The 144,179-nt window shown below is 42.9% G+C and overlaps 6 protein-coding genes across 8 annotated transcripts; 5 read left to right on the top strand and 1 right to left on the bottom strand.

Annotated features, from left to right (window-relative positions):
* Nucleotides 1-23,231: 23,231 nt before the first annotated feature.
* On the top strand, nucleotides 23,232-46,217 carry LOC149283769 (ran-binding protein 3-like). Its single transcript, XM_089497288.1, has 8 exons — nucleotides 23,232-23,300; nucleotides 34,609-34,645; nucleotides 35,270-35,347; nucleotides 41,301-41,431; nucleotides 41,834-41,954; nucleotides 43,473-43,615; nucleotides 44,369-44,561; nucleotides 46,174-46,217. Exons 1-8 carry the CDS (start codon nucleotides 23,232-23,234, stop codon nucleotides 46,215-46,217), a joined length of 816 nt encoding a protein of 271 aa, XP_089353414.1.
* An 11,740-nt stretch (nucleotides 46,218-57,957) lies between these two features.
* On the top strand, nucleotides 57,958-80,170 carry LOC149283768 (NAD kinase 2, mitochondrial-like). The gene is made up of 9 exons (XM_089497287.1): nucleotides 57,958-58,028; nucleotides 59,096-59,179; nucleotides 59,776-59,912; nucleotides 60,616-60,697; nucleotides 61,891-61,986; nucleotides 63,247-63,302; nucleotides 67,315-67,368; nucleotides 68,333-68,456; nucleotides 80,032-80,170. Exons 1-9 carry the CDS (start codon nucleotides 57,958-57,960, stop codon nucleotides 80,168-80,170), a joined length of 843 nt encoding a protein of 280 aa, XP_089353413.1.
* Nucleotides 80,171-86,261: 6,091 nt separating this feature from the next.
* Nucleotides 86,262-90,976, bottom strand: LOC149283767 (S-phase kinase-associated protein 2-like). The gene is made up of 9 exons (XM_089497286.1): nucleotides 90,709-90,976; nucleotides 89,679-89,790; nucleotides 88,786-88,929; nucleotides 88,167-88,301; nucleotides 87,879-87,977; nucleotides 87,541-87,668; nucleotides 87,278-87,329; nucleotides 87,012-87,119; nucleotides 86,262-86,475 (listed from the first exon to the last, which is right to left on the bottom strand). The coding sequence occupies exons 1-9, from the start codon at nucleotides 90,974-90,976 to the stop codon at nucleotides 86,262-86,264; spliced, it is 1,260 nt and encodes a 419-aa protein (XP_089353412.1).
* Nucleotides 90,977-96,098: 5,122 nt separating this feature from the next.
* Nucleotides 96,099-108,450, top strand: LOC149283766 (G protein-coupled receptor-associated protein LMBRD2). Of its 3 annotated transcripts, XM_089497325.1 has the most exons (18): nucleotides 96,099-96,272; nucleotides 97,721-97,782; nucleotides 98,227-98,355; nucleotides 98,696-98,863; nucleotides 99,197-99,407; nucleotides 100,951-101,025; nucleotides 102,025-102,138; nucleotides 102,263-102,446; nucleotides 103,041-103,222; nucleotides 103,636-103,769; nucleotides 104,311-104,416; nucleotides 104,505-104,602; nucleotides 105,097-105,200; nucleotides 106,440-106,486; nucleotides 106,752-106,857; nucleotides 107,350-107,355; nucleotides 107,484-107,610; nucleotides 108,384-108,450. In XM_089497325.1, the coding sequence occupies exons 1-18, from the start codon at nucleotides 96,099-96,101 to the stop codon at nucleotides 108,448-108,450; spliced, it is 2,094 nt and encodes a 697-aa protein (XP_089353451.1). The 3 variants fall into 3 exon arrangements, with proteins under 3 accessions (XP_089353451.1, XP_089353450.1, XP_089353449.1); XM_089497324.1 differs by lacking the exon at nucleotides 107,350-107,355 and having other exon boundaries at nucleotides 98,245-98,355; XM_089497323.1 differs by lacking the exon at nucleotides 107,350-107,355 and having other exon boundaries at nucleotides 97,721-97,834; nucleotides 98,222-98,355.
* Nucleotides 108,451-116,592: 8,142 nt separating this feature from the next.
* Nucleotides 116,593-125,506, top strand: LOC149283765 (UDP-glycosyltransferase 3A1-like). The gene is made up of 7 exons (XM_089497285.1): nucleotides 116,593-116,686; nucleotides 119,182-119,283; nucleotides 120,180-120,294; nucleotides 121,322-121,853; nucleotides 122,945-123,176; nucleotides 123,940-124,159; nucleotides 125,230-125,506. The coding sequence occupies exons 1-7, from the start codon at nucleotides 116,593-116,595 to the stop codon at nucleotides 125,504-125,506; spliced, it is 1,572 nt and encodes a 523-aa protein (XP_089353411.1).
* Nucleotides 125,507-134,219: 8,713 nt separating this feature from the next.
* On the top strand, nucleotides 134,220-139,281 carry LOC149283764 (calcyphosin-like protein). The gene is made up of 4 exons (XM_089497322.1): nucleotides 134,220-134,356; nucleotides 136,524-136,701; nucleotides 137,724-137,933; nucleotides 139,180-139,281. The coding sequence occupies exons 1-4, from the start codon at nucleotides 134,220-134,222 to the stop codon at nucleotides 139,279-139,281; spliced, it is 627 nt and encodes a 208-aa protein (XP_089353448.1).
* Nucleotides 139,282-144,179: the final 4,898 nt, after the last annotated feature.

Here is a 144,179-nt window from a genome sequence, read left to right as displayed (position 1 = left end):
GTGTTGCCAAAGCAGTCACAGCGAAAAATGAATGGATCTCTCAGGCAAGCTCTGGTCTTATAAAGGCGCCTTCAGAATTCAAAAAACAGCAGCACAGGCATTGGACGAGACCCTTAGCGTGACGTCACAAGAGTGAGCTGATTGGACAGACGAGATCAGCTCACTCCTGTTTGAAATTTTGGCGGCTGCGCGGCAAAAACGAAGACGATCACGAAGAATCTTCGATTCTTCGTGATTGTGAGTCTTCGTCTTCTCCTACGTTTTGCCGGCACTGTATTCTCTTCGGCGTGTCTTCGGAACGAACAAAAAAACGGCCTCTTCGTGCTCGTTTTCATGTTCGCCCGAAGACGAATGCGCAAGTCTAGTAAAGAAGTTCCTTGCTCTTTTGAAAAATCCCGCATTCGTTTGCTTTGTATCGTCATCGTGGTTTTCTATGGATGTCACATCCTCACGTCTTTCATCATCCAGCTTTTCCTTTCGTAAGTACTTAGACTCAACCACTACGATTAATTCTTCATCCTCCTCATCGTCATCTAAGCAGTAATGAAGATTTGTAAATGGCATAAAATCCTGTATATCCTTTTCTTCTGATGAATCAAAATAGGACGGAGCCTGAATGGGCAGTTCCTTGTCTTCCTCATCCGAGGAGTAATGAAAATGAGTTCCTGGAGAAGGTTCAGAAGAATCCGGGATAGGCAGTTCCTTGTCTTCCTCATCCGAGGAGTAATCAAAAGGAGTAACCGGAGAAGGTTCATAACTATTATCTTCTTCTGATGGTGCAAAAGAAGCCTGGATAGGCAGTTCCTTGTCTTCCTCATCCGAGGAGTAATCAAAAGGAGTAAGTGGAGAAGGTTCGTAACTATTATCTTCTGATGGTGCAAAAGAAGAAGCCTGGATAGGCAGTTCCTTGTCTTCCTCATCCGAGGAGTAATCAAAAGGAGTAAGTGGAGAAGGTTCGTAACTATTTTCTTCTGATGGTGCAAAAGAAGAAGCCTGGATAGGCAGTTCCTTGTCTTCCTCGTCCGAGGAGTAATCAAAAGGAAGAGCCGGAGAAGGTTCCTCTGCTGATGGCACAAAAGAAGAAGCCTGGATTATCAGTTCATTATCTTCCTCAGCCGAGGAGTAATGAGAAGAAGTAACTGAAGAAACTTCAGATTTGTCATCTTTTTCCTCTTCTGATGGTGTACTGATTTCTTCATCTTCAAGTGAAGATGATGGATAAACGGGATTTTCTTCAGGGTCACTCATTCTGTGAAAATGAGAACACAGCAGCTAATCCACAATGCACACTGCGAGCAAAACTAGCAGAAAGTGACTTGGAAGCCAGTGTTCCGTGCTATAAGTGTGTCCACTCTATGATGTCATAAAGCCCAAGCATAGAATCCTGATACAGTTTCACCTGCCTTAAAGTTACAGTGACACAGTTATTGTATTTATTGCTACAATTTGTATCACGGTTGCTCTTTTTTTATGTATAACATTTTTTAAGAGCAATAATTGTACATGCTGCATGTCACCAAAATCAGGACAATCAAAGTACATATAGAACATAGATATTACAGTAATATGTTAAACAGATGTCCCCCACAATAGGAGGCCACGCAAATTATGCTCAAAGAAGTATCAACAGTCTGCGACATAAGTATGACAGCATATGCAACAATGTTCCAAACCTAATTTTTCCTTTAAGAGAAATAAAAAAAACCCACAAACCGAAACATAGAATATCAATAGCAGAAAGTCACTTGGAAGCCAGTGTTCCGTGCTATCAGTGTGTCCAGTCTATGATGTCATAAAGCCCAAGCATAGAATCCTGATACAGTTCCACCTGCCTTAAAGTTACAGTGACACAGTTATTGTATTTATTGCTACAATTTGTATCACTGTTGTTCTTTTTTGTATAACATTTTTTTAAGAGCAATAATTGTACATGCTGCATGTCACCAAAATCAAGACAGTCAAAGTACATATAGAACATAGATATTACAGTAATATGTTAAACAGATGTCCCCCACAATAGGAGGCCATGCGAATTATGTTCAAAGAAGTATCAACCGTCTGTGACATCAGTATGACAGCATATGCAACAATGTTCCAAACCTATATTTTCCTTTTAAGAGAAATGAAAAAAACCCACAAACCAAAACATAGAATATCAATGTTATCTATCCGAAGTCTACTGTCATCCTCAGTCCATACTATAAATGTATTTCTGAATGGATGTGTGGCTGCTGTTCTGAAAGAGAAAAATTATCTGGTCAAGCAAAGTTGCTCAGATATCTTTTTACTCATACTTTTCATTATTATTTTGTAAGCTCTGCTGAATCTGCCGGAACTTAATAAATAAACTTAACGTAAGAGGTTGAAATGGTGATGTATTTAATAATAAATAGCTGGTTTGATTGCGTTATCATCTGTCTTTTGATTGTCTTCAAAGTTGTTTTACTACGAATTTGCTTTCAAAAGAGTAGAATGTGACAGAACTATTTGTGTACCATAAGCTTCAATGACTTCTCGGACCTTACAGGACCACTATGGTGGTTGCATGGAAGTGTGAAAGGTTCTTCAGTTCTTTTAAGAACAATTTGAAAGCTGGTTCAGGCTTCAAGGGATCTACAACCTTAACTCTGCCTTCTGCTTCCCGGTCTTAGGCTGCTTCCTCCCAAGAAACCTATTTAGAAAAATAAACCCAAGCAACTGTTTACGGAGCATAGATTAAATTATAGTTTTGTATGACTGAAATGAGTTTATTAGTGACGTAATGTGTCTAGTTTAAACACAATGACATGTCATCACCATAATGGATCCTTACTGTCCCGCTGAAGGATGTAAAAGTGTGGTGTGTCTGGTGTGTCATTGTCAACTACACACTTAACTAGAAAAACAGCCAGAAGAGTTGCATTTACGTTGTGGAGCAAAGCTAGTAATGTCAAAAATGATTAATTGATCCTCATGCTAGATGGAATCAGTGACAATATCTACATCAGTGTCTATGAAAGGAATAATATAGACTTCCATAGCATTTAACGAGCGATGCTGCTACAAAATCATTGATATCTGGATTAACGCACAGCATGCCCACAATTGTTATTATTTAATTTTTTTAGCTATTTATTTTAACGCTTAATTGTCGCCTACATACTACTTATACAAATAATACTACAAACATAGAGTATGAGTGGATAAGGGTTAATTTATTGAGGTGGCTTTTTGATCTTATGTGGTTGATGTCCCATTAAGCCTTGCATCTCATTCCCTGGGTGACTCCACTTCTATAAAATGTTCTGATCCATACCACGGGCAGGAAACAAGCAAGAAGCTGGAATTGAAGATGATCATATTAGGTGATAGAACTAGGTGGAAAGTCAGACAGGTCTGCTGTGCAGGCAGCCGCAGAAGAGCCATCTTTTCTTGCTGTCATCTTTTTTTGTCGAGGATTTTCTTCCAGAGATGTTATAAGAAGACTTCCTTGGCCTTGAGAAGATGCCAGCTTTCTTTTTCTTTCTGTCTTCCTCATGACTTTCTATGGATGACACACCCTCACATCTTTCATCCTCCAGATTTTCCTCTCGTGAGCTTTTCTTTCTGCCATCTTTTTTTGACTGAGAATTTCTTCTGAAGTTGGTAAAGAAGTTCCTTGCTCTTTTGAAAAATCCCGCATTCGTTTGCTTTGTATCGTCATCGTGGTTTTCTATGGATGTCACATCCTCACGTCTTTCATCATCCAGCTTTTCCTTTTGTAAGTACTTAGACTCAACCACTACGATTAATTCTTCATCCTCCTCATCGTCATCTAAGCAGTAATGAAGATTTGTAAATGGCATAAAATCCTGAATATCCTTTTCTTCTTCTGATGAATCAAAATAGGACGGAGCCTGAATGGGCAGTTCCTTGTCTTCCTCATCCGAGGAGTAATGAAAATGAGCTCCTGGAGAAGGTTCAGAAGAATCCGGGATAGGCGGTTCCTTGTCTTCCTCATCCGAGGAGTAATCAAAAGGAGTAACCGGAGAAGGTTCATAACTATTATCTTCTTCTGATGGTGCAAAAGAAGCCTGGATAGGCAGTTCCTTGTCTTTCTCATCCGAGGAGTAATCAAAAGGAGTAAGTGGAGAAGGTTCGTAAGTATTATCTTCTGATGGTGCAAAAGAAGAAGCCTGGATAGGCAGTTCCTCGTCTTCCTCATCCGAGGAGTAATCAAAAGGAGTAAGTGGAGAAGGTTCGTAACTATTTTCTTCTGATGGTGCAAAAGAAGAAGCCTGGATAGGCAGTTCCTTGTCTTCCTCGTCCGAGGAGTAATCAAAAGGAAGAGCCGGAGAAGGTTCCTCTGCTGATGGCACAAAAGAAGAAGCCTGGATTATCAGTTCATTATCTTCCTCAGCCGAGGAGTAATGAGAAGAAGTAACTGAAGAAACTTCAGATTTGTCATCTTTTTCCTCTTCTGATGGTGTACTGATTTCTTCATCTTCAAGTGAAGATGATGGATAAACGGGATTTTCTTCAGGGTCACTCATTCTGTGAAAATGAGAACACAGCAGCTAATCCACAATGCACACTGCGAGCAAAACTAGCAGAAAGTGACTTGGAAGCCAGTGTTCCGTGCTATAAGTGTGACCAGTCTATGATGTCATAAAGCCCAAGTATAGAATCCTGATACAGTTCCACCTGCCTTAAAGTTACAGTGACACAGTTATTGTATTTATTGCTACAATTTGTATCACGGTTGCTCTTTTTTTATGTATAACATTTTTTAAGAGCAATAATTGTACATGCTGCATGTCACCAAAATCAAGACAATCAAAGTACATATAGAACATAGATATTACAGTAATATGTTAAACAGATGTCCCCCACAATAGGAGGCCACGCAAATTATGCTCAAAGAAGTATCAACAGTCTGCGACATAAGTATGACAGCATATGCAACAATGTTCCAAACCTAATTTTTCCTTTAAGAGAAATAAAAAAAACCCACAAACCGAAACATAGAATATCAATAGCAGAAAGTCACTTGGAAGCCAGTGTTCCGTGCTATAAGTGTGTCCAGTCTATGATGTCATAAAGCCCAAGCATAGAATCCTGATACAGTTCCAGCTGCCTTAAAGTTACAGTGACACAGTTATTGTATTTATTGCTACAATTTGTATCACTGTTGTTCTTTTTTGTATAACATTTTTTTAAGAGCAATAATTGTACATGCTGCATGTCACCAAAATCAAGACAATCAAAGTACATATAGAACATAGATATTACAGTAATATGTTAAACAGATGTCCCCCACAATAGGAGGCCACGCGAATTATGTTCAAAGAAGTATCAACCGTCTGTGACATCAGTATGACAGCATATGCAACAATGTTCCAAACCTATATTTTCCTTTTAAGAGAAATGAAAAAAACCCACAAACCAAAACATAGAATATCAATGATATCTATCCGAAGTCTACTGTCATCATCAGTCCATACTATAAATGTATTTCTGAATGGATGTGTGGCTGCTGTTCTGAAAGAGAAAAATGATCTGGTCAAGCAAAGTTGCTCAGATATCTTTTTACTCATACTTTTCATTATTATTTTGTAAGCTCTGCTGAATCTGCCGGCACTTTATAAATAAACTTAACGTAAGAGGTTGAAATGGTGATGTATTTAATAATAAATAGCTGGTTTGATTGCGTCATCATCTGTCTTTTGATTGTCTTCAAAGTTGTTTTACTACGAATTTTCTTTCAAAAGAGTAGAATGTGCCAGAACTATTTGTGTACCATAAGCTTCAATGACTTCTCAGACCTTACAGGACCACTATGGTGGTTGCATGGAAGTGTGAAAGGTTCTTCAGTTCTTTTAAGAACAATTTTAAAGCTGGTTCAGGCTTCAAGGGATCTACAACCTTAACTCTGCCTTCTGCTTCCCGGTCTTAGGCTGCTTCCTCCCAAGAAACCTATTTAGAAAAATAAACCCAAGAAACTGTTTACGGAGCACAGATTAAATTATAGTTTTGTATGACTGAAATGAGTTTATTAGTGACGTAATGTGTCTAGTTTAAACACAGTGACATGTCATCACCATAATGGATCCTTACTGTCCCGCTGAAGGATGTAAAAGTGTGGTGTGTCTGGTGTGTCATTGTGAACTAGACACTTAACTAGAAAAACAGCCAGAAGAGTTGCATTTACGTTGCGGAGCAAAGCTAGTAATGTCAAAAACGATTAATTGATCCTCATGCTAGATGGAATCAGTGACAATATCTACATCAGTGTCTATGAAAGGAATAATATAGACTTCCATAGCATTTAACGAGCGATGCTGCTACAAAATCATTGATATCTGGATTAACGCACAGCATGCCCACAATTGTTATTATTTAATTTTTTTAGCTATTTATTTTAACGCTTAATTGTTGCCTACATACTACTTATACAAATAATACTACAAACATAGAGTATGAGTGGATAAGGGTTAATTTATTGAGGTGGCTTTTTGATCTTATGTTGTTGATGTCCCATTAAGCCTTGCATCTCATTCCCTGGGTGACTCCACTTCCATAAAATGTTCTGATCCATACCACGGGCAGGAAATAAGCAAGAAGCTGGAATTGAAGATGATCATATTAGGTGATAGAACTAGGTGGAAAGTCAGACAGGTCTGCTGTGCAGGCAGCCACAGAAGAGCCATCTTTTCTTGCTGTCATCTTTTTTTGTCGAGGATTTTCTTCCAGAGATGTTATAAGAAGACTTCCTTGGCCTTGAGAAGATGCCAGCTTTCTTTTTCTTTCTATCTTCCTCATGACTTTCTATGGATGACACACCCTCACATCTTTCATCCTCCAGATTTTCCTCTTGTGAGCTTTTCTTTCTGCCATCTTTTTTTGACTGAGAATTTCTTCTGAAGTTGGTAAAGAAGTTCCTTGCTCTTTTGAAAAATCCCGCATTCGTTTGCTTTGTATCGTCATCGTGGTTTTCTATGGATGTCACATCCTCACGTCTTTCATCATCCAGCTTTTCCATTCGTAAGTACTTAGACTCAACCACTACGATTAATTCTTCATCCTCCTCATCGTCATCTAAGCAGTAATGAAGATTTGTAAATGGCATAAAATCCTGTATATCCTTTTCTTCTGATGAATCAAAATAGGACGGAGCCTGAATGGGCAGTTCCTTGTCTTCCTCATCCGAGGAGTAATGAAAATGAGTTCCTGGAGAAGGTTCAGAAGAATCCGGGATAGGCAGTTCCTTGTCTTCCTCATCCGAGGAGTAATCAAAAGGAGTAACCGGAGAAGGTTCATAACTATTATCTTCTTCTGATGGTGCAAAAGAAGCCTGGATAGGCAGTTCCTTGTCTTCCTCATCCGAGGAGTAATCAAAAGGAGTAAGTGGAGAAGGTTCGTAAGTATTATCTTCTGATGGTGCAAAAGAAGAAGCCTGGATAGGCAGTTCCTTGTCTTCCTCATCCGAGGAGTAATCAAAAGGAGTAAGTGGAGAAGGTTCGTAACTATTTTCTTCTGATGGTGCAAAAGAAGAAGCCTGGATAGGCAGTTCCTTGTCTTCCTCGTCCGAGGAGTAATCAAAAGGAAGAGCCGGAGAAGGTTCCTCTGCTGATGGCACAAAAGAAGAAGCCTGCATTATCAGTTCATTATCTTCCTCAGCCGAGGAGTAATGAGAAGAAGTAACTGAAGAAACTTCAGATTTGTCATCTTTTTCCTCTTCTGATGGTGTACTGATTTCTTCATCTTCAAGTGAAGATGATGGATAAACGGGATTTTCTTCAGGGTCACTCATTCTGTGAAAATGAGAACACAGCAGCTAATCCACAATGCACACTGCGAGCAAAACTAGCAGAAAGTGACTTGGAAGCCAGTGTTCCGTGCTATAAGTGTGTCCAGTCTATGATGTCATAAAGCCCAAGCATAGAATCCTGATACAGTTCCACCTGCCTTAAAGTTACAGTGACACAGTTATTGTATTTATTGCTACAATTTGTAACACGGTTGTTCTTTGTTTATGTATAACATTTTTTAAGAGCAATAATTGTACATGCTGCATGTCACCAAAATCATGACAATGAAAGTACATATAGAACATAGATATTACAGTAATATGTTAAACAGATGTCCCCCACAATAGGAGGCCACGCGAATTATGTTCAAAGAAGTATCAACAGTCTGCGACATAAGTATGACAGCATATGCAACAATGTTCCAAACCTAATTTTTCCTTTAAGAGAAATAAAAAAACCCCACAAACCGAAACATAGAATATAAATGTTATCTATCCGAAATGTAACATGTATTAATGGATGTATGGTTGATGTTCTGAAAGAGAAAAACTGTTTGGTGACCAATCTTGTTTGTGTTGCTCAGATATCTTTCTATTCATATTTTTATTATTATTTTATAAGAGGTGGTGATGTATTCAATCATGGATGGCTGCTTTAATTCTGTTATCATCTATCTTTTCCATGTCTTCAATGTTTTTGTTTTTACTTTCATAGAGTAGGATGTGCCAGAACTATTTGTGTACCATTAGCTTCAATGACTTTATCATGTTGTGTGATACATTGTTTATCACTGATCTCATGGACCACATCCAGTGTTGGAATTAGTTGCACCCCTGTAGGTAGCTACATTGAGGCCCACATAGAAGAACTGATGCAGCTGTCATGTATAGTGACAATCTGTATAGTAACCTCATAATTGCTACATGTAGAGAGACACAAAGTTGACAACGATACAAACCCATCCAGTGGTGACCTCCATCCTCAGTCTCCTTGTTTTCCTTGACGGTAGACATCATTCTTTGTTTTGGTTCCTTAGTTCAGTTGATATGTGACCCTGTTTGCCCCCACCTGCACTTATGACCATGACAGAAGACCCTACCTTGAATTGTCCCTGACTATTTGGCTCATGGCTATGTAATATGTAGAGGACAGGGTGCAAGTAGATGTTCAAGACACCAAACAAATCTCTTTCTATAGAATTCCATTCCACCTTATGACAAACACATGATTAGCTGTTTTTAAGAAATAACACAGCAGTGTTTTATGGACAGAAAATTACATTATATTCATTAAATTCACCATGTATGCATCCCGAGGTTTGGAACACGGAACGTCTCTGTTTGTTTACTTAGTAAGCAAGCATGGGCTAGTAGCTTTAGCTGTGTTCACAAATTATGTTTATTTACTTTATTAAAGTAGGTTTTATATAGTGGTCTTTAGTATGACCCATTCCACTGCCAATGTTTGGTCTTGGAGATGGCTTCCGATTTCACTGATTTTATACATCTATTAGCAATGGGTATGACATACTTTGGTCTTACAGTGTACATTAATGGCTGGGAAGGACATGAAGTGCTCATGTTTGTGTATACTGTATGTGTCAACACTTCTGCAATGTTAGGGGCATCCATTAATTTTGTTGTGGAATGAAACTATTATTTTCTATTGATTGATGTGACCCCGCACACATACACTGAGTTTCTATAAGAAAACAGATCTCCCTGCAGGCAAAATTCACAGTTTTTGGCATGATTCTAATCTTAATGTGTACATCCAAATTACAGAAATGCCAAAGAGAAATTACCAAAAAAGATTGTATATTATAGTATAGGATAAGTACTTCAAATATGCATTCTTTTAAATGCAAGGAAATCAATAACTCACTTTAGGGAGAAGCTGTAGGTCACAGCGTCCTCCTTGGTTTGATACTTACAGCAGTAAATCAGTGCCAAGAAAGTCCTTTCATAGAAATATCATATCTCCTGCATGGCACCAGAGGTGGTGAAAGGGGTAAATGCATATTAGTTGCACCCCTGTAAGTACCTACATTGAGGCCCACATAAATGCATATGGGGCATTTTTTGTCCATTGAGTGTCTATACCTGGAGTTAAAATAAAACAAGCACCATAGGACAACACAGCTGCTCACCGCAACCTTCGCATAGTTAATCATTTCACTGGGTGGGGAATTTTACAAAAGGGGTTTATCCTGTGTTATCCTGTGTTTATGCTGGCTTCAAATCCAGCCTTGTGTATTTGCTCTTTAGATTCATGCCTAAAATGTGCAGTTCCACATTACATTACAAAGAACCGCCCAATACAATCCACGAAGACCTTACGTGACCTATTGTGTAAAAAGGTGAATGGAAATGTACTGGTATCTTACAGTAGACAATATCCACGTAGCAGGTGTCACGTCACTTGAAAGCAAAAATGTCACATAAATATTTCCTAAGTACTATTTAATTAGTACAATTCAGGCACAGTGAAGAATTAGGAACCGGTTATTTCTGGTCAGAAGACCAGCGTTATGGACCGTAGTAGGTGGTCTTCTGCATGCAGAAAGCCACACCAGATCCAGAAGTCCCATTCTTGCTCACGACCCACACGTGGGAACTACAGGCATGCCGGCCAAAAGTAATTGAGCTTATTGCAGCTACCTGCAGCTTGTGTTGTTTTTTAATCAATGTAATATTTTTAGAGATATTTGGTTAAGCAAGTGCCCATTTTACCTCAACAGGATCGAAGCCTGCGATAAACCTGGCATTCAAATTTTCAGTCCTGAAACTCTATCATTTCTAATGGTTAAGTTTGTTTTGAAGTATAATTTCTCAGTTTTAGGGATCTTCAGTAGTAAGTATGTAAGGACTGGGGGTGACTAAGAGGCCAACAGCTGCTAAATGATGTTGCAGATGCTGGCTGGATACATGCATCCACATGTTACATTTTCATATTGGCCCTCTCGGCATTTGGCTGATGGGCCAGATGGCCAGTCTGGACATGATTGGTATTATTATTTATTGTTTTATATAGCGCCATCAGATTCCACACCGCTGTACAAAGTGTAGACAGGACATAACAATTAGTATATAACATAGCAAGATGATATACAGAAACAACAGGTGAGGAGGGCCCTGCTCAAAGAGCTTACGATCTAGAGGGAATTAGTGTATATCTGTCTCCAGTTATGAATCAGCCAGCATATGTCACTGCGTGTATATGAATTACACTTTGTATGTCATCATTTTTTCTTACGCTGTTGTGTCTATCAGATATTGGGACATTCAGTTGGCTTTTATAACTAACTCTTGGAATAAAATCTTGCTGTATATGTTAGTGTTTTTAGCTTTGCCTTTGGTTTCCGTACTGTCTCTTTAAACAAGATTCACATAGATAATGTATTATTGTTATAAATAATAATTGTATTGGAGGGGGTAACAATGTTGCTCCAGGGCCCCACCCTATCTCGTTCCACCCTGGGTTTTATTAGTATTTCCCAGCTAGTATCCGGCAGCCTGTTCTGCCCGCGTGATATTGGGTCAAACGAGGAATATATTCGGAACATGCATATTAGACAAAGCACAGTGGAAAATTACTGGCTGATAACACGGAACTCGTCTGAACTGGTCACAGACAGAGTGATGAGAAGCGAGCTGATTGATGGGGTTATTCTAACCAAAGGTCGTTGTAATTTAACTCTACGGCTGCTGATAGCTACAGACGTGTCCCGCGCCTATAATAGCCACACTGGCATAAAGTATAGCCTAAAACCGCTAACGTTTAAAGGGCATTTTTTTTACTGTAATGCATATGATTACTGAGTATTATCTAAGATTTGTTGGGTTTTGGGGTTTTTCCATTCAAATTCACAGAGTTTCTGCCCAAAGCCCCTGTCTCTTGGAGCAGTTTCTGCCCAATGCCCCTGTCGCTTGGAGCAGATGTATTTGGCTGTAGGCATCGCCTGCTCGGCCCACCACAAGTGTAAGGTGTTCGTTCAAGATTTCCAGGGGGTATAACAAGCATTTCGTGCTACCATTGATTGCAATAATCAGCTGCTTCTACCAACCAAAACTGGTGAGAGTTATGGAGAAGACTTCCTCTGCAGCTTTGGAGCAGCAACATTTTTGATTTTATTAAAGGTATTTTTATTATTATTAATTATAAAGAAAAAAATTTATATTAAAGAACTAGATACTTGGATATGCATTAATGGTTGGTACGGCTGTTTGGAGCAGTAACTGTACAGTCAACAACATGGACTGCTAATCTGATACAATACCTATTTTATCCACAAAATGTTACACTCCATTCATCGTCGTGCCTGCGATTATCTGCTAAGAAAGGAGGTCATTCTTGGTGAGCTAGAAATTGCTTTGGGGAAAATTGGGGAAATTCTTAAGGGAAACGTGTGATTTTTTAAAAAAAATGTCTGTTACCTTAGTTCAGGGGCCTCCAAATCTTTCAGTATGAGGGCCACATTGTATATTTTACACATTTTCATATGCCAAATAAAAAAAGTGCAATTTCAAAATGAATAAATATGTTTTATTTGGATTTGAGGTAACCATCATACCAGGGAACTCTCCGGGTTTTTCCCAGACGCTCCGGGAAGAGCCGGTTCTCCAGGTCGGCAGCCAAATCCTCCGGGGCACAGGAGCCACACTCCCCACTCACTGCCCACTTCCACCTTACATAGGGGTGTGAACGCCTGAGGGTAGTCCTGGCCGTATCCCGCAAGGGGGCCTTCGGCTAGCCGGATCCTAAAAGGTTCCTGGCAGGTATTCGGAGCAATAGGAGTCAGAACTAAAGAGAAATGTGACAATTACAAAGAAAGAATGCTGTACTTCGGGAAATATAATGAGCATTAATATCAAACCTTAACAAATGCTCTGACGCAATAATGATTCGCAGTAACAGGGCAGCGGCATCAGCTGAATAACACAAACATACATCTTGGATTGCAAGCTTTTGAGACTACGTAGGTCACTTCTTCAGGCATAGTTTCTCTACCTAATCTTTGCCTGCTCTTTGCGTGCTCTTAAATGTTACATACATATCTAAAGAAGGTCATGGTTACATCAAACTTTCATGAAATATCACCTCTTTAACCATCAGTCAGGGCCAGCTCAGCCCTTCTCGCAGGTGAAGGTAGTGAGTGTAAAGTCGAGCATTCCTGTAAAATAAACCCAATAAGAACGGGGAGCGCTGAAACCTGCCCTCATGTAGATACCATCGCATGTACATTTTCCTGTAGTGCTTCTTCTGCAATGAGAGTGGCAGCATCTGCCGGGAGAGAAGACGAGTTTCTAAGTAATACATGTCAGCAGATTAACATGGCTGCCTCCGTGGTGTACATAAAGTGGATTTCTTGTTTCAATTTGCAGACACTGCGACATCGGTTTAATCCGTTTATTGAACTATAAAGTATAGCGTTTAGGAAAAGTGACAGATCCTGTCCACAAGGGCAGTCAAAAACCAGAACACAAACACGCAAATTTCCCCTGCACAAGGAACCCAAGAACCTTGGACAGATGTTTTGGCTTTCATGGGCCTTGTCAGTGGGGTCTAGGCACGAAACAGCACGGATGTCCACGTCTGGAATCCCCTTTGCACTTCGGATGGACACCGAGACCGAGTTCATGTAAAATGATTGCTTACACTCTCAGAGCTCGTTAGCTCCTCTCCCTTCTGATTCTAGCTCTTCCGTTGCTTATCTAGATTGCATGCTCTACGGGACAGGGTTCTTGTGTCCTACTGCCCAGCTCCTCGGCACACAGAGACCGGGGGAGGCTTTGACTATGAATTCATTTAACGGTTCCTTTAATAAGTGTCCTCAATATAGAGTCTAGGTCACTTAATATTAGCAGCACGAGTGCAGCAGCTGTAGTTAGCGAGACAAGCTATTCTTCACCCAGTCTTTAGCGGCCACCTAAACATAGATCATAACGTCACTTTAAGACGGTTCAATACGTAACACAACAAGCTGCCTCGTGGTATATATATATATATATATAGTAACAGAACTGCTCCACTTTGTAACCAATCACATTTCTCTGTTTGCATACCTTACATTTTATGTATAGCATGGCTTGTGTTAGGTTTAACCTACTTCAGGCTTTTAGGGGCTGCAGGAGAGTATACTTCAATATTCATAAATACAGAGTACAATACACATGTTCGCGGGTGACTTCATAATATACATTGTAGTTCAACAATTATGCTAAAACCTCACACTTACATAAAGTAATTCCCCAATTGGTCCCATGGACGAATGGTACCCTAAGCTGTATTTTACAAAGTTTATGTGGTTACAAACCAAACAATTATAGGATCTGATTGTATGGTTATTGTGGCGGAAGCCTCCATCACTGGGGCCACTGGAGAGGCCTGACTGCCAGCCTCCTCCCTATTGACTATGGGCTCTGACTTTGCAATGACTTCTGTGGCTACCCCAGCAGTATGTCATCCCATCACTAGCTGAGGGGATTATCTCCGGCAGACAGCCAGGATCTGCAAGCAGGGAGTGACCGCCATTGTTTTAGTTTAATGTTGTATAAGTCAGTCCCCCCCCCCCTTCCCCAGTTCCACCACTACAGACATTTACCCCGGCCATCCCTGGAACTGATTTGGGCCAGTAAGACAAGACTGGTGATGCCTCCCCAACTCAACCCCTGCCCCCTTCTCCCAGGAAGACGGAGACGTCCAGGAGACCAGCGGGGAAACCTTTCATTAATCACATATGCACCCTTTCCAAAGACACGTGTTCTATGTCACGTTTCTGCTGGTTGCCCTGAATGTAGCACTTTTTATTGTCCCAATTTTGGATAGACCTCATGAGCCATGGTCCTGGTGACCGCGATGGCATTCTGATGGGACATTGATGTATTCCTGTAAGTTGTCAACACCCTACCAGACAGTTGATCCTAATTTCCAAGAAACAGTGCCTATTTTCACTGCTATTACTTGATTTACCTGTGTCTTCTGGCCGTGGCTTATCGTACGTGCAACCCTTATATTTGTGAGAACTTCGTCAGATGTTTTACAGAAGGTTTTTTTTTATACACTTCCTCTAAGGAGCGTTAGAATACATTGTAATAATAAAGTCAGATGCCTTTCCCATAATGCAGAAACAAAAAAAGGATTACACGGAGTTTCAAAACTATTGACATGCTTACACCAGCATAACATGCTTAGCTGTTGGTATATAAATACAGATTCCAGTGTCTGCCGGTTTAAAGGGCTAGGAATATAAGCTCATGCAGGAGAAGACAAGGAAAAGGTCATTGTCAAATAAGCCATTGTCTACCCAGAGGTCCAGGATGAGTGTCACCGTATAGCAAAGTGTTTAAATCATTTAAAAGATTTTTCCTTAAAATGATATACCTACCTCATTATCACCCCCACAGTCCAGAAACAAAATGAAATTATGTAAATATAATAAACGCCATAAATTTAGTAACTCAGTAGATCGCACTCACAGACATGAAAAATGAAAGTTCTTCAATATGACGCCAAGATAGTGAAAAGCTTCCCCCCAAACTGTGAATTGGCTCGGAGTGGCGGGTGACATTTCGTTTTATTTGGCCCTGTTAATAGCTTAAAAATACTCCAAGATTAGCAAAAAATATCAGTCTTACATTTTAACTTAACTACGCAAAATTAAGCTTCGGACTGGTTATCCTTGTGAATGATGTATTATCGACTTTATTTCTTTTTAGGCGATTTTCCACCTTTTCTGTTGATTTTAATTGTATTTCTAGTTGCCCGAACCATTCCCATTTCCCAACAGTTAATTGTCATGTGGTACAAAGGCAGGTACTGATGTTTGTCGGTAAAGAACTTTAAAGAACTCCTTAATAGATTGTGTTATTTTTTTTAGAGATGAAACTTCAAGATTAAAGAATAAATTGAATGACCTGCTAAGTCTTTTTTGCTTAACAGACTAGAAAGCAATGAACAATTTGTCTAAGTGGAACTGCACCTTTAAAAACATACTACAGTACAAAGGATATTATTTTGCATGTTTATGCATAAAAAAAAGCTTATCTGCAGTAGTTTTCTTAAATTTCCATATGCCAGGAATTCCCATAAAAATTGATATTTGCCTTAAAACGACTTTGCTGGCTTTATATGTGTACAGATACGTCTACATGACCTCGGCAGCCAATTGTCTCAATGTTTAATAAATATGTTCAAAAGAGAGAGACGGCATCTTTACCGCTTGTAGGCAGCTTTTACACTTTACCATCAACGTAAAAAATCTTGGGCATTTGTATAAAAATAAACACGTGTTAAAGCCGTCATGCCTTTTGTACTGGGTTTGACCCCCGTCATCATTTGCTTATGGACTGAAACTCTCATCAGTGGGTGGGCTGCTGGTGATAGGAGTTACAATGCAAATATAACTACGGCGCAGTGATTAATAACCCCATGGCAAAAGGGTTAGGCTGGTTTTTGGGGTTCGAAGGGTAAGACTGGTTGTCGGCAAGACCATCCCCGGGGTAGGAAAAATTAAGGCAATTTCCTGGGGCCCCATGTTTCCTGCATACCACCACGTTGAGAATAATATGACATCTCACAATTTAAGTGTTTTTTTATCTTGACGCTGAGTGCCCATTGCGTGCCAATCCTTCATTCATGCGCAAATGCTCTGAAAAATAACCCTCGTCTTATATTAGAGGTCATTTTATAATCCGACCTCAAATAGAGGTCTGACTTTAAGACTAAGATCCGCCGGCGAGACATGACCTAATGGTGGGAGTCTTGAGGGCAGATTGGCAAATCAGGGGGGCAGAGTGGCATCTAGTAGGGTAAACAGTATATCTGGGGCAGAGTGGCATAACTGGGGGCAGATGTGCATAACTGGGGGCAGATGTGCATAACTGGGGGGCAGATTGGCAAATAGAAGGAAATAAAAACAAAAATGCATTTTTCTCATCATAGTTTTTTTAAATATGAAAAAATAGTTAACATGTGAATTAATATTTACTAAGAAAACTATTTTACTATAGGGTAGTCTTATATTCGGGCTTTTTCTTTTTTCCTAAATTCATATTCAAATGTTGGGGGGGTCATCTTATAATCGAGCAACTACGGTACGCTCTAGGTTACTGATTGCTTAAAACATGACATGGGTCCGGTGTACTTAAAACGGACCGGTTTGTTGTCCTGATCTGGGCCTGCATGGCTGAACAACAGATGTTGCCAGATGTGAACCATATACACGTCTCCTTTGAGGTCTGTCATCGTGGGAGATCGTTTCACCGAGAGATCTCTTCCTCTTCCTTGTTGCTTTCTTGCCTGATCCAAGGAGCATTTGTGAATGAATGTACTCTCATTCACGACTACACGGAAGCACATGACGGGGCAGGGGATGGCTGTTCTACTGCTTAGATCTGCTGCTCTCTTCCACTAATCTATAACAATAAGAGAGGCTGGGGAGAAACACTGAACTGACCTTGTCCACCTCAGCTACACCATTGCCTATGGACAGCTGACCCCACGGTGCCTTCTCATCCGCATAGAAGTCTAGAAGCCGCCGTCCACAGCAGAATGACATGTAGTGACATCTAGTGTAGGGTCACCATTTATTATAGGTCACCAGATACCGGAGAGCTGCGAGCCATGTACTGGGTGGATACAATGACTTTCAAGAATGTATCCAAGCCATGCTCTTTATCTTGTTTGTTTGTTTGCTGTGTCAATATGATAGCGCTTGGTTACTGATACATAGGAATTATATCCCCCAGAGGAATGCATGGTATTCCTTCATTAGCGAGATATTAAGACCAAGTCGTTCTAGTGGCTGTAACTAAGACACCTGTCACCAATATTCTTGCTTGTTCTCTATGACTTGTGCTTCCTGGGTTTTGTATGAGAGAATATAACATAAAGGGTCCTTTAAACCTAAATAGCCAATAGTTCTATCTGATATGCACACATACCCCCAAATATCCTGCTTTGCGCAGGACAGTCCCGATTTTGAAAATGTATCCCTCTGATCCCCTGTGACAGATGTAGAGCTCGGTGGTATTCGGGACTGTAATCCTCCATTCGCTACTTTATTCTTCCGCGTCTGGGACACCGGAGAATATATACTGCGCATGCATGATGCTAAAAAGGATGGCATTCACAGCCTCAGCAGCGGGAATAGAAACATAAAATTTGACATCAGATGTGAACCATTCGGCCCATCTAGTCTTCCCATTTTCCCTGATGTAAAGACTCAGATCTTAACCAGTCCTTGGACTCTTCTTAGGCTCAGGACAGCCTTATACCGATCCCATGCATGTTTCTTTCAACCTCTACCACTTCTGCTGGGTGGCTGTTCAAATCGAGATCTCTGGGGATGTTGGGTTGCAGCAAATGGAGGAAATATGCTAAAGGAAAATACAGTCCTTCATTTCATGAGAAACAATTAGAGCAGGAGCCTCATAAAATATGTCCATAAGTCCATTCCGTTTATTTTTGACATTCATGTTTCCTGCATTGAAAATGATTTCTTTGCCTAGAGGGGGTAATAGGTGGGGTTTGTGGGGTTTGTTTGTTTTGGGGCTCCAAGCTGGCTACACTTGTCCAATGTAGATAATATTACAATATCATTATATGAATATAATTCAAAAATCTTGGTAGGGTCAAAATTCTAGCCAACCTCTTATAATTATTAATATTATTATTTGTAGTCGGGGTCAGGCTGGGGATGACATGGTGGCACCTGGCACTTCAAGGCCAGCAGTTACCACATGACATGAGTGCGGACACCAGCTACGTATATGTTTTAATGCTCATGCAGTCTGCGGATGGGTATATCCAGCCGGCAGCCGCACTCAGGCAGATTAGGTGAGTATGGAGCGCTGTCAGCCAGGTAAGGGAAGTTATGTCTTCCTGCAGATGATACAACTTCGTAAACATCCCAAGGCAGAATGTAACGTTGGAGACGCTGTTCTGTCAGCGACAACGGATGAGAGAGACTTAGGAGTCATTATTTCTGAGGACATAAAGGTGAGCAGCAATGCAATAAAGCATCGGAAGAAAGCAGGCAGGGTGCTGGGATGTATAGCGAGAGGCGTTAGTAGCGGGAAGAGGGAGGAGGTTCTGCCTCTTTACAGATCTCTGGTCAGGCCTCACCTATGGGCAGTTCTGGAGACCCCAATCTACAGAGGGATATCGACACATTGGAGAGAGTTCAGAAGGGAGCTACAAAAATTGAAAGTAGATTGCAGGATAAAAATGATCAGGAAAGACTGAGGGATCTCAATATGTCCGGCTTGGATGGAAGAAGATGGAGGGGAGATGTAATACAAACATTAAAATACTTAGAGGGACTGAACAAAGTGCAGGAAAGGAGGTTATTTCAAAGGAGGAGAAATGTAAGAACAAGAGGTTATAATCTAAAACCAGAAGGTTGGAGGTTTAGATATAATGTAAGAAACTTAATTTACTGAGAGGGTAGTAGATAAATGGAACAACTTCCCATCAGAAGTGGTAGAGGCTGATACAGTGAGGGAATGTAAACATGCATGGGATAGACATACAGCTATCCTGATTCTAAAACAAGACCAAAGACTGATTAAGGTTTAAGTCTTTACATCAGGGAAAATGGGCGGACTAGACGGGCAGATTCTTATTTGCCATCAAATTCTAGTTTTCAACGTGGTCCTATCGCTATAGCAACCAACAGAATGCTCCTATTAGCAGGTAAATTCACCTCCCCCGGGTTAGCCCCCCATATTAAATTTTTTTACAAAAGATCATGGCATTTGTTAGATCTTTGTTAGATCAGGTTTGATCAACTGTTTTTTCCGTTAGATCTACTCTAAAATAGGCAATATTAACAATCTTTTTTAGGGGGGCTAACCCGTAGCCAGCCCCCCCTCAACAAAAATTTCAACAAAATGTTACTGATTATGATAGCTCTACGTTAGATCAGGTTTGATCAGACAAAATTTTTGTTAGATCTAGTCTAATTACTGAGATATTGCATATTTAATGAGGGGGGGCTGGCCCCCCCTCAACTGAAATGTGGATTTTTTTTTATGGATCTTGGTAGATATTCGTTAGATCAGGTTAGATCAACTGTTTTTCTCGTTAGATCTACCACGCAGGAGGCGGTATTCACAATCCTATTTTGTGTGCGGGGGATGGGTACACATAGGGTCTGGCCCCCCTCAACTGAAATTTGGATTTTTTTTAATGGATCTTGGTAGATATTCGTTAGATCAGGTTAGATCAACAGTTTTTCTCGTTAGATCTACCACGCAGGAGGCGGTATTCACAATCCTATTAAAAAAAATTAATATGGGGGGGCTAACCCGGGGGAGGTGGTAAATTCTAATGGTTACTATGGTGATAAGACCACATTCTAAACCCTGCAAAAAAAGTATTTAGTCAGCCACCAATTGTGCAAGTTCTCCCACTTACAAAGATGAGAGAGGCCTGTAATTTTCACCATAGGTACACTTCAACTATGAGAGACAGAATGAGACAACAAAGTCCATAAATCACATTGTCTGATTTTTAAAGATTTTATTTGCAAATTATGGTGGAAAATAAGTATTTGGTCAATAACACAAGTTCATATTAATACTTTGTTATATACCCTTTGTTGGCAATGACAGAGGTCAAACATTTTCTGTAAGTCTTCACACTGTTGCTGGTATTTTGGACCATTCCTCCATGCAGATCTCCTCTAGAGCAGTGATGTTTTGGGGCTGTCGCTGGGCAACACGGACTTTCAACTCCCTCCAAAGGTTTTCTATGGGGTTGAGATCTGGAGACTGGCTTGGCCACTCCAGGACCTTGAAATGCTTCTTACGAAGCCACTCCTTCGTTGCCCGGGCAGTGTGTTTGGGATCTTTGTCATGCTGAAAGACCCAGCCACGTTTCATCTTCAATGCCCTTGCTGATGGAAGGAGGTTTTCACTCAAAATCTCACAATACATGGCCCCATTCATTCTTTCCTTTACAAGGATCAGTCGTCCTGGTCCCTTTGCAGAAAAACAGCCACAAAGCATGATGTTTCTACCCCCATGCTTCACCGTAGGTATGGTGTTCTTTGGATGCAACTCAGCATTCTTTCTCCTCCAAACACGACAAGTTGAGTTTCTACCAAAAAGTTCTACCTTGGTTTCATCTGACCATATGACAGTCGCCCAATCCTCTTCTGGATCATCCAAGTGCTCTCTAGCAAACTTCAGACGGGCCCGGACATGTACTGGCTTAAGCAGGGGGACACGTCTGGCACTGCATGATTTGAGTCGCTGGCGGCGTAGTGTGTTACTGATGGTAGCCTTTGTTACTTTGGCCCCAGCTCTCTGCAGGTCATTTATTACGTCCCCCCGTGTGGTTCTGGGATCTTTGCTCACCCTTCTTGTGATCATTTTGACACCACGGGGTGAGATCTTGCGTGGAGCCCCAGATCGAGGGAGATTATCAGTGGTCCTGTATGTCTTCTGTTTTCGAATAATTGCTCCCACAGTTGATTTCTTCACACCAAGCTTCTTCCCAGCCTGGTGCAGGTCTACAAATTTGTTTCTGGTGTCCTTCGACAGCTCTTTGGTCTTGGCCATAGTGGGGTTTGGAGTGTGACTGAGGTTGTGGACAGGTGTCTTTTATACGGATAACAAGTTCAAACAGGTGCCATTAATACAGGTAACGAGTGGAGGACAGAGGAGACTCTTAAAGAAGATGTTACAGATCTGTGAGAGCCAGATATCTTGCTTGTTTGTCGGTGACCAAATACTTATTTTACCGAGGAATTTACCAATGAATTCATTAGAGCTCCTACAATGTGATTTCCGGTATTCTTTCCCCCCATTCTGTCTCTCATAGTTGAAGTGTACCTATGGTGAAAATTACAGGCCTCTCTCATCTTTGTAAGTGGGAGAACTTGCACAATTGGTGGCTGACTAAATACTTTTTTGCCCCACTGTATATATAACCCCCTTGTTACTAATAGGCCCAATCCCTGGGGCATACGAGGTTTGCTGTGTCAGGGCTCTTGAAAATTCCGGAATTTACCACAATTGCCTTAAGGCTACTTTCCGATAAGAGAATAGAGCATATATTAATTCTACTTTTCTAGATTTCCCCTTTTACTTATTTTCTACATTTAGCTGAGTTATTTTCAGTTGGCTGAATGCATATTATTACCATAAACTATGTGCAGAATAATGTAACAATTATGCAAAGTATACCCAACAACACGTTACTCTATTAACATCTCCCCCTTTGTTGTATCCACCGACCACTCAATAAATACTTAAAAACCCAACCCGCCATCTGTGTGTAAGAACATAACGTCTATTAAAGCTGTATAAAATAATGTATAAATAATGTATAAATGATCGGAATATGCATGTCAGCTGTACAACATTTATTAATAGCGCCTGCAGATTCCGTAGCGCTGCTACAATAGGGGACAGTGGAAAAAAAATTACAAAAGACAATTTGAAGTTGACAATGGCTGTAACACACGTTAAAACATGTTGGCACACAGGACAGGACTGGCCAACCGGCCGCAACGGGCAAATGCCTGGTAGGCTACTGGCCAACGGCCTCCCATAATCGCCTGATCTGCTGCTGCTGTAGCGCGCGGCTACATGAGCATAACGATGCGGTGTGCGTCAGCGTCGATCCATCCGTCAACCGCACCTACGTCATCAGACGTCCTCGCCATCCAGCCCCACAGAGAGAGAAAAGAGCCCTGATCTTGTGAGCTTACAATCTATTGTTTTAAAGTGCAGTAAAAAAAAAAAAAAGCTGAGCTTGTGATAAAGAATATTTACTAAACAAATATTGTGACGGTAAGTGTTGTCCTGGCGGCTACCGGTACGGGCCGGCTGAGCCCTAGCTAAGGCTGTAAAGAACAAAACCCTGATGATTGCGAAATCTCTCCTCTGTGCAATATGAGACACCCTCATCTGCTTCTAAAGAGACAGCTATGCAAACACTCTGCAAAGCCCAGCCATTGGGAATCTCAGGGGGAGGCACCCAGCTCATCTGCATAACCCCGCCCCACACCAGTAAAGTCTCAGTTTAGATCCCAGCCAGAGCTCCCATATACAGTAACTCCATTTATCCGGCTCCCAGCACCCTTTCATTTCATCTGCTGATCGCTCCTCGCCTCGGAAAGGGTGAATTCCTAATTCTTTTAGCAGGGGAATGAATCATAAAGCAGATCTGCTCTGCTCCTGCGTGATCTGGGACAGAATCCGCCTGATTTTATTACTCTTCGGTGTATACAGGCAGCTGCAGCTCTTAGTACATTGCGTGAAGGTCTAGTTATGAGAAATCAGCAGACTTCAATTTTCAAAGTGAACGTTTTCTCCGCTCAGATAGAACCTTTCTGTAGAGATTCAAAGGCAAGTTCTCCATCCATAGACACAGCAACAAGTGATAGGAAGAAAGCCAGTATGTGTATCACCGCATCCAACAGAGAAGGTGACAAAGGTAACACTCGCCATGTACCTTCCAAGCCCTCCAGAGGTCCTGGGCAGAGCTGCTCCGAGTGCCAGCAAGACCCCTGCAAAGGTGAGTCCATGCAATGCTTCCTCGATACAATTCTATAAGCATTTACACATACGTTTCTCTAACGCTTCTGTGGTCCCGGTCCACAGACATCGCATTAGTTACCGTTACCTGAGATGGAAGAACTTCCGAAATCCAATCATTGTAAAAATGAGTTAAAAAAACGGAGCTAAATTTATCTCCAGTAATGGAACGTAGCGCGCAGTAAACTGGATTTTCAAGATAAACTCTTAACGCATTGCTGTGTGCTAAAATATTCAATAAAAGCATGCAGGAATTTAAAAGTCTAGTTGAGAATATAGATAAGCTTTCTTGTGAACTTATCGGTTCCTCTTAGTCTGCCAAGTTCTACTTTTGTCAGACCCTTTGAATGTATGGAATGTATGGACTATAAGAAGAGCTGTGCGAATAGTTGACACTATATAGATAATAATAATAATATTAATTAATGAAGCTCACATGAGCAGGGCCCTCTTTTCCTTCCGTACCTATATGTCCAATGTGTGCTAATGTTCATGTTAATTGTCATCATTGCCAAACACTTTGCCTGTCCCCTATCGAAACAACGCTACAGAATCTGCCGGCGCTATATAAATTAATATAATGTAGTATCATTCTAAACATTGGAAAAAATTAAGAGATATGAGAGTCGTCTGAACAAGTCTATTTTTTTGTTGAGTTTTTTTATGTAATGCTTGTTATTAACTTTAAACAATTGGTACATTTGTCCTTTGTATGTATGTGTTTTACTAAATGCAAATAATATATATATATATAATGTAGCATTAAAAGAACAATACACAGGCTGCAGTATAAGTTGGTGTTTTGTGAACTAATGATAAATATTATGATATGCTCAAGTAACTTTATGCAGTTATCGAACAAATTATTATATTATGTGCAGATGAAATCAGCCGTATTTTATTTACTGATTATTATAGCCCGATGGGTTTGATAGCCTGATTTTTATATGAAATAGCATTTGATCTGCAGCTGTGTCTATATAATAATATTGAATCATGCAATAAAGAGAGAGATTATATGGCTTTACGGCCTTTGTTGCATTATTGTGACACTTTATTGTGCCGCTAGACCCAACCATGTGAAATATTAGCCTTATTAATGCATGTAGCAATAAGTGATTATTGTGTGGCAGAAGGGCTGGATAATATAAATCAATAAATATTAGCAATAATAAAGGGCCAGTTTCATACATACTGCTATAAAGGTAGGATGTCAGTAGCCAGGACTAATGACATCGTGTTATTTATTATCCGAAAAAAGGGAAACCTCTGGAAGAGCAGCTTCTTTGGACTGCAATTCCCACAATCCCTTGCTGTTGGAGCATCATGAGACTTCAAGCACTTAGCAGCTGGAATACCAGAGGTTGCCGAATTATTATTTTATCGATCACTACCGGGAATGTGCTACTTTTCCCCAAATCCTGCATTTTAATTTAATTGTCTGAGTGGGCTAAAATAAATTATTAATGTATACTATGAGAGCAGCTGTCTTAACCTCTTGTTCCTGGGATGTGAATAGTTATTCCTCCCCGTTAAGTTATCTCTCCCCAGTTGTTACGTTTCTGATTGTTGTTGAGGAGAACGGAGATCAGGACTGAAAAGGAATCAGATAAGGATGGGTCTGCCACCTTGTTGACTGGTTCAGGTAGCCGTGTGGATGGTGTAAAAGAGAGCTTCAGGACCGGAAGTCGAATAGATAATGCTAGTTTTGCCACCTTTTGTCACAAATCTCAGCATCCGTGGGGTAATACAGTCCTTTACCTTTAAAACCAATATCTCCAAAACCTTTGCACTAAGTAACAAGCAACATGCACAAGCTGTAGGGAGTTTTTTTTCTAAATGAAACATGTCTGCATTGGGGGCTTCCTCGATAATCAGTACAATACCATTCAAATAGTTTAAATTCTCTCCCTGCTTCCGTGCCTTTTAACCCCTTAAGGACAATGGGCGGTCCCTAAACCCATTGAAAACAATGCATTTTGAGCCTGTACATGTACGGGCTTTGTCATTAAGGGGTTAAACGCAATTCATTAAATAGAAACTGTCTCCAGATGAGATGCCAAACGCATAGCCTTAGCCAGGCTTCATCCAGATGCGAGACAGAGGACCCCAAAGCTGAGCTATATGACGTCACACAGGCGCTGTAGTGTGTGTCCATCTGTGTCTGTTCATTAATAATAAAGGACATTTATTAATACCATTATTGTCTTTTATTTATATAGCACCAACAATTTACGCAGAACTCCTAACAGTACAAATATTCAAGGGGTCTGACAAAACCATGGCCGGCCCAAGACTTAATGCTGCCTGGGGCTAAGTTTAAAATGACGCCCCCCCCCCCGCCGACGCCTGGGGGGGGGCGACATTTTAAACTTCTCCGACGCCATTATCTACCCCCCCTTTGTACTTACCTTTAAACGGTGCTGCGGCGAGTCTCCCTGCTCTGCCACGGTGCCAGCTTGTAATGCTGATCGCCCGAAATTGACGTCATTTCCGGCGCTCAGCATTACAAGCCGGCACCGAGACCGAGCTAGAGGGCTCGCAGAGGAGAGAGAGGGGCGCCGAGCGGGTAAGCGAAAACCACTCGGCGCCCCTCTCTCTCCTCCGCTTCAAAAAAAAAAGCGCTTGGGGCAGCAAAGTGCCGCCCCTTCAAAAGTGCCGCCTGGGGCAATTGCCCCACTCGGCTCCATTGTAGGGCCGGCCCTGGACAAAACTAGAATCGGTAGACTCTCAGACCCATGAGCTTACACTCTAGAACATATCTAGAAACTACAGATCTGCTGTGGGGTCCGCCAGAACCGGACACCTAGAAGCAGACTGTCTCTGAAGTGTTTATACTCCGCTACCCAAGATCTGTATTGCTGCCAGAATCCTGGGATTTCAGTAATTAAATATAATTAAAAAATCTATGACAGCACTGAGTCACATGCTATATATATTACCATGAAAAAACATTCTAAGAAAAGCCGTGGAGTAGTGAGACTCGGTAACTCAGCCTAAAACAAACCGGTTTAAAACTAAAGATCCGTGACTTAGATAAATCCTTAATTGCTAAACAAATAAACCTTCCCCAACCTGTCATTTTATTCTGAAGGTGTAAACACTTAAAAACAACACAGACGCTTTAAAGAAGCTTTTTTCACTGCCTATGGCAACATCCTATCAATGTCTGCTTTTCTGTCACATGATATTTGTGAATTACTATTAAGTTGTAAATGACGCAACATTTTAAACGATTAAAGACTTTTTCTTCAGTAGGGTTAGGAATGATGTATATAATACTAGATTTGGTCGAGAGTTGCATTTAGCAGAGTAACTGGAACAGCAGCTTTAATAAACCAGTTTAAATGACTGTACTGTTTTTAATGTAGATGATTTTTAATCCTTTTGGAATGTCTCCGTAAAGACAAGACATTTTGCAACAAAACGAAACGTTTAAGGCATCTGAATTATGTGTGACTGTATCAAGGAAACGTATATTTTTAGATAAAAGCCTCCGTTTGTTTCCCAGATCTCCCATAAATTAAATGTCTAAAACAATGCTAATGAGATTTTTGGTGAGCAAATGTTGCCTGCTGTTGGCAGAAATAAATGAAGGTCATTGATTCTAGTTCATGAAGTCAGTCTGGAGCCAGTTTGTGATTCTGTTGCTGGCTGAGCATGATAGGGGTTGCAGTCTGTGTAGCAGCGGAAGTGTCAGAGATTACCTATCCACGTTTAAAGGCTAAGCGTGACCGGTCACATCACACAAACCCGATATTGAGCCTAAAACCGGTGTTCCCCAGTTCAAAGCAGTGTGATGCCGTTCGGAGATTAGCAGCAGTTAAAGCATTCTGCTTCATGCTCTCAGGTTAGGATTACCATATCGGCCATGCGACCACCACCTATAAAGTGCTATAGGGGATGTATAAACTTTCTGCACATTCATCCATCCCACATCCCGTATTACAGCGCCGTGGAATATGATGGCGCTATATAAACATGTAAAAATTAGATGTCTCCTGGAGAAATTGGTCTATAAATTACCATAGCTGAAAGGGGATTCCACGGCTAGGTGCTGCAAGCCCAGAAATAGTTTTAATTATAATTTTAATTTATATTTAATAAAAGACCTATAAGTCAAATAAGATGACTTGTCGATATAAAAGATAATAAAATCCCCCATCAGGGCTTCGTTTAGTTCATTCGTAAAGTGCCGCTATCTTACTGAGGTTTTATGGGTCCAGTAACAATCAATTTAGCATTTTCCTTAATTATGTATTATGCTGACGTAGAAGCAGGGCAGTCATGTCAAGATCTTTTTGAAGGCTCAATAAAGCATTACAATGACCAATAAATACACAAAACAAAGCAAGAATTCAGCGCATACCCAGGGAATGCCATTCAAAAAACACCTCGTATCTAAGGCATAAATACCGGGGATTCCATCGCATTGTACGGCCTTATATTGCGTAACCGGTCACTACGTCACAGTACCCCAAGTTTGGCGACTCCTATCTCATTTTTCATGGCTGTATTGCTTACCAAGGAGCTGAATCAATGGGACTGCTTTGCATTTTTAACCCTTTGTAAGCAATATAGCCATGAAAACTTAAATAGGACTCTCCTTGGGTTACTTTAGCAATATATGGCCTTATAGTGCGACAGAATCCCCCAAATTTATGCCTTAGATGGGAATGCGCTGTATTCTTGCTTTTTTTTGTACGCGGAATGTCCCATCCATCCCATTGCTGCAGTGTTCTGCCAGACAGGAGAGGTGCCAGGGTAAACAAAGGGTAAAAAAACACTCTGCAGGGCACAAGAGAGCTTGGGGTACTTACACTGCACAGCCCTGTCAGATATTGGAGCATATCTTTTGTGTTCATTTTTTTTTATTATTTGCTTGTCTTTTGGTGTTTGATTCCAAAGCGGATCAGTCACTGTGGGAGTCCATACCGGTTTGGTACTGAAACGGTTAAGTATTTCTGCTGTGCAGCACGTGATCTATTTTCCTGTAGGAGATCTTCAATGACTTGCAGAAGTAAAGAATAGCGAAAGAAAAACAATGTCAACTGAAAGTGTAACCATTGCTTCCGTCAGAGGAGGGTAAATGTGTGGAATGTAGAAGCCAAACCATCAATCGTAGTTTTTTAATGTAGAAGCCAAAAAAAGAAAACATCTATAGCAATCAATAAAGTGCACTGTTGTAATGTTTGAGGAGCTCTTGGGATTTGTCCTCCAGTAACTAAATGGTCAGCTTCATAATCAGTTATTTATTTGGGGTCACTTTAATAAGGGAGTGCATTAGGCTAAGGTCTGAGATCCTCCTGGGAAAGATCCATACTTATTAAGAGCTGTTCTGGGCAGTAGATTCAGGGGTATCCTCATCATTTAATGATGTCCACCATTTACATATAGAAACTAAGACTCCACATTACCCCTTAGTCTGTCACTAGAATATCTAATATACACCGGTCAGCCACAACATTATGACCATCTACCTAATATTGTGTGGGTCCCCCTTTTGCCTGCCAAAACAGGCCTGACCCGTCGATGCATGGACTCCACTAGTCCTCTGAAGGTGTGCTGTGGTTTCCGCCACCAAAACGTTAGCAGCAGATCCTTTAAGTCCTGTAAGTTGCGCGGTGCGGCCTCCATGGAGCGGACTTGTTTGTCCAGCGCTTCTTATAGATGCAAGATTGGATTGAGATCTCGGGAATTGGGAAGACCGTGTCCATGAAAGAGTGTACATGGTCTGCAACAATGGTTAGGTGGCAGGACCCAAGGTTTCCCAGCAGAACATTGCCCAAAGCATCACACTGCATCCTGGTGCCACGTGTTCTCCAGGTAAGCCACGTACCTGGCCATCCACGTGATGTAAACAAAAGTGTGATTCATCAGAGCATCCATTGCTCCGTGGTCCAGTTCTTATGCTCACCTGCCGATTGTAGCCTCTTTCGGCAGAGGACGTCACAATTTGGCCCTTGTCAAAGCCGCTCAGATCCTTACGCTTGGCCATTTTTCCTGCTTCTAACACATCCGTTTTGAGTACCAAATGTTCACTTGCTGCCTAATATATCCCCCCTAGTGACAGGCGCCATGATAACAAGATTATCAGTGTAATTCCCTTCACCTGTCAGTGCTCTGAATGTTATTGATCAGTGTATAGCTCAGCAGTACAGTGTTTCCAAACGGTAACAGTTCATTTACATATGAGGGTGCGTGGTCATGTCACAAACCTTTCAGTTTAAATCCTGATTTAAAAACACATTTCTCCTTGAACTACAATTTGCTTGCCATATTGTTAGAGATCAGTATTGACATTCCAGCCACTCTTTGATGATGTATCTAATTACCATACAATCACACAAGTGTCATTGCACAATAATAAGATGTGAAATTCTTGAGGAAGTTCAACATCAATACTTTAATTATTTTTTTGTAACTTGTTGATAAAAGTCTGGACCCTGGATTAATGTCTCTCCCTAGCCTTTGGCGGTAACATCAGGATGATAGTCACAAGTGGACTTTCCTCAAACTTCTGCCTAAGGAACCAGGTCCAGTTGGGTGCTTGTCCAGGACCAACAACAAGATTTCCTATATTGTACCTTCTGACTACGGCCTCTGTATTGGGAATAAATCTACTGTTAAAAAAACACATGGGTCCTAATTTGGTACTTTGGCTAGGACCTGGTGGCATCTTTATCTAGTTTTAATGGGATTTGTTGTTCCCAATGTATTGTGTATTCCAGGCCCAGTTACATGCTGAGGGCTTATCTGCGGTATTCCTGGACTAGGAGACTGTGTCCTACATGAGTTGGTAAAGGTTAACAGACAGCATTGATATTAATTGAATAGATGGGGCTAAGCTGTAAAGTATTGCAGGCCCTGAGCTGCAATGAAGAAAAGGAAAGAAGTTAAGTAAATGGAGCATTGTACACCCCGATAAATCTGGAAGCCTCTTTTGGGCAGGGAATAGTCTCCTCGCATAATGTGAAAGACACTATGTTCTTTTGGCTCATCTCATTTGGCCGCATGTCAGTGGTTTAGTGGCACTTATACTACAGGAATATAACATTTGCATGAGGTTATATCCAAAAATAATGACAGTAGAGACAGTAGAGGCTGACTTGAAAATATCTTCTGTTTTGCAATATAACTTTTTTTCACAAAAACATACATCGTACTTTTTTTTTCTTCAAGTTGTTTTAACGTTAACAAGAAAACAATCTTGAGACCCAACTGGACTTCATATGAAGAGTTGAGGCGTTTACGGAAACTCTTCTCTCTTAATATAAGCATTTATTCCTACACACTGTGAATACCTGAATTCCTCTCAACCCTTGGAAGTCTTTCTTTTGGAGAAAAAGTCCCTCTGTGGGACCCAAATCCGGGAACACCAGTGTTTCCCACCCAGGTGTGTTGTCCCCCCTTTTCCTATACCTTCTTAAGGGATACAGAGCCGTATTTATTTAGCCAAAGCTGAAGTTCTGGCATAGATTTTTTAATATGAAGCAGTCGCCAAAAACTTTTGGCACTTTTTTCTAGAATTTCTCCAGTATTGGCTTGATATTTATGGATTTTTTCCATGTAAAATGGTGACAGCCATGGCCAGGGGAGGTCTAAACTGCTATGGTCATCCAGTAAACCGTGGACAAAGAGCTTACGGACTAAGTTCTTCAACAAAAGTCATCAGTGATGTCTGGGCTTGCAGGCTATGATGTCATGGCGATTTATAGGGAACCACGCAAACTGCCTCCTTCTCCTTATACAAGAGTTAGTCTGTGCTTTTGGATATTTTTGCAGAGTACACACTCACACTAACTGAGGTTTTAGAGTGTAGACTTGTGATTATGTGAACAAACCCCTGGAAGATTTGATGAAGCCAAACATTCTCATTCTCATGCAGCATTTCCTCCGGTATTTGATTGCATTTTTTGGCTAGCGACCACCGATCACATCCTAGGATTCAGTTATTTCAGTGAACAAATGGAACAATTGCCGCATTATTCTCTCTTAAATGTTTCTGCGCCTGTTTTTTTTAAGCACAGCGAAGAACTGGTAACATTGCTAATTCTTTCGCTTTCTGTGGCTTGATTTTTGCAGCATTTGAAACAATGTTTTTAGAAGCCGGGCACTGGCAGAAGGCCTGTTTATTGAGCTGAGACACACTACTGTTAGATAAATAGAAGATAAGAGTATTCAGTAGTTCTTCGTGTTATTACTCGATGATCAAGCGAAAGCTGAGTTGTTACTGTTATTCATCAGAAGACCTTCATCTAAATCTTTGCGTAAGACTTAGGCGTGGTAGATGAATGAATGCTAAGAGAGTATGTTGACCGGCCAAGAGTTCTGGGAGTCATGATCCACAGCAGCTTGGGCACCAGCGTATCACATTCTTAAGCGTAAAAAATGCCAATTGATCATAAACAAAAAATGTAATTGTAACATACTGAAGGTCTGCTTTTAAACAAGGCTGGGGTGCAAGTTTGAGATCTAGCACAGGTTCTGTACACCGGCCAAACTGTTCAGGATTACATCAGACATCAATTTATCGCCTGGTGCTGGTCTCTAATTAATGGAAAATGCAAGATTTCTGAATGATAAATTAGAAAAAAAATTCAGATTTTTCCTTTTATTTTTTATCGAATGACCTCTTTATTTGTCTTGCTTTGTTATTAGCGTGGGATTCTATTCTCGCCTCCTACGACCAACGGAGGTAATTTTAGGTTTCAAAGCTTTCCATAAGGAACCGACATAAACCTTCATTGTTAAGCGTAACTCGTTTTTTTTAACGGGGAGTTAATAATTGGCAATTTGCTAGACAAGGAGCGCGAAAAATGCGGTGAAAAAACAGCATGTGAAAATGAAATGTTTTAGTCCAAGTTTCTAGGTGATAAAAAAAACAAACAGATCTATAGATTTGTAGAAGGAAAAACTAACACACAGCATTTGCACATAGGAGTCTAAATACGCGCAAATTAACCCATTCATTGCCCGGTGACAGTAACTAGCATTCCAACGCAATCCAGAATAATGTAGTTTATGTTGAGCATAGTGTAATTATTACTGATAATAATATTAACCATAATGATGTAAATATACTAACAACTGCATTTTTTTTGCTTGTTTGAAGGCCAGAGGATACGTTTTGCTTATCCAGCTAGCGCACTAAGGGTTAAACGTGAGCATTTACGGCCTGGAGTCAGATCATACAGAAGGAGTTAATGGAAGGATTAGTGTTGTATAATTGTGTAACAGAGTTGGCAAACAGTCCCGCGGTCCAAAAGGCCAGGAGAAATTGGCAGCCGCCTATGAGCAGACTATCACTCCCTGCGAGCAGGCTGTCACTCCCTGCTGTCACCGAAAATCCTAGTACACCCAGCCAGTTACAGTACAGCCTTTATCCAGTGTCTGTTTTTTGCCAAAAACAGAGAAAACCAGCCCAGCCCAGTCTGATCCAGTATGTGTTTACCATACCCACCCACCCCAGCCTGTGCCGCCTCTCTCAAACTGGATTCACGGAACGACCGGGGACAAAAGTGACAAAATGAAACCGTTTACACGACTCGCGCCAATAGTATGCTGCTGGTGGAAAACTTTGGCAGCCGTGGATTACAACTCCCACCATGCTCAGCCCATAGGTAGAAAAACAAATAGCGGTAAATAGAGATGGGCAGCCATGAGCAGTCCAGATGCTGCTGGATGCAACTCCCATCACATTCACAATGTGGGGCTGAACATCATGGTCATGCTGATATTTAATAATGAATAGGGTCCTATCCAGAGCTGGTTTAAAGTTTATTTAATGGACCGTCTTTCGATGATGTCAGTCTTTATCAGTGATGTCATACTGATGAACATATAATTTCTCCTGTGTACATGGAAGAATATGCTGAAATAGTATCTTCGGTGAACCCTTTTAACTGTAACTACGTGAAGAGCCCCGGCAGACTATGAACATGGTCATATAGATCCCGCAGAATGCAGGACTGGGTTCCAGTAACTGGGTTATCGTTTACATTGCATTGATCAGACGCTGGGATCCAGGAGTCTGAACTTAACCCCTTAATGTACGGGCTCAAAATGCATTGTTTTCAATGGGTTTAGGGATGGCCTATTGTCCTTAAGGGGTTAAAAGAGCCTTGCGAATGATGTGTTTATTATTATTATTAATATAATTTATATATAATATATATATAATATTTTTTATATAGCGCCAACAATTTATGCAGCGCCTTTTGCAATACATACATTCAAAGGGTCTGACAAAACGAGAACAGATACATTAAAGAGGACCCGGTTCGCAAGCTTACAATCTAGAAGTATTACATATTACTACGTAAAATCAGAATAACCCTAACTGCTTGGTTTAAAACTGCTTGATTTCTCGCACATGGAGCTATATGAAGTCATTGTAAAAAATGTATAGCTAGATAGACAAAGACAGACCTGTTGGTGTATCTAGCACAGCATGTTCAATTCAGATCTGTTATTTTTTGTAAACAGTAATTATTAGTAACACGAATTTGTTGTAAATGTATAATGAATCATTAAAATGTGTCTTTTATCCTTTCTTTGCAGATAAATTAATGCTTCCACACCCGTTATTCATGCTGGAAAAGAAAGAACGGCCATTTAAGGTATATAGATTTTTACGGAAAAAAATCTTATTTGTTAATTGTTGGTGATCACATTTAATTAGCTGATCCTGTGTTTTATGATTCCATTAAGTTTGCCGTCAGTTGTGGTGTCCAAATAGTTTGTTGATACCATTATGATTGGTGGAGCCGGTGTCCGGTGTTCAGATGTGAATTTCCACTATGACATTCTAGAACGGAGGCTCAAGTATCACAAGGAATGTCTTTTGCACCAAGGGCTATGCTGGCCCTACCTCGCCAAAAGTTAATGGACTAGATTCCTTAAATGGAGAACATCTTATCTCTGGTAATGGAATACCTAATGGAAAAGCTAGATCCTAAGTGGTGCATTTTAATGGGCAGCCCCCACCAGTATATGAGCGGGCGAGCATGACGTATTTATGCTCACGTAGCCGGGCATATTGAGCCAGCGGCCACACACACTGCAGCACCCGATCTGCCTCCAGGGTGGCAGGCTGGTGAGTATTGGGCGCTGTTGGCATTTGCCCATTGTGCCTGGAGTGAACCCACTAGACAAGCAAAGTGAAGCAAACTTGCTTTACATAAACCTAAAAAATGAAGTATTATTCATGGTGGGTCTATTAACTTTGACCGCAGTAATCGGTCTAGCGGTCAGTCATCCTGTTTCTGTTCTGTGTTCTCCTGTAGAGACACGCATCAGATCTGGTCCTGAATGCTGAGTATGGTGAGTAGAGTTTTATTCTACCGTAAACTGTCATAAATTGAAATGTTAATATGTAAAGTTGCTTTTAGACTTAGATTGGCTCGGACAGTCTTTGTAAGGGTAAGGGGCAGAAAAAGAGAATCCTTTCAAAACAGAAAAAAATTCTCAGCTTCCAACTTTTAAAAGCCAGTTACACTGATTTAGGGGAAAGCTACAGGTACGTTGAGTTAATGAATAAAGTTATGCTAAAAGCTGTGAAGGGACAGATCTCCCATTAACTCCTACTGGACCACCAGAGATAGCAATATTGCCTTCACACCCAGACTTGCCCTCTAGCGCATCTGGCAAATGCCTGTTGGGCTGCGGGCCGACATCGCCCCATACTTTCCTAGCTCCAGCAGCAGATCAGGGGCTGTAGTGCTGCACTTACGTAATTCGGGGGCCACTGGCCTTAAAGTGCTGTGGTCGCCTAGTCATCCCCAGTCCGGCCCTGACTCCCTACCTCCCATAAGGTTATAGTAGCAAAGAAACCCCGCATAGATTGATGTAGGGTGCCCTCTACCACCTGGTCCTTGTTGTAAAGAAGAGAACTTGTATTATATGATATGAGCGTTCTAAATGTTGCGTCAATGTTCTATACGCCAGGTATCTGCATGTATCCTGAGAAAAGAGTACGATCCTCTTCATTCACCTTCCAGCCATCCTACTCTCCACCCCACAAAGGTAACACCTTTAAGCTTTATACGTTAATTGTAATCATTTCAATTATTATGAAAAGGATCGTTTGGTAAATATTGGCGTCTTCCATAGGACTGAATATCAGTTAAATATAATGAAGTATATAGATTTTCTGCTATACTAAGATATGAACAGCCTACATCGCTCCGGCCATTTGCTGAACGCCATCTCTCATCATGCTCAGCTAGATGCTGTCTTCGGATAATAGTTTGTTTTTTAAAATAGCTAAATTGACAAACTTGATGTATGTTGGAAATCTGGCAGCCGACTATATAGTATCATTGTACTTCTAGGTAATGGCGTTTCGGAGAAGCGTGTGCGTTCCTGCTCCTTCACTATGCAGCCTGCATTTCCACCATCGCAACCAGGTGAGCAGGCGAGTTTAAATAATACCAGCATGTTTTCTGGAGGTATCCCAGCACGATGGAGCGGGGCGCCTGAGGCAGGGCAGTTAGATTGTGACTGACAGCATTGTCTTTATCAGTCATGTCTGACATTCCACGTCTCCTGACCTTGCCGCCGGCCAGGACACCGACAACCAGTGATGTCATAGAAACTGAAGACGCTTCTTAAAAGTTTTGTTTGTTGTTTAAATCATTTAACCTTCAGAAGAACAATTTTACCTTTTTGTCCATTCCTCCGAATAACAAACAAACTAATGCGACGTTGGATGAACAAACGGAAAACGAATGTGTGCAATACGGAAATCCTCATTCCTTTGCCACCGCGGCCGCCATTTTAACTACGCTAAGAGGAGGAGAAGCTAGCCATTTTAATTCCACTTTTTCTACGTGTTTATTGCTTGTTTCCGTGGCAACCTGGATGGACAAATGGGATTTCGGAAACCGAAAATGTTGGACGAATTTCGTCCCAGCAGAAGACGGACGAACACAAACCGTCCGCCGAAGCTCTTGCTTAGCATACAAGATACTAGCACCTAAGTGTTTTAAATAATGACGTTTGGGGTAATATAGTAAACATTTATAACAGATGTAAAAATATGTAGCGTAGCATATTATAGACTTAGAATTGAGACCGATTCAGCTGTGGTTTCTGTATAATCGACCCAGGGATGTAGATTCATGCGTGGTACCCAGTTTGGACATCCTTGAGGACCAGAAACTGTCCACTGTTGTTGGACAGTTCTAATAAGAACCTGCTTTATTTTATATTGACATTTTATTTTGTCATTGCAGCATTAAAGAACAATGTATTCATGCCTTCCTCTCTTCTGCAAGAACATCAGAAGAAAAGCACAACCAGTCCAGGTATGAGCATACAAAACGTATAGGGGTTTATTTTTTATCATACATTCAACTTTAGATCTGTCTAAAATTGCATAATTTTATTAAATATAAAAAATATAAAATATTTCATAAATATAATTATAATATATATATATATATATAATAATTTTATAAAATTGTAAAATCTATACTATAGCTGTGTCTGCTTTAAATTACCGGTTTGTCACCCTTGCAAATGTGTGGCGGGACATCCATTGTACAGCGTGACAGACTATGAGGGCACCATATAAAACAATAAATAATAATAATACTACAGAATCACCCTCTGGTGCTAAAGACAACTTTCTGACCTCTTTAAGTTAGCTTTAAGACAAAGTCCCCGCTAACATCTCCATGGTCATGACAATTAATTGACCACTGATTGTTCACAGAGTCTTTGCAACCCTGGAATGTGATTAAACCAGCAACACTGCAGCCCCCAAAAGTCTCCCTTTGTCAGAATGAGAAACCAGACATGGCTGGAAACGAGTTAACGTCAGACCAAGCCAAACACAAGGTATATAATTAACCGCCGACGACATGGAAACGGAAGACGGGCCAGGAAAACTGCATCTGTTCTGATGGGCCCAAAAGTTAGAGATTTCTCACAAGAAAATGAAAAGGGAGCTCTCAGCATTTTGGTTTTTTTTAGTATCACTGAAAAATCAGCTTTTAATAATACAGTTTGTTTCCACATAGTATGTTTTTTAAATGTATGTGTTCTGTCTCTCTGTCTTTGACCAGTTTATTAGACATGCTATGTTCCCAAATTTCTCATCACATTGCCTTGTAGTAAACAATGGAACATCTCAGTCTTAATCACCCAGAGAGGTCTCTGTAGAAGAAAGGACTTCATTTACATAAGCAGGACTTAATTAGCATAGCCACAAAATGTCAGCTTAGTGTGGTGTTTGCTGCCCACACGACGGGCTATAAAGTTGGTCTCCAGGCCTGCAGTTTATTGCAAGAATATAAAGTAAAACTGATTCTAATGATCAGAGAAAAATATTTTTTTGTCTTTTGCTGTTTAAGTCTAGGTTTTCCTAGAAGGCTTTTAGGTCTGCCAATCCTTTTCCACCATGCAACCTTTTTTTGCCCTGGCAGCATTTTTGAGATGTTGTCTGTAATGTAGTCACTTGCGCATTTTATTATGTATTGTATTAAGCTCTTAGCTTTGTTACGGCATTATGTGATTTTACTTTGATTTACTTTTAGCTGGAGAAATGCAATATGGCAACAGAAAATGCCAACAAATCAAAAAATGGTATCGGGCCTACATGTATTTTGGACATAAAGAACAGGTAAGAAATGATCTCATGGCGCGAAATGTATGATGTGTCATAAAGTCCAGACGAATTAATGAATCTTTTTACAAGCTGTGTTTCACAACTGAGATGAATAACCTAATGCATAAGAGTCTGATGTATTGCTAAGTGTGGGAATCAGGTTTATGCAAATATATAGCGCCAGTAGAACACTATCTGACAGCTTTTAAACAAGCAGATGTGCGGTCCATTGAGTTGTGGTATAGAGAAAAGTTTGATTGCACCATTAAAGGACCAATGAGGATACTGGTAATATGGAAATCCAGATAATGCCCTTTCATAATCACACCCGGGGGTAATTTTAAGGTCACTGGTTGGTGACCTAGTTCCTTTTAGGCAGTCTCTCAGGTGTAGCCGCTGATATATCGGTTGAAGAATATCATTGTCTTTGCGTAACTTGCCCAACGATTTCCTTGAGTTGCCTGCGTGATCTCATCTCACACACCTTGTTGAAGAGGCTACCATGAGAAGAAGAGCACAGACAGGGAGAATCACAGACAGGGGATCTCGGCTACACAATAAAACGTTAGAACTTGACGTGCCGGACATTGAAGTTTTATTGATCACGGCCATGTGCTGCTTTTATTTCACAGAAGTCAGCCATTTGAACAGTTGTCGGAAAGAAACACGTGTGATTTTGTCTTTGGAGTGGACATAGAGAAGAGAGTCATGGTGAGAGAATTTTCACAAAACACACTGGAATTATTAAACTGTTTGCTAAAGTTTAATGGGACTTGTCAATTTCCATGCTTAATAATCATATGTAATGTTGTATACTGTATAGTGAACTCGGCTGGAGTTAAGTACTCTGAGTACTCCCCTACCCATGATCCCGTGTTATTTGTGAAGCTAGTGGAAGCCTCTGGGGATCAGAACACTGCACCGATTGTGTCTCATGTAACACACGTTCTAAATGTTTAAACCGCAATTGATCTTACACAAGCCACAAATTGTTGCAAAAATAACAATATTTGCGACTTGGGCTTCACGTTCAGCTCTCCTGACGTCAGCGAAGCTACTATACCCCTTAGTCTCTGTAGTCGGGTAAAGGGGAAAACAGGAATTAAAGGACACTCATGCAAAACTTTATATAAGTGTCCCAATCTACTGCTTCGAGAGACAAAAGCCTACTCACAGTACTAGTTACCCGTCTGACAAGGGAAATATGGCACAGAAAACAAAACAAAGACAAACAAAATGTGTGACTTCCCCTTTTAGGGTAATTTTGGATTAACCACAAAGCTTTAACAGCCACATGCTAAAAAACACTGGCGTAGCTAAAATAGTTTAGAAAGAGCCTTTTCAAGCATGGATGTGTACTTGTGGATGTGTGTGTGTGAGCGTGAGCGTGGATGTGTACGTGTGTGTGTGTGAGCAGGGATGTGTAATTGTGTGTGTGAGCAGGGATGTGTACCCGTAGGAGTGTGTGAGCATGGATGTGTACCCGTAGGTGTGTGTGAGGATGGATGTGTAATTCTGTGTATATGAACATGGATATGTAGTGGGGTGAGAGTGTGTGTTAGTGAATATGAGTAAGTGTGTGTAACTTGTGTGTGTTAAATATGTTGTATGTATATGGAAGGGGGTCAAGGGGCAAGGACGGCACAGACCAGCTGTTGGAGTTGCGGGGCCTGAGCTAATTTTTCACACCAGAGCCCGGTGGTTTCTAGTTATGCCCCTAACTAAAAAGATATATTTTTAAATGATTGAGAGTGCAGTTATGTTATGTATTTGAATGGCGTGTAACATTTTGTTATCTCTACTTCCAGAGTGCACAGAGACCTGAGCTGAGTGCGTTCCAGAGCAAGTGGGAAGACACCTCCTCGCGACTACACCTATCTCTCAGGAGTTGTCCTTATCAGAGTAAGATTTATTTCTATAAACACCCAGGGGAGGAGAAGCAAGGCACCTAAGCCTTGTAGATACTCCCATAGCATAAATACCTATTATCTACATCGCCACCTAGTGGTGCAAGTTTGGGAACTACAAGCAGGTAGTACCGTATTTGCTCGATTATAAGACGAGGTTTTTTTCAGAGCAAATGCTCTGAAAAATACCCCTCGTCTTCTAATCGGGGTCGTCTTCTAATCAGACCTCAAATAGAGTCTGATTAGGAGACTAAGATCCAGATCCCCCGCACCGCTGCAGGGGACCTGGATCCTCCTGTCTCCCCCCCCCCCCCATCATACACACTTACCGGTGCTTCCTGCTGTATTGCCGGGGCAGCAGGTTGACGTCTACGCAATCCGCGTAGACAACGTCCGCTGCAGCCGGAAGGAGGTGTGGCTAGCAGCGGGGGTTGTCTGCGTCCGTCGCGTAGACCTTCCCCGACTGTCAGAGATCTCTGATCTCTGACAGCCGGGGAAAGTATACGCGACGGACGCATACAAACCCCCGCTGCCAACTCCACCTCCTTCCGGCTGCAGCAGAAGGCGACGTCAACCCGCTGCCCCGGCTGGAAGCACCGGTAAGAGAGGGCTGAGAGGGGAGAGAGGAGAGAGGAGAGGGGAGGGGGGGGGAGAGAGTGTGTGTGTGTGTGTGTTAGTTAAATGGGGGCATAGGGCATTTCTGGAGTGGCGTTAAGGGGGCATTTAATAGAGCACTCTGCCTCCTGAAATGCCTTATACCTCCCTATATGCCACTCTGCCCCATAATATGCCTTTTAACCCCCTAAATGCCAGAGTGGCATATAGGGGTATAAGGCATTTCTGGAGGCAGAGTGCTCTATACAATGCCTTTTAACTCCCTTAATGCCACTCTGCCTCCTGAAATGCCTTATACCTCCCTATATGCCACTCTGCCCCATAATATGCATTTTAACCCCCTAAATGCCAGAATGGGATATAGGGGTATAAGGCATTTCTGGAGGCAGAGTGGCATATAGGGGGTCAAAAGGCATACCATGGGGCACAGTGGCATATAGAGGGTTAAAAGGCATATCATGGGCCACAGTGCCATATTGGTGTGGCAAGCCTGGGGGCAGATGTGCGTAACTGGGGGACAGGCTGGAAAATACAAGAAATAAAAACAAAAAAAATATTTTTCTCAATCATAGCTTTTATTAAAAAAAATAGTTTACATGAATTAACATTTACTGGTAAAACTTTTTTCCTTTAGGGTCGTCTTATATTCAGGCTTTTTCATTTTTCCTAAGTTAATATTCAGATTTTGGGGGGTCGTCTTATAATCAGGGTCGTCTTATAATCGAGCAAATACGGTAATTCTTTACAGCCACTTGTAAATTATTTTCTACTGTTCATTTATGATTATTTATGCAGATTTACCCTAGTTTTTTTTAAAATATGGCTGTTGCTTTCTGCCATCCAGAACCTTGTCCTGATAACAGCAGAAGCCTTGTGGAATCTGCCGCAGCGTATTCATCCAGACCCAGCGTAAAGTATGAGTTGGACCAGGTGGAGATCATAACAGGGGAAGAATCTGAGCGCAATGTGTTGCAGGTCAGTACCATAACATTGAAGCAGAGAGTCGTTTCCTTTTAGAACCTCGTGGGGTTATGTATTAAGAGAAATAGTGCAGCCCTTCGGGATACAGTGCGCACTGAATGAGACCTCTGCCTGCATGCTTTCTGTATTCTGTTACCAATATTTTTAGACTTTAAGCCTGCTTGTCACATGCCACCTGGAGGCTACAATGTATTCTCCGTAAGGACAGATCCCTACTTATCCCTTAGCAAAGGGTTCTGTAATATCAAAGTGTAGATATGGAGTGTGGAATGCTGTAGTACATAGAAAGATTACTCAAGAATCCAGTAACGGGGCTTTAGTTTTACCATGATTACTTAGCTGTGGCTTGTTCTGGTCTGACATTGTGGAATCAAACTTCATTTTATTCTTCTCTAGATGATCTGCAAGCTTTTCGTGCTAAATATAGCCACCCAAACATGGACCGAACGTGGCAGGGGATACCTTCGACTCAATGACATGGGCTACAACGAGAATGGAATGTTCAGATCCCGAATAGGTAGAGCACAGATCCAACACACTGATGGCCATTCATTTTTATACTGACCCAAAATGTATTTAAGAGCCGTGTGATACAGTTTACAATACAGAAAAGACCGTCGGCAAGGGACCCAGTTCCGAATAGTCCTCATGCATAAATTCATCACAATCACAGTACAATTGGGTTCTGCGCCATAGATTAGCAGACATGTTTTGGAACAAGGTTTTTGGTGACCAGCAACTAGCATTGGGAGAACTAAGCAGAGCAAGGACAGGAGAGCTCATTAAGACCCCATTCCATTAGACCCTAAAAAATCAATCAAAGAGGCAACAGGCAACACTCAGAAATCCATGGAGCGCACAAATTACAGATGCACAGTCCTAAAATCGAATAAAACCACAAGCACACAGATTAAACCTGAATATGGGGCTCCCCAAAAAGCCTCTCTTATGGTAACTACTGCTTTAAATACTGTATCAACTTTTTCCTCTCAGTGACATGCTGTACCAGATTTCGCCTCAGAATGGTGGGAAAGTGTGGGCCAGTGGCATCAGAAACACCTGCCAGTTAGCGGCCCAAGGGAGAGGTAAAAGGCATTTTTTTTTTATTTGCTAACATGGCAAAATAAAAATAAGGAGGTGAGCAAACCGGCCTCTAAACCAGAAGGTAATATTAGGTCCATGCTCCGTCCAAGTACCAACGTTCTCGGTTTTCTTCTGGTTCTGGAACTCTTGGATAAACCAACAAACCATAACAAGATGTCCAGCAAAGCTTTCACAGAAAACATTTTAACCATAGTTAGGTAATCCAACTATGTAATAGGTAATAACTATGTAGGTAATAGGAAGAAAAGTATTAAAGAGAATATCTCACTTTCCTAAATCCCAATTCTGCACTTCAATATATTCTAAATCTCTCTTTTTATGGGTGTACACACACACACACACACGCACACACACTTACCATCAATGCAAACACAGCCATTATAAATATAAATACAGAAACTGTCCATGCCCCCAGCTAATATTGGTGTAGATAGGTATGTGTGCTTTTGTTAGAGTACGGTTAAGGACTGTGCACATAATTTAGATCTCGTTCCAAATTCTAGGCACATTTTAAACCAATACAAGTTTGCGTATTCCAAAGATACAGGTAGTCTACAGGTTAAATGAGCTAAAATGATGTGAATGTTTCATATAAAAAGTGATATAATAAGGAGAAGACAATCTGCCTCTAAACACCCCCCCACCCCCAAAAAAACACAAATTCCAGACTTACAAGGCATGAAACATGGACGTGCTCAATGTTCTACCAAAGGACCTGCAAAGTAGGCTTAGGGGAAGAGTGTGGGATTCTTTCTTTAGTAGCATCATCATCATCACCACTGTCCCCAAGTAACCTGCCCTTTGTAGATCATTTTTACTCATTCTATTTAACTTAATTAATATTAAATGATCCCAAACAATACAGTAGAGCACAAAAGCTGTAGGTTAAAAACGGAACTTTTACCAATGTCGGTATTATGTTTGATTGCAGTGATGAGAAATTACGGCAGCCTGAAACTCATCTTCAACAGTATGATCTTCGACCAGATGAAGTTAGAGCGAGCCAACAGGAAGAGCCTGCGTATCACCGCCACCGACCTGATGGACAACAGCATAAAGGTGTTCCTGATACAGGTGGGGAGAGTTTGATGTCCTCGCCAATCTGCACATTTCTGCTACTTTTGTTCACTGTGCATTGCGAGTCCAATTACATGGCGTCTGATGCCCACAGTAGACGATGAGCTGTCTTTTGATCTCTCTATTTCTCTGGATCACCCTGGAAAAAGTGAAGAAGTGGGTGTTTGCCCTGCTCATGCAGCATGTGCTGTAAGCTTAGTGTGCGCTCAAGTAGCTTCAAACGCTCTAGTAAGGCTCAGAGGTTACAATTGTTACCAATAATTATTGTGAACTCTTTAAATGACCAGGCTTTGAAACTATGTTTCTGGAGCCACTCGTTGGCTTTGCACCGTCTGTTCACTGCTCATTCATTTTTTGCGGTTCCTTGATGGAAGGCAGGAGAAACTTGAGGTGTTTTGGGGCCCCGGTAAAAAGATTTATCTAATGTATGTGATAAGAAGAATATAAATAAACTAAGCAATAAAATATGTCTGATGTGACATAGCTTTATGATGAATCTGTATCTCCTATTTCCTCTCCCATATTCTCTGTAGTCCCCCTTAGGCCAGTATGGGTCCTACGTATCTGCTTAATCTGCTAGTATGGTATCTCCACCCCAAACACTGGAGTGTAAATCTTGATCCGGTAATGATGGTCTGTAGGACAAAACACATTTAATTATTTGCTTGCTGTATATCATCAGCGGCCAAATAGAAGCCGAATGGCAAAATGGCGCTGGGCCTTGGTGACGTGAACATTGTGTTTTTTCAGGCCAGCGTGAAGGATGCAGGACGTCTACATGCCGCCATCCACCACCGGCTTGTCGCTTTGCGCAGCTACAGAGATAGAGAGCAGCAGCTGCGATCAACAGAATCAGAGGCTGATACAAATTTATACCAGCCGAACAGTGATAGCGAAGATGAAGACGAAGATGAAATGACTATGTTTCCCAGCAACATCTCTGGTATGGTGAACAACATCATCTGAGACAAACTGTATTTAAAAATATACATTATAAAAATATACACTACCATTCAAGAGTTTGGGGTCACTTAGCTGTTTTCATGGACATTTCTGGCTGTAACATAATTGCAAAAGGGTTTTCTAACCATCAATTAGCCTTTTAAACTTAAACTTGGATCAGCAAACACAACGAGCCATTGGAACACAGGAGTGATGGGAGTGATAAAGGGCCATTGGAACACAAGAGTGATGGGAGTGATAAAGGGCCATTGGAACACAGGAGTGATGGGAGTGATAAAGGGCCATTGGAACACAAGAGTGATGGGAGTGATAAAGGGCCATTGGAACACAGGAGTGATGGGAGTGATAAAGGGCCATTGGAACACAAGAGTGATGGGAGTGATAAAGGGCCATTGGAACACAGGAGTGATGGGAGTGATAAATGGCCATTGGAACACAGGAGTGATGGGAGTGATAAAGGGCCATTGGGACACAGGAGTGATGGGAGTTATAAAGGGCCATTGGAACACAGGAGTGATGGGAGTGATAAAGGGCCATTGGAACACAGAAGTGATGGGAGTGATAAATGGCCATTGGAACACAGGAGTGATGGGAGTGATAAAGGGCCATTGGGACACAGGAGTGATGGGAGTTATAAAGGGCCGTTGGAACACAAGAGTGATGGGAGTGATAAAGGGCCATTGGAACACAGGAGTGATGGGAGTGATAAAGGGCCATTGGAACACAAGAGTGGTGGGAGTGATTAAGGGCCATTGGAACACAAGAGTGATGGGAGTGATAAAGGGCCATTGGAACACAGGAGTGATGGGAGTGATAAAGGGCCATTGGAACACAGAAGTGATGGGAGTGATAAATGGCCATTGGAACACAGGAGTGATGGGAGTGATAAAGGGCCATTGGGACACAGGAGTGATGGGAGTTATAAAGGGCCGTTGGAACACAGGAGTGGTGGGAGTGATTAAGGGCCATTGGAACACAAGAGTGATGGGAGTGATAAAGGGCCATTGGAACACAGGAGTGATGGGAGTGATAAAGGGCCATTGGAACACAGAAGTGATGGGAGTGATAAATGGCCATTGGAACACAGGAGTGATGGGAGTGATAAAGGGCCTCTGTACGCCTATGTAGATACTTCCAGCTGCAATAGTAATTTACAACATTAAGACCATCTGAGCTGGATTTCAGATCAATTTCATGTTATTTCAATGGACAAAATTTGCTTTTCTTAAACTTTCTTAAACTGTCCTTAAACTTTTGAACAGTAGTGGACATTAAATAAAATTTTCAAGGACTGCTTCAGTGTCATGTGATGTCAAAGCAGGCATTGAAAATAGAAAAGCTTCATAAAATGTGTGTTGTTTTTATGTGGTTAGAACTTGATGACAGATCTCTTAAGCTTTATTTGCCCAAAAGTAAAGTCTTTTACTGGGGTTGTCAGATAGTAGAGTGTAGATAGCTTGCATATCACAGACACAGACATATCACAGTCTGAAAGGGTTCATTAAGTACCACACTTAAGCATCATTAAGCAGATGATCATTTAATGCCACAAATACGCTGATACTAATAACCGTCTGTTTGACGTGTTTCAGACCACCACCAGTGGATCCGCAGACAGCCCGTCCTCTATTCCTGACAATCAGCTCACACGTTAAGCCGGTTCCGGACGTGCTGCATAGTGACAGGTCCACGCAGCGGTAGGTGACCTGATGACCTGCGCGGAACCGAGCAACCCGCCATCACTTTTTAATTGGATTTCGAATAAAGAAGAAGTAGGAGTCCTTAGACGAGAGACGCCCGTGCTCTTTAAGACCTACAATGATCAGCATCTGTTCTTCAAAGAGACAATTGTCCGAATACCTTCTTAAAAAGGTTCTGGATAAACCACGCGAGGACCCCTGGGCTTCTGCTTCCCATCGCCGTACCCTACGTGTTCCGCAGAGGACACTCAACACGCAAAAGACTGCTCTGTAAGGACAGAATAGAAAGTCTGTGATGAGTTATCTACGATGGATACCTTTATACCTCAAAGAGAATGACTCTGAATGCACTTTACTTCTTCCCCGATGGATCCCGAGCCACGCATTCATTTAAAAAAAAGAAGCCAAAAAATCCTGAAACAATATTCTCTGTGACTTATTGAATTAAAAGTGCCCGAGACACATAAAGCCAGCAGTATTCTGCCCCAAGCCACTCGATCTAAGAAGCCATTGCATGTGTTTATATGAGTTCGGAAAAGGTACATAACCATAAGCAATAATTGTTCATCATATTGATGGCTAGAATCTGATTTACTTGTTCATGAGTTGTGATAATTTATATTTTTTTAATATTGAAGTTTAATTAAGTTTATTAGATACTTTATTGGCTGATTTTCTTGTTCACATGATTAAGCAATCGCCCTTACAAGTCCAAATTTGGGCCTTTGGGGGTTAACGTGTGCAACTTTTTAAACTATTTGTATTTAATCAGATGTGTATTTTTTGGAAATTCCTCTATATATAATATGTATACATATATATTTCTATTTTATTAAAGGTTATTATATGGTAGTGTAATATACAACTGAGAATTTATTTAACGGTAAATGCACGGCATGCGTATTAAAGTGAATTTATTCTGTTTACACTAAAACACTCATTTTCCTATTAATAATCTATATTTACAGCTCACACGGCCTTGTGCATCCTTATTAGTTTTATTTACTCTCTTGGTAAAGAATATTACTCTGACCAGCACTTCTAGCTTGTAAAGGGCTAGATAAGAATCTGATGCACTGCTATAACGGAGACCCCCGATTGTGGGGAGCCCTCTATCTAGGGGAACGCCGGCGCCAGCGCAGCCCGGCGAAACCCCTTCCCACCCCGGGCCATGTATACCGCTGGAGCAGAGTTCCGCTCCCCCTGTCCCCGCTGAGTCCGAGCGCTGGGATATGAAGTCATTTCCCGGAGCTCGGATCTAGACAGCGCGTGAGGACCGTGAGGGAAGAGAAAAGCTCTCATCAGCCAGCGGACAAAAAGGTAGGAAAGCAGGGGGTGAGGGGTGTGTGAATAAGTGGTTTGTGTGTTGAAGTAAGTAGGTTAGCGTGTGTGTAAGTATTTACGTGTAAGCGTGTTAGTGTGTGTATGTGTGTTAGTATGTTACTGTTTTATATTGCTGCGTGTGTAAGTATGTTACTGTGCATGTAAGTTTTAGTGTTAGTGTGTGTAAGTATGTTAGTATGTTACTGGGTTTATTGCTGCATGTGTAAGTATGTTACTGTGTGTGTATAATTACCGTATTTTCTCGATTATAAAACAAGGTTTTTTTTTCAGAACAAAGGCTCTAAAAAAATACCTCTCGTCTTATATTCTCAAATAGAGGACTGACTATAAGACCAAGATCCAGATCCCCTGCAGTGCTACAGGGGACCTGGATCCTCAAACTCTGCAGGTTGGCAACTAAAAGGAAATAAAAACAAAAAATGCATAGTTTATAATTAAATATGAAAAAATTGTTCACATTGTGAATTAATATTTACTGGTAAAACTTTTTTCATATAGGGTAGTCTTATATTCAGGCTTTTTCTATTTTTTCTAAATTAATATGCACATTCGGGGGGGTTGTCTTATAATCACGGTCAGCTTATAATTGAGCAAATACCGTACGTTACTGTGTGTTTGCCTGAGGGCAGATAGCCACGCACCCCTATGCACAGAGCCCATCCATTAGGGTAGATTGCAGCGCACCCCTATGCACAGAGCCCATCGCTGAGGGCAGATAGCCGTGCACCCCTATGCATTTCAAATCAACTAATTTTAAAGCGCAAATGAGATAATAAGAGACACAAACAGGATGGAAAAGAGAAGAATTAACAGAGTAGGACGCAGAAGGTGGGAAAATGAGGAATAAAATAGGGCCAGTGGGTCAGCACGTTGATATTCTGTCGGGGAAGTGATGTTTGAGCCCTCACCCATTTCTTACTCCTTTCAAGACCTTTGTGGTCTGGCTCCAACTCCTTAACTCAGATACGAACCCTTCCTGCATCCTAAGGAAAGGGAGAGCTCTGGGGGAGGGGGCAACCCTGGGTATGTAGAGAGGGCAGGAATAGCCAACATGGAGAAGCCGTAGCATAATGGTCAATAAGGCAGCATGAGGAGCTACCAATAAGATTCGTTGGATGCAGGGCAGGGTTGGAGAGGCAGCTTCCCTGGTGGGAATCGGGTGTTAGTATGGATGCAGTTAATGGAGTCTAACCAGAACAATTGTTAATACCAAACCATTAAAAAGACCACAAACCATCAGTTAGGAAATTACCTAAACTTCCTCGGAATTAATTACTTGGTTACACCCTAAAACGGTATTTGCTTGCATCATATCATCCTAAGAATGTCATTATCTGCCACACACCCACATATCTCCCACCTTACTTAGGTCCTACGCGTTTCTACGTAGTCACCCCCTACGTACTTCTGAGTCATCCCCTGCCTATTTTCTAAAAATACCCCAAAGCCGGAGAAGAGGGTAGCTCCAGGCAGCCAACCCTGAGAAGGTTATGGCCACCGTGCCTCGGGACACCTTGATTACAAACAAATAAACAGAACTCACACAGCCTCCGACATAACGTCATAGAAACTCGACTTACCGTATTTTCCTTCACACACAAAGGACGCAACCGACAAGTTCCAAAAGTGATCTATAGACGGGAAGCTCTAGCGATCAGAGCCATCTACACTTACCGAGGCCTCTCAATACCACAGCTGGTGAATATTTCAGTTCATTGTGTATTGAGAAGAGGAGAAGACGGGCATCACCGCCTCCGAGGCCGGAAGCCACGCTTGGCAGGAGTTGGTGGAAGGGATACTTGTCCTTGAAACGTTCCCAAATGTTCCTTCATTACCCAGCCTTTCTTCCCTCGTTCAAAAACACGAACACTTTGTGAATGAGAAGCTGGATGACTAATAAAGCCTAAAGGCCGCTGTTATACCAGTACGGCGGATCTATAATTCCTCAAATAAAGTCCAGGGGTAGAAACGCCGCAAATGCGGCCCACGAGACCTCGAAGTGCGGCTCGCGTAAGATCGGCAGCCAGGGCAACCGATCTTACGCGGTCCGCACCTCGAGCCCGGCTACAACAAGAGCCCTGCTACTTACCTGTGGGAGGGTCTCCTGTACTGCACAGGGGAAGCGGAACCCAGCAGAGTTCACGTGACATCACATCACATCCTGCTTCCTCTGTGCAGTACCAGAGAACGCAGAGGGAGGCCGCGCCCCCTGCTGAAGTCTGTGAGCGGCATCGAGGAGCTGCAGTGCAGGTAAGGGGGTGGGGAGGGTGTTTGAATGAGTATGCGTGATTGAGGGAATGAATCTGTGAATGAATGAGTATATGAATGAATGAGTGTGTGTGTGATAGCATGGATGTGTAAGTGCTGGAACCTAGGCATGATGGGACTGTGATTGCTGTTAGCAATCACACTCCTATCATGCCAAGTCAGCCAGTACATGCTGAAACCTAGCTAGCTGCCCCCTTGTGTATTGATGCTGCCAGCAGTATGGGGTCTACACATCACTTACAGCCACCCTGTACCAGCATGTACTGGCTGACTTGGCATGATAGGAGTGTGATTGTTGTTATCATGCCAAGTCATATTTTTTTGTCCAATTGTGGTGTGTTACCTACTTTTATTAAAAATGTGAGTTTTTATTATTATTTTTAAAGGTGGGGGGTCATTTTTGGTTTTGGCTAAGTGAACCGTGAATGTTTTGGTCCAGAATTTTCATTTTGGTGCATCCCTAGAATAAATAGAACTATTTCATTTTTAATTATCCTGAGTCCTGAATTTGTAGTCACAAAACTTTCTAGGCCCAGAAATCAGTGAGAGGAAAAGTAAAGGTTTTGTGTCATTTACTTTATTTTAATCTGCATATTTTATTAAAGGCCATATTTTCTCACAGTGAAAAATGAGTGCGGCCCGCGCATGTATACAATTCTGAGGTGGCCCACTGCAGAAAAAACTTGGACACCCCTGGGGTAGCTAGTGAGAAGGGGGGTAAGGAGAGGGTAGCTAGTGAGAAGGGGGGTAAGGAGAGGGTAGCTAGTGAGAAGGGGGGTAAGGAGAGGGTAGCTGGTGAGAAGGGGGGTAAGGAGAGGGTAGCTGGTGAGAAGGGGGGTAGGGAGAGTGTAGCTAGTGTGAAGGGGGCGGTAGGGAGAGGGTAGCTAGTGAGAAGGGGGCGATAGGGAGAGGGTAGCTATTGAGAAGGGAGGGTAGGGAGAGGGTAGCTAGTGAGAAGGGGAGTAGGGAGAGGGTAGATAGTGTGAGAAGGGAGGGTAGGGAGGGGGTAGATAGTGAGAAGGGGGCGATAGGGAGAGGTTAGCTATTGAGAAGGGAGGGTAGGGAGAGGGTAGCTAGTGAGAAGGGGGGTAGGGAGGGGGTAGATAGTGTGAGAAGGGAGGGTAGGGAGGAGGTAGATAGTGTGAGAAGGGGGAGAGGGGGTAGATAGTGTGAGACATGTGAAAGTAGGGATCTGATAGGGGGAAATGCTGTCCCCCCCCCAGATTTTTAGGGGTTCCTACGCCCATGGCATTATCACACTCTCCCCACTTCAGTTGCCTCTGCGGGGGCAGTAAGAGGAAGCAAAACGGGGACTTGCAGCACGTGTCTGACAGCCCTGTGCGCCTAGAGATCCCATGCATGCCTTTGCCAGGATCCTTGTACATCACCGTGCGCTTCACACCGTCCATTCTGGAGCGCCAGATAAACACTATTTATGTAACTAAGACATTTAGGAGATTCATGTATTTTGTTTAACTTTATTTATAAACACACTTCCTACACTTTCCATACAGATCACTGATATACTCACACCAGGGAAATATTCTGAGCTCACAGAGAAGAGGGACATCGGGGGAGGAAAGATTTCAGAGCCGAAGAGGGACTGTCCCTCCGAAACAGAGACACTTGTGAGGTTTGAAGCGGGTGTGCTCCGGTGCTCTCCATCCAAGGACATTTAATCCAGTGCACAATAAACCTGCCCCCATCACACGCCACGCCCCAAACCACTACAATCACAGAGAGACACGCCTCTCAGTAGAACGTCGGCAATCAGACCACGCCCATCTCGCGGCTTCATGTTAGAAAGTTTAAACTGCATGGCACACCTACAGCGCGAGCCCTCTTGTTAAGTCACGCCCACGTGTCATCAGCGGCGTCACGCGCAGGCCGGAAGCGTTTGCAGCCTGTGAGGAGCAGGTGTCCGGTCCTTTCCGGTGACCCAGACCTGGCCGAAACGTCTCAATAAGCCGGCTGGAGGTACTGGGTCATTGCAGGCCTGGTTATGAACTCGTGCCGAGTCTTTATGTGCGCTTCTTGCGCCGCTGGTGCCAGGAGGCTGGCACCTCGGGCGGTAACGCACTCTGCGTCCCTCCGCTTGGTCTCCTCCCTGCCGTCCGGGCCGGGCAGTTCTGGAGGATTCAGGCCCAAGAGGGTGGCGGTAGTGACCAAGACCACAAGGTACGAGTTCGAGCTGCAGCGGTACCGGTACGCAGGGCTGTCAGAGGACGAGCTCAAGGAGCTGGTGAGTGGCGGCTGGAAGATCACGAACTGGTCTGGGCGGGTGACTACACGGTACCGGGGGGCGTGAGCAGCTGTCAGACCGGCACGACATGCCTGCGACATGCGTGTCCGTCAGTTACACATGGCCACATGTGCCCCCCCCCGGTCTGTGCGGCCGGTGACATCCAGGGTGTAGGACGCGAGCTTTTATCAAATAAATCTGCCCCTCCGAGGGCCTAGAAAACTTTAATATGTCTCGTATTGTTAAATTGTGTATAAAAAAAAAAAATAATTCCGGTGTAAAGTTTGCAAAGTGATCTTATCACCATAGCAACCAGTAGAAAGTTCCAGTGTGCAGGAATCTTCCACTGGCTGCTGTGGTGATAACACTTTTCAATGTTTTTACCGGGATCGTAAGATCGGAAGCAGGTCGGCTGGAGGGGTCCTGTTTGCTTCTCCATGAATGATCTGCCGTTCACTTGCCCCTTCCGTACGCCAATACCCCGGGTGGGGCAAAATGTAATATTGTGGGCATTGTAGAGATCTGCGTGTGGTAAATGATCGGTAAGGCAGGAATGTGTATTGGGGAAGAAGCAGGGGGGAACAGTGCTGTCAGTCTGTTTAGTTTAGGGGGTCCCCCCGAGTTAATTCACCAGGGATGAGCTGAACAGTGGAGTGCTTACTGACATCCGCATCACAGAATTGGCCCTAATTAAACACAGAAACCTAGAATTTGACGAATTCTCCTGGTAAAGACTCGCACCTTCCCGTCTTAGTTTTCTGCCTTTTCATATGAATGTTTGAATTCCCTCACTGTATCTGCCTCTACGGCTTCTGATTGGAGGCTGTTCAATTTATTTACCACCCTCTCAGCTTTGTTTTTAAGCCGTCTTAAATAATGTCAGCCCCGTTGCTACTGGAAGAACATGCAGTTACTCGGCATCACCTCGATGTTCATCTAACAGAGCTGATACCGTCGGGAGACCCCAGCTGACCGCTGGGGTTTTAGTGATCGACCCCCTTACCCCAGGCATGTCTCGGTGTGAAAATCTTCTGTTAGGTGTGGTGCCGTCTGGTGGGTAAAGGAAATGGTTAACCTGTACGGGGACCCCCTATGTAGAGGATGACATTCTGGACGCGTAGAGCTTTTATGGCTGGTTAGGTTGGAGAAGCGGGACTTCGGGTTACGGAGGACTGAGCCACCTCTTGGAAAGTAATCACATGCAGAGCCGATCCTTCTACACACGTCACAGAAGCCGTACCTGCTTTGTGTTGGGGTTTGAATAATAATAATTCCATCGTGAATGACCAATCCGACCAGAGGAGTTCCTGTGTCATATCTCCAGGCCGGCACAGACAGGGTTATAGTGAACTCATTGTCTGCTTCAAAATTACCTCCTGAAAACAAGTCTACTTCCCAAAGGAGTGCTTCTCACGCAGATAAGATGTTATTCATCCTTAGGCGACTCGGTGATGTTCCTCAGGCACCATAAGGGTTAACCTTGTTAAGGATGGAGGGGGATCCTTCTTTTTTTCTCGGACGTTGGGTAATCGGCCAGGCGGCAGCGAACACGCAGTGTGCGGATTTATTGCGCAATGCGGACGGCTCTTCCCAGAGCTTCCGTGCGATGCGTTCGGTAACACGAAGCCTATCGTGGGTTTTGGAGCGAAGGTGAGAGTCGGTAATCTGTGAAGCGACGGGAGTCCTGCGGCGTCACGCGAACAGATGGATTAGTGACATCCTAGTTGGAGAAGAAACGTACTTCTGTTGGCTTTGGGACGGAGTAAGTGTCGGGGACGTTGCTTTGACTTATAATATGTTCAGTACCTCTGGGGCCAGCATCTGCAATAGAAGTGCACTTCCCAATAACGTATGATTATTAGTGAAGTGGCTATCATGGTTTAATAGACTGACGTTGAAAGGGAAGATCTGTTAATATTTGAATGAATTAACGGCGTTGCTTTCATCCGCTCTACAAGCGCATGATGCTGTTTAATTGGCTTTGCGTTTTAAAACGCATTTAGGAGGATTAAATGTTTTGATGAAAGGGAGTTGGATCACCCGAGTGCCAGATGCTCCGGCACGACACTCGGAGTGCTTATTATCTGTTTCTGTGCGTGATATCGTGGCGCGTACCCTGTGAACGAGTGCTAGCTCTGCGCCTAGCTTCCTGTCATGAACACAGTGCGTTGCATTCCCTACTGACAACAAAGCTACTGCATTTCACTCATTTTTACTTTAATTGTCCGTATCGGGGTCTAATTTAATCTCTAACAAACTCGGCGTATAAGCTGATCTGTCTTTGTGTCCTGCGCGGTTTTATTAGCTGCCCACGCGCTGTTACTTTGCTTTTGAGCTTCTTACACTTTTTGGTGCATGTTGTAGCATTTACTGACCCTGTGAAGGGTTAATTTCTGAGTTATCTCGCGTTGTGCCGAGGCCCTGCAATGTAGACGGTGGCCTTGGTTAGGCGCATGCGCCGCTCTTTGCTCCGCTTTAGAATGTTGTGTCTGTAATTTGAAATGTTCTATTTCTAAGGCTCCGCTTTGTCTTTCTTTTTCAGCTCGCGTTAAAGGGTTCCAGCTACAACGGTCTGCTACATCGACACAGTATCCACTCGGAAAATGTTGAGCGTATTGTGAAGGGTCTGCAGTAAGACTTTGTTCTTTTACCCTTTGTGTGTTGTTTGGGTAACTTAATTTGCTTCATGCTTTTAACCTCTAATGCAGACCTGGGCAAAGCACGGCCCGCGGGCCACATCCGGCCCGCTGAATAGCTCGGACCGGCCCGCAAAGAGTGTCCTGGTGACTCACCAATGAGTCCGGTGTCCCCCCCCGCCCCGGTCACTTACCTTAAACTCCTGTGTTGGAAGCGTTTGTCTCGGGTGCCGGCGCTTTACGCTGGGCGCCGGCATATGACGTCAGACGCCGGCGATCAGCAGTGAAGCGCCGGCACCCGAGACAAACGCCTCACGCTTCCAACACAGGAGTTTAAGGTAAGTGACCGGGGCGGGGGGGGAGATCCTGAGAAGGGGGGGTTAGGGAGTTAGAGGGGAGATACTGAGAAGGGGGGGTTAGGGAGTTAGAGGGGAGATACTGAGAAGGGGGGTTAGGGAGGGAGGTCTTACTGTGTGTGTGTGTCTTACTGTGTCTGTGTGTGTCTTACTGTGTCTGTGTGTATCTTACTGTGTCTGTGTGTGTCTCACTGTGTCTGTGTGTGTCTTACTGTGTCTGTGTGTGTCTTACTGTGTCTGTGTGTGTCTCACTGTGTCTGTGTGTGTCTCACTGTGTCTGTGTGTGTGTCTCACTGTGTCTGTGTGTGTGTCTCACTGTGTCTGTGTGTGTCTCACTGTGTCTGTGTGTGTCTCACTGTGTCTGTGTGTGTCTCACTGTGTCTGTGTGTGTCTCACTGTGTCTGTGTGTGTCTTACTGCGTGTGTCTTACTGTGTTCATAGCTTATTCAGTTATTGTAATAAATATTTTAGCCCATTTTTTAGCTCAAAATATTTTTTCCTTTTTTTTCTCCTCTAAAATCTAGGTGCGTCTTATCAGCAGGTGCGTCTTATAGAGCGAAGAATACGGTATGCACTCCGAAGCCTTGTTCATTTTGTTCACTTCTGTGCTGTGCTAATAGTTATTCAGGCCTTACTTATTCAAGCACCTCTACCAATGACGTAGGCTTGAATAACTTTATTAAACAGCACATAAGTTAACAAAATGGACAAGGCTTCGGAGTTTGTAGTTTGTAGAGGTCTGGCCCTCTAAAACCATTCCAATTTCTCATGTGGCCCCATGGGAAAATTAATTGCCCACCCCTGCTCTAATGCATTCAGTGTAAGTGTCTGATGCTGATTTAAAGAGACCCTCCAGCCATCCCTTAACGTGCATATGATGGCTGCTACGCTATAGGCACCTATGTAATACTCGTCTTGTATTTAAAGGGGCTCCAAACCGTAAAGCATAAAATCCACTCCAAAATAACTGTAGAGGATATCCTCTCTTCCAATGTTCCATCTAATTTTTCTTAGTTGGCGTGCGCAGAAAATTTCTCTTGTGCAAAAATTTTGTGCGCTTAATATCCGTGCCGCAAAAATGTTTTTTTTTCTTTTTTGGGAAAAAACTGTTGTGCGCACAATTTTTGGACGTGTGCGCTCTCTTAAAAAGCTATGTGCGCGCGCACAAGCGCACAGCTTAGAGGGAACACTGCTCTCTTCCGTATTCGGCGTATATATGTGCAGAAAATGGTGCTATTAAAGCACTCACTCGTCCCACTGCTTTGTGTAGATCGTAGTTTGTTTGTGACGTGCCAGCCAATGCTTGTGTCTACACATCGGCTCTTAGCTTTTAGGGATCTATAATTTGTTTTAAATATGAATTTATTAAATATTATTTTCAGACCCATGGCATGTAAAATGAAGGCACATTAACAGATGGCAAACTTACCTGATGGTGCCTGCTGACAAACCCTTGATTAGAAAGAGGTTAAATATCATTGCAGAGACCGGCACCTCTGTTAATATCTGCCGGATATGGATGGGCGCAGCTACACCCTGTTAACCTCATTGTTATTCTCACAGGAATGAAGGGATTGATGTGCGACTTGTGAAAAGGAGAGATTATGACGAGGAGACGGTGCGATGGGCGGATGCCGTCGTGTCGGCAGGAGGTAGGAGTGTAAGCTCCTGGGTAGTTTTTACACATGTTATTTTCACCTGGCTGGCATGTCGTGTACGACACGCTGGGATTGAGGGATTCTTTGAATGATTGGAAGGAATGGGAAAGACTGATAGGCCACGAGAAGGCGCTCCAGAGGATAGGGGCAGCGGAGATGAGCAGAGAGACCTGATTGTAAGATACTTACTACCTGTCCCCATTTCTCTTGCATGTGAACAAACATTTTGTCACTATTTATGCAGTTTACATTTCTTACCGTCGTCTGTTTTTTGTTTTTTTTTTCTGCTTTCCTGTTTTATCCTTAGACTTTCCCTACTTTTTAATATTTGTTTTATTTTTCCTTTTTAATTTTAACCTAGGGTGGCGTTATTATCCATATTTCTTCTGCATACAAGTTCTGTGCTCAACAGGCTTCAACAAATGTGTGTTAGTGAGAAGCAAACTGGGGCTATATGTCAATCATTGTTAAACTTGGAATTAGGAAATCGGAGATGGAGAAAATGCCCCGGGACAGTGACGCAGATTTGAGATTTATTTAGAGGTTATTGAAGTTTATCTTGGAAGTCTTCCCAGAAACGTTTTGTAGATGTTAAAAATAACATTTCTGGGTAAGCTTGCAAACTAGTATATTGAGTCGTTTGTTTCTCTTTCACCCCCAGTATTTGTCTGTTTTTATTCCTCTGACTTCTGTTTACTGCTCATTTCTGGTCAGAGAGATTTGGATGTGAATCACACTTGATTTTTATCCTGGTTGTAGGATTTTAGAGTGGTAATTGAGTGGAATAGACTCACAGCAGAAGTGGTAGAGGCCAGTGCAAGAATTTAAACATGCATCGGATAGACTTATGAACCTAAGGCAAGACCAAGGGACTCATTAAGCGCTGAGTCTTCATATCGGGGGGAAAACATGCAGAGTATCTGGGACAAATGGTTCTCATCTACCATCAAACTTATGTCCTAATGTTTGAAAGCTAGTGCCTTCTGCCCCTGTAAAGCTTTGTTACTCCTAAAGACCAGACAGCGAACCCAACCTGAAATAATGCGAAGCCCCGGACTCCAGTTTTGGGATTAGCGTTATAATTCTTACATTGGCTGGAGATTGGCAGAAGGGGCGCGCTCTCCTCTCTCCCCCTTCCTCAATCTGATGCTTTCCCTCTAGGTGATGGGACGATGCTTCTGGCTGCAAGTAAAGTGCTGGACAGGTTCAAGCCAGTGATTGGCGTTAACACTGATCCAGAGAGGTAAGTGTCGGATGGAACCACATTGTGTGGATAAGTGAAGAGGATGAAGCGTGTTTCAGTTCCATGTCCCCTGGCAGCCCTTCAGTATCTCGTCCAGCGATATCATGCGGTCCAACTGTTCATGTGCTTCATTTGCAACGAAAGAGCTGCCCTACAATCTTGCCTGTGAAGCGAAGAGGTGTTTGTGTTTCATGCATACTACACTACACGGCACGGCGGGCTGGAGGGGGCAGACTTTGGCACCGCAGCTCGCTCTGCAGCCCCTGCGCTTTGTAACGTCATCGTGCTGACGGGCAGCCACGGTACCTGCGAGAAGCTAGGAGGATGAGAAATGAGTACTAAGAGTTGTTTGAGTGCATATCACTCCTGTGAATTCATGCGAGTTGTACGATAGGTGTGTGCACGCACTGTGGTGTTGTGTGGGTGCCTTTCGCAGCGTTGTGATTTGAGTATAGTCTGTCAGTGCTGTGAGCTGTATGAGCATCTGTCAGCTGAACATGCAGTGTTTTTATTTATCTCATAACTAACCATGGATGATGGTAAATGGGACTGTCTTAAGGAATACAAAATTTATTTACGAATGTGCGGCTCTTACTGGGTGTCCTTAGACCCATAGTGGCCCTCTGCCTAATCCAGTTGGACACCCCTGATTTGGGTTCTACACCTGCCCATACTTTTCTTCAGTGCAACCTGCGGCCCTTTAGCTGCTGCAGGACTACATCTCCCATACTCCTCAGCCAGCCCCTTAGCTCAAAGAGCATTATGGAAGATGTAGTCCTGCAGCAGCTGGAGGGCTGCAGGTTGGGCACCCCTGAGATAGACGGATCACTGGGGCAATATGTGGCCTTGTGTTTACTGAACCACGCTGCTCGAGCCTCTTTATGCTAAATTATGGTCCCTTCTCCAATACGCAGTCTTTGGGTGATGGTACCGTGCCGCTGCAGCGGGTAACCGTAACATCTGTTGTCCTTCATGTGTGTGTTTTTTTTTGTTTGTTTTTTTTCTTTTGCTTCATTACTCTGGTCTGCGGTGTTGTAATGACATGCTTATATTCTGTGTCTGGATAGGTCTGAAGGACACCTTTGCCTGCCTGTGCGGTACACACACTCTTTCTCAGAAGCTCTGCAGAAACTATATCGTGGTGAGTTCAGGTATGATTCATTACTTTACGTTTATTTATAGCGCTCCGGCAGATACTGTAGCTCTATTACTATAGTGTAGGGGTAACATTTAACCTGACAACATACAATTTGACAATTAACAAAAGATAAACCCATGTTAAGACATACAGAAGGAGCAAAGGGCCCTGCCCTTACAAGCTTACAATCGATTGGGAGATTAGGGGGGGGGAATGAGACCGGTCAGCAGTGCTAACAAAACACACCTTGACTCTGGATGAAAGAAATGCATTTGGCCTGTGTATAATGTAACATGTATCTGGAGCCAAAGTGTGTTTATATTCACAATATTTTAAAACTGATCAGGAACTGAAAATCCTCTTCATTAGGACCTGTAATACTCTGCTTTGGCAACGCAGTGCCTGCCCTGCAGACCACACATCTATGAAACAATTCCACTGATGAGCTACACTTTTTAATACGGTTATGTAGTTGTCAGAATATCTTTGTCGTTGGACCATACATTTGAATTGCTTTTGGTAGAAGCAATTGTGTGATGGATTTGTTTTACTTGTTTGCCAATGTGCTCTCGTTAAATGGAACAGAAATATGTCCGCTGCTTTTGTTAGGTGGCAATGGCGGCAGAGGATTAGGCTCTACCTCGAAGGGACTGGTATCAACTTGACGCCGGTGGATTTGCACGACCAGCAGCTAAGTTTGGAGCAGCACAGCAAGGCACACAACAGCAGCAGCCTGCAAGAACAAAGTACGGCTCTGTGTATATTATACTTCACCTCTAATACTATTACCTTTTATTTATATAGCGCCAACAATGTACGCAGCGTTTTTTAGAATCAGTATCTTCAAGGGGTCTGACAAAACTAGAATTGACAGACTAAGACAAACCAATACATTAGATATAGTGTGAAATAGACTCTTTGAGATTGAGACTGAGAGCTGCTTTGAGTTGCCAAATATATTTTCACATTTTATGGATACATGTTTTGCGTCCTCATGTCCTGACGCATACTTACACCTCCTTAGTATAAAAACAAACGAATCCCCTTAGTTATGTCATCATAAGGAAATAGCCTCTATGTGTACCAAAGCTTTGGAAGTTGTGTACGCAAATTGCGTAGAGCACTACATGCTGCCCGGACTAAGCACCGGGGACTCAGAAGTACCGATAAGTACTGCGGGGGATCTGGATCTTAGTCTCATAGTCTTCAAAAGTAAGGGGCATTTTTTTTTTTTTTGTCCTTTAACGCTAAAACTAAATACTAGAATCTATTTAATAGGTTTTTCTATTAGCTTTTGTAAATTGTATGTCAAATAAAAGTTGAAAGTGGTTAAGAAAAAGGGGTTAATGAGCGTTCTGGTGTTGAAAGGGACCTTTATGGAAATGTTTGTTCTGCTTGTCTGCTTTTTCGTCACTTAATGTCCCGCTGTTTCATGTCATTCATTTATAGCTTCTGCAACGGTTTCTGGGCCGCAGCTTTTGCCAGTCAGAGCCCTGAATGAAGTTTTTATTGGGGAATCATTATCTTCGAGGTACATTTACATGTCTTTGTTTCTTAATTAATGGAAACTGTTATTTTTATGGCATTTTAATCTGCCTCAGGGGGCTTTGTGCCTGTTATTGTCCTAAAGAGCTTGACTTTAAAAGAACAAGTTCAACAAAGTGTGAACGTATTGCACAACGCCTTGTGTAATACGGCCTGTTGATTTTGTGTGCCAGGTTGCATAAAATCCAGTGTGTACATTTGTTGTGTATTCAATGTTCAAAGCCCACGTGAATGCGGTGGATAAATGATCACCGAGCTTCCAAAACATTGTGGCCGATTCTTGCCATTGAGAGGGTACGGTGTGAGTTTCCCTGGACATCGGACTGATTGACCAAAGCACATGCAGCCTCAGGAGCTTACACATTTACTTTGATAGCGCAATGTATAGATCAAGAAAAATAGTTAAACTGTTCTTGCATTCTTTATGCCTCAGTACATTTTTCAGGCTCCTTCCTAACTTATAGTGATAATTTTATCAATTTTTATATTGCCGGTTACTGAATCCTTTCTAATCTTCAAGGCAAGTTCTCCTGTTATCCTTACGTTTGGTTGATGGCTGTATAAACGCTGTTCAATCCTTAAAGAAAGCAGAAGATAACTTTTATTATTATTCTTGAATATATTTCATATTACCTTCCTGGATCCATTTTTTCCCCACTATAGTATACATGACATCAGGGGTGTCCAACCTGCGGCCCTCCAGCTGCTGCAGAACTAAATCTCCCATAGAGCTCTTTTAACCAAGGACCTGGCAGAGGAATATGGGAGATGTAGTCCTGCAGCAGCTGCCGCAGGTTGGACACCCGTGCATTACATGATCTCCAGTTCAGATGGCTCAGGATCCAACCCATTTAGACGTTTAACTGATGATTGTGCTTTGGGTGTCCTAGGCTTTACAGCCTTCTTGAGACCCTGTGTTTAGAGTTGAGAATACGGCATCAGAGATGATTTCTGACTATTAATAATGTGCTTTCTGGGTCTACCTGTAGCCGGAAAGCACTGCTCTGTAACCACTCCAGCATGACTTCCTATGTCTGGACATATCTTGTAACACTAATTGTAATACAGTGTCGGTATAGGGCACTGTGAGGCTTGCACCGCTGATCTACACTTATGTTCTGTCTTATTCAGGGTGAACTATAAATCCTGCAAACCACGTTTTACCTTCTCGCTTCATAGGGCCTCCTACTACGAGATCTCTGTGGATGATGGTCCTTGGGAAAAGCAGAAGAGTTCAGGGCTGAATGTCTGCACAGGGACCGGATCAAAAGCCTGGTAATTTTTCTCTTCCATCTGTTTGTTGTACAGAAACAACGTGGTCCAATTCGCAGGCCGGCACCTGTAGCGCATGCTCATTGATGTGGCTCGTCACTTGATAGTGTGAAGGCATGTCGATGGGCTTTAAACATTTGATTTAAAGAGGCAATTTATTTTTCTGTCTTCATATTGCCACATCAAGCAATGTTATAGAAGAATACATGTAGACTTAATGCAGTGAGGGAATCTGAGAAAAAGTCCAGGGAAAAATGATTACAATACTTTGCTGTTGCTTTTATCTTTATTTTTCTCTCTAAATGTTTGGCTATAATCTGGTGCCGGTGTCAAGAAATAAGATGCATAATTATTATTTATGATATAGCGGTTCCCAGCCTTGTTACCCTCTCTGAATTGATTTCCGAGGACAATGTTAATCACAGTAAGTGAAGTAGCCTTGGTTTCAGTGAGTCTTCCCTTCCGTCTTTCCATCAACTTTCAAAAATTAGCCTAAAACCTGAAGAAAATGCAGAAAACACCCTAAGGAATGCATTCTTTTTAGGAAACACTCTGCGTGGTTGATGAAGAGTTTGTATGCTGCCAGTTCTCGTATTGTGTGGAGCCCCTTGTATTTAAGTTGTCAGACAAAATACTTTATGGCCTTATGATTATTATATTATTATATTTATTATAAATTGTCTTGACAGATCCATTCAATGTAAGTAATTTTATTAAGCACTAGTAGATTTACTTCTAGCTTTATAGTATAATTAAGGGGGGGTACATTAGGTGCAGTCTTAAGAAGTACCGCGATCTGTAGATATTTTGTATGAATTATATCGATTGGCAAATGAGGTACCTTCTCCGGAGAGCTTACAGTATAGTAAACGGAATATGAGATGCTTATTCACAAAGGTAGTCAAATGCCGGGACAAAAGATGGGCACAAAGAGGATTTGATAAGCATAATAAACATGTTTTAAATCCGTTGTCTGTTTATTCTTAGGAGCTCCTGCAGTTCATGGTCCCTGACTTCTATTTTAGTCTCCAAACTTTTAGTGTGATCCAAATATCTGCTTTGGTATGTTTATCAGCATTGTCCGGCCAGTTTGGTTACACAGTGAAAGCATATATGGTGCTGTGAATCTGATTTATTTTCCACCGCTTCACATTATCAAAATCAAAATGATTCATTTGTGTGTATAATATAAGCAGAGGATTAAGCTGAGATTTTTTTTTCTGTTGGAGTTGATATAGTAGTTCATTTGTGTGTTTTCTGTAGGTCCTACAACATAAATAAAATCGCACCCCAGTCTGTTGAAGATGTTCTTAAGATCGGTAAGTGGGAAGCTTTGAGTATACTGTTGCTTTAAATCAAACCGGTGTTTAGGTGCCCGGGCCATAAATCTAGGGCTGAAACAACTAATCGTTAATAATCGTTGACAACGATTTTCATTATCGATTAGTCGAATTGATTTTTATCGATTATAAAAAGAGGTTTTTTCAGAGCAAATGCTCTGGAAAAACTCCTCTCTTTATATAATCCGACCTCAAACTGAGATCGGATTATAACACTAGAATCCAGATCCCCCACAACGCTGCAGGGGACCGACCTGGATTCCCCTCACTGTCGGCCGGTCTCTCACTTCCGTCTCTCTCCCCCCTCCCATACACCCCTCTGACTCCTCCCCCTCCCATACACCCCTCTGCCTCTCTCCCGACAACCTGGTATTTTGTGACCCTCCGTTGCAAACAGGCACTTTCACTGCAGCTTCATAGACCCCCACCGGCTGACAGAGAATCGAGGTCTCCTGCAGAGGATCATCCTCTCTGTCAGCCGGTGGGGGTCTGCATCGCACAGACAGCCTCCGTTATTGCCCTTCACTTACGCTGAGGCTTCTATGAAGCTGCAGTTAAAGTGGCTGCCAGCAACGGAGGTTCACAAGACACCAGGGAGTCGGGAGAAAGGCAGAGCGGTGTATGGGAGGGGGGAGGAGTCAGAGGGGTGTATGGGAGCCACCCTCCCATACACCACTCTGGCTCCTCGCCCTCCCATACGCCATTCTGCCTCTCTACCCGGCTCCCTGGTGTCTTGTGAACCTCCGTTGCTGACAGGAGGCAGAGTGGGAGGGGGGAGGAGGCAGAGTGGCGTATGGGAGGGGGGAGGAGGCAGAGTGGCGTATGGGAGGGAGAGGAGGGGTATAATGAATTTCAGGGTAGCAGAGTGGCATATCTGGGGGAGTTAGAGTGGTGTATGGGGGGGTATAATGAATTTCAGAGTGGTGTATAGGGGGAGGTAGAGTGGTGAATCAGGGAGTATAATGAATTTCAGGGTGCAGGGCATTTATGGGGGGGCGGTGTGGCATATCGGGGTGCACAGTGGCATATAGGGGGTATAAGGCATATCGATATTAGGCATATCAGGGGGGCATAAAACATATCTGGGGGTAAAAGGTATATCAGGGGGCTCAGTTGCATATCACTGGCATATAAGGAGTATAAGGCATATCGGGGGCACAGTGGCATATCAGGGGCACAGTGGAATCCCTGGCATATAGGAGGTATAAGGCATATATGGGGGCAGAGTGGCAAGCTGGGGGTCAGATGTGCATAACTGGGGCAGTTTGGTAAATAAAAGAAAATATAAACAAGGCTTTTCTCTCAATTTTTATTAAATCTGAAAAATAGTTAACATGAATTAATATTTACTAATAACTTTGCATTAAAACGTAGTTTGAGAAACACTGTGTTTGGGTTCTTGTAGCTTTTATTATTATGTCAGTAAAATAAGAAGGTGAATAGAGAGAGGCCATTGCAATAAAGAGATGAAAGTGTAAATTGGATGTTTTTTTTATTACTTTATTTTAAATTAAAAAAAAAAATTGCATTTTTTTGTTTATCCGATTAATCGAAAAAATAATCGGCCAACTAATCGATTATTAAAATCGTTAGTTGCAGCCCTATATAAATCTTTAGTAACTCACGTTCTGGGGCGTCAACAACCGCCATACATTGTATTTTAAAAGCGTTTAGGAGGCGTCCAGCGACACCAAACACTTACCTTTGGATGGGCTGTGACCGCTCCGGAGAGCGGTCACAGCCGCAGCTGCCGGTGATCTTCGCCATCAGCAAGATGGCGGCGGCCCGGGAAAAAAAACAATAAAGGTGAAAAAGTTCGCTAGACGGTCTCCAGACCCTCTAGAGAACTCTGGCTCCACTTGCAGGTTGAATACAGGTACTGCATTCAACCATGCAAGTCAATGGAGCCCAGCTTTCTAATCAGTCTGATTAGTAAAAATAAATAAAAAAATAAAATAAAATCAGGGGGACCTTCAAGTTGAAAAAATTTTTTAACATTTTTTTTTTTTAAAGGCAAAAAAAATAATATATATATATATATATATATATATATATATATATATATATATATATATATATATATAATATATTTTTGTGAGCAAGTCCTAAAATTAGCACATTAGCTTAAAACAATTCTTGCATGGAAAGAGTTAAAATGCTGGCATATTAAATGCCCATGGGGTGTCTACTTTTAAAAAATGTATGATTTGATGGGGTAAATTGAATTGGCCAGGTTCAACAATGTCCCAATTAACACGGGGGGAAGGATGGCCACACATCTAATTTCCAATTAGAAAAATGCACACATACCAAATGTGGCCTTTTAGTTCCCCCCAAAAATGACAAACCCATGCATGTGGGGTATCACTGTACTCAGGAGATGTTGCTGAACACATATTGGGGTGTTGTGTGACAGCGGCATATACCAGGAGCTGTAAATTCATACATAAAGTAGGTGTGTGTGGGAAAAATACACACACAAAAATACTACTGCAAACTTTGAAAAAATGCTGGTGGTAAAATGTGTGCATGCAAAGAGTTAAAATACCAGCATTTAAAATACCCTGGGGTGTCTAGTTTTCAAAAATATATGGCTTTATTGGGCACACTGAAATGGCCCGGCTCAAAGATGTACCAAATAGGGCATGGGATCCCCAAATGCCAACGTTCAACATTGAAAAATGCGCATGTCCTAAATGTGGCCCTTTTGCCCCCAAACAGCCAGGCAAAATCATTCATGTGAGGTATCGCTGTACTCAGGAGATGTTGATGAACACATATTGGGGTGTTTTGTGATAGTGACATATACCAGAACCTTTTAATTCATACCTGAAGTAAAATGTGTGTGACACAACAAATGCAAAAAAATGATTACCACAAAGACTGGTGGTAGATATGGTGCATGGAAAGAGTTAAAATACTAGCATTTGAAATACCCTGGGGTGTCTAGTTTTCAAAAATATATGGTTTTGTTGGGCACACTGAAATGGCCCGGCTCAAAGATGTACCAAATAGGGCATGGGCAGTGGATCCCCAAATGCCAAAGTTCAACATTCAAAATGCGCATGCCCCAAATGTGGCCCTTTTGCCCCCAAACAGCCAGGCAAAATCATTCAGGTGAGGTATCGCTGTACTCAGGAGATGTTGCTGAACACATATTGGGGTGTTTTGTGATAGTGACATATACCAGAACCTGTTTATTCATACCTAAAGTAAAATGTGTGTGAAAAAACAAATGCAAAAAAAATTACTACCATAAAGTTTGACAAAGGCTGATGGTAGAATTAGTGCTTGGAAAGGGTTAAAATACTAGCATTTGGAATACCCTGGGCTATCTAGTTTTCAAAAATATATGATTTGATGGGGTAAATTGCATTGGCCGGCTTCAAAGATACCCGAAATGGCACATGGGGGGAAGAATTACCAGATTTGGAAAAAATGGCTTTGAAATAGCAAAACACTACCTGTACTTAATGCCCCATAATGTGTAGAAAAAGGCAAAAAAACATAAAAACATTGGGTATTTCTAAACTCAGGACAAATAGTAGAATCTATTTAGCAGGTTTTTTCATTACCTTTTATAGATGAGTAAAAGATTTTTCAACTAAAAGTTAGAAACAGTCATTTTTTTCTACATTTTTCACCATATTTTATACTTTTTTTAATAGTAAATAATATGATACAATCAAAACAATGTCATCTAAAGAAAGCCCTTCTTGTCCTGAAAAAAACAATATCTAATGTGTGTGGGTTCAGTAAACGGGAAAGAAGAAAATTACAGCTAAACACGAGCAGCGCAGAAATGTTAAAACGGCCGTTGTCACGAAGGGTACAAAAAAGTAAAATCAGCCTTTGTCACGAAGGGGTTAAAGGCACATACGTAATTGGTGTCTTATGTGTTTTACTGTCCATAGTATGTTATTGATCTCCCAAGTTAAATGCAACATGTTGGCTTTCTCATGACAATCTTTTTTGCCTTTTTCTCCTTCAGTTAAAAACCACCAGCACTTGGATTTCCAGCTAGACAGTGATGTGATTGAAAGGAGTGAGTATGCTAGATTATTGTGCAAACCATTGTCTGAGCTTTTGTTGTACTGGAAATAGTGCCAAATGCACTTTGCGTCTGGTTGATGGGATCTCATCTGAACGAACGGCAGATCTGGGTCCTGCACAGCGGATCTATACCATGTATGTGAGCCGCTTACATTCTGTTCACAGCAGGCAAGTGGTGTTACATATGTGTGGTTATCGGTTCTTCTCTTGAGCTCCCTCTTAATCGGGTAAAGCGGCCCGGACCACAGAAGAGTACAAATATTGCCGCAGCGGCATGGTACATAGAACTTTACTTATATTAATGGCAAACGCGTGTCCAGCGTTTTTTGTAGTACCGTATTTGCTCGATTATAAGACGACCCCCCCAAATCTGAATATTAATTTAGGAAAAAAGCCTGAATATAAGACGACCCTATAGGAAAAAAGTTTTTCCAGTAAATGTTAATTCATGTAAACTATTTTTTTTAATAAAAGCTATGATTGAGAAAAATATTTTGGTTTTATTTCCTTCTATTTTCCAACCTGCCCCCCCCCCCCCCCGTTATGCACATCTGCCCCAGAAATGCCTTATACCCCCTATATGCCACTGTGCCCCATGATATGCCTTTTAACCCCCTATGTGCCACTTTGCCTCCAGAAATGCCTTATACCCCTATATGTCACTCTGGCATTATACGGTATATTAAAGCATTACATTTCTCTCTGTCAGCGACGGTCGTTGCTGTGATCTCAGTGTTTAGTCAAAACTCACACTACACAGTCGGCTTTTTATTCTCATAGAGTTGAGTATCCGCAATGTTAAACTAGAGAGGATGGGGGGGGGGGCAGGGAGACATGGGTGGAAACCATTTAAATAGACTGATTTAACCATTCATTTTTTAGCCTGTTTTTAGTAATTTAGTGATGCTATGTAGAAAGCTGCTTTACCTTAACTATGTTATGTTTCTTTGTTACAGTAACTAATGAGTACAACAATTCCTTAATATATAGTCCAGAAGAGCCAAGGATGTTTTTCAGTATTAGAGAACCGATTGCAAATCGAGTATTTTCAAGTAGCCGTCAGCGTGGTTTTACCTCCAAGTAAGTGTCCTAATCCAGATGTTTCAACTTTTAAATCTTTAAATGTCTGATTAGTAAAACATCTTCAGGGGAGTGTAGAGGCAGCTGCACGATTGTGCTCTCCTCAACCAGCCCTGCTCATCGGGCGCCTTGTGGGCTTTGCGCTGGTCTGGGTATGAGGTGTCCAATAAGCAGGGCTGTTTGGGGAGATCACAGTACCCCAGTACACAGTATCTCTGTGTGTGTATTCTCATGCGCTTCCCTGAATGGCAGAAATAAAATGTGGTCACCTTAGAGAGAGAGAGAGAGTGTGTGTGTGTGTGTGTGTGTATAAGTGTAAGAGCAGTATAGGTGTGTGTGTGTGTGTGTAAGAGCAGTAAAGGTGTGTGTGTGTGTAAAGGCAGGGGAGTGTGAGGGCAGTGTATGTGTATACATGTGTGTATGGACAAACTTGCGTAAGGGCAGTGTATGTGTGTTTATGGGCACTTGTCTGTATGTGCAGTTTGTGTGTAAGAGTAGTGTAGGTATTTGTATGTTTGTAAGCTGGTGTGTGTGTTAATGGGCACGTGTGTGTGTGTGTAAGGGCAGTGTATGTGTAAATGTGTAATTAAGGACAGTGTAAATAAAACTAAGCTCTGTTAAAAAAAAAAAAAATGTCTGCCTACTAAGCATTTGGCTAACTAGTTAGAACCATTAATTGCCAGAACTGTTAGCCCTGAGCAATAAGGCCATCAGAAAGTGTAATTCTAAAGGGCTAGAGGCTTAAAGTAAAGAGATTTTAGTTTACTGATAGGGTAGTAGATACGTGGAACAGTCTCCCAGCAGGTTCCATGTTTCTGTTTGCTGTAAAATAGGGTTTTTTAGGAAATTGTCGTACGGAACAGGTAGTGTTCTGTAGGGTTGGTCCTGGTGATGGAAGGACCTGGTGAGAGTTTATTGTTGACTCTTAGAGATAATATAAGACAGAATCTTATGTTTAATGCAATGCAACATTTTTATTTTTAAAATACTAAAACTTATTCTACAAACAAGCAACTGTGATCGCTTAATCATCCACATGCACGCCCTTCTTCATAATCCTCCTCTTCCATAATGACAGGAGTCTGCCCAGGCGGCCAGGTGTTTTTTGGCTTGACCTTATCTTGGGTCTCCATTTGCAGGGAAAGCACCCACGTTTGCCAGCATCCTCTTCTTCCTCATACTCCTTCTCCACCTCATCCTCCTCCTGTTCCTCCTCATTCTCTTTTTCCTCATCCTCCCTCTTCTCCACCTCCACTTCCCCCTCATGCCACTCTTCCTCCTCATGCCACTCTTCCTCCTCATCCTTCTCCTCTGCATCACCATCAGAAATAATGCTAATATATTGTGGGTTAGGAGTTGGGAGGTTGTTGTCCTCCTCAGACTCTTTCTCCTCCTCTGTGTCATCTGGCTCTGAGATGTAAAAGTCCTCCTCATTAAAGCCAAATGGGTTTGGAGTCGGAAGGTTGTTGTCCCCCTCGTCGTCGTCCTCTGTGTCGTCTGGCATTGAGATGTAAAAGTCCTCCTCATTAAAGCCAAATGGGTTTGGAGTCGGAAGGTTGTTGTCCTCGTCCAACTCTTCCTCCTCCTCGTCCTTCACCTCGTCCTCCTCTGTGTCATCTGGCTCTGAGATGTAAAAGTCCTCCTCATTAAAGCCAAATGGGTTTGGAGTCGGAAGGTTGTTGTCCCCCTCGTCGTCGTCCTCTGTGTCGTCTGGCATTGAGATGTAAAAGTCCTCTTCATTAAAGGCAAACGAGTTAGGAGTTGGGAGGTTATTGTCCTGCGAATAGAAAGTAAATCATCATCTTAAAATCATGAATTCTAAATATGAAATTAAAATTAAATAATTAAATTATTTAAACAGGCCGGAGAAGATGGCTGCTTGATTCCTCTGCTCCGCCGCCGCTCGCCCTTTTTTTATTAGCCATCATATGCTACCCTGACGATGGGCCGCACCAAAAAGCCCAGCTCGGACCCCTCCACCCCAGGGACCCGCTCCCAACCGGCTTCGTCTTCCCTGAGGGAATATTTTCGAACACCGGCCGACTTTACCTCTCAGGCCTCGGACGACCACGAGGCCGGCTCCTCCATTAGCTCACCATCCCACGACGTGGATCGGCAGGCTCCACCTCTCCCTCCACAGTCTCCTGCGCCGGAGGTTCTCCAGCTCTTCTCATCGGCGCCATGGAAGAATGACTTTTCCACCCTTATCCTGGAGCTGAAGCAGGTGGTCAGGGATGAGGTGTCTGCGCTACGCGCCGATTTCACGGCTCTGGAGCGCAGGGTGCTATCGCTGGAGGACACCTCCGCGGCTCACCATCATACCCTTCAGCACACCCAGCGCACCTCTGACCAGCACCTCCTCTACATCGGTGACCTTCGCCGCCGCCTCGAGGACGTGGAGAATAGAGGCCGCAGGCAGAATGTCCGGATCAGGGGGGTGCCCGAGACCGAGGCCCCCGAAGACCTGCCCGCTCTCCTGACTTGCCTGCTCTCCGACCTCATGGGCCGACAGATTGAGGCCTCCGGGGTGATCGACAGGATGCACCGGGCCCTCCGGCCCCGAGGTACCCTAACTAGCCCGCCCAGGGACATAATCTGCCACTTCACCGACTTCCCGCTGAAAGAAGCCGTCATGGCGCGGGCGCGGGAGGTTGGCACGTGGCCCTTGCGTGACCACTCGATCTCCTTTTACAATGACTTGTCGGATCTCACCCTGCAGACCCGTAGGGCCTTGCGGCCCCTGACGTCCGAGCTCCAGCGGCTGCGTATCCCGTACCGCTGGGGCTACCCATTCGCCCTGCTGATTCGCCGGGGAGCCGCTACCCTCACCCTCCGCCACTACCACGAGCTCCCTGACGTTCTGACGGCCCTCGGTCTCTCTGAGCTACGGGTCCCCGACTGGTCTCTGGCGGGCCTGGACCCGGCTGCTGAGCCCTCCCGGCCTCCGCTCTCACGCGGTTCTCGCCGCGCATCGCGCTCCCCGCCGCCCCCCGGACCATCCGGGCGGAGATCGTGGACCGGTGCCTCCGCTCCGTGCCCGTCTGCGAGACGCCGAGGAATGACCGCTATACCCCGAGCTTCGCCATTCTTCGTGTGATGCCGTCCCTCGCTTGCTGCGTGGGCCTGGAGGTATCTCTGCATCCTCGTGGACTCACTATATTGTGTTTCTTTTAAGTGACCCCGGGTTCTCCCCCTAAGGACGCTGGACACTGTTATATAGGTTATATGTTTTATTTGCCTCTACCTGGGGGGGTTGGTTGCTATGCCCACCCTCCGCTCTTTTGCACGCACACCTACACAGTAATACCCCCCCCCTTTTTTTTTTTTTTTTTTTTTTTTTTTTTACATATATATGCATGTCCTACTACTCATTTATGGGTCGTATTTGGCTGCCTATGCCTTCTGCACCTGGCGGATTACAGTGTGCGTCTTGCCCTTGTGGCGTCCAGTGCGGCCCAGACCGCGCTTTGGCACATTTGGCTTGCGCCACGCGGCACCTACCTTATTCACCCTCCCCTGTCGGCTGCCTGCATCTCCAGCTGCCTGGGTGGCATGCACGCAAGATACCTTGTGGCGGTGCTACAATTTTTTTTTTTTTTTTTTTTTTTTTTTTTTTTTTTTTTTTTCTTCGTATTGCTGGAGTTCCTACATTTGCGCCTCACTCCGTCTCACCGCACCCCACCATACGACTCCGCATCTCTGGTCTCGCACCGCACCAGTTCACGTCCCTGCTCATGCGCACATGCGAGTACTTGTCCGTGCTCCCGCGCACACACGCTACACGTCCACGTACCATACCCAGCTGTGCCCGGGCGCACACTATGTGGTGTTGGCCACTTGACCGGCCTCGTCGCCGCGGCTGCTGCTCTCCATACGCATGATCTCTATGTGCGGGGTTAATTATTTTTTTTTTTTTTTTTTTTTTTTTTTTTTGTATTGATGGAGCTCATACATTTGCACCTCTCTCCGTCTCGCCGCACCTATACAAGTGACCGTCCCTACTCTCGGCTATCCGCTTCCAGGTCCGCACCCCATCATACGACTCCACATCTCTGGTCTCGCACCGCTCCAGTTCACGTCCATACTCATGTACGCATACGTGTACTTGTCCATGCTCCCGCGCACACCCGCTACACGTCCGCGCACAATACCCAGCTATGTCCGGGCGCACACTTTGTGGTGTTGGCCGCTTGACCGACCTCGTCGCCGCGACTACTGCTCTACATACGCATGATTTTTATTTTTTTTTTTGATTTTTTTTCTCACATGTACGACGAAGCGCCTTGTTCGCTGACGCATCCTCCTACTCGAACTTTGTACAGGCTACAGCACTTATGCACTGTTCTACGCTATGTTGTCAGCTCTTGTGCAATGTTATGTTCTCTGTTGTATACGGAGCTCCGTTCTCCGCCGCAAACACGTTCTCAGCGCAAACGCGGTTGTTCCGGTTGCTGTTTACGGGTTATACTGTGTTATACTAGATGTGTTGCACGGCCACGGGCCCTGCCTGATGCTCTGCTTAGGGACCTTATCATCATCGTTCTTACATACTGCTCTGCCGTGTACTAGGTCCTGCACTTGTGGCGGACACTGCCGCGCATGTATGTGCTCTGGCACCTCCACGCCCCCGCTCTTTCGCGCCCCGGGACCGGGGTCGTCATGGCATCCGCTTCCCTCTTATCGCGTCCTCGTCTACCGTTGCGGAGCGCGCGCCCTGTGCTCTCCCCGGAGCTACTCCCTCTTGTAGGCGTGCCCCATCGTTGCGGGATTGCTGCTGCTGCTTCGCGCGGGCGGCGGCGGTCAGACTGGTTGTCTTAGTTTTCCTTTCGTCACCGTTCTACGTAGTTCGGCTTTGTTGCCAGGTTTCACGACCCCACACCGTACGTCTTTTTTGGCGAGTGGGTCTACTGCCGATCCTCTATACGGCAGTTTTTTCTTTTCCCACTTCGACTGGCGTACTAAGTGTTTGTTTTCCCTCTCCTTTTCCCCCCTGTTTCCTTCCTGCCCTTCTCCTCTTTTCCTCCACTGACCGTCCCATCCTAGCTCCTCCCCCTCCCCCCCCCCCTAATTTTTTTTTTTTTTTTTTTTTTTTTTTTCTCTCTCCCCCTTTCGCCATGTCCGGTACGAGGCCACTAGCCTTATTGACCCTTAATGCGCGAGGCCTTAACATCCCTGAGAAAAGGTCCCACCTGCTCCGCGATCTCCGGAGGGAGAAAATCGACGTTGCGTTCATCCAGGAGACGCACTTTCAGGAGGGTCGCGCTCCTAGGCTAACTGACCTCTATTACCCGAGGGGGGCCTTTAGCAATACCACGGGTGCCAGGTCGAAGGGTGTCGCCATCCTACTCTCCAGATCGGTCCCGTTTCAGGAGCTTGCCTCCCAGACGGACCCGGAGGGCCGCTTTATATTCCTCAAAGGACACGTCGCCAATCAACTCTACACTTTCGCTAATTTATACCTCCCCAATCGCAGCCAGCATGTGGCCCTGAAGACCTACCTATCGCGCTTGCAAGAGTTTAGTGAGGGCGTCCTTGTGTTAGGGGGGGACTTTAACGTGGCCCTTCACCCGGCCCTTGACGTTTCGACCGGCCTCGCTCGGTCCTCGTCGCATGTCCCGCGCAAAATCAATTCCGTTCTCTCCCACCATCGCCTTGTCGACTGTTGGAGGGCCCTCCACCCTAGTACGAGGGACTTTACTTTCTTCTCCGCTCCCCATGGCTCCTACTCCCGAATCGACTACTTCTTCCTTCCTTACCAGCACAGTGCTCTACTGCGCCGTGCTAGCATTGGTCTGACAACGTGGTCAGACCATGCCCCTGTGATCATGACCTTGGACTCTCCCCTCCTGCGCCCCTCGGAGAGGACGTGGCGCCTGAATGACTCCCTCCTCTCCGATGCTGCGATATGTGATGACATAACCTCGGCCATTTCCCTTTACTTTGCCGAAAACCTAGTTGCTGATACGCCCCACCTTACGGTCTGGGAAGCGCACAAAAGCGTGCTCCGGGGGCTTCTGATTCGTCTCTGTTCCCAGCGAAAAAAGGCAGAGAGTAGGGAGCTTGCCTCCCTTTGTGAGCAGATAGCGGTAGCGGAACAGGCCCACAAGTCCACCGCATCAGGGGAGCTCCTACAGCGCCTTATGCTACTCCGGGGCCAATTGGCTGTCCTCCTGAACCGCAAACACCATAGGGCATACCAACGTTTTCGGGCCCTCTTCCATGAACACGGCGACAAACCCGGCAAATACCTGGCCAGGGCCCTTCGCCGGGCGCGCCCACTCACCTACATCCCTAAGGTTCGGTCCGCGGATGGCCGTCTGCATTCTCTCCACTCCGACATCACTCGCAGCTTTCTTGATTATTTCACTGGCCTCTACAATCTCCCTTCTCGCGGGCGTGCGTCCCCCTCCTGGGATACCCGTCTTCGTGACTATCTTGCCCGCACAGTTCGCACCAAACTGACCCCGGACGTGGCGGCTGCATTGGAGACCCCCATCTCTCTCCCGGAATATACTTCAGCTATTAAATCCTCCCAATCCGGGAAATGCCCGGGGCCGGACGGTTTTCCCCTGCGATATTATTCGCGCTTTCGTGACCTGTTGGGCCCGCGGTTCGTGGAGGCTTTTAACTCCATCTTGGGGGGAGGGCGAGTGCACCCCCATACGCTGGCGGCGACCATCTCCCTTATCCCTAAGGAGGGAAAGGACCCCGCCTGTTGCGGTAGTTACCGCCCTATTTCTCTCCTCAATGCGGACCTTAAGCTCTTTGCCAAAATCTTGGCGAATCGGCTGAGGCCCCTCCTGCCTTCCCTCGTCCACCCCGACCAGTCTGGCTTTATCCCGGGCCGTGAGGCTAGGGATGGGACCATCCGCGCTCTTAATCTACTCCATTATGCGCGCTCCTCTGCCGCCTCATCCATTTTCCTATCCACCGACGCCGAAAAGGCCTTCGATAGGGTGGGCTGGTCGTATATGCTGACCACCCTCCGCCACATGGGCTTTGGAGCGGGCTTCTTGACCTGGATACAATCTCTCTACTCTGCCCCCTCTGCGCGGCTTCGCATCAACGGCATCCTTTCTGATCCCTTCCCTATTCGCAACGGGACCCGACAGGGTTGCCCCCTCTCGCCGATGCTGTTTGCCTTGTCACTGGAACCCCTCTTACAGGCGATACGCCAGAATCCGGACATCTCGGGTCTCCAGGTGGGACGATCCCACCATAAGGTCTTGGGATATGCAGATGACCTCCTTTTTGCGTTAGCCCAGCCCCGCATCTCCCTGCCCTCGGTCCTGCGAGAGCTCGCGACATACGGTGACCTTTCCAACTTCAAGATCAACATGTCTAAATCTGAGCTCCTGGGAGTTAATGTGCCGGATGATGTCGGTGCCTCCCTGCGCGCGGCTTTCCCCTTCGCGTGGTGCGACACTAAATTGAAATACTTGGGGGTGTGGATCTCCCCCGACCACTCCCGGCTGTACGCCACCAATTTCCTGCCACTCCTTTCCGCTATACAGTCCGACTTCCGCAGATGGTCCCGGCTCACTGTCACATGGTTAGGTAGGGTCAACACAATTAAGATGAACGTGATGCCCAGACTCCTCTACTTGTTTCAAGCTCTGCCCATACACATTCCCCCCTCCTTCTTCGCTTCTGTCCGCTCCGCCTTTCTTCGTTTCATATGGGGCCCCCGCTCCCCCCGCATCAGATACACTGTCTTGATCCTGCCCAAATCGAGGGGTGGCCTGGCTTTGCCGTGCCCACGTACGTACTACCGGGCATGCCATCTCTTGCGGATAGTGGAGTGGGCTTGTGGTTCTGGTGGGAAGCGGTGGTTGGAGGTGGAGGGCGGCTTGCTGGGCTCGTCGCTTAGTTCTCTACCCTGGCTGGAGGCGCAGTGCGCCCGCCAGCGGGCGGCTCCTCACCCCTTCATACGGGCGACGCTCAACGTGTGGCACTCGGTGCTGCGGGGCACCTCTGTCTCTTCTCTCCCGTCTCCCCTTACTCCGATACGCGACAATCCCGACTTCCCTCCGGGCATGGGAGGCGATGTCTTCCCTGAGGTGGCCGCCAGGGGGACGCTGGGCATCCGTGCATATCTCTCTCCATCGGGTCTACAGCCCTTGGAGGCTCTGGTGGGCCCGGCCCCTCCCACGGCCCTCGCGCGCTTCCGCTATTCCCAGCTGGGCAATTTCTTTCGTTCCCTGGGCCGGAGGCACCAGGTCCTTAGGGACCTCACCAGGTTTGAGGCGCTGTGCACCCTGACCACGCCCCCGCCCCATGGTGTTTCGCTCCTCTATGGCCTCCTCCTCTCGGCCGTTTATCCCTCCCCCCCACCTCACGAGGGCAAGTGGGAGACCTCACTGCAACTCACCCTCACCGAGCAACAGTGGGAAAAGATTTGCGTGCTCACTCACCGTTGCTCCCTAAGCAACAGGGACCAGGAGATGTCCTATAAGCTGATGGCCCTGTGGTATAGGTCCCCGTCGACCACGGCCCGGTTCTGTCCTGATGGGAAGGATGAGTGCTGGCGGTGTGGTGCATCTCCCTGCTCTCTGCTACATTTGTGGTGGTCCTGTCCCCGCATAGCTCCCTACTGGTCGGCCGTCCATTCCCATGTTCGATCCCTCTCCGACAGGGACATTCCCTTTTCGCCGGAATTCCTACTCCTCCTCCACATGCCCTACCCGGTTTCGTGGTATAAAAATTCAGTGGCCCGATACCTTCTGACAGCTGCGAAAGCCCTTATCCCCTTGCATTGGGGTGCCGCTTCCCCCCCTACGATTCGGGAGTGGGTCCAACGGGTGGAGCGGACCCGAGTCCTCGAGGAGTTGATTTATTCTGCCACGGACAGATCTGAAAAACATCATCGCATTTGGTTTCACTGGTTGCAACTGCTCGCTAGCCCCCAACTTCGCCCGTTGCTTGACGGTGCGCCCTCCTGAGCGGCGGCCTCCAGGTTACCTCCTTCCGAGGCGTGGTCACCCCCCCTCCTGCGCTTCCCCCCCACCCTCTTTTTTTTTTTTTTTTTTTTTTGTCTGTTTGATTGTCCTTTCTGTTTTCGCCTCTTCCCTTCCCTCTCATACCCGTGCTGCTCTCCTTCTCTACGGGTTTAGGGCTCTGCCTCTGAGGTTAGGTGCTGGGGGTGTCCGACGCTTCCTTGCCTCGCCGTAACACCCCTGTTCCTACTGGCGCGTGGGCGGAACACCCGGGCCCCCCCCCCCTTCTCTGGGTGACGAATGCTGGAGAGTCAACGCACCCCCCTTTCTCATGCGCTCTGCCCTTGCGAGGACGGGGTGCTTGTAACTATGTGTCCTACTGCTCTGGAGCACCCTGTTCCTGCCGTGCTGTTTTCACCGCTATATTTCCATGCTGTGATCATTTTCCTTTGTACTCATGTACTGTCGATGTGATATCTGTACGTGCACAGTGTCAGCTGTACCTACTCGTTCCCCCCCCCCCCCCCGATTCCTTTGATTTTCTGTACCCTTCCCCCCCGCCTTTTCCCATAAAACTGAAAACCTTAATAAACATTGATTTACCTAAATTATTTAAACAGAACCTAAGAACTGACCATATGAGCCCAGGGTGTGTCTCTCTCCTCTTCCTTGGCAGGAGGCGCGGGGTCATATCCAGTATCGTTCTCCTCCTCCTCCTCTTTCTCTTCATCACAAGCAATGGTAATGATGGAACAGCCATCGCCGGTAATGGTTGTGATGGAAACGCCGTAGTTGGTTATGGTAATTCCGGATACACCATCGTTTGTAATAGTAGTGATGGAAATGCCATAGAAATAAACGGCAAGGATGGAAACACCGTAGTAAGAAATGGTTGTGATGGAAAGGCCAGCGTCCGTGTAGGTGGTGATAGAAAGGCCATCGTCCGTGATGGTAAGGACAGAAAGGCCTTCCTCATTAACACCAAATTGTGGAGGTGTTGTGAAATAGTTGGCCTGCAAATAGAACATAAAACATATTTTCTTCACATTTTGATATCTTGATAGAAATAATCTGTGTAGAAATGAAATCTGGCCAAAACTATTCATACCTCACCGTATCTCTCATCCATGGTTAATCTCCTGAAGAACACGCTTGATATTTCTATCAAGATACCAAAGCTAGATCTGTAGAACACTCCTGACCACCTGCTGCTCTACTGATGGAAAGCTTTGTTTGACTTGCGCTTATATTGGTATCCATGATGACATCACAAAGATTCTGTGACATAATAGTAGGAGCTTGGTGTTGTGAGCAGAGCTTAGATATTAGATACCAGCAGGATATTTTCTGATTACTTTAATATTAGAATGAGACTAATTGGACTTGGAAGAGCAAAACATTTTGTTTGTTTATGAAATAACTAATAAAAACATTTCTGAGAGGCTTTTGTCAAAATTGTTTTGTTACGTGCTGCTTGTTTATCCATTGTACAGCGCTGTGGAATATGATGCCGCTATGCAAATCAATCAACAAATAACAATAATAATAATAATAATTGCAAGGTAAATATTTGCATTCATTGCCCGTATTAAACGGAACAACTTATAAAGATGTTTTATGTAGGAGATAGTAAAAGTAATTGCTTTCTTTATTATATGCTTTGGCTGGTGAGGGTTGGAACATTTACCCCCCATATATATTTACATACATTTGTATTTACCCATATGGTGAACCTATGGATGGTAGTAGATCCGTGGAACAGCCGAAGCGGTAGAGGTATGCTAGTGAAAAGGATAGGTTTGGAGAGAGTGCATTCAAACCTTTAGCCATGGCTGTAATCTGAGTGATCCGAGGGATGCCAGAACAGAATGGAGCGTCCAGTTATCTATCTGGGGGGAATGACAGCGGTATAGAGAACAATAGCCGGGTGCGTCAACCCCAGACTCAGACAGCTCTAAAATCTCCCATTACATTGGGGACGAAACAAAAGGGAGAACGGGACGGGTCACTTCATTGTGTTACATCGGAGGGACCGCCCGCTAATATCATCGGGACCGTCTACCCACATTCCCAAAAAAGGGAATATATATATATATATATATATATATATATATATATATATATATATATATGTATGTGTGTATATGTATGTATGTTTTTTTTTCCGTGGTATGATTTAATAGTAGTAATATATATCGCCAGCCGGGGCTGATATTAAAGAATGAAAATGTGATTTCTGCCACAGATCCTGATACTCGGTCAGCATTATGGTGGACACCTGGCTGGCTGAGAATCATAGGACTTGTAATTCACAGCCAGCATCTGCAGCTTTACTGTTGACTGCACTTCCCATGATGCTCAGCCAGTATCATGTAAGCAGTATGTCTGACTGAGCATCATGTGAGCTATAGTTAACAGCAGATGATGTGACGAGCGTTATTTGTGAATGTAAACTCCCACGATGCCTAGTCATAGTTGACAGCTGACTGGCTGAGCATCATGGTAGTTGTAATTCACAGCTAATATCTACTGTTAAATGCACTTGCCATGATGCTCAGCTAATGTATAATTGTAGTTTGTTGTCCTAAAGCACTACGCTCCATCGATGGAAGTAATCCAGCTTTCCTCTTGGTTCACAGGGTCTGCGTGCGATCTCGCTGCTGGGACGCGTGCATGGTCGTGGATGGCGGCACTTCCTTCGAGTTCAACGACGGTGCCATTGTATCCATTAGTATGGATCCCGAAGATGCCCTCTGCACCGTGCAACTCAACGAGTGAAGAGCGCGTGCAGAGCGAACGCTCTGAGAAAAGAACTGCGTGACTTGAATGGCCTGTTACCGCTGTGGGGAAATAACGTCTGCGCTGCCACATAACGCTTTCATTAACAATCTCGGGACACTAAAAGCACTTAGAAAACATGGATGCTGATCACTAAAACAACGTTCATCCCTACAAAGCAGTCTCCGAATCCTTTGCGAATGCACAGCTGTTACTGGTTTTAGTTTTTTTTTTTTTTTCTTCTACCTAATAAAACGGCGACTGTCTGGAAATCAAACGAGCTGCCGGCTGTCTCCACCTGGAAGAACTCCTATGGGTTGTGTCGGTTTAATGTTACACGATGTCATAATCGCAAACGATTAGCGCAATTCTACAATTTTATACTGTGAAAGATGTGTTTTGCTTCTAAAACAAAATAAATCGAATGTTACATTGAGAGACCTGTAGCCCAAGGCAGACTTCTGCAGGACCTGCTGTGAATAGCAACTGCTGTGTACATTTTGTAAAAAGAAAATTATATATTACTAGACTATTTCTGCTTCAAAGCCAATTTCGAGCGCTTTTTTCTATCGAGATATTTGTACGTGTTCAATTTTGCTTTTCCATCTAGCGGGACTGTGATTGTAACATCGGGGTGGTTAGGAATTTTTTTTTTTTTTTTTTAAAATGGTAAATATGGCAGAAAAAAAATGACTTTTGCTGTACATGTTTTTTTTCCGGCCTGTTTTTAACCGTTTCCGCGCCGGGGCCATGAGAATAGTTAAATATATTATGTTTTGAATTCTCTGATAATTTGGAGCTTTTTAAAGAAGAAAAAACATCTGCTCTTTTACAAAGTTTCCATTTAGGGTCAAATAAAATACTGGTTTTGGTCAATGGCTAAATTTCTCGTTTTCTCCAATCACGTGACCTACAGTGTATCAGTTTTATATCTGATAAGATAAACGTGTTTTTCTCAATACACAGGTCAATCCTGATAGAATACAAGAAAGCTTTTGTACACAAAATTTCCTCTCGTTGCAAGGACCTCGTACAACCTTAATTTATCTCCGGCAGGGATTGCTGGACTGCCGATACGGATCGATCACCACTGGGATCGTCGTAATTCGCTGGGAGCGTGTGCACTCTTATGTAGAAACCACCGGTTAAGAAATAGCAGCGCGTTCCACTCTACAGAACAACGGCTTTCTTTATTGAGGGATTTTAGAGCAAGTGAAACATCAGCAGATAAAGAAAGTGCCGGCGTACTGAAAACCTGCTGCGTCTGCTTACCTTAAGAATGGGAACCTAACACAATAACGTGAACTATAATATAATCCCCGCGTTCTCTGTAAATTGGCATTTCATCCGTACCACAAATAGAGCCAAAGCTAAGAAATGTGTTCATAGCACGTGCTGCAATGTAGTTTTTTAAGCTAAAGCATAACTGTTTTTTGAGCTTTAACAGCTTGTCTTGATTCTCTGTTGACTGTAAATTGCATCGGCATTGTCACCCATTCCTCGTAAGGCGACGGGTGATCTGTCGCTTTGATCTGACCCTACATCTTATGGTTCTCTACCCTAAATGTTTGAGATGGGAGTGATCTCGGATCTCGCTGGCTTTGGAGAAGGGACAGACGGCAGAAACTGTGATTTCTGCCACAGATCCTGTTGTAAACTTTTAAGCCAAATATCCCTCGTATAACGGCACCGATTATCAGATGAACAACAACACCTATAGGCACTTTTCCCGAATAAATTGTTTTAAAAACGGCGATGGTAACTTATTAAAATATAGAATAGAGAAGGACCTGCTTTTAAGGAACTAGAGAGAGAACATATGTTCAGTCCTTGCAACAAAAAGTTGTCCCGTTTCATCAGTTGTGGAAAAGGTTAGGTCCCGTAAAAAAACGGTTTTAAAGATATTTTACCTAGAGTTTTAAATACAGTGCTGTGTATCATATGTAATTTAGCATAAGCGCATAAAAGCATCTGCCCTTCTTGTAAATTCTGAATAAACGTGCAACAGCAGCCCATGAGTACACAATAAGAAAAACATTTTTATGTAAAATAACCCTTAAAATACAACAGGAATGTCTTTATAGTTGGCAAAACACTGAATTGAGTTTTCCGAAACAGATGGAAGGTTTAAAGGAAATGTTACCTTCCAAAATTAAATGGCGCATCATAGCTACACGATTACATTTATGACGGCTCTACGCAACACTAAAAGCAGCACCCGTTCCCCTCTAACCGAACCGCAGCAGCTGCCGCTAGGACTATTCTCCACAGCTTGGCTCTTCAGCTGTACAAATTGGTTACAGAAAGTACAAATATAGTGTATTTTACCAGTACCGAGATACATTAACGCATCTTAATAACCAGAAGTGTGAATTTCAGGGGGCCACATCCGTCCAGGACGGATAGTAACGGCTTTGCGTGCTGTACCTGTTTTATCACCGATATGTAGTCCTCACTTTCAGAAGAATATAAGGCAAGAATTTACAAAATAAAGCAGACCTTTGAATTGTTTCCCTTTCATGACTTAAGTTTTTCTTTCCATAATACTTTGGTTTTCATCCTCATCCTCCACTCAGATAAAGACTCAAGTCTGCATTTCTTTGAGATGGACCAGGAACCGGGATAGGAATAAAAACAGGACGGGAGACGTTCAAGTGAAAAGGGAATTTGAACTAAAGGGTTAATGACCAGAAATGTTCACAGTTCTAACATTGAATAAACTGAGTCTACGAGTCACAAAAGCTTAGCCTTGAATTGTGTCATTCTCCCTCCTGTGAAAGGGAAGAAAATGCTGCCAAGACGTTTTCTTCTAATCAATAATCATGAAAGGGAGCACTGGGTCATACTTATCGAGCAATCCTCGGGCGGTTTGGGGCAACCGGCGGAAACGTTTTCTACGGAGACCCCACCAAAAGCCCAACTAGGGCCCAACAGAGAACAGAGTACGGCTCTGACCCAAACACGGCACACACATTATCGCTCTACCACCGATATAAATGAACCCTTCCACACACACACACAAAAAAAAGTTAACCTAAAATCAGGCCAAGTCGCTTAATGCCACATAATGAAGGCTTAGAACAGCAGAGATAAAGGGTGCAGAATCCGTTCAATTGACCCCTTCAATCCCAGGGGTTTTTGGTACCTCAAAGCCCAGAGCAATTTTGCCATTTTTGGGGTATGTCGGTTTAGCGATGATTCTCTTTTCCTGTGAATAGTGTACCCATATAAACTATATATTGTTTTTTCAAGGAGAGATAGAGCTTTCATTTGATATCATAGTTGGATGATTAGCTGAAAATTTAGAATGAGAAATTTAGTAAAAACTAGCGAAGATTAGAAAAATAAACTAATTTTTTTTTACATTTTCCCTCTGAATCCTTACAAAATTAGGTAAAGTGATGGAAAATCCCCTCCAAGTTTATCAATTCAGGTGTCCTGATTTCAGAAATACCTAATTTATATAGATTTTCCAGACTTTCCCAGCACCAGGGAGCATACTATAAGGTGTACAATTTTGTATAATTTTTATGCCTATGGCTTAACGGGTTTGGGGGTTGTGAACGGGGGCAGGAGGGTTATACTGGCTAGATGTTATGCTAGGGCAGGGGTGTCCAAGTTTTTTCTGCAGTGGGCCACTTCATCAGAATTGTATACGTGCGCGGGCCGCACTCATTTTTCACTGTGACAAAAAATATGGCCTTTAATAAAATATGCAGATTAAAATAAAGTAAAATGACACAAAACCTTTACTCTTCCTCTCACTGATTTCGGGGCCTTGAAAGTTTTGCGACTACAAATTCAGGATTCCCTAGATTTATTCTAGGGATGAACTAAAATGAAAATTCTGGACCAAAACATTCAGGGTTCACTTAGCCAAAACTGAAAATGACCCCCACCTTTAAAAATAATAATAAAAACTCACATGTTTAATAAAAGTAGGTAAAACACAATTGGACAAAATTATGACTTAGCAATCACACTCCTATCATGCCAACAGCAATCACACTCCTATCATACCCAGGCAACCAGTAAATGCTGGTACCTAGGCATGATGGGACTGTGCTCGCTGTGATTGCTGTTAGCAATCACACTCCAATCATGCCAAGTCAGCCAGTACATGCTGGTACAGGGTGGCTGTAAGTGCAGACCCCATACTGCTGGCAGCATCACTACACAAGGGGGGCAGCTAGCTAGGTTTCAGCATGTACTGGCTGACTTGGCATGATAGGAGTGTGATTGCTAACAGCAATCACAGTCCCATCATGCCTAGGTTCCAGCACTTACACATCCATGCTATCACACACACACACACTCATTTATTCATATAATCATTAATTCAGATTCATTCCCTCAATCACACACACTCATTCAAACACCCTCCCCACCCCCTTACCTGCACTGCATCTCCCTTCGATGCCACTCACAGACTTCAGCAGGGGGCGCGGCCTCCCTCTGCCTTCTCTGCTAAAGCACAGAGGAAGTAGGAAGTCACGTGAACTCCGCTTCCTCTGTGCTGTCCAGAAGACCCTCCCACAAGTAAGTAGCAGGGCTTGAGGTGCGGCTCATGTAAGATCGGTTGCCCTGGCTGCCGATCTTACGCGGGCCGCACCTCGAGGTCTCGCGGGCCGCATTTGGCCCGCGGGCCGCATGTTGGACGCCCCTGTGCTAGGGCAATGGGAAGTAAGGTTTTTTAATAATTTTTTTATTATTTTTTTTTTATATATTTTTTTTTTAATTTAAATGTTTTTAATATTTTTACACAGAAATGGTTAGAGGTCCTCCTAGGGACCTCCTGAACATGCCAGTGATGTCACAATGACATCACAGCTCACATTATAATTTTTTTTGTATTATTTATATTATTTTAATGATTTATTTAATATTATTTTTAAATCACTAACCGTTTTTTTTTCCCCCCAGCTTTTCTGTTACAGGACGGGAGGGGGAGTGAGAGAGATGGTTTCTCACTCCCCTCCCCGCGATCCCCCTGCACCGATCACACTGTGATCTCTATGCAGGTCCTCACAGGGATATCCTGTCCTCCGATGACCTTCCGGGTTACGTCAGCAGTGATGCAACCCGGAAGGGAATGCCCGATCGCGCATTCGCAACTGCGCGATCGGGCGCTTTCAACTGTAACAGCTTACCGGCTTTCATGCCGGAAGCTGTTACGGGAGATCGGGCAGCAGAAAAGGCAATGCCGGCTTCTGCTGTCAGTGGGGATCTCCCGTGCAGCGGCAGGGATGTGTCCCTGACGCTGCACGAAGGGCTGGAAGTACCGGGACGTCCATAGGGGTTTCTTTGTGGGCGTTTTTTGGACGTCTATAGGTGAATGAAGGGGTTAAACACCCGAGCGATATTATTTATAATCGAATCTACGTCTAGGAATTTTTACTTCATCTGTTTCACTGCCTTTATAAAGCAATGTTTCAATCTTGATGGTATATATGGCAGTACAATCCATTCATCACACACACGCTTAACATTATTGCAAGAACTATAGGACATTTTTGCTGGGAACACTTAATTGCCATGTGATTGCCATATAGTCTGCTATAGTTGGGTGGTAGAGCAGCCCCTTGGACTCCATATTCAGCTCAAAGATCTCGTGTGGAAAAACTTTTCAGCAGCCATATATTCAGGCATTTCTGTATGTAAAAGAAAAAAAAATGGGGGGGGGGGGAAATTCTACCCCAATTACCTCCTCGGGCCCTGAAGATGAAAGAAAAAAAAAAAAAAACAGCTGCCAAGCAATGACAAATTGTAAACGGGAAATGCAGCATCGCTACATAAGTAAAAGGTGAGCGCCGGACAACTCCAGCGATCGTGGCAACGGATCACCGGAAATGTGTTAACTAAACGGTAACCGTTATTTGTAACTCGGGTCTTTTGAGGAACAACGCGGAAGACGCACAATAAATATCCTTGATAAAACACAGTACTTGCGTATGTTTTCCTACGGATTGCTTTCTTATTTCACGATGTGCGAGGGGTATGAGAACGCACAATGATCAGATGTTCAGTAATTGGCTAGCGGAATTCAAGTTTCTGGATGTGTTGGTTGTAGAGTAAAATAAAATATTTCGCTTCAAGAGTCTATAGAATTTAATGTCAATTTGCATTTCAGACCCCATATGTCCTTGTTCTTCTTGTTGGGGCCTGTGGTGGGCCGGGCAACGGTGCTGAAGAAAGAGCAGTTTATCTTAATGTGAGGAAGGGATTCTTTAAGAAGCTGCAAGGAACTGTCTGTGACGATCCCGAACACGCCGAGTGTCTTCAGCGGCATCGCCTTCCCCATCTCTCTGAAAGAGAAAAAACAGAGGGATTAACACATAAAGAACACAAAACAATGCGTATTCTTCCTTTATGCCCTTTTTAGTCTTAGGACATGAATTAAACACCATGAAGCCAAAGTGCTAATGAAAGGGGTTTTTTTTTTTTTTTTTTAATGCATGCTGGCATACATGTTACAGGGTGCACTGTTTAGTTACTGGAGTTGGGAAAGACAAAAGTCATTTTCTATTAGCTTCCTCAGCTAAACCCAGGAAGAATTAGTAACCTTCCTGCACATGCCGATCACACGTATGCTAGAAAAAGCATCAGTATCCAGATAACATACAAGCTCGTGGCTGCTGCTTCCACTGACAACTAGGGGGTTCAACTGAGTACGATTATCTATTATTTCTAAACAATGCCGTCACCCATCTGAAAACCATGCAAAACGGACTCCAGTATGCATTTAACATGCGACATGTCCCTTTAAATCCACCTCCACGCAATTAATTCATTGTACATCAGCAAACCATTGTACGTAAAGCAACGACAAAAATGTCCTTACAGCAAAGTCGCAGGGCAGATCTGATAGCAGCGGCTGAGGCCGAGGTGCTGGAGGTGAAGAAGCTGGCGAAGCACCGCGAAGCAGTCTGCAGTCAGCATTACGCTGTCGCTGTGTAAAGAGACATGAAACTTAGAAGTCGCGTTCACAAAATCAGCAGCACGGAATACAACTCGTTTTTTCTTGCGGAAGGAAAGGTACGTTGGCTGCGTTATACGTGTCATAGTGCAAGGAGAAAAAGCCATTGGGATAATATGAACGTTCCTTACCTTAAGTCCAAGCTTGTAAGCTCAGGGCATCTCGTCACTAAAGTTTCTACATCTGCAATTCATGATTTTGGTTAGAATTATTATTTTGTTGGTTTCATTCCGTCTTGCTTAATCACATAATCTCAACCTTTATAGATGCATTCAAAACTTAAACGTGAGGCTTGATCTTTTACACGCAATACAGGCTAATGAGAAATGCTCTAGTAATCAGTATTTTTGCAGGGAGCTGAGCTACCGGGCTATCAATGTAATACATTACTTACCGGACAGCTCCAAGTTCTGACGGTATCCGCTGAAATTGAGTTCTGTTATGCTGCTAGGAAAGCGATTCACTGCGCATTTTACATGATCTGCTGTGAAGTCGCACCAGGACAGGTTCAATTCACACAACCTAAGGACAGAGACGACGCAGGGGATATGATCAATTACAAATATATAACACGCAATCTATGGGATGGCAACTAGCTTGCTTATAATGCGATTCTTTGGTATGGCATGGAAAGGGTGCGCAGAGCACACACACAATTTAGACAAATATAACATTACTTTGGCGGAAACCAAGAATGTTACATAATAAGCATTAAAATGATACAAGACTTACCCAGAACAGTTCTTTAGCATTTCTACGAGTGAATCAGGAGAAAAGCCTGAGCAGCCCCCGATGTTTAGCCGAATCAAGTCTGTGTTCTGAGCAACGGAGCTGGAAGGGAAGCAGCAGAGCGTTAACGAGAAGGGAGGTAACGGCACAAAAACATTCTGTCTTCAAGAAAACATCCACTTTAATGTATATATAATACTGAGACAGGATTCTAAGGGCTTGGAAAGTGACAGTTTCATAAGAAATGGTCCATTACAGAAACCAGAACTATTTCCCAATGCTGCTGCTTACCGCATGATGTCATCAGAAAGCTCCATTCCTTCCAAGGACAGGTTCTGCAGTCTGTAGCAGCGCGAGACGATACTCAGCAGGGCGTCTTTACTCACAGTACAGTTGGAAAGGTCTACGTGCTGCAGTCTCAGTGGTCTGTATAACACAAAGCAGGCAAACATCAGCTAAAGGCACTTGGCTGATAACCTACATATTGTTATAATAAATTAAACGTTATACCACGTGACCCAAATATAGGGAGCATACATCTGTTCTACATCAACTAGAGAAAAGCGAGGCTTGTACTTCAATTTTATCCAGCGGAGGGTCTGGCAACTTGAACTTACGGTAGGAATAACGAGTTGACTGTTTTATGCCGTAAGTACCTTAAGCCGGTCCTCGCAAAGACTAGCAGCAAAGTAAGTTAACAGAAAGGAAGCAATAACTCCCCAGAAAAGGAGGTTAAGGTGGCTGCTGAGATGATACAAAAATACAGTAATTCCGCTTAATTTAAACTGTAAACACCTTTACCAGAAGTGTAAAAGGGAGAACTGCTTGATAAAATAACACAAGTTTCCTAGTGAAGCAATTCTCATTCTTTGTGAGCGTATAGTCTAGTCACACACATGGAATATCATACCTAACGCCTGTAAACGTCGGCTCTCCAATACAGGATCTAGGACAGCGAAAGACCACGACACCCAGGGAGAGCAGCTTTCCGACGACTCCGTCTGCCAAATGCTTGCCACACAGATCCAGGCTGTACCAGAGAGACTCGTCACACCTGCGGGAGAGATCAGCGACAGTGTTCAGTACGTGACTAATCAAAAGTAAAAGATTTTAAAATCTGCCATCCTAGATTTTTAGGGAACATTAAATCGTACGGAATATTTAAATTATCAGCGGAAACATCAGTCTCAGCCTAGAACTCTATGGTGGAGGGTTTAGGCTTTTGGTAATGAGCAGATGCAAACTGAAGGGATGAGCCATTGAAAGGGATAATTCTGAGTCTCATGCAGACTTGCAGTCAGAGAATGAATATTAAAGTAACTTCCATGAAGTCAACATTGACCTCATCAGGAGCGTTTTCTGTGCGCCTACATAGGGGTCTCGTTGGATCCAAAGCAACTCTTAGACAAGACAGCATTGGTGCTGGGAATATGGAGCGTGCGCACAGTGGTAAGCAACGGGGGTGGGGAATACATATGGGGGATTCTACAGAATGCAAGGGGGACCAAACAAAAATTGCATTTAACTGAGTGGTGCATTTCATTCAACACAAGATCTGTGACTGCGACCTAACCCAGGTCAGAGTTAGGTCAACTGAGTGATTGTGGCATTCACAGCAACTCACGGGGTCTGCAGCAGCGTTTAGCTGGACAGACAGATTTCTATTCAAGGAGACTCAGCATGATCTAGCGGCGTGGGACTCCAAGCAGCTCTCACAGAGCTGAATGGATTTAGTTTCACAAATCAAGTTCAAGGAAGGTCACCAAACAGCAGCTGGAAGTCAGAGGTGACGCGAATACTTACGAAAGCCGGTTCCATCTCTTGCAAACCCGAGAGACTCTGACCAGATCAGTCAGGTGCAGATAGGAAAAGATACCCAAGAGAAGCTCGTCTGGAAGCGTATCCCAGGATATACCTTTAAAAGAAGAAACCATAACCAAGAGTCACTGACCACTGCCTTCAGTACAAAGTCATGAGCCTACCTAGTTTGTGTTTTTTCTTAGGCAATCATTTCCATTGCTCTGGAGTTAATTAACCTAATGGAAGCGGGGATCCTTGTGTTGGGGGAGGGGGGTCATCATCTATTCCATCACCATTACAATAAACAGCAATCAGCAACTTAACAGGACAGGGATAAACTAGGTGGGAGTAATCAGCAGTTGTGATGTCTTCCTCATTAGGAGTGTTTTCAGATATATTGGGAGGAAGAGTAACTGTTGTGAAACCCAGCTTGAGGTGTACAATTATATGGTTGGGCTGGGAGTTGAGGTAGATGCCATCAGGTAGTATGGGAAACGCAAGCTTCAAGGTCTAGTCATTTACTGAAGCAGGAGTTTGCTGGCGATCTGAACATTTCAGCGCCCCGACTTCAGTCTGTATTATGAAGCGGTAACTACTTTAACAAGGAGAGCCGGGCTGGCCTGCACAAAGCACAGAGACATGGTGAGAACGCATGGTCGCCCTATAACAATATTTTTGAAAGTCGAGTCGGCTCTTCATAACGCTATTGCTAGTAAGACGGCTACTTCACATGCAAACCCTCAGGTTGGCCGATCTGGCCAATTTGCTTCAAGTGCACCGTGACTGTCACCAAGAGAAGTAGTCACCGGCATCAGCAGAGGTGTTCTCAAATGTTTGTATGACTTAAAAGCCAGTTCATATTAAGTCTATAATACTGAGAAAGGTAACAGCGACGGCTCCATATGGTCATCCTTACAATGAGGGGTGTGCAGGGTCCTTTTGGTGCCGATGGTATCTAGATACAGACGTGATCCGCTAGAACGAGCAGCAGTCACACTTCGCTTTCAGATATTGTATATTCGGTATGACGTACCTGGGTTAGACGCCCGGGCGATTCTGGGACGCCTCGCGATAAAGAATCCATCGTCTCTCTCCTTCAGTCTCCTCTTCTTCTGCGGGGGAGTTGCTTTTACTATAAGATCCTGGGGGGTGTTTTCTGTGTCCTGGGGATCCTTCTCCATCGGACTCACTCCCATGCCACACAGCAGGTCCGAACTATTCTTTGAATCCCAAGACCATTTAAGCTGCTGCACGTTCCTAGCAGAAGCAGGGATTTCCTGAAGATGTCGCCTACGGAGCATGGAAATATAAAGTAAAAGATCAGCAATGCTTTTATATAAATAGACACAGAATAAACATAGTTCCTACGGTAACAAGAACCCACGTGTTACAGTCTAAAGCTAGAGAGTCAGACGCTTAGGAGTAACGCAAAGAAGTTTTACAGTAGATAAGTGGAACAGACTTCCAGTAGATAAGTGGAACAGACTTCCAGCAGATGTGGCACCGGTGGCAGAGGAAATGTAAACATGCTGGCATCAGACATACGGCCAGCTAACGATTAAAGTCTAAGTCTAACAGGCAGACTAGACGGGCCGACGGATTCTTATCTGATGTCCATTTGGGTTTCTAAAAAAAACATTATTGCCATTTGTAAGGAGCCAGCAGGCCACCGTAGTTTCCCCTTTCGTTACAGACGGTCGGTAAAGGCATAACACGTTAACGGCTAACCCAGATACGAACCGGCCCGTAAACCGAGCATTTCCAAAACAAAGTAACGTAGTTCATATGGTTGAAAAAAGACCAAAGTCCATCAGGCTTACTCCGATCACCAAAGCAGCTCATTTTAACAGGTAACGGCTTCCACTAACGCGTTACTTACAGCTTAAACCGAATGAAGAATATAAGTAATTTGGGCTTTGGAGGAATGGACGTCCCACCCATACAAATATCACAAATAATAATAATAATAATAATAATAATAATAAATAATCACACCTAGGGGCGCTGATCGGATATGTATAAGAGTTACAGCTGGAAATCACCCTCCAAACTTTCCGCTGCTGTACAGTAACGTTTGGTGAGATTACCCCCGTACCTATAAACACAGATTTACACACATGCACCGAGCCAATCATACACGAAACCCGCGATCACGGAAGCATCTTAGGAACGATAATAAGTACTTTAAAGTAGTATGCGATACAGAGCAGGTGCCCGGTCCCAACACAAAAAAATGCACGAAACGCCTATTCGGTGTCCCTTTCCCGTTACAACGGTGACACCCCCAATCAACCCCGTTACGTTAAACCGTCCCCGTTACCTCTCCATGACGAGAGCGTCTGATCGGATCTCGATACGAACCTTCCCGCGCCCGGAACTGCACGTACCAGGCCCGTGACGTCACAGGGGCGCGCCGGGCGCATGCGCGAACGCGCCAATGCTAGATAACGCGGTGCAGCGTGTACTTTAAATTCCTCGTCACTCTGCTGGAGGTTTTAAGGGATCTGCCCTCCCCCTCCCCCACACAACGATCCGTGTGCCTGATAAACGCGTATACCGCGCGTTATTATAAGTACAGCGCAGTGTCTGCATACTAGAACTATACAGCTGCGCTCCCCGCCTGTAACGCAAATGTGATGGTTTATCTCCCGCCGCTCCGCTTAGTTAAATGTGCTCCGTCGGGTCCGTTTTATACCGGAGACACATACCGGGCCATCAAGATTCACTTAACGAGAATTCCGCATACATCTCAAGCGTCCCTCTTTTTAGGAGCTCAAAATACTTGCTGGGTTTGAGTGCGCTCTACAGCCCTAAAAGTCATAATAACAATTATATAAACATAAACCGGTATACATTGTGTAAGTGAATTACAATAAATTACGTTATTCTTATAGAAAGGGTCATATATGCCTTCAAAGCATATGTTTCTGTGTAAAGCAAAATAACGTGTATGTATTTATTTTATTCCGGCAGCTTCATGACCGGGAAGCGGCGGTGGGGACGTCATCCTGTCAGCTGGTCAGGGTCATATCCGGGTCACGAGTTGCTAACAAGAAGTTTTTATTGGGAATCTTTATACAGATTCGAAGAGTTCTAAGACACAGGAGAGTGAATGCTCCCGTGCAGCTCCGAGGCAGAGCTCAGGAAATGTCTTTGCTGTTCAAACTGAAGTTGCTGATGGAGACAGCGCTGCAGTCCAGTGATGTGTCTCTTGTGTTTGGAACTCATTGATGAAGCGGAAGTAAAGCGGATGTGACGCGGTATACGGTTCGTTTCTTGTCTTGTCAGTGTTATGAGTCAGGGCCGCTGGTTCCTGTGAAAAAGGGGCTGCAGGACGGTGTAAGAAGAGGGGTTTAACCGGGGATGTTACTGGGACGCATTCGGTGACCGGACTCCCTGCTTTCAGGTGAGGAACGAGCCCGTGTGACGGCTGTGGGAGGTCACAGAGTCTTCCGGGTGCTGCCTTCCCGGCCGGTGCGGTGGCTGCCTCCCTGTTTTATGTGTCATGGGGGCGGTAGGGCAGGCGCAGCTTTGATGCTCGGTGTGTTGGGGCCCTTTGTGTCCTGTGTGAGCCGGGTCCCAGCCCCCGCGCAGCTGCCCTTTTTGCAAGGATAACGAGAACATTGCCAGTCCGTGTAACAGAGGTGCAGTAGTGTGCACGTTCCGTTTGAAGAAGAGACCTCTGAGGCCATGAAAGCTTTCGTAACTTTAAATTGTCTTATGTCATTGCCCAGTACAATCCAGTTTCACCAAAGACTCCAATAAAACAGTGTGTGAGGCTGCCGGACTGACATGCCAATTACATACATGTAGCCATTGCATAGGAGCGCTTACGGTTCAGTTCTTATGACTCTTTCATTCCAGCGAGATCTCAGATCTATAACTCGTGAGGGAGAATACCTGCGGGGGATCCGTCCATAACGCTGCGGCAGGGGCTTCGGGCGAACTTTAACCGCTGTCGCTATTTTGCAGTTCGGGGCATCATCCTAAAATAGGTTAGAGGGGAGGTTGGGTCACCTGCAGGGACTTGGCTATTTTTTTTATATTGTATCGGGTCCATTCATTTTGGGGAAATGCCCGCCTTATACAGACCGTCGGAGAAGAGAACGTATCCAATCTCTTGTGTATATTGAGACAGTGGGGTTACCATGGCAACAAATGTATTTTACATCGTCCAACAAGGCTAAAGAGCGTCGTAGTCCAGAGCAGCTGGAGAGGCAAATGATCTGTGCACTACTGGCAACTCCAATAACACTCAGCCAGCTGATACGATGAAAACAATCTGGACTTTTCCCTGAGCTTTCTTTCTACCCAAAGCTTTGTTTGTAAATGTCGTCTGACTCGACCGGCAGAATGTTTTATCTTTTATTGCGTTGATTGCTGTCTGATCTCTCGCCGGTGCCCTGTACTTGGCCAAAATGACTCTGACTCAGTGTCAGCTTTTGTAGTTCTCCGTGTGGTTCAACCGATCCCCGCCAGTTATTGTTTAAGGGAATGTAATACCTTTGCTTGTCCAAGGTTAGTTTTCCCAGCAGGGATGTGAAACGCGTTTATCTTTATTCACCCTCCTGGTCCGTTTGCTCCTGTACTCACAATTTCACTCTATTAACTGAAGCAAGGCGAGCGCGGAGTGTTCTACTTCTTCATTTAACGTGGCTTTCCCCTGTACAGAATAATAAGTAAGAATAACTATTTAAAGTCTGTTACACATTGCAGGAATATATCACTGTAACACAGCCCCCCCGGATCCTGTATTAATATTCTCCGTTATGTTATAAAGCACGGTCTTGATAATACCGTATTTGCTCGATTATAAGACGAGGTTTTTTTCAGAGCAAATGCTCTGAAAAATACCCCTCGTCTTCTAATCAGACCTCAAATAGAGTCTGATTAGGAGACTAAGATCCAGATCCCCCGCACCGCTGCAGGGGACCTGGATCCTCCTGTCTCACCCCCCCCCCCCCATCATACACACACTTACCGGTGCTTCCTGCTGTATTGCCGGGGCAGCGGGTTGACGTCTACGCGATCCGCGTAGACAACGTCCGCTGCAGCCGGAAGGAGGTGTGGCTAGCAGCGGGGGTTGTCTGCGTCCGTCGCGCAAACCTTCCCCGACTGTCAGAGATCAGAGTTCCCCGCACCGGTGCGGGGAACTCTGATCTCTGACAGCCGGGGAAAGTATACGCGACGGACGCAGACAAACCCCCGCTGCCAACTCCACCTCCTTCCGGCTGCAGCAGAAGGCGACGTCAACCCGCTGCCCCGGCTGGAAGCACCGGTAAGAGAGGGCTGAGAGGGGAGGGGAGGGGAGGGGAGGGGAGAGTGTGTGTGTGTGTGTGTGTTAGTTAAATGGGGGTATAGGGTGTGTGTGTGTGTGTGTGTGTTAAATGGGGGCATAGGGCATTTCTGGAGTGGCGTTAAGGGGGCATTTAATAGAGCACTCTGCCTCCTGAAATGCCTTATACACCTATATGCCACTCTGCCCCATAATATGCATTTTAACCCCCTAAATGCCAGAGTGGCATATAGGGGTATAAGGCATTTCTGGAGGCAGAGTGCTCTATACAATGCCTTTTAACTCCCTTAATGCCACTCTGCCTCCTGAAATGCCTTATACCTCCCTATATGCCACTCTGCCCCATAATATGCATTTTAACCCCCTAAATGCCAGAATGGGATATAGGGGTATAAGGCATTTCTGGAGGCAGAGTGGCATATAGGGGTATAAGGCATTTCTGGAGGCAGAGTGGCACATAGGGGGTCAAAAGGCATACCATGGGGCACAGTGGCATATAGAGGGTTAAAAGGCATATCATGGGCCACAGTGCCATATTGGAGTGGCAAGCCTGGGGGCAGATGTGCGTAACTGGGGGACAGGTTGGAAAATACAAGAAATAAAAACAAAAAAAATATTTTTCTCAATCATAGCTTTTATTAAAAAAAATAGTTTACATGAATTAACATTTACTGGTAAAACTTTTTTCCTTTAGGGTCGTCTTATATTCAGGCTTTTTCTTTTTTTCCTAAGTTAATATTCAGATTTTGGGGGGTCGTCTTATAATCAGGGTCGTCTTATAATCGAGCAAATACGGTATTCATTTCCTATTGACCGTCTGGGACTCGATGACTTGGTGTCCATTTGTCTCTGAATATATATGTGAGAGCACGCGGTTCCAGTAGGTACTCTGGTAGCTCCCTTCTAATATGCTCAGTCTGAGGATGTAATATCTCGCTCCCGTTTCACTGATGGCCAAAGTAGAACCGGTTCCGCAATATTATGGTGATGGGGTTACAATCACATTGGATACCGTTCACAAGGTTTACGTTGCACCCGGTTTAGTTAATCGTTGCACTCTCATTATGTCTTCGCAGCTTTGATCGCGGTCTGTGAGCCTCGGCGCTGACCGTGAAGACGCTGTTACAATGAGTGGAGCCGCTCTCGGAATCGAGATCGTCTTTGTCTTTTTCCTGGCTCTCTTCCTTTTACACCGATACGGAGACTTTAAGAAACAGCACAGGCTCGTGATCGTCGCAACCCTCCTGGCCTGGTACCTCTGTTTCTTGATAGTCTTTATCTTACCGCTGGATGTTAGTACGGTAAGGAACATGAAAGCTTGCGTGTACATGAACATTATATTATGAATTGAAGTAGATCGTGGATTCTGGGGATCACGTTTCTAGAGTTTAGGAGTCAATCTACTTCTTCTAGGATAAAGTATCTCTGTTGGTTGAACTTTACACTTGATCACATTATTGCACGGGTTCAGAAGGTGGCTAGCATACAGCTTGGGATGTAACAGAAGGACTACAAGAGAAGAAAGAAAAAAAGTGAGATAAGATAAGGTTCTTTTAGGTAAAAGGGAGCAGCGTTATGGCTCGTAGGGTTCAAATCATAGCTATTTGGAAGGGTTGAACTTGATGGCCTCTCAGCCCGAGTAACCATGTATTATTAGTTCTTTTGTGTATAAGGGAAAACATGAATGTGGCTCTGTGACCTACAGTATTTGCTGCGACTATTTGAGGGGCAGGGTACTGATAGCAAAACCTACTTTTATCTGGTTTTATATTTGGACAGGAGCCCGCAATGGCTCCTTCGCTGTTTGTCCATCTCCCAATTAAGCAGTTTTGGGATGTAATGTCTCCTTCCAGAGCCTGGCATCGGGTAGAGCACAGAGCATGGAGCGGTAACAAGACGTATGCTGTGGAGTAAATGGGAAAAATTCTGAGCAAACAAAAAATGGATATTCTTCTGCTCCAGGCAGTGAACAATAAAACACCTGTCATCGTGGCTACTGATGCTGCAAATTGGCATACTAGTGTTTATACAGCTCACTCTAGGGAGCGTCTGAAAACCTTTAATGGTGACCATGGCACTACTAAGCCGAAACCAGTTTAACGCCAAGATTGAGAATATAGAACCTGAAAGCTTTAATTAGCATAGAATTGACCCAGGGGAGCCTGACCTGGGGATCCGGCTGTCGCTTCACAGGTATTGTTCTTGGAGTGCAGGTGAGCCAGGGCTGCGTAAATACACCTGTACTATAACACTGATTTGTCCGCAGATACCAGATCTTAAGGATTTAAATTCTATACATCAGATCATGTATTGTGAGATCTGCATAGTTTAGAGGAAGCGTTTAAAGCTCCTATTAAAATGTTGAATTAGTGTAACATGATATAAAACATGGCAGCTATTCTGACGTTTAATAAATCTAAGAGCCAAGTTCAATCGAAATTCAAAACAGCTTTGAATTCGTATAGCAGATAAATCATAGTCTGCAGATCCCAATCCCCACTGGTTACAACTTTCTTAAATGGAAACTCTACTCGGATTAATAATCCACTCGGCTCCACAGTCATTTTTTTGGCTGTAAATTGGCCTGGGCTCCTTTGGCATGTATATACACACCAAAGTAGTCCCTCTACTGTGTTTTTTGTTTCTTTCCTCCTCCTACTAACAATTTTATAATACTTCATGATTTGAATGCTCTTTTCATTCTTCGCAGAAGCCCATAAGTAATGGAAAGTTATCCTATCTTTTCTAGACTATTTACAATCGATGCCTCGCCAGAAATTCATTCTCACCGGTCACCATCAACACAAGCCAGTTTGCGGCCACAACCACAGTAGCCGCGGTTGACAATGTTTCCCGGCCTCAGGTTGATAAGAACGCACTGAGGTATTTTGCTCTCACACACGGCGAGCGGTGATATTCGAAATACATCTGCCATGGCTGCACTTTAAAGAGCCGTGTTTGATCTACTGCATGCAAGCCTAGAATTTGCACACAAGAGCTATAGAGTCCTCTGGTCTTCTCAACATTTACATTCCTCCAAAAATTCTCTTATTGATTTGCCCCATGGATTGTCTTAGGCTATCTATATTTTGCAACCAAAATAAATACACAATCAGAAGGTTATGAATATATAAATGGATATAATATATTATAAGTGCATATGTAGTCTTCCCATAGAATGAACACCACTCTTTATTTATTTATAAAGCGTCCTCGTATTCTTTAGCACTGTATAATGCGTTAATTAAAGTGCAGTCCCTGTTTTGACAGGAGTGCTGATGACGCACCACCCCAGGAGTGTTACAAACCATGGAGCTACATTCCCAAAGGCATCATGCCGATTTTCTGGCGTGTGGTCTATTGGACATCCCAGTTCCTCACTTGGTAAGTGGTACTCCAGATAGTAATGTATACTTAACTATTTCCCCCCGCACAGTATTCATTTCCGTTATTGCATGTTTGCTTTTCCTTTTTTTTACAACATACTTGGCGCATTAAGTTTCCCATCAACACGAAGAGCATTAAGCAAACCATGCGCAGCTGCAAAGTCTTGTGAACTTGTAAGGTAATCGACAGACATTTCTGCCCTAGCGGCTACAGCTGTAGTGTCAGAACAGTCGTTCAGTTCTCCCGATGGCCAATAATATTGTAAACGTTCTCTCTTTGAATAGCCCTTGATACAGAATGCGGATTACTGAAATTAACCCGTTTGCTCCTGTCACAGGATTCTCCTGCCCTTCATGCAGTCCTATGCACGATCTGGTGGCTTCTCCATTACAGGGAAAATTAAGACGGCCCTTATTGAGAATGCTATTTACTACGGAACATACCTGCTGATTTTTGGAGCACTTTTAATCTACGTCGCTGTGAACCCCAAGCTGCACCTGGAGTGGTAATCCTCTATTTTTAAGTTTTTTGTTTTTTTTATTTACGCTTTTGTCTTTCTTTGTTCCTCTGAGCTGTAATGCTGTTCTTCTTGGGTGTCTTCTTTAGTGGGGTAGTATCTGTGGTTGAAAGGCCAGTGCGCTTAACTCCTTAAGGACAACGGGCGGTCCCTAAACCCATTGAAAACAATGCATTTTGAGCCCGTACATGTACAGGCTTTGTCATTAAGGGGTTAAATCACTCTTTGCTCTCTGGTTTGATCAGTTATTCCCTGTCTAGATTTTGTAGCATCTCGAGAGTATCTTCTTCCACTTAATCCGGTTGCGTTTTCCTTTTTTAGGTACCAACTCCAAACCATTGGGATTGCTGCAGCCAACACTTGGGGTCTGTTCCTCCTTGTCCTGTTGATGGGTTATGGCTTAGTGGAAATTCCTCGATCTCACTGGAATGGCGCAAAGAAAGGTTACCTCCTGATGAAAACGTATTTCAAAGCGGCCAAATTAACCACTGAGAAAGCAGATGCAGAAGAAAACTTGGAGGATGTCATGGAGGTAAAGGTTATCAAAATACAAAGGTGTTAGTGTCTTCCATGTCATCCTCACATGACCAGCTTGACCATTTTTTCTGGCGGGTCTTTGGTTTCTAAATAAACAAATCACCCGGGCTTTGTTTTACTGGAAACATTTAAGAAATATTGGGCTTCATTTCATGGTTATTGCCAATCAAGTTATACCAGTAAACATCCAGAATCCTGACTGCACGTTAAAAGCCGCTAGTGACGGTGGGAGTGTAATGGGAGGTTTGGTCCAAAACTACATTTTTCCACACCTGCTTTAAAGCATCTCTATCCGTCATAGTTGTCAAACTGGCACCTGATGCCACCTGTGGCTGTTTGATAGAGGATCAAATCCAGACACGAGGCACAGCTCAGTCCATCAGACTGGTGATCTAATTATACCATTTTAAAGAGCACAGCTATACGATCGAGGAATATGTTTTTTATATACCCAGGGATAGCTGATGACTAGCTCTCCAGCTCCGTCAAAACTAAATTCCATGTGTTTTTTATTAAAGTGTTTTTTTTCAGCCCTAATTTTGACTCCGGATTATGGAAGCTGTATCTATAGAATGATCCTATTATTATTTTATAGGATGGAACTTTAGGTTAATGTAAAGTTTTTAAGAAATGGTTTTGTAAAAACAGTGATTTTACACCTTGTAGCCCTTTGGGTTTTTATGATGGTTTAAGGGGGTGTCGAAACTTGTTTAAAGTCGATACCGCATTTATCGGCTTATAACACGCCCTTTTTGTAACTAAAATATGAAGCTGAAACCCTACCTGCGTGTTATACGGCGATAAATCCTAGAGCTGCACAATCTTCCCCTGCACAGCTCTCTCGCGCACCCTCTCTGATGCCGGGAGCCGGGTGATGACGTCACTCCAGCCCTGGCATCAGCACAAAAAGTAAAACGCTGGAAGGTAGTTCCCAAAAGGTAGGGAGTCTGGATGGGCCTATCAAATACGGGAAATATATAAAATTAGTGTGTGTCTGAGTTTATTATTTAAACTTTTTTACTTAAATTTCCTTGTTACAATGAGGGTGCGTGTTATACACCAGTGCGTTTTATACGCCGATAAATACGGTATGTGTTATGCATCAGTTAGAATGGTATTTTGCCTAAAATCAATGTTGTACATTGGGAGTATTTACATGAGGAAATCGGGTATAAGGAGTGCCTGAAGATTAAGTGACCTCTGTGATCTGAGATCAGTTCCTTATTACATAGACAAATCAGCTCAACAGCTATAATTTATAACGCACCTATAATACACTGATAAATATTGTTTTACTTCAAAAAGATCACACTTATTTTGTTTTTTTAAGTGTGTGTGTGTGTGTATATATATATATATATATATATATATATATATATATAATATATTTTAAACATTTTATATAAATTCATGATTAAACAAGGAGTAGCATGATGCAAATATAGTTGTGTAATAGATGTATTTATTAAAGAAATGTCAACATTGCTCATGAAATGTTTATTGAATTTAGTGTACCACATGTTTCTTTTACTATGCAGGAAGTTCGAAAAGTAAATGAAAGCATTAAATATAATCACCCGTTACGGAAGTGTGTGGACACGATTTTGAAAAAGGTAGGAAAATGCAGTGTTGGGGGTTCTTTTTACTTGCCAGTGCCTGATGGTATGCCTGATACAGGTAGAGAAATGGGCAGAATAGATGGGGTCACCTGCGGCAGGTAGTCTATGGTCGTTAATTGTAAAACGGAATTCTATAGCCCAATGTCAAGTAACCGTGTGGAATAGTCTGTAAGTTGCCATAGCGATTCTTCCACATTTGGAACGTTGCCCCAGAACTGCTGATAATAAATACTAGACTTTTGTGTTTGTCTTCATGGGGAAAAAAATATTATTCGTATTCCATGAATATTCGCCTGTTCCGAGATTGGGCGAATATTCGTGTACACTCTTCGTGTTGATTATTTTTTTTTTCCTTTTTTTTTATTTTTATTAACGCGATACGCAGCAGCTTTGGAGCCAGCTTTTTAAAGGTCCATACGAGTAACTCTATTGGTTGCCAGCAGGGGCTTCCTCTGCCATTAACCAATGAAGTGCAGCTGCTCTTCATTGGTTGATGGCAGACGAGTCCCCTGCTGGCAACCAGTCGAGTCGCTCATATGGACCTTTAACTCCTGATGGTGAAACTCCGCCTCTCCCTACTCCAGGAGTTAAAGGTCCATAAGAGCGACTCTATTGGTCGCCTGCAGGGGCCTCCTCTAGCATCAACCAATTGGTTTTTGAGGGGACAGCAAATTTATGCTGTTATACAGGCTGTACACTCACAACTTTACATTGTAGCAGAGAGTCATTTCTTCAGTGTTGTCACATGAAAAGATAAAATATTTACAAAAATGTGAGGGTGTACTCACTTTTGTGAGATACTGTAGTTGGAGATATTGACGAAGACAAACGCAAAGATTCTTCACGTTGTGTGTCTCCGTGTATGTTTTGCCGCCGCCTTCGTGTTGGTTTTCATGTTCGAAGGGAATACGAATGCACATGTCTAATAAATACGGCCCAATGCACTTGCAGCGTGGTCGGTATTGCAAAGCTTCATTATAATATGTATTTTAGTGCCCAGCCGAGTACCAAGAGAAAATGGGAAGGAATATGGATGACTATGAAGACTTTGAAGAAAGGGATATCAGTTATCCAAGTGAGAAGATGCTTGTGAAACTTCACAAACAGGTATGTGTCCGTGCCGCTAACTCACACTTGGAATTATAACGCATGTGGGGTGATATTTGAACTGGGAAGCTTTTCCTGTTTATATAGAATGTTTTGTTTATGGAAGTCTTTCTTCTGCCGACAGGTTATCTATGCCGTTCAGAGGCATCGTCGGACACAGGTCCAGTGGGGGATACTTCTGGAACAGGCCTTTTATCTGGAAGACATTGCGAAGAACGAGACAAGTGCCACCAGACAGTTTGTTCGTACGTTCCCTCCTCAGGAGTCAGAAAGCTGGTTCAGCCGGCGTTTCTACACCCCCACTATCGGTACGAGCTGCACCCCCGGACTGGCGCGGGGTTCACTCAATAGTTCAGATGCACTTTGCTACGTATGGAGCAGTCAGCTGGAACGTTCTACTTCTTTCCCTGGTGTCTGCGCCACATTTAGAATTCTTTTCTCGGGCATTATGATGTACATGTAATATGGGGAATTGTTACTGATCTTAGAAGAGGGATATGAACCAAACAATCTACAAGTTCAGTTTTACTTTTGAGAAATGTATTATAACATAAAATTATTAATTATATTTTCAGAATATTAATTTGTTTGCAGAAATCCTTTTAGGAAGGCTTTTTTTTTTTTCTTCTAATAATTCAACACACTTCAGTAGTACGTTGATAATATACTCATCAGAGTAATGCCATAGATATGGGGGGGTGAGTATAGTATATATTTTAATGTAGTGTGTATATAATATATATTTCTACATACAGGAGTCTGCATTGAGTCTTTATTGTATTTCATAATCGAAGCAATTAATTTGTTTAAATAGATGTGCTAAACGACCTCTTCATTGGCTGATAAATGGACGATAAGCCGGTTAGGGTGTAATTAATATAACTTTTCGGATCTGTCGACAGAGTGGTATTGGGAATGCCTTCTCCACCCCTGGTGTTCTCGGATCCTGGCCGTCGTCTTGGTCATCGTCTCGGCTGTGGTTGTCTGGTCAGAGTGCACTTTCTTTAGCACAAAACCAGTGCTGTCTCTCTTTGCTGTTTTTATACAGCAGGCGGAGAGAACGTACAACTATATTTATATCGAGGTAAGGAGTGGTGAATGATGACTATTACTGTAATAGTAGCTAACAGATTTAAATAGCACACTTGAAATTATTTGGCATGTTAGAGAGATAGACGGCCAACCCTTTAATTTTGACCTTAACACGTGAAAGGTAATTGTGATAATTGTAATATGAGGCAGCGTATGTGTGTACACATTAGGAGGGGTCACAGTCGTGTAGAGCAAAGAGTTTGAATAGGAATGATGCTGTGGGATTTTAGGGTAGCTGTGTCCTGTCTGTGTGTTTAGGGATTGAGTTTAGTTTTGGTACATGGGTTTGTTACGATTTCTCGTAGATTGTCCACTTCTGAAGCTGTGTCTGCACATCTCTTTAGTCTCTTTAGTGGGGTATACCAACAATATGGTCACACTAATGCTCCATGTACTTGTTTTCAGGTGGCCTGCTTCCTCACCATATTCTTTCTGAGTATCTGTGTTTATTCGACGGTCTTCAGGATCCGGGTATTCAACTATTACTATTTAGCCTCTCACCATCAAACGGACGCATACAGCCTTTTGTTTAGCGGCATGTAAGTAGAATGCCTTGTGTGAGGCTGTTCTCTGAGTATATCTCTGTATATACTGTAGTTTTAGTGAACCAGCAGTGGTAATTTGCCTTTACATGTTATATGAAATTCACAGGTTTTGTCTCTAAAATCCCCAAGGGTTTTTAAATGCTACTATTTCTATGAAAGTAAATTTAAATGACCAGCATTGTTTTTAAGTCGACAAAATAACTACATGCTGTTACAATTTTTTTATTTTTATAAATCATAAGCTGTGAGTACTGCTGTTCAGTCAGTCCTGATAACTACATCAGTTATTGGAAGGCTCCACAAATCACTGTCTGCATACAGATTTATACTTTCAGCCCTTTTGGTGGTCTTTGTCTCCTTTGACCCACACTGTCAGCTTGTTTAAAACTCGTTTAATGTATCTGACATACAGGGAGCAACGAGCGATTCTCTTAGGAATAATGAGAAGCTTTTTGTGATTGTGGTCAGTTTTATCTTCTTTTTATTTATTTTCATTTATTGTTTTGGCTCAGTTTTTCCTTTTCCTTTCTACCAGGCTGTTCTGCCGTCTGACTCCTCCGTTATGTTTGAATTTTTTGGGGCTGACGCACATGGATGTGTCGATTGCTCACCAGAACACCGAGCCAACTGCGTATACCTCTGTAAGCGGTCTTCGTTTTATTACAATATGCAATGCGTTATTATAAATGCCATTGTCGGTGGTATTATAATCCTGTCTCTGTTTTCCAGATTATGGGTTCTTTAAGAGTCCTGCCTCTTATTGCTGATGTGTTTTACATCTACTATCCCATGCTGGTTGTTATCCTTTGTATCGCTACGTACTTCAGGTAAGACGCACATGAAGTATTAGCGTGTTGAGTAAAGGGCATTAATAAAATCTGCTATCAACTGTGAAATAATCCCCCTACGGTAAATGGATATAGCTGGATTGGTCCAACGGGAGAAGTCTATAGCCAAAAGTTTGACTTTGACAGTCACTTCAGAGGTTTCTTTCCATCTCAAGAAGAGATCTCTGAAGTCCCAATTGCTTATGTTGGGACCAATAAAAGATATGACCTTTGACACGAAACCCCCCTGCAATGACATTATAACAGTAAATATCCTTACAGGGAGGCATATACACGACAGTAATCTAGTTCTTGATTTACTGATAATAAAGCATATTTAAATGGTTTACCTGATCTGAGACTAGGATAGTCTGTACACAAAACTCCAAAAGAGTTTTGGCTTTTAAGTTAGGTAAAGTTTTGGTGCACTGAGTTTGATGATTTCCTGATGCCGTTGAGGGATTTTGCATTGACCTCCTGTCTTTTTCTCTAAGCTTGGGGACTCGTTGCTTGAACTTGCTCGGCTTTCAGCAGTTTATAGGAGATAATGACATGACCTCAGACCTCACCGATGAAGGCAGGGAGTTAATCAGAAGAGGTATGATTTTTTTTTTATTTTGTTTTGGGGGGGGACTAAACAATTTGCACAGCCCTAATAAATGCTTTTGTGGTCACCAAGATATTCGACAGGTGCCTTACAAGAACAGATATTATATGCAGATCTGCAATACTTGTTTTGATAAACTACCGTATTTGCTCGATTATAAGACGAGGGTTTTTTCAGAGCAAATGCTCTTATAATCGGGGTCCTCTTATAATGAGACCTCAAATAGTTCTGACTATGAGACGCCTAAGATCCAGATCCCCAGCAGCTGCAGGGGACCTGGATCCTCCTGTCTCCCCCCCCCCCCCCCACCACTTACCGGCAGCGTGTAGATCCCACGCACTTACGCTGCAGCCGGAAGGAGGTGTGGCTATCAGCAGGGGTGCGATCTCCGACAGTCGGGGAAGGTCTGCGCGATGGGCGCAGACCTTCCCCGACTGTCGGAGATCGCACCGGTGCGGGGAATTCTCTCTGACAGTCGGGGAAGGTCTGTGCGATGGACGCAGACAACCCCCGCTGCTAGCCACGCCTCCTTCCTGTTGCATCTACACACTGCCCCGGCTACATGACAGGGGAGTCAGAAGCACCGGTAAGTTTGGGGGGGGGGGGGGGAGTGTTAAATGGGGGGCATAAGGCATTTCTGGAGGCAGAGTGTTCAATGAAATGCCTTTTAACCCCCTTAATGCCACTCTGCCTCCTGAATGCCTTAAACCTCCCTATATGCCACTCTTCCCCATAATATGCCCTTTAACTCCCTTAATGCCAGAGTGACATATAGGGTTATAAGGCATTTCTGGAAGCAGAGTGGCACATAGAGGGTCAAAAGGTATATAATGGGGCACAGTGGCATATAGAGGGTTAAAAGGCATATCATGGGGCACAGTGGCATATAGGGGGTATAAGGCATTTCTGGGGCAGATGTGCATAACAGGGGGGAGCAGGTTGGAAAATAGAAGGAAATAAAACCAAAATATTTTTCTCAATCATAGCTTTTATTAAAAAAAATAGTTTACATGAATTAACATTTACTGGCTTTTTCTTTTTTTCCTAAATTAATATTCAGATTTGGGGGGGGGTTGTCTTATAATCGAGCAAATACGGTAATTCCTGGCTCCAGTGAAATAACGCTTATTTCGATGTGCAAATGTTGTGTTCTGTTTGTATCTCTTTAGTGTTTTGAGATGTGCAAAATTAAGTAATCAAGTTTTTGGGGGGGGTTTATTTGAATTTTAGAGAAAAGAAAACGTCAGAGACTAGAAGACGGTGAAACACGTCGAAGGGTAAAGTATCTCATGGCCTATTGTGGCTTTTTAGCTTGTCAATACTTCTTCACACGTAGAACTCAAAATACAGAAAAGGGAACAAACTCACAGCACGTTCCACAAACCAATGAGAGCTTCTGATTTATTTAGACAAAATATTGTTTCAGTGGCATATTAAAACCGCTCTTTATTGTTATGACCTTGCTATTGTGACCGCAAACCTCTTAGATCTTTCACCCATCCGTTTGTCATCGCAGCTGTCTGATCTCTTTTCTGCTTGCAGGAATGGAAAGAGAGATACTCGAACAACAGAGAAGACACCGGCCGAAACAGGAATGTGCACTCCGAACAAAAGGAGCCAAGTTACACCGAAATGACTACTTCTAGATGTAATTAATATTACATAATTTGAAGCGTTTCATGTGGGTTCGTGACGCAACTGATTACAATGAAGTCCAACACTATGACTTCTGTTTGTAGAGCGTTCGTGGGCCAGAAAATGCATGAAATTGATATTAATGTTCTACAAGATGATGGGCTAGTGCTGATCTAATCTTAAGCGATATTATTGCGTTTTGTTTAGAATTTCAGTAGATTGCATAGCGCTGTTACACTAAGGGAGAATATGAAATTAAAATATATACGACTATACGTTGTATATTGACAATATATACAAGTTAATAATTACATGGACATACAAGACATAGTGGTACTAGAGAGGAGATCGTACACTGAAAAAGTGGAACTGAATCACTAAGCATTGAGTTTAAATGATACAACAAGGGGTATGGTGCTTCCATTTGTGCTTTATACCAATATAACGGACTGCAGACCACAGAATATTAGATGCTTTGGAGGTTTTGAGAAATAAAGTTGATGAGCTATTAGTACAGGGCAGTTAATGTTGGAGTAAAGCCTTTTTTGTGTATTGTAATAGACTTCTATCTGGTGCTTTATGTATTAGACCTTTGTCATGTAACAGATGGCCGACGTCTACTTATCTTATATCTTCCAGCATCAAAGTACACAAGAGCAAACAACAGATCTGAAAAAGATCGGATAGAACTGCTGCAAGACGCAGAGCCGTTGGATTTTAATGCAGACACGTTTACCGATGATCCGCTTGACTCTGAATCGGGACGGTGAGTGTCGCTTCGGTGAGGATGGGTTTGCATGTTGGCTGATAAATACCATTGCAGCGTTTAGCTTTCAGTAACTAATACTCATTGATAACCTTGTATTGGCCTTCTAACCTCTGCAAGACCCTACCAGGCAACGGTATTGGGTCAGGAATTGGTTGACAATAAGTCAACCTTAGTAAATGGGACAGGGGATGCTGGTGAAAGAGGAAGAGTGTCTTTGCTTGATGTTCACATTGTTTGCTCCAGTGTACATAATGAACAGCAGAGGGTGCGTTAAGAGCATATTAGAGAGGGGGTAATCGTAGGACTCTGCAGATACTTTTGCTTTCCATTGCCTCCTTTGCTGTACACTCGGGTCATGAGGGTATCTTTCACCAACACTACTACTGTTTAGGAGAGAGAATTAAGTTGCCCGATCTCTCTGTCCCGCCGAGCTCTCCCTGGCTATAAATCCAATGCTTGACGTGGAGTTTATGCACTTAAACAAGACTCAACTTATCGAGTTCATTATGTGCGCTGAAGAGTCAACTTTTAACTTTCTCCTGCAAGTTGAACATTTACACATAGTTCAACTGTTGGGACTTACAAGAAATATCCCTAATTTATAATAAAAGTTAGTGAAATTGTCTCGCCTGTAAATTCTTGCTTTGGTTGATTGATTTCATGTCCATACACCTTCCTCGTGTCATTCTTTCATTACTTTTCTGTGTGCTCCTTCCCTCAAAAGTCACTTTTCTCTGTGTAACGCATTCGCTAATTTTTCATCTATTTAGGTACCAGCCGGGCGGAAGATATTTATCCATGTCTACGTCAAACAGCAGAATATTTGATGATGTATAAGTCTGGCCAGGAACACAGATCATCTAAAACTACAGATGTCCCAGCTGTATATATCCCAGCTCGTGATAAAACAAAACAAAAAAATGGTTTTCATCTGAAGGAAAAAAAAATCTGATAACAATAACTTTGAAAATCACTTAACAGCCTTTGCACTTTTTGAGGCTGAAAGAGCCGCCATATCTTCCGGGTTGGACCTACGCCTACATAAAGTGGCGTGCAAACACTACTCCGTCTACTGTTACAACAGATGTCATGTGTTTGTGTTACCTGTTAATGACTGGAAATACGTCGCTGTAGCAGGACAGTATGGAAATCGGCATAGATTGCTTTTAGTTGCACAATGCTGTCATTTGCTGATTTTTATTTATTTTCATACTAGTTTGTCGCCTTTTTCTAAATTATTCGTGGGAGGTTAAACTACGCGTTCTTATTCTAGGCTTTTCTCAACCTAAATGGGCCGATATCTTTTACAGCACAGCTGATCAACATAAAGCGGGAATGTAGACCTGAAATCGTCTGTGGGCCTTGTATGCTAATGGATGGGAGGGGCTAAACAGAAGCTGATTTACATACAGTTACCGTGTGTCGCCTTTAAAGTCAGACAACTGCGGGAAAGAAAATGGAGCGTTGCGTTGCCTGTAGTGTGTGTGTGAAAGGGCTGGTGTCCCTATGTTTGTAAACAGTCTACCCCCCCCCCCCGTACCTTACGTACCTGCTTCCCAGTGTAAGGTGACAATCCAGTAGCATTAGGTGGGGTACGTACATGTCTGATTGCGTTTTTCACTCTGTGGGTCTCGGTCTGGACCGTTAACACTGGGGTCTGTAAATAGGCTAACGGAGCTTTTGTGTGTGGGAGGAAGTGCTGCTCGTTATTGCATGCAGGGGGCTTAATATTTTGCTTAGTGTATGTTGTGCATAACTTTGCACCTGCTAACAAAGGACACATTTTTTAGATGCTGAGAAAAAGTGAAGCTCTTATAATCTGTAGAAACCAAGCATCTGACGGCAAGGGTACTGTGTGCTTGTGTTTAAAGGGTCGTTGCTTCTGCAGTGTAAAATTGTTAATTTTCTGTAAAGAGATATTTTAATACTTTATTGAAGGACCCCCCCACACACACACCCAATACCATCAAATTACCAATTAAGCTATTACAAACAAATTGATTTGTAATTTTAAATGCTCCGCAAACCCACACATAAGCGATACTTGTGTGACCTGAACTAACAAAGGAAAGCAATACTTTGTGACACATGCTGTACATTTACTGCACATGGAACGGTCTGAAAGCCTAGTTCTGCTCTCATTCTTGTGATGCGCCTGGGGATGTGGTTACGGACCGGCTTCCATCAGCGATGATGCTTTACCTGGTTAGATCAGTGGGACATTCTGGCAATTAACCCTTTTGTCTGTGTTCTGTAGAAACCCCTTGGATCCTTGCGGATATGACGTTTGTCTTGCCTTTCTAGTACAATGCGGGAGCTATTGAAGAGATTTCATATGGATAGCTTTTCAGCATAACGGGTAGCATTATTTATCTCGGTAGCTAGTAGGTGGTATGCCTCGAGTGCCGGTTCAGGATTAGTTTTTTCTGGATACCGTTGCATTTTTTTATCGGGGATGTTGGCGTCACGTGAAGGATAATATTGGCATTGGAACAGCGTCTGTGATTCATAGTCCTTGGGTACAAAGTTTTCAGCAAGTGTTGCAATGAAAATCAGACCAAGTTGTCTTCATCTAGCTTCACAAAATTGTGCTGGTGTGCGGTAATCTGGGGTCAATCTGAGGGTCAAGCACAACTCTGATACCTTGGGCTCCCGGTCTTTAATGTTATGAAGAACATTTGTCACAAAGGAAATCACAAGGGAATTTTTTTTAAGAGTATCAACAAGAGCAGACGAGTCTCCAGACGAGATTTCTGGGTGCCCAGCTGTACAAAGTCACAAAAACCTGATCCCATTGGTGATCCGCATGTCTGGAACCGGACATCGTTCAGAGCAGCACATGCTAGAATTTCCAACTACCGTGCGTCAGCAACGCTGAATGTTGGCTGAAGATGTGGAAGAGGAAAGCGTGTCGTCTTTGCAATGTAGGAGTCTGAACTGGAAAACTCGTTACGGGCGATCTCTATCACGTTGTAAAAAAAACGTGTGTTACATGGACAGAAGTCATCGTTATTCTCCATTTCACTAGAATCACAGAACAATTTTTCAACTTCTACATATTATGTAGAAAGCCATCGGTGGCCGTACAGATTTGATCTTCTGTGTTCCCACGAAATATGTGGCTTTCTTCTGGGCTGTTGCCAGAGGTCCTCTGATCCAGTATGTAGCGGCTGAAGATTTTTCTCGTGTCTTCAGAACGGGATATGTATAGGATATGACAGCACAGATATGTTTCTTCCACTGCTTTGCTCCAGCTTCTCCTTCGCCCGAGCTTCCCGTGTATTGGTGTGACGTTTAATAGTTGAATATGGCCGGCTGTATTTTGCCCGTAATGATGACATCAAATACCAGTTCTATGATCTTCCGATAGATGCTGTTACAAAACGGTTGTAGCAGGCGTAATGAACGCACATCCCTCTGATAAAGCCTTTCCTTTGCTAACTATATTCTGCTTTTAGCGGAAACCTCAATTTTTTTATAACATGTTTTCAAGGTTTTAAATTGTTTTCTGTTAGTGTCTGTCAAGTTTATCAGTTTTGTGCCTTTTTTTCTGTTTTAATTTCCAAGTAAAGCACCCGAGATGTTATCTTGCTGCATTGTAGTGCATAGTGGATAGCTTTAGTACCCAGAAGGCCCTTTTACTAGTGAAACAATCAATTTGGTATTTTTTTTTCTTCTCTTCCCTTGGGGTAAGAAGTGGAAGAATCTGTCGGTCAGCAAGTAAAATAAAAGATAACAAAAAAAAAAAAAAACTAATTCTGCTTTATATAAGATATAAAATATAGTTAAAAAAACTAAAATAACCTACGAGACCAGTATAAGTCGAAAATATCCATCAGCTTCAATGTTTTTAATAATTTGTGGAATGTGTGCATTTTTATTTCTTTTCGGCAATTTCAAAAGCAACTCTGGGAAAATTTCTGGGGGCCACAAAGATATTGTATACGTTAAAGGACACGCTATGACCTGAGTGCCCAATTAAAAGCCAATTTGCTTCTCCGGTGTTCATCCTACCGATCCAATGTCATCGCAGGAAATTGGTGAGTTCATATGGATTGGAATGGAATGACGCAGGAAGAGTGATTGCGCACACGTATGTGGATATATAGTGAGTTATATTACCAAGTAAGTCTGATCAGCACAAACATTCCATTGGTTGCAATGGTGATGAGGCAAATTCTCAAAACCACTTTTTAAACGACCCCAAAGTGGTGCTTTTTGGGGTTTTTTTGTTAATTCAGCAGGTGTTTGCTTTTCGGTGTTCTTTTTGTACAGCGTGATCATTATACTGGTGGCAGGCTGTATCAATAGACTGTAGTTAATTAATTCTATACTGGATATTGGTGGGAACATGCCGCCTTGATGGTTTTATATAGGTGCCGTCTTTGTTTGGCCTCACTAGATATACAGCATAAATAGTTCTAACAGTTTCTGTTAAAGCCTTCTTGCTGTAAAATGATTTCTACAACATGGCACTTTGCAGTCTCCCTTTGAATCCATTGATTTCATGGTAATTGTGGTATTATGTAATGTACTAATATGTCAGTATTTGTACGGTTTGATGAATGAATAATGCCAATTAGTCCAGTTTGCACAGTCTTTTACGCTACAGATCAGCAGAACCCGGCAGGCCTATTCACCTGGAAGGAACTTTAAATGTTGCAATTATTCGGTCTTTTATGAAGTTTTATATACTGGTTGGGGGGGGGGGTGTAATTTTATTGAATCCATTTGACCTCCTTGCCAAATTTTCATTGATTGCTATTGTCCCCAGAGCAGAGCCACCAATCCATGCTTTATCTCTAACCTCTAATGTAACTATAGCGGGTTGTATGTATAGACCGCGAGCATATGGAACCCTCCAGGAGGTAAAGACGCCCTCATTAAGCAACATGTGACTTCATCATTCTTTAGGTATAGTTCTTATTTCAACGTTGTGTGCTGCAAGGCTCTCTGGTAGTCAAGGGGTTAAAGCAGGAACGTTAAACTGAATTCAGAAAAGGCTGGACCGGACCCCGTTTGAATAAATTAAAGGTTACATTTCCTTATGCTTTTCCCTAAAGCAGCCGCCACTCAATAGTATTTAGCACTGTAGTTCTGAATGCTACATGGCCTTTTATCAAAGTACCTATGTGTATTTCTACCCAATTATTTACATTTTCACAATTTTATTTTTTGACAGTTTAAGGAATATAAAAGTAACAATTCTGTTCTTTCCTGAGAATCGTATTGCTGCTTGTCAAGTGACATTTTCCATGATATCGCAGCCAAACTGAAGTCATGTACAGAAGGCCCTCCTGCCGAAGTAGCTATAGGAATACCAAATGTACGACGGATACCGGCTCAGGCTTTAAGTAACGCTTTTGGCCACGGTTTGGAATTCGCAGTTTTTTTTTTTTTGTTTTTTGTTTTTTCTTATATATATATATATATATATATATATATATATATATATATATATATATATATATATATATATATATAAATTTTCCCTTTAAATTGATATTTTGCACAAGCTCTGTATTCTAGTGCTGGTTTTTATGGCCTTTTTTGGAGTGGTTTGATGTTTCTGATGAGCACACGCGATATGATAACTGTAAATAGTATTTGTGAGCGATTCCCATAAATCGGTTCTTGCAACGGATACATTCTCAGATCATTGTGGGGCAAATCAAAGAAGCACAGCCGTACTTTAGCTTTGAGAGCATTGCTTAGGGTAGTCGGTTTACCGAAAGGTACTGGTGTGTAGGGGGGTGTAACATATATAATGTAGGTTTTTTTTTTTTTCTCCTATGGGAATTCTAACATTTTTGCATCCCCAAATAATGTTTAATGGAATCTGGAATACAACGTATATTTGTGACATCATGTGACTTTTATTTTCCCCACCTCTGCCTTAATTTCCACTCTTGCCTGAAGGATGCCAGACTATTTATTTAGAGCTTATCTGTAAAGGGGTTTAAGTTATTTGGCAATGCATTTCTTATTAATGTTTGATTAACTGGTTTGTCATGCAACTGCTGTTAGACCATTTCTGGTTTGCATGAAATAAAATATATGTATATGGTGATTAATTACAAGTTTTGCTCCGCATCAATATATTTAGAAGTTCACAGTGGATTTTTTTGTAATTGTATTTCTTTCTGAGACAAAGTTGTGTTAGAGTAGACATTACCCCTACCGTGACGTGTCCCAGTCGCTGGATACTACGCGCTAGTACCTGGAACTACCAGTAATTTGCAACCAAAACGTGAGACCCATGCATTAAACTGTTAGCGGTGATTTATTCTCACCTAGGCTTAGCGCACCAGGTCCATGTGGCCAGCAGTCCTCCTAACACAAAACCAGAGTATAGAACACTTTTGGGTGATCTTCCCAATGGCTGGCTACAAGGGAGATCTCTGATTTCCCCCCCAACTGGCCTGTTTTGGTCCCCAGAAGGATGCTCTTCAAGCTACTGTGCACCTTTTGAGATGGGGGCCACTGGGTTGTGATGACATATCCTAGCGCTCAGCATTGAGAATGGCAGCTTTGGCTCGCCCAAGGAAAATACATTTGCCGATCGTTGGCATATTATACTGATATGAACTTTATCTACAAACCACAAACACTACATAACGCACCCAAACACACTATACACTGTACACTCCAGTGCCCCACTCAGCTTAAGAGTTAGTTGGGTCCTTAAGGGTTAGTTGGGGACTAAGGAGGTAAAAGCAGATTGACAGCACTGGACTTAATGCTCAGAGGGAAAAAAGGACAGCCTCATCACATGTATTTTAGCCAATATTGCTGAGTTAAAAAAAAAAAAATATGAGAAAATATGTATAGGAACTACTCCGCTTTCTCACATCCACTTATTCACTTGTGCAAAATCTCTAAAGCTAATCCTTTTCACAGAAAATGAATTCCCTTGTGATATCCGATCTGTTTTACTGCAACTTCACCAATTCCTCCCGAACAGGTCTGGCAGGCTAATTTTCTCACCCCATCGCTCTCTATCTGCTGCCCCTCTGTGCCGGTCCCACCACTGGCTCCCAACCTCCTCCAGAATACAAAGTAATCTCCATACGGGCTGGGCCTTTAAGTAACGATAATCGCGTCTTTGTGATTTAACGGATGGTGTACCTGTTCTCTGTAATTCTCTTCTTATTCTAACTTTAACTTCCCGCTTAACACAACTATTTAGGGCTGTCATTAAACATAAAGGGGGCGCAGGGCCAAACTGCCCACCCAACGTGGAAGTCAGTGCATCTACTGCCACAGACCTCTCCGCCGACACTTCCCTCGCTGTCTGCGTGTCGCCAATGTCATGTTGTACAAAGTCAAGGGAGGACGTGTTAGTGGATGGCTGTCACGGCACCTGAGGATTATGGCTGCTGTTGAAGGGACCAAAGGGATACCCCTCATTACCCCTCAACATCCTAATAGATTGTAAGCTTGCAAGCGCAGACCCGTTGTGCCAGCACTGTCCCACACTAGCAGTAGAAAGAGGGAAGAGCTCACGCCGTTGTACAGATCACTGGTGAGACCTCACTTGGAGTATTGTGTACCGTACTGGAGACCGGATCTAGAAATGTTGGAGAAACTGCAGAGAAGGGCTACTAAAATGGTTTATGGATTACAAGATAAACCCTACCAGGACAGATTAAAGGATTTTAACCTATATAGCCTGGAAAAAAAGACGGGACAGGGGGGGATATGATAGAAACATTTAAATACTTAAAGGGAATCAACAGGCTAAAGGAAGGAGAAATACTACCACAACAAGAGGACACAAGCAAAAACTAGAGGGGCAAAGGTTTAATGGTAACATCAGAAAATATTACTTTACGGAAAGGGTAGTGGACGCATGGAATAGCCTCCCAGCAGAAGTGGTAGATGTTAATACAGTAAAGTCATTTAAGCAAGCATGGGATAGGCATAAGGCCAAGCTAGATATAGGATAAGGGCAGGTACTAAAGGAAAGTACTCGGAGGTTGGGCAGACTGGGTGGGCCTACTGGTTCTTATCTGTTTGTTATTCTCAATTCTAATATATTTGTTAAAGGGGCAGTCTGGTGTCCTAACACAGCTCAGCCAACGAACAATATATACCGTATTTGCTTGATTATAAGGCGACCCCCCCCAAAAAAAAATCGGAATATTAAGAAAAAAAAAAGAAAAAACCTGAATATAAGACGCCCCTATAGGAAAAAAGTTTTACTAGTAAATATTAATTCATGTAAACTATTTTTTTCCTATTTAATAAAAGCTATGATTGAGATGTTTTTGTTTGTTTTTATTTCCTTTTCTTTGCACATCTGCCCCCAGGCTTGCCACTTTGGCCCCGAAATGCCTTATACCCCCCCCCATGTTCCACTCTGTCTCCCTGATATGCCTTTTAACCCCCTATATGCCACTCTGCCTCCAGAAATGCCTTATACCCCCCCCCTATATGCCAATCTGCCTCCCTGATGTGCCTTTTAACCCCCTATATGCCACTCTACCTCCAGAAATGCCTTGACCTATAATCAAGCAAATACGGTATATTAAATGTTCTTATACCCAAGTATACCCAACAACGTTATGTCTACCTGCATAAAACGGCATGCATCTTCAGATTAAAATAATAAAAATTAAAATAGTTATATATAATTTCCTATAACAAAGAAAGTAAAAGAACGGTATATATTTTAAGGCGCTGCTAGCTGATTTAAATCTATAGGGTGATGATTAGGGTTTTGTCAGCTCTGTAAAGCCATCACACTTTTCCCCTAAGATGTGATGGTGTGACTGTAACACAAATGTGTTCAGCGCAGCTCATGTAAACTATGCTGACTAAATGCTTGTTACTTAGTGTTCTGTTGATGAGCAGCCACGGTGGGTGTTGTTGGATTTTGTACACTCCCACTGTGAACTTTGTCACGACTCCCAACACAACGTGCTCATCACAGGACACACACACCGCACACACCCCGCACCGCTGTCTGATCATACCATGGCTACAGGCAGACTACACTTTCTCTTAGGCTTCTTAACGCAACAGCTTCTCCTGACACATGGAGCCAAAATTCTGACCATATGCTTAGTAGGTGAGTCCCTTTTAATTTTTCTTCACACTAATTCCTTACAATTTAATTTGTCATGAAATGATGAGCTTGAGAGTTTTAACAAATTTAACTTCATGCAACATTAGCAACCTCATTCCTAGTTCTCCTGAAAGTCCAAACGTTATGTAAAAGCTTTGCTTATTTAGATTTTACCTGGAAGAATAAATTGTCATGTTTGTAACACAAAAGTCGACTCTGATAGATTGCCATAGAAATTGAAATTTGAAATTTATATGTGGGACCCTTTAGAGGGAAGGATAAAAAAAGCAGACCTTTTAGTGTTTATTTGTTTAGCACAATAAAGTGTGCGATTGTTGTTTTGTCTAAGTGGAACTGCATCTTTAAAATAATGATCTGTATATGGTTAACTAATAGAATTCCATGCATTATGTTATAATCTATCTAGCAGCATAGGGTCAGCCAAAGAGTTAATAAAGGTTTCCTATTACAATGGAAGACGATGCGTTGTAGTACGATGTGCGTGAGAGTCTGCAAGCGCACCCGTAAGCTCAGCTCGCTTGGTTATGTCACGCTAAGCTCACATGGGAGATAGCTGGAGCGCAGCCAGGAACACTAAAAAGAGCGAAGGCAAGGCAAACGCAACAGAAAACACACAGCAGTGCGATATGGGGCAATCGCTCTTCCCTGTTGTATCAGCACTACGGTATCTGCAGGCGCTTTAGAGATAAAATGTAATAAAAGGCTGGCGTATGTGTTTCTTCTTCTCTCTTTAGGGACAATGGATAGTCTTACTGCTCTCTGAGTTACAAAGAGAGACCGTCTCTGTCCCAGTCTGTTTCCCCGGTCGTTTTCTTGATTGCATGAACTTCACAGATCAGAAGCTTTAAAGAATCGGAGGAAATGAGGACGTGCGTGTGTTCGGTTCAGTGGGCTTTTATGCGATCCCCTGCTGTTCGGAGACAAGTAACTAATTAGAAAGCATTAATTAGAGCTGATAACGGCACTACCTCTGTTTGTCTTAGAATTGTTGGCCTGGGAAGAAATCCAAGCATGTGAGGCGTTAGCAGACTTTCCTCTGGACTCAAAGGCTAGTGTAGCCCTAAAGGAATTTACATTTTTCACTCTGATTTCAGTTTCCAAAAAAGTCCTTATTGAAGGCGATAGTCGCTCATTAACTCTTTAACTGCTAGGTCTCGACAACTCCAGTGCACGGTTTTGTGACATATTGTACACAGCTTGGATACAGATGGCGGGGCAGATTAAGAATGGGGCAAAATGGGCATTGGCCCCTGCTGGCACGGGGGCCCCTAGTTTCTGCTTCCTTGTTTTGCTCATATATGCCAACACAGGGCTTGTTGTGCTGGGTAATGCACGGGGCATGGGGGCCCTTTCCTGCAGCACACGCTCCATTCAATGATCTGTGATGGCAGTGGGAGCATCTCGCTTCCTGTCATGTGACAGGATGAGACAATAAGGAGCCCCTTTTGTAGCCAATAACAATGAAAGACGCGTGACTTTATGCATGTAAGGGAAAGACAATGCTCAGAGTTAATGTGTCAGGATCCAGCAGCCTGCAGTTACTGAAGCAGGTAGAAGCTTGGTGACGGGGGTGGCCCGCACAGGGTTCTTGAAACCTAAGGCTGGACCCGACGGCTGGTGCTGTCTCCCGACTATGAGCAAATGCCTAGAAAGTCTTCTGCCGCCATGAATTTGTGCCAGACGGCTGCTTTTTATGTATTTATATATTAAGTCCTCCAGGCTTCTGGCCCCCAGCTCCTCCATTTTGTAATGGTGGAGAACTTGAGAGTTAGGTGCCGTCAATTCAAGGGGGGCGGGTCCTGTGTATGACCTAAGGTGACCCTGTATGGAACTAATAGCATGTATGAATGCATGTGTTTGTACTTCTTAAGTGGCCACCTTGCTGTGTTCAAAACATAGCAAGTTGGTCAACGTGGGAGCTACAATGGGCTCAGAGGATCTCTCCAAACAGCCCATGATCCCCACTGTCTGCGAAAAGCTGTTTGGAGGGCTGGGGACCAAGTCCATCAAGTTTTAAACCGACGTTGATCCAGAAGAAAGCAAAAGAAAAAAAAAAAAAAACCCCACATTAAAAAATGAGGCCCGGGTGCTCTCTCTGTCATTCTTTTAGAAACAAAAGTACATTGAGCTAATTTGGCGAGATAAAAACTACAAATATTTTTTTAAAAAGGCACGTGGTGCCCACCTATCAATATTTCTCTCGGTTCTTGTTGGTGCATCAGCTCTTGGTTTGGATGGTTTCATTGAAAGATCCCAGGAACAAACTAAGCATATAATAAATTATTAATATATTATCTCTGGAATACAAAATCTGGTAATTTAATCAGTATTTCATTATTACTTTATATTTTATATTATAATATATTTTTACATTATAATAATACATAACGAAATAGTAAACATAAAATGTGTTTTCTGATGACGGGTGTGATATAACGGAGGTTTCTGTGCTCGTTCACCCATGTTTTTACTATTAGGTGGAAGTCACTATCTCCTGATGGATGAAATTTCACGCATTTTGCATACTAATGGCCATGACGTGAGGATGTTTCTTCAGGTTGGAGAAGGCATGATGCCAGGTAATCGGCCCGTATCAGAGGTTCCCAATGTGTAGGAAGAGTTCTATCACCAATGCCTAAACTGATAGACCAAAATAATGTAGACAAGCAAGATATAACAGAATAATGCAGTAAGGTTAGTAAGTACACTCAGAGTGAGCTATAATGCCTTCAAGATTATGACCGAATGAGGCATGGGAAGTATGCATTCATCCGATGTTATAGTTGGAATATTTTTAATTTGTTTTCTTTTATTCGTCAGACACAAAAATATTCGATTGAATCTATTACAAGCGAATATTCACTTACACCATAGAAATACATACATTTTGGACAAATTTCAAATTCCCATTTGTACACTGACCGTTGGACTAATGGTCTAGTTTTTACAGTCCCCGCATCACCAGGATTTATTGTTCTTACTAAATTAAGATTTAAAGATCTTGCTTATATTCTATATTTTTGTTATTAATCTAATTTGCCCTGTTGTAAATGGTCTACCCATCCACTCCAAAAGAAATATTTTTCTTTATTGAAGATTGGGTAGGTTGCTATTCCCTTCTCCATTTGACATTGGTAGATCACTTGAGCTTTAACTCTATTCCAAGTAATCCTTTCCAACTTTTTCCAATTTCTTGCCGCTTCTATTTTTATGGCTGTTAATATGTGGAGAAGAAACCTTAAGTCATTTCTGTTTGTATTAGGAAGATTTAAATGTAGCAGAGCTTGATCTGGTGTTAAGTTCCATTCTTGCCCAAAGATTGTTTGAAGGCGAGATGAAATGAATTTTCTAAATTTGTTAATAACTGTGCAACTCCACCAGATGTGTAATTCGTCTCCCTTTGGTTCTCCACACCTCCAGCAATTAGGTATTGTATTATGGTATATAGTTGGAATATTTTTTATACATTTTGTAGGCTACAAGCTGAAAGCAAGCCCGTATCCAGTCATCACATGGCCTATGGATGAGAATTACCTTAAAGAATTTAATGTATTTATCAAAGAACATCAACGTGAATTCTTCATGGGAAGGTGGGGTGTAAATGTTGCAATTACAATGGTTTATTATTTCCCATTATATAAATACAAATGATTAGTTAGTAGTAGTAGTAGTAGAAATTAAGTGGTGGAGGCTAATGCAGTGAGGGAAGTGAAAGATGCATGGGATGGGGATAAAGCTATCCTGAATCTAAGACGAGACCAATGACTGATTAAGATCTGAGCCTCGCATCAGGAAAAAATGGGCAGGCTAGATGAGCCGAATGGTTCTTATCTGCCGTCAAATTCTTAAACTACCCCTTATTTCCCCCAAAAGTACTCAAGCCACACTCATATGATCCATAGCTGTTACCCAAGTATGTTTTAATGAATGTAAAAAACACACTTAAGGCATTAAGGTTTCAGTACTTTTGGTGGTAGGCTGTCTATAGAAGAAGTGTGCATGATCTCGCTCCTTCACTAGAACCCCAATTCCCCTACCCAAGACACCTCCTCCATCTCAGCCAAAGCTTTCTTTTCCTCCCTCCCGGATGACCACTACTTCTGTTGGAGACATTCTGAGCCAACAAGAGGTCTACACCAGTGGTTCCCAACCCAGTCCCCATAGCATGCCAATGATCCAGATTTTGATAAAATGTGGACATTACTAAATCTTATCCTTTTAGCATACTGAGAACTGGGCAAACATCTGCAGCTCTGCTCCTTCATACGCTGTGGTCCACAGAAATGAAGGTGGTATAGTGGCATATCCAAGCAATCTGCATTTAATGGCCATGCATAGTACAAGGGAGCTACAGTAATATATATAGCAGAGATCTCAATGTTTGGGCAGATAACGGGGACACCGTGCCCACAAAGCCAGTGGTTTTGCTTACAGATGATCTTTAACCAAAACCATTTGTACAATTTAAGAATTTAATATTATTTTGTAATGGTGTTTACATATTAAAAGAAGCGATATCTCTCTATTATACTAGATGTCATGTCCTACAGTAGATAACGTATTTGCATGATATTCTAAATATGTTCTCTTGATTATCTGTTTTGTGTTTTGCAGAAGTGGCCTCCACTCTTACTTTGAATTTCTCAAACAGATATCGCATCAGTGCAAGCACACACTAAACCAGAAGGCTATCCTTAATTCTCTGAAGGATGACAAATATGACATTGCCATTATAGATGCTTTCAATCCTTGCACGTTTCTGATCTCAGAGAAGTTAGGATTACGATATATCGCTTTCTTCCCTGGTACCTTTGCTAACGCCATAGAGGCTGGATTGCCCACTCCTCTCTCCTACGTTCCCATATATCAGTCACAGCTCTCTGACCGCATGGACTTTTTTCAGCGTGTAAAGAACACCTTCATGTATTTCGCTTCACGCATGGTGGATTTAAAAGTTCAAGCGATATTTGAGGAAGTCATTACCGAACACTTTGCTGTTGAGTCTAGACCAGCCATTTCTGACCTCTACCTGAAACCTGAGCTTTGGTTTTACAACACAGATTTTATCTTTGACTTCGCACGTCCTCTTCTGCCTCACATTCAGTGTATTGGAGGCTTGATGGCAAAGCCAGCAAAGCCTGTTTCACAAGTAAGTAAATAGCATGGACACAACATACCCAAGAAATAAATATCCTGCGGCGCATTGTTCAGACTCCAAATGACAATAAACCCAGGGCATGTGGTCTTCATTTGATCTTCATAAGAACTAAGGTGCGAATATCAGGTCCCACCGGTTCCCGATCCAGCCTACAAAGCACACTAATTACCATATTCTATTGCAATATGGAGATTCATAGAAAAAAGCGCAATTGGTGTGTCTTGAGGACTTGGTTGGCAAGCACAATCTGGACCAAGCCTGAAAGACAAATAGTGATTTGTCAACCTCCGTTTACCTGAGGAGACCCTGAAAAACTCAACAGTGGTGATTTTCATAGTTGGCAAACTTGGGAAACTGGCAATGCGAAGTACCTGGGTAATGTGGAGTTCTGGTCTAGAGGCATCATCTCAATGAGGGCTTACCACTAGATCTTTAGAAGTTCTGGTCTACAGGATTCGCTTACATCAAATTACGAAGGTTAAATAAAGGCTCAAGTACTGCACTCCTTAACAACCAACTTAATGTCCTCTTATGCATCATTCTGTGTCATAATCACTGGTGCCCCTGTACAGTCACTTTGCTGAACTATCTACAGAAGTACACCTTATTTATGGGGTTGTTTGACCACTGATGGGCTGCAGACATGCACTGATGTTGGCTTACATCTTGGGACACCAGATGCCAAGAAAGTGGTGCGTCTGCAGTTAGCGTCTCTTCTTTTTGTACCCAAACAATTGTTTATCTAGTGAAGATCACCTCTATTGTGCTTGCCAAGAATTGGATCACTCATTGCAGGAGCAGTGACTGATTGTCAGTGACCAGATCACTGTCTGCAAGCAGACAATGCTGTTTGCCCTGGGAAAATAGCTTGTAACTTCCACTTCTTAAGTACAAGCTGCTTCCTCAGGACCATAACGGCATTCAAAAAAGCCAGAGGTTATTTTGAAAGTTTAATGGCATTTTTAAAAACTATTTATGTATTCCCTGATAATTTATCTTTAAAAGGAAAAATATTACAAATATGTTGGCCTTTAGATAGTTTGAATATTAGAAAAACGTTTCCATCTGTGTGTTTCCTGCAGGAATTAGAAGACTTCATATCGCAGTCGGGAGAATCTGGATTTATTGTAGTGTCTCTGGGATCGATGGTAGCGTCTTGCCCTCAGAAGGAGCTATTGAAGGAGATGAATGGTGCCTTTGCCAAAGTTCCTCAGAAAGTTATTTGGAGATATCACAGGTCACAATGGCCGACAGACCTGGAATTACCTCCAAATGTTAAGCTCATGGACTGGATCTCTCAGAATGATCTTCTAGGTAAGAAATGTAAACAAGTAGCCCACAAATCTCATTATCCTGCGCAACGTAGCACAAAGACAGGAGAAAGAAGTTTCACATATGAGGTTTGCAAAAAAATTAGACATTTTGAGACATTTAATGAATTTACTAAGTTCTAGACTTATTGGGACGAAGATTTATGAAATTAATGGGTTACTGCGGTCAAAATCCAGTATGTTGCCGGAATAGGTCAGTCCAGGACAAGTACCAATGATTAATAAAAAGGCTGATATTTACGTATAACAATTAACAGACAATTGCAACTGTAGATTGTGAAATCCCATAGTACTGGTAACCACCCCAAACATACACATGTAATGGTGTTTACAGATTTTGGTTTTTAAAAAGTACATATTTTGATACACAGCCTCCATAACTTCTGGTCGTCGGCTTACAGAGACAGCTAATTGATTGATATGTTAGCTACTCCATATTTTACAAAATACCTTGTGAGATTAGCTTCATTATGTAGTCCCTTTGGTTTCATCTTGGCTTCCATAAGTAGTCCCCTGCCAAACATCTCCAAAACAATGGGCTCGATAACATTAGGTGCGAGTTTAGCTAAAGTAGGTAATGGAAAGAGGATTGGGAGATTTTAAAGAATGCGCCATAAGAGTATTCAATATATAAGTTAAGAAATTACACATTATGGTCCAAAACATACCTGTCTGGCACTGATGACTGATTTTATCATCGGCCCGCAAACATCACATTGATTTTTATAAATTATGATTTGTTTCAGGCCACCCCAAAGCACGTCTTTTGGTGACACATGGAGGGATGAATAGTTTGATGGAAGCGATATATCATGGGGTCCCCGTTGTGGGGATTCCTCTTTTTGGAGATCAGTTTGATAATTTGGTTCGAATTAAAGCCAAGCACATAGGGACCTCTATCCCACCTGACCAGATTACGGCTGATCATTTTGCAAACATTATTAGACAAATAACAGAAGACATAAGGTACGTGTAAATGCTGTATGTTTGTGTGTATATACTGTATGTGTTTTTAGTCACTGTACTGCAAAAAGAAAGAAGATGTGGGAGGTTGCTAAATAGGTGGAACGGCCTTCCAGTAGAACTGGTAGAAGTCAATGCATTACGCGAATTTAAACATGCCTGGGCTAGGTATAAAGCTATCCGAAACGTAGGACTGTTACGGTCAGGTAGACGAGGGATCCAACAATGCAGGTAAGCACAGCTAAAGAAAGTCCAGAACACAGTCCGAGGTCGAGGGCAACAGCAGGCAGCAAGCTCAAAAACAATCCGAGGTCAGGGCAGGTAGATCAGGTGCAAAATGGTAAACAGGTCCGGGTTCGTAGGCAGGCAGAGAAGAATCGTGGTCGTTTAAACAGGCAAGAGGTCGGTACACAAGGCAGAGATCAAAATAGAATGAGAACTATAGCACACCCAACGCTAGAGAACGTTTAGAACGGGCAAAGACAAGGCAAACGAATGGGGTTTAAATAGAAAAGGAAACACTCACGTCATCAGCCGCGCCGTAGAGCGTGTCGCGCCCTAAATTGATTTAGGGTGCGTTATCTGGAACCACCACCAGATGGCGCACGTCCGCCGTGTTCCCGGCGTGTGTGCGCGGCGACGCGTCTGGAGCGTGAGCGCACGCTCGACGAAGAAGGACCGCAAGCCCCCCGAGAGACCGCGGCAGCACCGGAGCCGCCGACGTCGGGGGACCCAGCGTGAGCGGCCAAGGTGCGTGCAGCGGCGGCGCGTGTAACCCGTCGGCAACCCGCGTGCGGGACGGAGGTGAGGTTGCCGACGCCCGGCGAGCCGGCGTTAGCAGCCGGAGAGGGAGCCGCCGCGGCGGCGCGCGTAACAAGGACAACACCGACAAGCAAGTAAGAGTTGAAGTTTTTACAGCAGGAAGAAATGGGCAGATTAGATGAGTTGTAAAATTTTGTTTTCCAGGATATATGTCAAATGAGGACTGGATGATTCTACCGCTTTTAAATAACATCTCTTTATTTTCATGCTCAATATGCATATTTTTGTTGATTCTCTGTGTTTTTCAACAGTTATAAGTCCAAGGCGATGAAGCTTAGTGCGATTCGGAAGTCCCGTCCGTTTCCCCCGGACCAGCAGTTAGTCCGATGGGTAGAGCACGTTATCCAGTCTGGAGGAGGCCGCCATCTTCACCCCTATGTGTTCCAACAGCCCTGGTATCAGCAGTACCTGGTGGATGTCATCCTATTCATTACCATTTGCCTTATTCTCGTTATTTACCTTATTGTAAAAATACTCACATTTTTAGCTAAAAAGCTATGTTCTAGGCAAAAACAGAAACAAACCTAGCATTATTTTAATTACCGTATTTGCTCGATTATAAGACGACCCTGATTATAAGGCGACCCCCCAAATCTGAATATTAATTTAGGAAAAAAAGAAAAAGCCTGAATATAAGACGACCCTATAGGAAAAAAGTTTTACCAGTAAATGTTAATTCATGTAAACTATTTTTTTTTTTAATAAAAGCTATGATTGAGAAAAATATTTTGGTTTTATTTCCTTCTATTTTCCAACCTGCCCCCCCCAGTTATGCACATCTGCCCCAGAAATGTCTTATACCCCCTATATGCCACTGTGCCCCATGATATGCCTTTTAACCATATATGCCACTGTGCCCCATTATATGCCTTTTGACCCCCTATGTGCCACTCTGCCTCCAGAAATGCCTTATACCCCTATATGCCACTCTGGCATTAAGGGGGTTAAAAGGCATATTATGGGGCAGAGTGGCATATAGGGAGGTTTAAGGCAATTCAGGAGGCAGAGTGGCGTATAGAGAGTTAAAAAGGCATTTCTGGAGGCAGAGTGGCATTAAGGGGGTTAAAAGGCATTTCATTGAACACTCTGCCTCCAGAAATGCCTTATGCCCCCCATTTAACACTCCCCCGCTCCCCCCCCCCAAACTTACCGGTGCTTCTGACTCCCCTGTCACGTAGCCGGGGCAGCGTGTAGTTGTTTACGCGATTCGCGTAGACAATTTACGCTGCAGCCGGAAGGAGGTGTCAGAGAGAATTCCCCGCGCCGGTGCAGGTGCCGCACCGGTGCGGGGAACTCTGATCTCTGACAGCCGGGGAAGTTCTGCGCGATGGACGCAGACAACCCCCGCTGCTAGCCACACCTCCTTCCGGCTGCAGCGTCTCATAGTCAGACCTATTTGAGGTCTGATTATAAGATGAGGGGTATTTTTCAGAGCATTTGTTATAGTAATCCAATGATGACATAGTATCCCGGTCGTATAGATCACGCCCTTCTCCTAATGGTGGCCCCTAAATATGTTAGTGTTTGAGTGTTGGGGGTGGGGTCCATCTACAGTACTGATTTTGTCCTATTGATCAGAATGTCATGGCCACATGCCCAGACTTTGTAGCCCCCAATTCCTGCTTGTAGGGGAAGAATATCACGTTTATAAGACTACGGATGGACATGACACACAAAGAAAACTCTAAGCAATCTCAAACCGTGTAAAAATATCATTAAAGATGAGTGATGAACTACCAGGTTTAGATATTGGCTTGAAGACAGCAGAAGACAGCAAAAGAGCAATATTTCTGTATTTGTGATTAATCTTGTACATTATGTTAATCTTTTGTACCACGCTAAGGAAAAAAAAACCCTACCGTCAAAATAAACGGCATTAATAATGAAGATGAATCGCATTCGGACAATTCAATTCTATATTGTGTAGAGATCCTGGTCCATCTTGGCTGTTTGCTCATCTGATGAGCCACAGCAATAAATAAAATGACACATTCAATTAGTGTATTGCACCTGGAGGCAACAAAGACTCAAATAGAACAACATAGAAGACAAATATGTTATTGATTATAAAATTTAAATCACTTAATAATTAAAATAAGTTATAATCTGTGAAAGGTTATATGTACACATCAGTCACCTAATTTAGAAAGCATGTACATATACTGCGTGTATGAAATGATGTGTGGGTAGAACGGTAAATACAATTAAGTAATTCTGCCCTTAAACAACATTCCCCTCGCCGGATTTTATTCCCTCCATCTTTTGTTTGTACAATTAACTTCAAAGAATCATAACTTGCAAGACTCGGAGGCAATTAGGGTTGCATTTGGTTTGCACAGAGGGTGTTTGTTTAGACCCCTGCTGCTTACAGACCAGACACTAATAATACAGTATTAATCGGAGACGGTCACAAAAGCACAATGGAAGAAGTCCAAGAAATCAAACGTAGAGCTCACCAAGTGGCAGATTGAATTGTGTGTAGCGGAGTACTAACACGCACTGCCTACCATATACCATATACCATATACCAGCCTGGGATGGAGCTGTCACCTCCATTATGATTCTATATGCAGGGCCACGTTTTTGTGCTGTGCATATTGGCAGGTTCTGACCAAACCTTAGGGTTGAGCAGCCCCTCCTGCCACACAGGAGTCTCATTAATGGAGTCCAGAGAAGGTTTTAAATGGCTTGAGAGTCTGTTTTGGGTTAAAAACAGCTCCTCGGTAAGCGATATAGCCGTGAAAAATTACACCGGACTCTCTAAACTTGGGGTACTTTGATGTAGTGGCGGGCTGTACACTGTGACGGAATCCCCAATATATATTCTTTAGGCATAGATGGATATGCACTGATTTCCTGATGGGGAACACATCATTTTGTTCATCCAGTTCATTCAAACTTGTCTGTTGGGCCATGAAATTATTAATATTCACTTATAAACATTCGGTCCAATATCGTTCAGTGTTTGCATAGGGCATTACTTAAGGCCCCCCCACCCAGCAATATAACGTCTGAACTAATAAACATGACATCTAAGTTTGATTTCTACTTACAAAGAGGCGTCTGTATTTTCATTAATGTGCCCCCCACCCCTCTTTCTCGGTTCACCTCTGTACCCATTTTTTGCATCACATGACAAAGGGGCAGTATTAGTCATGGAAACATTTTTTGGCAGCGTTTGTGCATTTAAAAGTAATAAAGCCTCTTTTGGGCTTCCCTACCCGGTCCCTGCCCTGGCTGACCATCTCTACGGCCAACAGTCAGGCTTCTTCCCATCCGTTTATCAGAGCGACATTGCGAGTCTGGCACTCCTTGCTGAGAGGAACCACGCTATCTACCATCCCGTCACCGCTCACTCTGGTGCGGGATAATCCGGATTTCCCGCCCAGGTTGGGGGTTAATCTATTCCCTAATATGCCTACGGCAGGAGGTCCTGGAATTCATGCTTACCTGGCCCGTGGCGGTCTTGCGCCTTTGGGGGACCTGGTGGCCCCAGGGCCTCTGACCCTGTTGGCCCGCTTCCGCTATGGACAGCTGCGTCACTTTTTCCCATCTTTGAGTCGGCCCCATCATGTCCTCGGGAGCCTTACCACGTTTGAGCGTCTATGCACTGCTTTCTCGCTTCCTGCTCATGGCATCTCCCTCCTCTACAGCCTCCTCCTGTCGGCCCTGCGCATGGTCTTCTCGGAGGCGCAATGGGAGAAGATGTGTGTTCTTGCACACTGTTGTTCGATCAGCAATAAGGACCAAGAAATGTCCTACAAACTACTCGCCCACTGGTACCAATCCCCAGCAGCTACTGCTCGCTTCAACTCTGCTGTCTCGGATGCGTGCTGGAGAGGCGGCTCTTCGCCCTGTTCCGTTCTCCACCTTTGGTGGGACTGCGCACGGATACGCCCTTTCTGGTCCACCGTTCACTCGTTTTTACCGCGCCTCTCCGATAACCCTATCCTCTTTACCCCGGAGTTTTTGCTCCTCCATCACTTGCCTTACCCGACTCAATGGTACAAAGCCTCTGTGATCCGTAACTTGGTAACTTGGATGCAGCCTCTTTTCTGATTCCCCGGTCAGCTCCCTGTTTGACACGCAGCCCGCGTGAACGTTGTGGACTCATGCTGTGCTCTCTCCCTTATATCTCTGTCCCCTGTTGCCCCATCCACCCACACACCCTTTTTTTTTTTTCCTCTCTCCCCCTCTTCTTTTCCTTTCCTTCTACTCCCTTCCTTTTGGGGCCGCACGCACCTATCTTTCTGCCCCACTTCTGTGCTTATGTGTCACCCTAGGATCCACTGTTGTGCCCTGCCGTGCCTGTCACGGATTTGTAGCGTTGTCCATGCATCAAGTTCCCTGTATATCTCTACTGGGATGCTTTTATATTTTGCCGCCACATGCTAACCGCTGGGATCCTTCCAGTGCTGTCTTGGTGTTTCCTGTTTCCCGTATGGGTTGCGACCACGTATTCATACTGGTTTGACATATAACGGCTGTACCTCCGCTGTTTGTTGCTCTCACGTGCTACTGTGCGGCTGTTTGCCTATTGCTGTTACCTCGTAAATACTGTATTGGTGACTGTGTTCCCTATGTATTATTTTTCCTTCCCCACTTTTTTTTTCTGTACCCCTAAATTTTTTTTTAACTTCCAATAAATATTGATTTACCCTAAAAGTAATAAAGCAAGATAAAACAGCATTATATTCTGCCATGATGGTGGAACAGGACCTTTAAATTGTTTTCACATTATCTACCGTGAAGAGCAACGAGTTTATGAAAAAGTGTGTGATACAAAATGCCAACTTCTTGGGGCTGAAATGTTTTCTGCATACATAATTTCAAACTACCCCCCCCCCCCGAGTTTAATAATGTCATGGGATTCTACTTCTATACATCAGGGTATGTAGAATAGCACGGTTGGTTCCATGTTTTGGGGTGACAGCTGAGGAGACTATAACAGGGGATCCATCATTAGACAGAGGACTCCCTGGGGTGACCCAGAACCCCGGTAACAGCGTAAACTGCTTAAACTATAACCCAAGCTTCTTATTGTAATTAAATAAAGAATATTCTGAGGGGATGTGGATATGATTGCCTGGGGTCATCTTATGTCACACTTTGCCCATAACAGATAAGCCTATCAATAGATCTGATGTTTAAATGTCCTTTTTCTTAAATTCCATACAATGAATACATTTATTATGACACTATTCAATAATTAATTGTTTAGAGGGGAATTTTATAACAATGTTGACTACACTGGATATTTTACATGATATTAAAAGAATATAAATGAAAGAACCAGGTTACTTTTGAAATTAAGTGTGTCTTTGTACAGCGCTATGGAATTTGATGGCGCTATATAAAACAATAAATAATAATAATTTAGGCCTCAAATAGGTGCGGGGGGCATTATCTCAGACAGTTAATAACCGAGGACAGAGGTCTGGGGACACTTTTCATACAAATATTGGTTACTGTACATATATATACATATATATACATACAGTATATACATACACACATATGCATATTTAAGCAGCACCAACATTTGATTGAGTTGATACAGTAAATATATTTATTGTGAAATATATTCATTTTGAACACTATTTTTTGGCCCTCAGCTCGTGTTGCAGCTTCCTGCTCTGCGTGTGTGTCTATCCGAAGCCGTTCCCATAGCAACCGCAGTGTGTGTGTGCCTCTAACTACTCTCAACTAACAGATCTAGGCAGGGCACGACTCGACCGACAAGGCAATTGTCCAATCAGCTCCCACTATTACCTCTAACTAACCAATGACTGTGGAGAATGTTGGGAAAATAGGGGCTTGCACTGTAATACCTGTTGAATGAGAGCTGCGTCCATAGTTGCAGGTGGAAGCCGTACAGGTTACTTCAAGAGGATCCCCATCCCCATCCGCTGAGGTGATATTAATAAATAACGCGATAACTGATTATTAATTACTCGATATTTACTGAACTTCCTTAATTGCTACAGAACTACTTTTTATTGCAGTGATCAAGAATTATATATAATGATTTTTATAGGCAAATAAGTTCTATTCATTAATTTGAGTAGTAAATGCATGTTACTTCAGTTGCTATGGGCTACAACTCCCATGACAATCAGCCAGTGGTTGACTCAGCATAATGAGGGTTGTTGTCCACAGCAAATGAAGCGAAGCTTTCGACGTGACAGTTGTATAGCAAAGAATGTAAGTAAGAAATATTCCATAATATTATTTATTTCAACCGTTCGCTAAATTATTATTGAATTATTTTCTTATTCATTTCTTATTTTAGAAGAAAACATGAATTTACGGTTAAAAGATAATCATTGTAGTGTCTGTGACTATGGAATTCAGTAAATGTAACAGGAAAATGAGTTAGAGAGACGACTACAATTAATCTCATGAGCTGGCTACTGATTAGCCAACAAAGGCTTATGCCCAGGGCAGGGTATGGCTACCAATGGCCACATGTAAGGTTACAAATGTGATGTTAAAAACATGTTTCCATGCGCTTCTCGTGAACTTGCCGTGATGCGACGATCTGTCATAGAATAGAATGTCTTTGGTTTGTGGGGGTCTGTTTGTTACCCCCCAGAATTTAGTATCTGGGGACCTAGGAGGGCTGGTATCTTTCAGCCTGGGGAGGTAGCCCAGCCATACTCACTGTGGGTATGTGTTTTAAAGGGCCATTATATATTAACTTTAATGCATATGATAGCTGTGCCTTCCCTTTTCATGTGGTCTGCTTTGCATGGGGTGATTCTGCAGAATCACCCCAAATGTATTTACCCCTTTCCCCCACCCACGGCTAAATGCCCCTCAGGAGATGCATTCGGCATGTCATGTACTTGCCTCCAGTCTCCTCCGGCTCTGGTGAACGTCGTGTGCAGGGATCTGTTTAGACCCCGGTGTGGATGCGTACATTCTTCCCTTTGATTTCAATGCAGCCAATCAGTGGCTGTGAAACCTGTTGAACCTAAGTTACCACAAGCCAGGTTACAGGCAGACACTTAGAGCTGCCTTAGATATCTTCTAAAAAAAAAATCTAAATGCCCTAATACCACAGTATCCGTGGCCAAAATATAATATCCCCACATATTTCATTAGTTGACCGTTGTGTGTAAATAGACTGGTAATATAAATGTACGGCCCAGGGTTACATTACGCAGCTGCATCAATATGAGATAAAACAGACACGGGCCAAGGTCCATCCTTGGATACATTTTCCGGTAGCCAAGGTGACTGAAGATTCCTTTGTGTTGCATTAAATCAAGGTTGTAGACATCCAGCTGTTGTTGGACATCAGCCACCATCTGCTGGCTTGCAGGGGCTCATTAACAACAGAAGGTCCCAGGTTATCCCCAGTAACACAAAGGCCACACAGTATCGCTACACAACACACCTTGGTGTATTTCCCCATCTTATAGGTACAGTATACCTGCCAAATATCTCTTCTGGGGACCCAAAGCCCTCTGTTCCAGTTTCCTCTACTGATGTCCCTCTTCTTTAGGCGCTTGGAATATTTGCTGGGTGTGATATCACAGATATCTTTGGCATTTGAATATATATCATTGCACCAGACGTGACTCTCTGCTTCCTGAGAATGCCATTCTGCGCCTCGCTGTGCCCCGTCGGCCCAATAACCCCAAGCACAGGTCTTTGGGTGGTCATTGTTCTCATTCCTAAATAATGTGTAACTATGGCCTTGATTAATCAGTGACAGATGTCCAAGATAAAAATGCACCATTTATGTAATTCCTCCATAACAAGACAAAGATCTCTATTCAGCTAAAACTGGTTCCTTATCACGACACCAATAAAATCTAAAGATATAAGAAGGTCGGGAGACCTCCCGCTCGGTACTTTCTAGAGTTGCGTTACAGATTAGAGTTTTGTGATTCAGGCTTTAGCTCAGTTCATCTTTTGGTTGAGGTTAAAATAAATAATATTAATGCCTTGGGAAGAACCAGTGCAACTGTATTTCATGTTGGTTTTGCGGAAATAATGGAGAGGATGCCCAGAATGTTATTATTAAACTAGACTGAGGTCCATCTTATGGGCTGAGGGGTGACCAAGGAGGGTGACTTTTTAATAGATTCCCATCTATTGGCAAGGTAGACTGCCCATGAAAATGTGGGAGTACATGGCTGCCAAATGTCAGATCCAAATGCACCCGCAATCAAGACCTCTTCTAACATTTCTCCTCCTTTGAAATAACCTTCTCTCCTGCACTTTGACAAGTCCCTCTAAGTATTTTAATGTTTGTATTACATCTCCCCTCCATCTTCTTCCGTCCAAGCCGGACATATTGAGATCCCTCAGTCTTTCCTGATCATTTTTATCCTGCAATCTACTTTCAATTTTTGTAGCTCCCTTCTGAACTCTCTCCAAGTCGCTCAGTGTGTTCTCCAGAACTGCCCCCAATATTCTAGGTGAGGCCTGACCAGAGATCTGTAAAGAGGCAGAACCTCCTCCCTCTTCCCGCTACTAACGCCTCTCGCTATACATCCCACCCAACACCCTGCCTGCTTTCTTCCGATGCTTTATTGCATTGTCTGCTCACCTTTACGTCCTCAGAAATAATGACTCCTAAGTCTCTCTCATCCGTTGTCGCTGACAGAACAGCGTCTCCAACGCTACATTCTGCCAAGTGCATTACTTAACATTTATTAGCATTAAACCGCCGCTGCTGCGCTCTTGACCATTCTTCTAATTTATTTAAATCATTATCATTTGACGTGTTCCACCCAGAATGTCTACCCTGTTGCGGACCTTTGTATCGTCTGCAAAATGACATATCACACCATCAAGACCTTCTGTAATATCACTAATAAAATATTAAAAAGTACAGGTCCCAATACCGATCCATGAGGTACCCCACTAGTGAATATACCCCATTAACTACCACCTTCTGCCTCCTGTCGCTCAACCATTGCCTTACCCATTCAACTATTTTTACATCTAGGCGGTCCGTTTAAGCGTGTCTGGAATGACTTAGTGGGCTCATAAATGATGATGCAGGTGGACTTAGTGGCAAGCTCTGCATAACTAATTAACCTTTCAGGGTCCTGCCCTGCTCTCCTCATCCACCCCCTGCCAGATCCAGCTGCCAGAGGAGGAAACCCTTAATGGGCAGAAATAATCATTGATAATATTCATTTATTATTGTTTAGTATAATTATTTTAGAGATTATTTTTTTTACTCTGTTATTAAATAACCTGTTTTTTTTCCTTTTTCCAGATGGCAGGCACCGCAAGGCATGACCGAGAGATGGCCATGCAGGCAAAAAAGAATCTCGCTACATGCACAGATCCCATTGAGAAGCTGCGTCTGCAATGCCTTTCCAGGGGTTCAGCTGGCATCAAAGGTTTGGGCAGGTAGGATAATACACATAAAGGGCATGTGGATTTATACATATAGATTTAATGATGGTCTGACAAATTATATTTCTCACACATCTCTAAAAATCCCAGAGACAATGAACAGAATTATCCAAATTAATAATAATGTGCATTTTATCTTCTTTTTCTGACCAGTTTTAGCTTTCTCTTCCATCCTGCCATTTCTTTCTTTCTGTCGTCTTTGTTCTGCGCACCTTTGCTCTCTCTTGATCATGCTGCTTCTTGATACCATCCTCTCCTCCGTTCCCCCTTATCCACTTATCTGGATCCTGCCGCTTCTATTTGCCTCTCCTCCACCAGGCTTACCCACCATATTCTTCTTTCTCACACTCTTCAGTCCCGTGCAAATACAGCCGAGTGGAAAATGTCAACGGTCAGTCCAATGTGCTACATGGCTACATAAATACTATTCCAACATATACACAGCCTTTAATAATATGAAGTTTATTTTCAGCTGTTCTGCAGTGTCCAGTACGCACGATACAGAGTAGAACATGCAAGGACTTGGCTGGACTGAATAAATGTCAGAACTGGAGAACCTTATATAGAAGCCATAGACCAGAAAACAATACAAACAGAAGACCAAAGGCAACACAAGAGAACACCGCAAGAAACAGCATATGATTTAACCCCTTCAATCCCCTATAGACGTACCGGGACGTCCAAAAAACGCCCACAAAGAAACCCCTATGGACGTCCCGGTACGTCCAGCCCTTCGGGCAGCGTCAGGGACACATCCTGCCGCTGCACGGGAGACCAGGCTGTTGTCTGCTGTCCGATCGCCTGTAACAGCTTCCGGAATGAAAGCCGGTAAGCTGTTACCGGTAAACTGCGCGATCGGGCATTCCCTTCCGGGTTGCGTCACTGCGGGGATATCCTGCCCTCCAATGAGGCACAGAGACGCTGTGATCTCTATGCAGGTCTGTGAGGACCCGCATAGAGATCACAGTGTGATCGGTGCAGGGGGATCGCGGGGAGGGGAGTGAGAAACCATCTCTCTCACTCCCCCTCCCGTCCTGTAACAGAAAAGCTGAAAAAAACCAAAAACGTTAGGCATTTAAAAATAATATTAAATAAATCATTAAAAAAATAATATAAATAATACTAAAAAAAATTATAATGTGAGCTGTGATGTCACTGTGACATCACTGGCATGTTCAGGAGGTCCCTAGGAGGACCTCTAACCATTACTGTGTAAAAAAAATAATATAAAAAATACAAAAAATGTAAAAAAAATTAAAATAAAAAAAAAATATATAAAAAAAGATAATAAAAAAATTCTTAAAAAAACCTTACTTCCCATTGCCCTAGCATAACATCTAGCCAGTATAACCCTCCTGCCCCTGTTCACAACCCCCAAACCCGTTAAGCCATAGGCATAAAAATTATACAAAATTGTACACCTAATAGTATGCTCCCTGGTGCTGGGAAAGTCTGGAAAATCTATATAAATTAGGTATTTCTGAAATCAGGACACCAGAATTGATAAACTTGGGGGGGATTTTCCATCACTTTACCTAATTTTGTGAGGATTCAGAGGGAAAATGTAAAAAAAAATTAGTTTATTTTTCTAATCTTCGCTAGTTTTTACTAAATTTCTCATTCTACATTTTCAGCTAATCATCCAACTATGGTATCAAACGAAAGCTCTATCTCTCATTGAAAAAACAATATATGGTTTATATGGGTACACTATTCACAGGAAAAGATAATCATCGCTAAACCGACATACCCCAAAAATGGCAAAATTGCTCTGGGCTTTGAGGTACCCAAAACCCCTGGGATTGAAGGGGTTAAGATGGGCTTCAAGTGACAGGATAATAAGAAATCAAAGAGCTCCAGAGGAGCTGGCAACAACTGGCCATTTTGGCAATAGGCAATAGGAGCAAATGAGAATTACTTGCAGAAAATAAACAATTACAATGTATCCCCATTTATTTGAGCCACATAATACTTTGTGAGACATCTCTTCTCCTGGTCTTCCGGCAGACGTCTGGTCCTTCCAGTGTTCTACCTGCGCAAGCAGTTTTTAAGAAGGAAGTCAAGCAAAATCAGAATGTGTACATCAAACGCAATATTGCGTAACTATACAATGTGTCAAGTACAGGAACTGACCTACAATTTTGTGGTTTTTTTTCTGCAGAGTGTTCCGGATCATGGACGATGATAACAGCAGAACCCTTGATTTTAAAGAGTTTGTTAAAGGACTAAATGATTACGGTGTGATGATTGATAAAACTGAAGCACAGCAGCTTTTTTCCAAATTTGACAAAGATGGAAGTGGAACAATAGATTTTGATGAATTCCTTGTCACGTTACGAGTAAGTCGCTTTATTTTACATAAGAAATTGTTTTGCTGATGGCCCCTCTACTATTTAATAAAAAGGTTGTTTTATTTTTTTTTCCTTTTAGTTAATTCCAGTCTGGTCTTTTTTATTTTTGCAACATCACATTTGTCTCTGCTCATTGTTTTTAGACGTCCGTTTTATTATCGCTTGAGATGGCTACAGCTAATAAATAATAAATTTGGTAAGATTACTTCAAAAATGGAATTATGCTTTATGCAGGGACAACCCAAGCATAATACTAATCCATTTACATATAGTTTTTATGTTTTGGAGTAGGTGTGAGCCTAGGGTTGGTTGGGACAGTATTTCTTCAGAGCATTGCCAACCCTCTAACTAAAACACACAATGCGAAGTCGCTCTACCACACCATGCACACATTCACACACACTCCACCCCATCTCTCGCTCTCACACCACTAACACATAGGTTCACCCTTGACCTATATAGTTTTTTTTATATAATTTAAATCCCTTGGGATTTTTATGTACCTACGGAATCTCTCTTGTAATCAACAGTTCCCCTTATGATGTCATGGTGATATATATATATATATATATATATTATTTTTTTTTATGTCATATTGTAATTTTCCAAAATTTTTAAGTTAACTATTTGTAAAAATATATTTTTTTAACGCTTCTCATTTTTATCCTCACTGCAGTTTATCACACAATCCTATAGCTCTACAGCCTGGCGTTCCTAATCCTAATATCTTAGCCAGCAGGGGGGATGTCATGAGAGGTACCTAGAGAGACCCTCTGGAGTCTCTACTCCTTTTCATAGTGTTTCCAAAACTAATTCAATTCATGTCTTGGAGTTGTCTTCATTTTCCTCATTGTACACGTTGCATAGACATCTCGCTACTATGCAAAGGCACACCACAGAGCCGTCATGCTATGATTACTAATGCACACTATAGTAGAAAGAAAATTTGTTACATTCTAGTTAAATAGCTTCCAGCTCTGGTCATTGATATGGGATCCTTTTTGTCCTAGCCGCCCATGTCCAATGCAAGGAAAGAAATGATCATGCAGGCATTCAGGAAGCTGGACAAAAGTGGAGATGGCGTGGTCACGATCGAAGACTTACGCGGAGTATACAACGCAAAATACCACCCAAAATATCAGAACGGGGAGTGGACGGAAGACCAAGTTTTTAGGAGTTTTCTTGATAACTTCGACTCTCCTTACGAAAAGGATGGTCAGGTATGTGATTCATCTGTGAAATTCATTTGCTACATTTTACATTGGAGCAGAAGCTAAAAATCAAACAAAAATCCCTGAAAACCTGCTTATCTGGGGTGTGTATTATTTATTGTAGGACTAAATTACCTAGGAAAAGAACCCATATAGGTATCATACCATATAGTAAACCTTATCAATCTGAATTATTCCAAAAGTATGTAGAACACATCAATATCCACTACCATTCAAGCACTTGGAGGCACAAATTCCATTGGTTTTGGAAAAAGCAACCTATGTCCATTAAAATAACATGAAATGGCTCAGAAACCCAGCGCAGACGGGGTTAATGTTGTAAATGACTATTGCAGCTGGAAATGGGTGATTTTCAATGAAATCTCTTCATAGGCGTACAGAGGCCCTTTATCACTCCCATCACTCCTGTGCTCCAATGGCCCTTTATAACTCCCATCACTCCTGTGTTCCAATGGCCCCTTTATCACTCCCATCACTCCTGTGTTCCAATGGCCCTTTATCACTCCCATCACTCCTGTGTTCCAGTGACCCCTTTATCACTCCCATCACTCCTGTGTTCCAGTGGCCCTTTATCACTCCCATCACGCCTGTGTTCCAATGGCCCTTTATCACTCCCATCACTCCTGTGTTCCAATGGCCCTTTATCACTCCCATCACTCTTGTGTTCCAACGGCACGTTGTGTTCGCTAATCCAAGTTCAAGTTTAAAAGGATAATTGATGGTTAGAAAACCATTTTGTAATTATGTTACAGCTAGAAATGTCCTTGTTTTCCATAAAAACAGCTAAGTGACCCCAAACAGTAATGTATTTCTGTATGTTTATGTGTGAGTATGTTGCATCATACGCTTAAAAACCAGCAATTTAAAAAAACAAACAAACAAATGAAACAACTACAAATACGCTATAACTGAAAACAATTTCACGACATTTAAACATGTTTAAAGATAGGTTCAAAATGTCGCTAGACTGTTTAGAGAAATTAGTTGATGGTGCATAATATTATTAGTAATATAAAGTATTTCTAAAATGTTTATTAATGTAAAGTCTGCCTTTTTTTTATTCAGTTGGCTGACATTAAATAACATTGTGATTTATTTCCTGCTTTTGTCATATTATTAATTGTTGATTAACACATTTTACTCCTACAGTTTTTTCCCCCCCAGCGTGTAGTTTTTTCTGTGGAATTTACATGCATTTACACAAAGTTCACTCTTCTACTCTTTACCGTAACAGGTCACACCAGAGGAATTCACTAACTACTATGCCGGCGTGAGCGCATCCATTGATACTGATGTTTACTTCATCACCATGATGAAAAATGCCTGGAAGCTTTAAGTGTAGGAATTAATATATACGGCAAGCTGTTTTGACGTTATATGATAATAAATGTATGGTCTGAAATGCAGGCAGATTTCACCCACAATTGCCCCAAATACTTATTGAGATACACATAGATGGAAATGTAATTTTCACCGCTTTATAGTTTGCTGACATAGCAAGTCTAACAGCTTTGGGGATGAGGGCCAACCATTCAAAAGAGAGAGCCAGAAAGAACTCCAGTGGTAAAGCGTGGAGACTGGATCCACATTAGATCAATCCCACGGGATTGTGTTCAGTCCATAATGGGCGAGAATAACTACCAATAGTTGTTTCAACTATCCTGAATACAACCTCAAGTATAACAGAAAAGGGGTAGCATGTGGCTTAGGATAGGTAAATTGACATGTTTATTGCAAAACGCGTTGGGAGGTTTATCTGTAATTACCTAAAATAAAATATTATTCAAAGCGTCTGAATATTTACAACGTAATACAGTTATGAGAACCAAAATCCAAAGCCCTGTTGTTATCTTTTATTCATATTGGGCCATAAGGTTTTACTGCGCTGTACAATTGGCTGTCCGTGCAATATTATAAGCAAGCGTAGACAAGAAGGTGTGGAGGGCCATACGGATTAGTGATCTGGCCGGCTTCAATACGAAAGGCATGTTTTCAGGGCATGGTTAAGTATTAGAGGCTAGGAAAGAGTGCAGCCCTACTAAAATCTTACAAGCGGGAGGGAAGGTGTGATGCAAGTTAAAGAAAGATGTATTTCGGTAGTGGAGCTGAGGGATGTATTTTAATGTAAGGGAATTGATGTAGGTCTAGTATTGGTGACAATTGGCAGCCCAAGTCCAGGAAAAAAGTGTTCTGGCTGAGGCACGCAATATAGTTTGCAGTTGGGAAGTGGGGGTTCCAGATTAGAGAGTTTTATGGTAGTCAAGCCAGCAAATGGTTAGGACATAAATTAGCATTCTGGTGGCATCTTGCCTAATAAAGGGTTTAAAAAAAGTCTCATATAAGTGAAATTGGCAGGATTTAGCAAGTGCCTGAATGAGAGGAATGAAGGAGAAAGGAATGAAAAAAGGTAATGCCAATACAGCATGTCTGAGACGAGTTAATCACAGTAAGGGATAGTTCATTGATGGATGAGAATGGAGAGGAGATGAGAAGTTCCGTTTTAGACAGCAGGGGACATAACTGATCTGCCACAATCCTGTTTAGACATCTTGAAAGAGTAGAATTCCCCAATGCCATTTCACCATTTTTATTAGCATTTGAATATTGTGAATAACTTAATCATCTGCTCTGAGGTCAACGCTAGAATAATAACTCCAATTACCCAGCCACCGAAAACCTCGAGCATCACCTGCCATCTGCCTGCATTTCTTCCGTTTCATTTTTGGAATTAACCTAACAATAACACTTGCACATTTTTGTTTATTAGACAAATAACCACTAACGAATCCTACTAACATCTTCACAATTAACAATGAATATGTCTCTAATTCTCATACTCCAGTAGAACGTAACATCTGTTTTTGCAATAACTTTCAGTGGGACGTTGTGTAAGCGATGGCGCCCCGGGTGCTGTGATGCCCATTTACAGCTGATCAACACGTTCCGGGGTTAACATTGGCTTTTTCACCGTTTGGTACCCGTTTTCACGCCTCGTAGGCTCTATGTAAACTTTTAACCTTTTTACTTATGTGGAGTATTGCGTTCTCCCAGACTGTCAAACTCGCAGGTAGTAAATTAAGTTAAACATAAGGGGCATATTTACAAACCTTTAAAAGATCATGTGCGATAATGCATCGGAGCCTTTTTGTAACTAAAATGTATATGCATTCCTCGTAATAATCACATACGTTACACTACTTAATATACCCTCCATGGTTTTCTGTGTCTGGGAAAAGCATATAATTTATGGCAGAGAATAACATTTTGCCCACCTAATCTGATGTTTTTTCCTGACTTTTCAGACCTTAATCAGCCCTTGATCTTGTCTTCGATCCATTTTCGCTTAATGCCTGTCCCATGCATGTTTAAATGCCCTCGCTGTATTAGCCTCTACCACTTCTAATGGGAAGCTGTTCCACTTATCTACCATCCCGTCAGTAAAGTAAAAAGCAAAATCACTTATATTGACCCCAAAGACTTAGGGGGTTTCTGTTATCATGAGCAAAACAATGGAATAACAGTTATATATTAAATTTAGATTACAATAACATTTTTTATTCTTTACAGATGTTGCTTAATAATCACTAACCTTTTTCTTACTCTAATGGCTTGTGGATGTACCCTTTTAATATGCTAAAAACTTTAATTGCATTATTATGATGTCATTATGCATGTGGTTTGTCTTATCATCTTCTTGGGTTTTGGATCAGGGGTAGCCACCGGAATAGTAAAGATTATACGCCAGAATTGGCATGGCTTCTACAACAACTTTCTCTGCGTGTGGCTAAAACTTTCCACATTAACTCTGTTTTTTTAACATTTCTCTTTTCAGGTTACGAAAGATGAATTCCTGAATTACTATTCTGGAGTTAGTGCTTCTATCGACAGCGATGCCTACTTTATACTTATGATGAAGAGTGCCTGGAAATTGTGAAACGTGTATATTTTAGATATAATATTTTATGTTTTTAATGTTTTGGGTTTTTTTTTTAGTTGTTTGGAAAAAAAATGAATCATATCCATCATGTCCGCAGTACAAGAAACACATCAAATAGCCCAAAATGTGGTCTTTGAAGTGTATTCAATTACAGTTTTAGTGCAGGCGAGGTTAACGTGTGTCTTAGTTTAGGGATTCTAGACTTGTATAATGTAACCTGAACTTCAAAGATAAAGCATTCTTGTCTCTTTTTATACGTTAGATATTTTACCTTTCAGATAGAATATGAATGCACGCACTATTGATAAAGGCAGTGGCGTCAGTGATCTTTTGGGGTGGGATGCCAAATACATTCCAACAATATAATCATCGTGAGTGTATTTGCTGAGATATAGAAGATAAATATATAAAGATATAGTTTGTGAGCTCTTACATTTTTAACTGGGACCACCAGGGACCCAAGGAGCCCCCAACACAATCAATGCATATGAAAGTGCTTACAAAGTACATTCCTAATCAGGGCCGGCCCGACAATGGAGCCGAGTGGGGCAACCGCTCCAGGCGGCACTTTTGAAGGGGCGGCACTTTGCGGCCCCAAACCCTTTTTTTTTTAAAGCGAAAGAGAGAGAAAGGGGCGCCGAGTGGTTTTCGCTTACCAAGCTGTCAGTACCCGCTCGGCGCCCCTCTCTCTCTCCTCTGCGGCGAGTCTCCCTGTTCGGTCTCGGTGCCGGCTTGTAATGCTGAGTGCCGAACAGGGAGACTTGCCGCAGGACTGCTGAAAGGTAAGTACAGGGGGGGGGGGGGTATGGAAGGGTAGATAATGGGGGGCAGGGACGGAGGGAGAGGAAGTGTAGATAAGGGGGGGCGGCAGGGACGGAGGGAGAGGAAGGGTAGATAATGGGGGGGCGGCATTTTAAAATTCACCCCAGGCGGCATTGTGCCTTGGGCTGGCCCTGTTCCTAATCATTGTTGCACCCATTGAAATCAAAAGGAACACAGGGGTCTTGTTGGATTCTGCGCGTCCCACCCAATGCCCGTGCGTTTGCCATAAACTCGGATATGATGGCCGGAGTGCCCCTTTAATAAAACGTCACTTTATAATGCAAATTCTGATCATTTCACCTGAAGGTTTAAAAACATGCAATTGTACCCATAATCCGCCGCTAGGACAGGAAGATGATTATGCTGTAAACGTGATTTTGAAGTTTATTTTCTTCTATTTGATACTTCCCACAGGATCTTAGTAGGATTCATTAATAATTAAGCCATGAAAATAGAGAGATTTGTAACAAAATTGTTTTAGCAGCAAAAATACAAACAGAAAACATCATTTGCATTGTTAATCACCCCATATTTAGCGCTGTGAAATAGGTTAACGCTTAGTAAATCTAAGTTAATGATCATAATTATATATACTTCAGGGAATATTTAAGTGAGCTGTTCTCTAACCATGCGTGTATGAACGGTGCCTTATGTAAAAAACATGGTTCTGAAAATTATTATTATCTTTTTAAACTAAATGCAGCATTTAAATGCAACACTTAATAGTCACATGACACAAATGTAGGTACTGAGAGGTTGTTGCCATAGAATAAAATGTCCAATGTGCTAAGGCTGGTATTTGCTTAACATGCTAAAGGGCGCATATAAAATTTTGTTTTACTGAAACAACACCTTAAAAGTTACCAAATCACACAAAGAAAGTATTGAAAGAGCGTACGACTGTTACATTAAATTAATTAAAGAGGGCAAGCTGTGATACATTAAATTAATAAAAGTAATCGATTGAACAAGACAATGAGAAGCAAACAAAAGCCCTGATCACAGCCAAAGCACAAATAGTTCATTAAAGGCGCCTAGTGCCCCTAAAGACAGAATTAACACACAGATGAGCTGCGTTACCCAAAGGATGTCCCATCAAAGCTGCAATAATGTGCAGGGCTAATACAACCTAGCGTCCAACGAGCCTTTAATTAGACACTAATTACATATTAAAAAATCATCAGCTGCCTACATTTATAAACCGATTTATCAGTCATAAAAAGACTAACGTCAGACCTTCATCGGGCACCCATTACAATTAAAGTGCTGAAACCTTGGTCCAATGTAAATGATATCATTGTTAGTTACTTTGTGACGCCGGTTTGGGTAGTTTTTCTTTCCCTGTTCCAGGATGACTGAGCCCCTGTCTATAAAGAAATGGTTTGGCGAGTTTGGTGCGGAGAAACTCAAGTGTCCTCAACACCTTAGGTATGAATTGGAATTCCCATTGCAAGCCAGGCCGTCTCGTCCAACAT

Source organism: Sceloporus occidentalis, unplaced genomic scaffold, assembly GCF_023333645.1.
Source record: "Sceloporus occidentalis isolate IW3139 unplaced genomic scaffold, rSceOcc1.0.p SCAF_101, whole genome shotgun sequence".
NCBI classification, from domain to species: domain Eukaryota; kingdom Metazoa; phylum Chordata; class Lepidosauria; order Squamata; family Phrynosomatidae; genus Sceloporus; species Sceloporus occidentalis.
Note: the sequence above shows the minus strand (reverse complement) of the source record. Positions and strands in the feature narration are given on the sequence as shown.

Excerpts from the sequence above, each read along its gene's own strand:
- LOC149283764 (XM_089497322.1), top strand. The coding sequence starts at position 134,220 with ATGGCAGGCACCGCAAGGCATGACCGAGAGATGGCCATGCAGGCAAAA. Across the intron at positions 136,702-137,723 it reads AATTCCTTGTCACGTTACGA|CCGCCCATGTCCAATGCAAG; the intron begins GTAAGTCGCTTT and ends TTTTTGTCCTAG. Across the intron at positions 137,934-139,179 it reads CTTACGAAAAGGATGGTCAG|GTCACACCAGAGGAATTCAC; the intron begins GTATGTGATTCA and ends TTACCGTAACAG.
- LOC149283768 (XM_089497287.1), top strand. The coding sequence starts at position 57,958 with ATGCTTCTGGCTGCAAGTAAAGTGCTGGACAGGTTCAAGCCAGTGATT. Across the intron at positions 59,913-60,615 it reads CAGCAGCCTGCAAGAACAAA|CTTCTGCAACGGTTTCTGGG; the intron begins GTACGGCTCTGT and ends ATTCATTTATAG. Across the intron at positions 68,457-80,031 it reads CAGCGTGGTTTTACCTCCAA|GGTCTGCGTGCGATCTCGCT; the intron begins GTAAGTGTCCTA and ends CTTGGTTCACAG.
- LOC149283767 (XM_089497286.1), bottom strand. The coding sequence starts at position 90,976 with ATGCTCCGTAGGCGACATCTTCAGGAAATCCCTGCTTCTGCTAGGAAC. Across the intron at positions 88,930-89,678 it reads AAGAGATGGAACCGGCTTTC|GTGTGACGAGTCTCTCTGGT; the intron begins GTAAGTATTCGC and ends TCTCTCCCGCAG. Across the intron at positions 87,978-88,166 it reads CTTTCTGATGACATCATGCG|CTCCGTTGCTCAGAACACAG; the intron begins GTAAGCAGCAGC and ends CTTCCCTTCCAG.
- LOC149283766 (XM_089497323.1), top strand. The coding sequence starts at position 96,099 with ATGAGTGGAGCCGCTCTCGGAATCGAGATCGTCTTTGTCTTTTTCCTG. Across the intron at positions 98,864-99,196 it reads CCCAAGCTGCACCTGGAGTG|GTACCAACTCCAAACCATTG; the intron begins GTAATCCTCTAT and ends TTCCTTTTTTAG. Across the intron at positions 106,487-106,751 it reads ACGGTGAAACACGTCGAAGG|GAATGGAAAGAGAGATACTC; the intron begins GTAAAGTATCTC and ends TTCTGCTTGCAG.
- LOC149283765 (XM_089497285.1), top strand. The coding sequence starts at position 116,593 with ATGGCTACAGGCAGACTACACTTTCTCTTAGGCTTCTTAACGCAACAG. Across the intron at positions 119,284-120,179 it reads TGGAGAAGGCATGATGCCAG|GCTACAAGCTGAAAGCAAGC; the intron begins GTAATCGGCCCG and ends TACATTTTGTAG. Across the intron at positions 121,854-122,944 it reads CAGCAAAGCCTGTTTCACAA|GAATTAGAAGACTTCATATC; the intron begins GTAAGTAAATAG and ends TGTTTCCTGCAG.
- LOC149283769 (XM_089497288.1), top strand. The coding sequence starts at position 23,232 with ATGTACCTTCCAAGCCCTCCAGAGGTCCTGGGCAGAGCTGCTCCGAGT. Across the intron at positions 35,348-41,300 it reads CTACTCTCCACCCCACAAAG|AACCTTGTCCTGATAACAGC; the intron begins GTAACACCTTTA and ends TCTGCCATCCAG. Across the intron at positions 43,616-44,368 it reads TAAAGGTGTTCCTGATACAG|GCCAGCGTGAAGGATGCAGG; the intron begins GTGGGGAGAGTT and ends GTGTTTTTTCAG.